General features: G+C 37.6%; 4 protein-coding genes across 4 annotated transcripts in view; 3 read left to right on the top strand and 1 right to left on the bottom strand.

The window, feature by feature from the left end:
* Nucleotides 1–9728: 9728 nt before the first annotated feature.
* On the top strand, nucleotides 9729–10583 carry LOC149846324 (uncharacterized). Its single transcript, XM_089991002.1, has one exon. It carries the CDS (start codon nucleotides 9729–9731, stop codon nucleotides 10581–10583), a length of 855 nt encoding a protein of 284 aa, XP_089847128.1.
* A 29495-nt stretch (nucleotides 10584–40078) lies between these two features.
* NSI (nuclear shuttle interacting) lies at nucleotides 40079–70963 on the bottom strand. Its single transcript, XM_089996296.1, has 8 exons — nucleotides 70925–70963; nucleotides 68082–68164; nucleotides 66423–66483; nucleotides 58766–58949; nucleotides 57729–57828; nucleotides 57477–57574; nucleotides 57228–57321; nucleotides 40079–40407 (listed from the first exon to the last, which is right to left on the bottom strand). The coding sequence occupies exons 1-8, from the start codon at nucleotides 70942–70944 to the stop codon at nucleotides 40328–40330; spliced, it is 720 nt and encodes a 239-aa protein (XP_089852422.1). The 5' UTR covers nucleotides 70945–70963; the 3' UTR covers nucleotides 40079–40327.
* Nucleotides 70964–88656: 17693 nt separating this feature from the next.
* Nucleotides 88657–96487, top strand: LOC149846322 (BTB/POZ domain-containing protein At3g08570-like). The gene is made up of 5 exons (XM_089990981.1): nucleotides 88657–88730; nucleotides 92376–92442; nucleotides 93638–94402; nucleotides 94502–94798; nucleotides 95748–96487. Exons 1-5 carry the CDS (start codon nucleotides 88657–88659, stop codon nucleotides 96249–96251), a joined length of 1707 nt encoding a protein of 568 aa, XP_089847107.1. The 3' UTR covers nucleotides 96252–96487.
* Nucleotides 96488–125734: 29247 nt separating this feature from the next.
* Nucleotides 125735–135990, top strand: part of LOC149846321 (root phototropism protein 2-like) — a 10471-nt gene continuing 215 nt past the window's right edge. The window contains exons 1-5 of the mRNA XM_089996294.1: nucleotides 125735–126107; nucleotides 126752–126821; nucleotides 130571–130948; nucleotides 132466–133179; nucleotides 135608–135990. The exon at nucleotides 135608–135990 is cut by the window's right edge and continues 215 nt beyond it. Of these exons, the coding sequence (XP_089852420.1) occupies nucleotides 126049–126107; nucleotides 126752–126821; nucleotides 130571–130948; nucleotides 132466–133179; nucleotides 135608–135990 (1604 nt within the window). The 5' untranslated portion in view covers nucleotides 125735–126048. The remainder of the gene's footprint in view (nucleotides 126108–126751; nucleotides 126822–130570; nucleotides 130949–132465; nucleotides 133180–135607) is intronic.

Genomic DNA, 135990 nt, shown 5'->3' with positions numbered 1-135990 from the left:
AGAAGATGCACAAATGCATGAATTTAACAATAAATATGAATGCATTTTCATGTGTTATCAGAATACAAGCCCATTTCAACGCTTAGAGAATACTTCTTTTTGTCTTGGTGACAATGGAAGCATTCATATAGAAGGATGACTTTGGGTGCCTAATAACCCTGAGTTGAAGAAAGTTATTCTTGATGAAGCCCATAAGACTAAATACACCATCCATCCTAGAGGTACCAAAATGTTCAAGGACCCGCAAGAGAAATATTGCTGGAATGACATGAAGATAAAAGTGAGCATATATCTCAAAGTGCTTGACTTGTTAGTAAATCAAAATTGAGCAACATAGACCAAGCACAACGATACAACAGATCAAGATTTTGCAATAAAAATGGAAAGACATTACCATAGATTTTGTTGTAGGTCTCCCAAGGACTCGAAAGAAACGTGATGCAATCTGAGTTATAATGGACATACTCACCAAGTTTGCTCACTTTCTACCCATTCAGATTAGTCAATCGTTTAAGAGTTTGGCCGACTAGTACATCAAGGAGATCATGCGACTAAATGAAGTATCAATTTTGATAATTTTTAATCATAATCTATGGTTCACATCTCAGTTTTAGGGGTAATTTCAGCAAGCTTTGGGTACTAAGTTGAAGTTTAGTGCCGCTTTTCTCTCTCAGACTGATGGTTAATAAAAAAGAATGATACAAACTCTGGACGACATGTTGTGAGCATGTATGCTTGATTGAAAGAGTGGCTGGGATGTGTACTTAATTTTGGCAGAGTTTACATAAAACAACAACTATCACGCGAGCATCAGGATGATTACATTCAAGACCTTGTATGGGAGGCCATGTCGATCACTAACTTATGGGGATGGCATCAATGAGCTATTAATGAAATCACTGATGGTTGTGTAACACTATACTCAAAAGGTTTAGATGATTCGAGATAGGCTGCTAGCAGCTCAGAGTCGGCAGAAGAGTTATGACAATCAGAGATAGCAAAAACTCACTTTTACGATTGGAGACATGGTCTTTATAAAAGTGTCTTTCACCAAGAGTGCGTTTAGATTCTGGAAGAAAGGAAAGTTAAGTCTGAGATTCATTAAACCGTTCGTGATTCTGGAGCGGATCGGCAAAGCGGCATATCATGTGGTATTGCTGCCACATTATGCCTAAATTTATAATGTCTTTTATGTATCAATGTTGTGAAAGTACATTCATGACCCTTCACATGTCATTCAGTATGAGAACGTAGAAGTGCAGGAGGACTTGACTGTGTCAGAGAAACTGATAGCGATTGTAGACCAAGTGTTGCGATAAGAGATGATTTCTTTGGTCAAAGTGTGTTGGCAACACCATGGCATCGAGAAATGCACATGGGAATCGAAAGCCAACATGAAAGAAAAATATCTCAACCTTTTTTGTTTAGATATTGTAATGATATTTCATAGACGAAATTCATTTTAAGGGAGGTAAGATGTAATACCCACAAAATTTCTGGAATTGTTAATGAAAAATCTTGATTAATAAGAAAAATTTGATTTCTTGTTTGATTAAATTATATGAGTGATTAGGGATTTAATTTCTATTTTTTAGCTTGTTTTCAGTACAATTGACCGTTATGGGTCAACTAACAAATAAATTAGTAATAATTGATATATTTATCAAATAAATCAAATAATGAATTGTATGGTCGAATTAAATTGATTAGGTTGGTTAATCACTCTGTTACATAATCATATATGCAATTTAATCAAATAATATATATATATATATATAGAATTCTTATTATCCATTATTTTAATCCTTATTGGGTTAGATTCAATCCAATTGGTTCTGGGTTCAATTAAGGATTCAATGAGGAAAGACATGGAGATCCAATATATATATATATATATATATATATATATATATATATATATATATATATATTAGAGAAAATATATATTGGAGATGGGTTTGGAGTTGGATCAGATTGGATCCAACCTCAAACCCAAGGTGAGGGGTCGACCTTCCATGTGGGCCCTCCCCTATGCCATGTGCACATGGGGAGGTGTGATGCATTGGAAAATGCATGAGAGGATCTTCCTCTCATGCATATTCCAAGGGTCCTAGAAAGAAGATCCTAAGGCTTATCCCAAAGTGGATAAAGCCTTTTTCTAAAACATAAAATATTTTTCTTTTTTTGTGAAAAATTTACATATGTTTTTTGACTTGGCTCTTACATTGAAAAATGATCTTCAGAGGAGGGTTTAACCTTGTCTCAACCCTCTGTCTCACACTTTTAATCTTAACCAGACATCTACCTCAAACCCTAGAATAACTCTATAAATATGGGACAAAAAGGTGAAGAGGGGTCATTCTCTCCCCCATTTTTGAAAATTCCTCTCTCTCACCCCCTTCCATGATTTCCCTTAGAGTGTGGTCTTTTAACCATCTTCCTCTAGGGTATAGTGTAAGTTACCAACAAGGGACTTTACTCTACACAATTTTGAGGAGGAGGCTTCTCTTGTGATCTTGTAGAGTTTTCTTCAAAAATGTAAGTAAATCTACTAATAACTACTTTACTCATGTTTTAACTTTCATCCACATACATACATATATTTATATGGTAATACATGTAGGTATGAGTATGTATAAGCATAGAAAAAACCCATGTTCATACTTCTAGATGTTCTCTTTAGTCATTTTGTAAACTATTTGTATTTTTAAATGGTTATATCTTATGTATTTTGATTCCTAATGGTAGTTTTTCATTTTTAACTCATGTTTATGGTTGATCATGCATAAATTCGTACATTTTCATGCATGAACGTGTGCAATAAATTCTATGTACCTCAATTCGTGAGACAAACAAGGCTCAGTAGTCCAAGTACCCTCTTAGGGCAATAGTTGTAACATGATGCTATTATGTACCCAACCCAATCACATTGCTCTTGTGTTTTTAGATCATATGAGCAATTCGTCGATGAAGGCAAGTGCAACCATTCATGGTGTGGACATATGCATATGATAGGGTATGCCCTTGCGCACCTCATGGGTTCTTAACGGACCCAAGCTCATAACTGAGCTATCAAATGAATGATATAGCTCACATGCATAACAGTATCACATACAATAATAGAAACATCTACACAAGAGTGTTCATTGATACTGCGAAGGTTCCTTAAATCATACATGCAAAAATAGACAATTCATGGTGCAAGCATGGTTCAAACATACATACAACCTCAAAAATATCATGTTTCACATTCATTCTCATTGCCTAAATAATTTATGCATTTAGGTCATGCAACAAATGGGTTTTCTTCCTTCAAGTATATCAAGCAATTCTTAGACATGGTTTTTCTCAATAAACTCATTTTTTTTTTGTCCATGAGTTTCAGTCAATCATTTATGCAAGTCAATCATTTCATGATAGCTCAAATTATCAACCGTGTCATAAGGATCTACTGAGCATCTTCAACTAACATAGTAATCATCTAAATATAATGGAGGAGCTACAAGTCTCTTATAGCCAATAATCTAACGAGAATGGAAGGGACCACAACCAATTGGTTCATCGTAAACTGACTTTTCAGACAAATAATCAGACTCGTAAATAAGATCATGAGTCATCACTATTATCTTTGGGAATTTTAAGGTCCACATTTTGCTCTTTTATAAATGCATCCCTACTTTTAATCAACCCCATATTGGGATCATGAAATCTATGACCCTTGGATCTTTTCAGATTTCCAATAAAAGTGCATCTCATTATTTTACTATCTAGTTCATCTCTAAATTAATTAGGGATTTTAATATGAGCAAGAGGTCCCTCCCTTGGAAGGTAGTTGAAATTTGGTTTTCTATCATTCCATAGCTCATATGTTGTAGCATGAATAATGTATTTGATCATATACATGAGAATCATGTTATACCTTCCAGCTACATCATTATGTTGAGATGTTCTTGGTATTGTTTTAATTGGTACAATATTATGCTCCTTAAAGTATGTAGAAAACTCATCCGAAGTATATTTTGCACCTCAGTATGCTCTAAGGATCCTTATGTTACCTACTAATTGGTTCTCCACCTCTCGATGATAAATTTTAAATTTTCTTAGTGTTTCAAACTTGTGATATATGAGTTATACATAAATTATATCTTGAAAAACATCAATGAATATGATATATAGAATTCCTTTATGGGTCTTAACCTTGAATGAACCACATATATTAGAATTATACTATTCTTAAAAGCTTTCTCTTTCTGAAAAGGGTTTTCTTGACATCTTACTCAATAAGCAAGACAATGTTAAGTAACAATTCTAAGTTTAAAAGATTCTTTATTTGGAAAAGGTTGATGTGACCTAACCTTTAGTGTCAAACATTTATATCAACTGCTAATGCATAATCAGTTTAAATAGTTCATGATCTTGGTCAAGAGAACCTGAAAATTGAATTAGTTCATGATTTACAAATGTTACACTACCAGACCTGACAAAGGCTTTTTTAATTAAACTGGATACGGACACCAAATTACTTTTTATTGATGGCACATATAAAACATCAGTAAATAATGTTCTTTTCTAAAGTGTCCTTACAAGATCCGATACCCATAATTAAGGGTGTCAAGTGGTCGAGTTTACCCGAACCTGACCTGGACTAAACCCTATAGAGTCCAGGTATGGTGACAAATAAGAAGACTCGATTAAGACCTCGGTCCAAAATCGAAGGTCTGACTAATACATGGACCCAAGTAAAGTTTGTGAAATTGTATACCAAACTCAGGCTTGACCCGAGTTTTGATTAAGACCCACAATTTTTCAATGTAAAAATAAAAAATATTATTTTATCCGGTATAGTCTGAGTCTAGTTCATGTAGTTTTCATTGGGTTCATGTATAGTTTCTCTTATAGTAGACCCGATTTGACTTGGGTCTGCACCAGATACCATACCCGAAAATCTGGTCCAAGTTGGATCTGAACCAAATCAGACTCATTGACACCCCTACCCATAACATCACAAAAATATTTGCTTTTGCCTTAGGTAAAGAATGTACACTTGTAGCCTTTCAAAAAAGGAATGCACACTTGTGGGTTTTTAACTCGTCAAGAAAAATATTAAAATAATACTTAAATTTAAAAAAAAAACTATTTTTAAAATTTTATTTAAAAATAAGCTGAATTGGATGAGTTTTAGTATCGATTTTTTGCGGAAACTATGTGAATCAGCCGATTTACAATGATGCTGAAAACATTGGTAAAGGACTTAGCTCATTTGATAGGGGAGACTGCTCAAAGTCACCAAGTTGAAGGGACATCACTGCTACAAAACCCATCAGTTTGCATCCCTTAGATGAGGCCAAAGCTGGCTGTACTTCTTGATAAGCAACGAGGAGTTGAAGTTTTTACCAATGTTATCAGTATCGGTGCATATTGGCCTGTATCGGCCGATACGTATTGTATTGTCAGAAAATCGATACGATTACCCCTGAATTGGTTATTTTTTAATAAATATTAGATATACTAAAAGTTAATTTGTTAATATCATTTTAATGGTTTTAAGACATGTTGACACATAATATTTTTTTATTATTTTTGGCTGATACAGAAGCTTGAGTACTGGTATTGGCCGATACACTTGAATCATTGGCCAAACTAACTCAGGTGGAGGTGTTCATCTTAAAAGATCTAATTGATCTAGAAAGATCTGATGGTTCCAAAACGAGGGCATTTCTTGCAAATTTAGAGCCAACCATGGGGGTTCTTGTGTCAGTACCTGTTGGTCAATGGGTCTGGTTTACCCGGACCCAACCTGGATCAAATTAACCCTATAGGGTCCAGGTATGGTGACAAATAAGAAGACCCGATTAAGAATTGGGATTGGACCCGAAGGTCCAAATAATACATGGATCTGGGTACAGTTTGTGAAATTTTATATGGGCCCGATCCTAGTTCCGATTAAGATCCACAAATTTTCAATATAAAAATGATAAAAAATATTATTTTACTGAGTATGGACCGAGTCTGGTTCATGTAATTCATATTGGGTCCAGGTATGGTTTCTCTTATAATAAGCTTCATTAGACCCGGGTCTGGACCCAATACCATACCCACAGTGGTTTCTGGCATTCAAGAATTCAGGGCTTTTAATTTTGATTCGCTGCTCTACATAGCTTTCCAGCTTTTTGTGTAGGGCTCACAAAGCAATATACGAATCGAGTTTTGGCACGTGTAGATGGCAGACCACGTGAGACCCGTTGATTTTTTTTTGCTTTCTTGAGTGACACGTGGCAACAAACTTCAATTCCGAAAAGGTACACGGAAGCGCTTTCAAATGACAGAAAAACCCTTCATGACTGCGGCTAAATGACGTGATTACCCCCCTTCGGACCCAAGGCTGCACTTTCTACTACGACTTGACTCGATGTGGGGTTGACCAAATAGGAGCCCAGATCAGTTCAGGGTCAGGTTTTCACTTTAGCGTCGGAGTCTTTTAAGACATTTGCGTTGAGCCGTGTCGCTAAATTTTGGTTTTGATCATGTCGAGCCCATAATTGGAGAAATGCCGCTTCCTTCAGCAATTTGTCGAGCCATGCGCCAACTTGGTCTTTGACTCACTCAACCCATACTAGACCTGACTCCCAAGTCTGGACCACACTTCTTTACAGGGCTGGTAAATTAACAGAACAGCTCATGACTAGGCTCGGTTTGGCGAGCTCATTCATGATCGGCTCATATAACTGGCGAGTAAAGGTACAAAACAAGTCGAACCCAGCTTAGGTGAGCTTGTATAGATAATAATGTATATATTTTTTTGTGTGATGAATGAAAAAATATACATATGAATGATATATTTCAAGTATAATATATAAATAATATATATATTTCATATATAAATATCATAAAAGTTTTTTAACATGAGTCAGCTGGAGTTCAACTTGCATCAATCAGAGACTAGTCAAGCTTGAGCTCGGGTGGGCTGAACATGAACACAAGCACGAGTTGAGTCACGAGCTTGATCCACTTAGGAGTGTTAACGGGTCGGGTTTGGTTCTGACTCAGGTGAAAATAGACTTGAACCAGATTTTTGGGTATGGTATCAGGTCTGAACTCGGGTCTACTATAAGAGAAATCATACCCAAACCCAATAAGAACTACATGAGCCAGACTTGGACTAGAATTTTGGGTATGGTATCGGGTCTCAACTCGAGTCTACTACAAGAGAAACTGTACCCAGACCCGATAAAAACTACATGAACCAGACTTGGATCATACTTGATAAAATAATATTTTTTCTCATTTTTACATTGAAAAATTGTGAGTCTTAATCGAAACTCGGGTTAGGCTCGAGTCTGGTATAAAATTTCACAAACTATACCCGAGTTCATGTATTAATCAAACTTTTGGGTCCGGACCCAGTCTTAATCGGATCTTCTTATTTGTCACCATACTCACCCCCTATAGGGTTTGGTCTAAGTCGGGTCCGGGTAAACAAGCTCACCTAACTACTTAGACACAACCAGACTCGGTCAAATCACAAGGCTTTTTATAATTTTGTAATTTTAAACTAGCATATATTAATCGGTGCTAAGTTTTTTTTTCAACAGAGAAAGCTGGGGTTAGGCAGACCCCAACCAGTTATACAACCATACCATTTGGAGTTCGAACTTGCAATGTCCCAACACAATGTGACTTTCTCTAACTGCTCCTGCCAGAAAAGCGGAGCCCCCTTTGGTGGTACTAAGTTTGGACTCAAGCATTCAATGAAAATTTTAAACCAGACTGACGCCCATACAGTGCTCAAATCTAAGGGAGTCAACGGGTCGGGTTTGGTTCAGACCCAAGTAGGACAATACTCAGATTTGATTTTGAGATGTTGGTATTGGGTTCAGACCCGGATCCATCAAACCTACTATAAGAGAAACCATACCCTGATCCTATAAGGACAACATTAACCAAACCCGGACCATACCAGATAAAATAATATTTTTTTTGTTCTTATATTGAAAACTTGCAGATCTTAATCAGAAATGGGGTCAGGCTCGGGTCCAATACAAATTTTCACAAACCATACCCAGATCCATATATTAAACGGACCCTTTCATTTTGACCCGGATTCTAATCAGAAATCCCTGTTAATCACCAAACCCTGACCCTCTAGGGTTCAATACAAGTAGGGTCTAGGTCAAACCCGACCCCAACCCAGCCTGTTTATTACTCGGGCTTAAAGGGCCCGACGAATCGGCTTCGAACTCAAATTCAATGAGACTCAAGACCAGACGAAACATGACAAGAGTCGGGTCGGGCTTGGGTGTAGGTTCACTCGCGGTCGGGGCTGGGTATCCCACCCCACCGGAGCTCACGTATTTACGACTCGAAACAAACCGGGTCAAACGGGTCAAGGTTCTCATCGAATCACTCTTTAAAAAGAGAGGATAATTTATGAGAAAGTAAGGGGTACAAAAGGCTTTTCAGAAAAAAACAAAGAGGAATTCAATTCCTTCGGTCGACAAACGATTCTGGTTAATCCCTACTTGCTGAGCTGTCACTATTTAAGCCGTCGCTCTCTCTCTCTCTCTCTCTCTCTCTCAACGTGCAACGCTCAAACGATCGGGACGTCTCGTCCCTGCGCTGCTGCCTTGTGTGGAAGACCAAACCATAAAGAGTGTGAGAAAGGGAGATACGTGCCTCTCAGAGGTTACCGTTTCTCGGTCGGTCTTTTCCTTGCTTTTGCTCTCGAGGTTGTCGTCGTTCCTCCTCTGGAGAAGATCTGCTGGTTTTTCTGTGATTTTTTCCGGTTTTTTGGAGTGAGAATTCGTTGGTTTTCGTGAATTTTTGGGAACATTTCAGCGGTTCTTTTGGTTGACTTTGGAGGAAGATTTGGTGTTTTTTTTGCTGTGTAGAGTCGGGAGTTCTTTGGAGATTTTCGAGTGAAGAGGACCAGCATTGAGAGAGAGAGAGAGTTTGCGTATTTTGGGTGATTGTCTTTTTCTTTTTTAAGGGAAAAAATTGGATTTTTTGTGGTTTTTGTTGAGTGGTGAATGGGGGAAAGAAGTGGATTTTAGAGCGTTTGTAAGGGTTTTTTTTTGTCATATTGAAGTGTGGATATAGAGCTGGTTGATGTTTAAAGTGTGGTATTTGAGTGTTTTTTTGGGTTTTTTTTCTTTGTTTTTTTTTTTTTTTGTTGTCTTGAGCTGTTGAGGAGGGGAGAGTTAAGGGCGTCTCTGAGGGTGTTTGGAGTAGTTGGTTTGGTTGGGATTTTTGTTGGTGGCACACTTTGATTGTGTTGAGATCCTGTTGTTTCTCTTGCGCTCAATGCTGATTGTTCAACTTCTTTTTTCCTTCATTTTTTTTTCTCTACTGAAGTTGGTTATCTTCTTTCGGCATTGCAGCTTTCTTAGTCTCGTTGGCGCGGGGTAATACTCGAGAACGGTGTTTGAAGCGGTCCATGATGCTCTAAAGTTGTCGCAGTGGTTGTTGATGGTGAAATCCTGTTCTTCTAGGTGGAAGAAGTCCTTGATTTTTGCCTTATCGAAGTGTATCAGATGCTTGAGATCCTGATTTCATAGAAGTGAGAGACTGTAGTGTGCTTGGCATTTACTGAGAGACTCCAATGGAACTCCGGTTCACCATTTTAGCTTGAATGTTGTTGGAGGAGTGACGGAACAATGAGGATGGATTAAGTTTGAGTCAGATTGGTTACCCATTGTTTCTCTGGATCTGGTTATTCAAGGGAAAACTAGATGGGGTTTCTTTGCTGCTTTCTGAAGTTTGTTGCTCTGCTTTTGATCTTACTTGTGTCAATCAGAGTAGAGGCGCAACCGCCAAGCTCTGTTGGATCTTTAGATGCTCTTTTACAAGATTACGCTTACAGAGCTTTTGCGCTTCCGCGCACAGGTGTTATCTATGCTGCATCTGTACCTGCAACTATCTATGGAGTAAAGCTGTCTGTGGTAAGGCTTCGTAGTGGTAGTTTGTGGAACAGGGGAGTTCTGTTTTATGAATTTCAGATGCCTCGGGGAGTTCGCGAGCAACCATATGTTCAGAGACTTGCGTTGGTTTACCAGAACCTGGGTAACTGGTCTTCTGTTTATTATGATGTGCCTGGTTATACTTTTATTTCTCCAGTTTTGGGCATACTGGCATATGATGCATCAAATCTTACTGCAACTAATTTGGTTGAGTTGGAGTTTGCTGCTACAAAGGAACCGATTTCAGTCAACTTTGCAAGTACAACAATTCCCAGTGGATTAACAGCAAAATGTGTGCGTTTCGACTTGAACGGCACATTGGAATATAGTGATCTTTCAGCACCAAATACTTGCTCGGCTTTGAAACAGGGTCATTTCTCACTGGTTGTTAAGTTGACTGCTCCAGCTTCATCTCCATTTCCTGCTAACACTCCATCTTCACCCACCCCAAATCGAGGTCCTATTCCAGGTCTGGTGGGACCTCAAAATAACCATAATTCAAAGGTTTGGAACATTACAGTTGGTTCTGTGGTTGGTGGATTTGTCGTAGTGGCCGGTCTGAGCGTTTGTGCAATTGCACTATTGAGATTGAGGCGGAAATCAAGGCTAGCAGCCATGGAACGGTAGGCTGACCAAGGGGAAGCATTGCGAATGTCAGAGATCCGTAGCACTAAGGCACCAGCAGCAGTAGGGACTCGAACACAGCCAGTTTTAGAGAATGAGTATGTTGCTTGAGTTTTATAATGCACATAATGGTAGGAGTTTCTTATGAAGGGGAAACACTTAATAGTCATTTGAGATTTCAGATCAAAGGAGCTATGCTTAAGGAAGGTGTTGCAGTCTATATGGTAGTAGTAGCAGTCGTTGGTGGTTCTTGGGCTTTTTGCTTCCTCACTTGTTGAGCATATCAGGGTTTAGTGAGATTTTATCCTTTTGGTATTTGATGGGCTTGTTTGGAATTAATTAAAATGGTTGCTTGAATGGGATCGACAAAGAGAGAAAAAAAAAACTTATGGTTTTATTTTATGGAGGTGTTACATTTGTACAGAATGAAGCAATAGCCATTGGAAGAGGCAGCTTAGTTGATTTTGAGCAAGATGAAGCGTTATTGGATCTACGATTATTTGGTTCTTCAAAGCTGTGGTGCCCAAGTGGCAACACATTTCTTTTAGCACGGATTGCTGTTGTTGAGCAGTGTTGATACATCTCTGTAACTCCAGCTTTTGTTGTGGCTGTTTCTGCATCTCTTCCATTATCACAAGATTCATTGTTGTGTAGTGATGCTTGGTTTGGCTCCAGAATTGAGGCTTTAGGTATTTGTTTTATTTATTATATTGTTGGTTGCTCTGGCCCACTGGGCATGCAGAGCAAATAAAAGATAGGAACTTCTCACTAAATTTCTTTGGCCTCAGTTAAAATAATTTCCTTAAAAAAATTTGTTGTGTGCATCTCTTGAAACTGTTCCATTTCCAGCAAATAAAAGATAGGAACTTCTCACTAAATTTCTTTGGCCTCAGTTGTAATAATTTCCTAAAAAAATTTGTTGTGTGCATCTCTTGAAACTGTTCCATTTCCCATGTCACTCAGTGAAGGTTTTTGCATGCGTTCTTCTAATTTATTGACTGGTGAATTCAGGTGAATTGATGTGCACTCATTTTCAAGAATCCTGTAGCCCACAATTGAGAGGATCTGTGCTCCACAACTCTACACATTGATCAATTTCTTGCTTACACACAACCTATGTACATGGATGGATACATATGCAAGATGCCTATAATAATATGTTATGCATACATTCATGAATATGAATAAGTTAAATGCTGCACAGAACATACATGGATACAGTTATGGAAGTTCAAAGATTCTTTCTCTCTCTTTCTCAAGTAAATGTTGGGGAGAATATGAATGTGCATTAGGTATCCCATGGGTATCATGAACATTCCTGAAGAAAAAGAAACCATGGATCCCTTGCCTTTGTGGTGAATGTGCAAGAGTTGATGATATGCTTTCCTCCCAGAACAGTGGTTCAATTTCCTGTGCCATCACTGTATCTCCAGTCTTCGCCCAGAAATCTATGTCACATGGGTGCAGGTGCGGGGGTGTGGCACTTTCAAAAAACTTGGGTGCGGAGATGTGGAATATATATATATAAAGTTCAAAAGTTGGACATAAATGATCCTAGGTGCGTTGACTGCACCCAGGGTCATGTTGACAGCACCGGGTGCCACACATGCACCTGTGTGGCGTCGACCCGGGTGTGGCACCCAGTTGGCCGAGTCACTCTGACATAGGGAAAAAGTAGTCAGTGTTTCAGGTCATTTTAAGATATTGTCATACGATGATGAACTGCTATTTGACTCCTGGAATTACGCTCCAAATACAACTAAACAACAAAATTTAGAATCTAGCTACAGGGTAATTCATAGAAGTTGCTGCTCGAGTCAATTTCAGTGTGAGACTTAACAAGTGGAGGGTCCCAGGCCAACTGGAATCCCATGGTGGACTAATGAATCTTGGAGCTGGCGAATTCTGTGGAAGTAAAACCCAATACTGATGAACAGAAAAGAGCAAGTAAGCAAGAGATTTTTCTTTTATAAACCTCTTCTTATTCGTGTTTTGAAGAAGGGTTTTGTGCCTTAACTTGACCAAGGTGGGAGATTAATCAAGAAGATACATGGTTTGCTGAAATAATGACAACAGTTGAGTTTTGCTTTCTTGAATTTATGTTCCAAGACATGCTTTGCTGAAAGATTGGAGTTTGTCTTTCTTCCTGAATTTTATGTTCTAACCTATGAAACACGGACTCTTCTAACCGGGCACCACACCCGCGTCGCACTGAGGCAGGTGCGACACTTGGACAGAGCTTCCTTTTTGTTAGGTGAAGTCAACCACACTGAGGTCCATTTCTATTTAAAAGTAGATTCAGTTAACGATAAATAAAATTCATTTTTATCTATATTATATATATAAATACATAAATGCATACAAATACACCTAGTGTTAACTTAAAACTGTTATATATATATATATATATACTCCCCACACCCCCCGAACCCACGTATTTTTTTTTAAGTGCTGCATCCGCACTCTTACCCGCACCCGCACTTATGTGACATAGGTTCTAACCTTTTAACAGAACCAGTTGAATCTATGTTCTCTTTTTATAGCTACGGGTGAATACTAGTTATAATGCAATTTTACTACCAGAGAAGGGAAAGTGGGAAACGCTGTATGACATATGGGCTTCTTTGCATCACAAAAGTTTTAACCTGCAGATCTTGGGTTAATGCCAAAAGTGAATTGTTTGAATGCTGAAGAGGTAAAAATAGAGTGCCCATTGTATGGACATGCATGACAAGAGGGTGGTCCACCTTAGTTTTGTGGGTCCCACGTGAGATGCGGTAGGCCAAACCGTGATTCAACAAAATCCCCATTAATCAATTCTGCCTGGGATGAACAGAGGTGTGGTGAACGTACTATTATTGGATGCCACTTGCTTTCTCCAATTCTTTCTCTTGTTTCTTTCTTTCCTGTATCGTGTATAATGTTTCTGCACTCCCAACAGAGTGGTCCTAATTGGACCATGTTGCAAACTGGTGCCAGCCCTTCCAGGTGATTGATTCATTTACTGATGTTGCTCGGTGTCAGTTTCCCCATTACCATACTTCCAACAAAGTTGTTGTTGGTGCTGGTTTTGGATAAGAGAGAGAGAGATGATACTGCAACCTAACCACCCAGCTATCCCATTCAACCCGTGTAAATTCTGTTAATCCCGTTCGGTTTGAAGGCTCTCTCTCTCTCTCTCTCTCTCTCAAGCATAATCTATCAGGTTAAATTCACTGAATTAATTTAAACTTTATAATTATTTGGAGAAGGATTTGAAAGCTGCTAATGCCTTTCAGCCTCCCGTTGAGAAGCGTTTCTTAACTCCCAAGGATATGTATTCATTTTCCAAATAACCAAGAGTCAAATAGATCCAGCCGTTTATTTCAACCTTACAGGCATTATTATATGAACAACGGATAGTTGTGGAATATAGACATTATCCCAAGAGTAGATTATCCCAAGAATGGCATTCTCCAAAATCATGGAGTCAATGGTCATCAACAATATCAAAACTTAAAGCCATTTATTTTAATCAAAGTGGGCACGCGAATTCAGACTATATTTTATGATATCAAACTCCCATTTATTGCTCTCACCGTCTACATCAAATGAAGCATTTAATTTCATTGGTTGGTAATCCACAAACAAGGCATTAAATAATAGTTAGTTTGAACTAAACAGATGCATTTAATAGAGATTCACAATAAAAAAAAACTTTCATTTTAGGTGGATATTAAAAAGAGATTACTATATATATGTGCAAGGGAGACACTAGAATATGAGAACTAACGTGTGAACCACAATTTCCATGGATTATGTGATCTGCATGCTTTGGTTTTATAAGAACCTGCTCTTGAATCATTCAGTTTTGATGAATAAATGAGATTTTTTTAAAGCTTTAAAATCAATAGCTCATAATTCATAAATATTCAATCATTCAAAAATCACATTTTTTCATCGAAAATACACGATCCAATGGTTGATTCTTTGCAATTTCATCACGCCAAACACATTCACATGGTTGAATTTGCACAAAAAATGTTGGAAATGCCCATATTTTTAGTTCTCATATTCTAGCGACTATTAAGGGATGTTAAAAGGGATTACCACATATGTCTATCCTGATTCCTGACAAGGCCATCAAAGGCCACCAAACACCCATTGAATAAAATTAACCTAATCCTCATGGCCAAGCAAGCTCTTTTAAGAGAGCAGACTTTCACCCTGACAAGACATCAAAGGTCCAATAAACCCCACTCTATGGAGCTAATCCAACTCCCGACGGTCTTGCTTACAAGTGCATATAGACTTCAAATTCAATATGACAAAATCATCAAAGGTTACCAAACCCCAACCAAAAAGACCTAGCACTAGTCTCTTTTGCATGTGCATGCATTTCTATAGAAGGATATACATGGTCTTGAAACACCAACAACCTTTTCTTCTCCCACTGGACTTTACCACACAGACTGCTTTTATTCTGCATCTGTGCAAGCCATTATGGTTACTGTATTTGTGAATCAATTTATTTCACATCCCATGGATGCCATAATATAGCTTCATTAGAGAGCAGCTGTTGGTACATCAAAGGGTCATTTGGTTGCATCAGACATGTACTAGAGGAATAACCAGATGCTGGTGCACCTGAACTAACATAACTTGTCGACCTTATGGTTGCTCAGCACCAGCAGGGCTTAGAATTTGGTGGAGGTGAAAGCTCTAGGCATGCAGAATGTCTGGTCCATCCACTTTCTGCCCTAATGGAGGCAAAGTGTCTCCGGAAAACGATAGTCCATGCATTGCCGATGAGAGCCATCCATCAAGGGATGCATGCCAGTGGCACCCAGATGCCAGAGCCACTGAGTTGAGTAGAAGAGACTCTTAAAAATTTGAACCAACTGGGCTCGAGTCCTGGTAGTGCTAGACAGACCAGACAGCGGCCGAGTACTTTGAGCACAGATGCTCAGAAGAGCACCTGATGATTTCTGTTCTTTAAAGTACTCAACACTTTGGAGAGAGTTTCCCAGATAGGTCAGGGGCGTGTCAGTACAGTAGGTGCTTAGTCCAAACACAAATGTAACGGATAGGAACTCTTGGAACATGTTTGTGCTGTTGCTTTCCCTTTTTCAGCATTAGAACTACCTATTGGCCAACCCCAAGAACAAGATCATTTGTCAAGAAAACTAAATAATCCTTGACCTTGAGAAGCTTCTAGCTCAATTCTGGTTGTAAATTTGCATAGTTAAGTGGTATTGTAGCAGATAAAACTAGACTGACAAAACACTTGCTCTAAAGGAGGTAATATTTGGTCATGTCGACTTGATCGTCTGAATGAGCTAGAAATCATAGGTGGGGGTTGTGTCCACCCAGTCGGACCTCATAGATGGGTTGATGGTCCAAATGCTAAGAACCGGCTCATTCATTGTGTTTTTTCGATAAAAACCTTGATTTTATGAGCCAAAAAAATATCACACATTATATGCCAATGATTTTTCAATGTTCTAATTGGACTATCCAAAGGACGACTTACACTAATCAAACCATATAGACCACATCTGTAAAGTTAGTTTCACGAAAAACAACAAAACAATAAAAAAGTGAAAAAAAAAAACTCATTCAAACATCATGGCAACCTAACCATATATTAAACCACTCTAAAGAGAAGCGATACCATCATACCATTCGAACATAACAAACCCATGAAAGGATTTGTCACGGAGTACAGCAACTAGTGTTGAACTAAGCTAATCAGTGTATAAATTAGACAACACAAGGAGCAATGAAGCCGAAGATTGATAAAGGCCTAAAACCATAAATGAAAGGCCTAAAACTATAAGTGAAAAATGACCGTATGCTAATTTGACATGTTTCCTTAAAAACAATTTGTCGTGAACAAACAAAGTTTACAAGTTAATTTTTATTAATCAGTAGAAAAACAATATAAACATCATTTTTCCGACTAACAGAAAAATACAAGATAAGGTAAAAGGGTTTTTGGCAAGTTGTTTTTTTTGTCCTGGTTGTGGGCTGCTTGGAGTCTATCTATGAATCTTGCTAAATGCTTATTAGTATAAATCCAGTGTAGTATATTTATGTTAGATTTAAATGAGTTTATATACAAACGTAACAAAAGAACAAATGAACAAACGTACAAACCTAACACTTACGTCACTTGCTAATAGCGTTTATTTACGAAATTCATACTCTTTCGACTTTTATGTTTTTTGCTGTACAATTTTTTCTTTCTCATTAACTTATTCTTAACAATAAAATAAATTTTATATGATTCACATACATGTATAGCATGACAAATATACACACATGACTAAAGATATTGATTATACTTAATGCACCACAATTTGTTTCTTGCTCTTCGAAACTCAGAGCAGTTTGGTTCTTTTTCTGCTGTTACAACCTCTACGGCTATACATCGTGAACTACTTAAGATATATATAGAAGACAAAAAATATTGAAGTAATTCATCATAAAATACTACATATACACACAAAGAAGCAATTTATTAAACAACGATTAACAAATCTTATATTTTGCAAAGCACATGTACTCTAACATACTGTTATTCGTGCTTTCGCCTGTTGTAACCAACCTCACCACAAACAATGTACTTGTATGACACAATATGCTTGTGTTATATTCTCTGTTTGTTAACCTTAGATCGATCTACTTTATGAACCATTTTTTATGGATAGACAACTATAAAAGTAGATAGAGTGATGTATGAAACATTATCCACCATAAGAAAGAATGAATACTGATTATACGCAGTTTAATATGATTCAACTGTGAATAACTTATCGTAGTAATCCTTTGGTAGGTTGCCATCATACAAAATGTGTGTCATCGCATGTTCGCAAGGAATCCCTCTAACCTACCACACTTCACAAGAGCACAATTGCTTATAAAGATCAACATTGTAACCATGAGATCGATCGCGAGCTTCGTATAGATGTCAGAGGCAATACACTACTTGCAAACATATTTGTTATGTCTTTTTATTCAGTTCCTCTAGCTTTTCTTTTACTTTTGGCACCACAACGCATGTCATATGCTACCCGACATTCATTTTTTTCTCAAAAAGTTTCATCATCATGAGATAAACTTTTCAATAAGAAGAATTAAGGGTATGTCACGTATGGTGAAAATCCACGAATTGAAGTTCTTCGCTATATTAGACATTAAGCACCTATATTTTTTTGTTGAAAAGTGATTGTTAGTCCAATGTTTCAGTTTCACATTAGTGACAATATAATTATATGCGTCTTTGTTTTGATCATCAATTTTTTGAAGAAAATATATGCATTGTTCTCTCCTAGCTACTTGAGTTGCACTGAGTGGCGAACCAATTTTTTTTTAAAAGTTCTCTATCAATGTTTTATGCAAAATCCAACAAGACATGTAGGTCATGTATGAGAAATAGCATATTTTAAAACTTTATGTCTATCTGAGATAACTGTGAATACTTCTCTCTCTCTAAACTCGTTGAAGTGTATCAATTCATGCTTTAGATGCTCTAAAAATCATGCACATGACTCATTAGACTCCTTATCAAAAACTACAAATGTTATCAAAAATATCTCACCATAAGGATTAATACTATGAGCCCACAACAATATACCCACATATCTTCTTTTTAAGAACATGTCATCTACCATAAGAACTTGAGAGTTTGCTTTCAAAAACTCATCGATGCTTTGAGTGAAAGATAAGAACATGTACTGAAATCGATCTTTTTGATCGGTCTGAATGTACCTTAGCAATCATTGATAATCTTTCGTCAGATGATCCAAATAGGCGAAAAATATCTTGAAAGGCTCTTCGAATGAACATGTACAACATCAATAGTGTTCACTGTTTCGGACAATTGGATGATCGACAAAAAGCTCGATAGATGGTTCCTAAGATAGATACACATTCTCTACCTTTTTTATCTTTGTGAGTAACTAAGTAAACATCACTACGAAATAACATCAATTTCACATCATCATCGTCCAACACAACCATCTATATATATTGGATATCTAGGTTCAGAGAAAAACTGTATCGGAGGATCGTTAACTCTTTCACATATCTGATTTTATGAGACATCAAAGCCATAAATTTCATATAGCTACTGGTTTTTTAGATGATTATAGATCACCAAGTAAAGTAATTAGTGATACGGTAATGTACTCTAACTATTTTAGAGTTCATCATTAACTATCTACACCAACCACACAATATATGATTCATCTAATGAAAATAGCATGTAAGAAAAGGCCATCCATATACACTTTATATATTCAATTAACATAAATAATTATTCTGAAAACAATAAACTCTTGACCCCTATTCAATGGTTGTGTACAGTAAACTTTAGCCCCATTACACAAACACACAAACATCAAATATTAACTAAAATAAGAAACCAAATATAAATCATCTACAACATACATATATATATATGAAGAAAACCCTAAACGGTAAATCTGGTGGTTGAAAAAGTCAATGACAATACAGAAAAACATAGGAAAAACATTCATAGCAATAACCAAACAGAAATACACATGGGGTTATTAAAGATCATATTTAAAAAAAAAAAGTTCAGAATGAAAAACAAAATATATATATAGAGAGAGAACAGAACATACTAGGCCCTATTTCTCATTTTGCCCCATTCTGCCCTACACTTTTTAAGTGTTTTATGATAGATTTGAATTGTTAGATGTGTTCATCGTGCTTGGTTTAGTGGGAATCGACTCTTAGATCATGTTTTTTCGATGAAAAAACATATTTTTATCAACTGAGAAAAATTGGTATCTTTGGAGCCATTGATTTTGGATTAGCAAAAAAACATGTATAGAGGTCAAATTCCAGCGATCCAAAAGTCAGTTCCCACTAAACAAAACCTATAGATCACATCTGCGGTGTTAGACGTGAGAAAAAATACTTAAAACTTTTATTTTTGAATGGGTCTAACAAGACCTAACGAAAAAAGGGGCTTAAGGAACACTAACTATATATATATATATATATATATATATATATATATATATATATATATATATATATATATATATATATATATATATATATATATAGAACTTGCCTTTCAAACCTGTAGACGAAAAAGTCAATGACAAGGATGATATTGCAACCTCCTCGGAATGCAATGCCAAATTACATGACAATCGTTACAAGAGAAGAAGAACAATGCATAGGGTTCTATAGGAAAGTTTTTTGCCTACACAAATGAAAATAAAAGACCCTAGGTAAAAAAAGAGTTTATATATGATTCACGAACTCCGGTAATAATAAGAAAACTCGCCTATATGTTATAAATTTGCAAATAATTAAGTAGGATATTTGCAACGACGTTCAATCTAACCAGTTGTGCTCAAGTATGTTTATGTGAATTACAAAGTATATGTAAATAAGTAGGATATTTGTACTTTTAATGGTTTTAGTCTAATTGGATGTGCGCAAGTATATTTATGCAAACTCATGAAGTATGTGCAACTAAGTAAGATATTTGCGATTTTAGTGGTTTTAGTTTTACCGAATTTTTGCAAATATATTTATGCGAGTTCGTGAGGTCCGCAAACAAAAACATGTGATTTTGGATTTAAGTGAGAGTTTGCACTATCCGACGAACGGTACAGTTTTATCGCAATAGCCCATCAATTCGCAATTGCGAAAGGTAAAAAGGTCCTAAGGAGGTTGGGTATTTGCAATTTTGAATATTGAGAGAATAGCAAAATTGTAAGGTTTTTAAAGAAATGTGTCAAATTAGTCGTATTTGAAGATAGACAAACCTACTGCTCTCTCTCTCTCTCTCTCTCTCTCTCTCTCTCTCTCTCTCTCTCTCTCTCTCTCTCTCTCTCTCTCTCAAGTACTGCATTAGGTAAACCATAAAGATCCATACTGTAAACCTCAGCAAAATCTTAGACATTTCAAAACTCTCCCTCTCCAAGTACTGCATTAGGTAAACTATAAAAACCCATACTGTAAACCACAGCAAAATCTTCTGCACTTCAAACTCCGGACAATTTGACAGAACTCATAAAATTATTCAACCCATTATCAACTTTTGGTCTCGTACGCAATTAAGTTGAACCTGAAACACAGTTTTCTAACTATGCTTCAACCCAGCCACGACTCCAAAAGGATGTTGGCCATGCATCTTTCTAAATGAGAACAGGCACTTCTTACAGTCAGATACTTCCAACATAATCATCATTAATTTTAAGCATTCAAAAGGTTGAAAATATTCATTTCCAACTAGCAAAGAAAATTTGTACCATTACTGGTCAGAGCAAAAGATCAAATCATCTGACAGGAACAACGATTTGATCCCAAGTATTCTTAATGGCATGATATTCAAGCTTCTGCATTCAACTGGAAACAAACAGCAGAACAAAAGAAAATAAGAGAAAAATTGTCATACACCATTCAGAAGTTGCAAAGGTGTAAATGCTCATTATGCTCCATAGACCAAAAGCCTGCTTGAGTGTTTTAAAACTATCACTCAAGCCATGCTGTTCTTGCAGACGGTTGTACAAAATATATACTAGCAGAAGATGTCAAAGTCATCTTAAAGAAACCTCTATGATGCATTTGAGGAATAAAGCTCTCACTTGCTGTGATACCAGTTATTGAGTCCCTTGTAGGTGGGCGTACATAGTGTGCTCTAGTGTAGGATACAATGAATGCATGTGCAAAGAAAGGCCAATATAACTATGATCTTCTTGCACCTAGGCCCTAGATCATGGTGCCCTAGGAAAATTTGCAAAATGATCCAGCCTTACAAGAGTAGCATGAACAAGAAAGAACTAAAAACAGGCCAAGAAGGGGTTTCGTCTAGAACTTAGCTAGAATTACAAGTTCAATCAATTCAGGTCTGGAAACCTTACACGCCTTATCAGGGGCTGAAATTTGGTCACCCAGGACCATATACAATCTTTAAGTAATGCTGAAAAATTGAGACAAAACACACACGTAAAAATGGTAGGTCCTGTGTAAATTTGGAGCTCTGATCACCCTATAGCGTGCCTATGCTACGCACAGGCTGTGCGGCGGCTGTGCACAGGTCTGCGCGTGGCACGTATGTGCGCATGCACGGCACAGCCCTTGCGATAAGTACAAATCTTGCACACAGCAAGTGTGCCTTATTGTCACCCACGTGCACACTCCAATGAAGGTTGTGCAAAAGCACTTAGACATAATATCAATGATTTTGCATACAAGAAAGTAGTCAAACCGATCCTGGTCCTATGGGTTTACCACAGCCACAAATGGACCTCACAGCACGTTTCAAGCCGCAAGAACCCGATATATGCTAAGAAACATTTGGGTCACTCACCGGATGCCCGGTTGGTGCCCAAATTGATGATTGCCACCGAATTTGTTGTGCAAATGGCTGCAGTTGTATCCACCTATGGTTGAATCCTTCACGTCGACCCCCACCGTGGTGCGTCCCGCCGGAAACCTCTACAATTCACCGGATGTGCGAATGAATCACATAGCCGACTCCAATCTCGCCGGATCCTTAAGATCGACAAGATAACCTATGGATCTTGAGTTCACCAAGAATCCCACACTTGACTTCAATCAAGCACAAGAGAAAAAATTCTCACAACACATAAGTTGCAATTGTATTGAGAAAATCAGAATTGACAAGAAGCTTCCCACTCTTCATGCCCCTCAGCTTATATAGGCCTGCCAAGGGCGATTCATACAAAACGGTGGGCTTAAGTGGTTTAAGAAACCCACTAGTAGTAATAAAACTTAACCGCTCTTACCCACTTGATGTTGACGTTTTAGCTGAAGTGGTTGTTGCGCTGAGAAGGCTTGTTGCGTCATTGCTACTGCGCCTGTGTGCGCCCATGTGCGTTGTGCACGCACGGCGCATCAGATTTCTTGAAATGTCTAAGCACTCATGGGAAAACCCCATGGTGCTAGGCTGTCTGCAGAGACCTTCCGCCGTGCCAGCCTATGCCCATCGTCAAGAAATGGAAGAATGCTGAACCCAGAGCTAGCAGAATCAAAATAGTGAAGAATCCCAGTTTTTCACCAGCCCACAACTGTAAAGGCCGCCAGGCAGCAAGGACAAAGGCAAGAGTGCTCCATATGATCAATGGATTGATAAAGTGGTGGCCAAGCTTGAGGGAAAGTGGTACCATTGATACTAAGTGATGTATGAAAGACCCTCTTAGGAAATGTTTCAAAAGGCTCTACTTGGGAAATTTAGACCCTCTAATATGGTCAACCACAATATTACTATAAAACTACTAAGAAAAAGAGGAACTTTAAAAGAATACCAAAGTGAATTTGAAGCACTATGTTCTACTTTGCCTTATGTGGATCAAGGCACCCTATTTAACTCATATGTAGCTGGCCTCAAAGATGAGCTAAGAATAGAGGTCTTGGCTTCTAATGTCCAAACACAGGGTGAAGCATGTAGAGTTGCTAAACTCTTTGAGGAGAAACAAAGGTTGAGGTGGTTTCTTCTTAGGCTAACCAACAAAACCTAAAGAGTTTCATAAATCACCTAAGCTACTTGCCAAGAATGCTAAGTCGGTAAGCTTTCGAAAGCCCAAAGTGGGTTGTCGCACAAAAGCGTATGAAAGTACTCTCCTTAGAGAAGATTCGTCCCCACATACAGTGCAAACAGGGTCCGGCGTCTTTCCCCCAGGATAGAATAGCTTCGACGATCAGACCCGTGCACTCCGACAGATCGTCCTTCGAAAACAACATTCACGAACCGAAGTTGCAGAAAAAACCCCTTTCGGGATAACTCAGGAGAGAGAGAGCAACAGGGAAATGAAAAACCGTGTCTCCGATCTGTCGTAACCCCAACCCTAACCACGTTTTTATAACCCACGAACGGTTTTAAAGCGTGGAATAAACCCGAGGAGATGTGAACCGTTAACGAAAATCGAAGCATTTCTCATAACCCGTTAAAGAATCCAAATATCCACAGAAACTTTGAGCAAAAAGATACTTTGAACTTGATTGGATATGGCTCGACGAGCGCATGCATGATGGTACTCATCCCAACCTCTTGTTCTCAAGAACAAATGTAAGAGTTTACATGTGGCTTATAAAGTCCACAACAAACTCAAGCACAATCAATATGGGACTATTCCACATCATCAAAACCACTTTCTCTAAAACAGCTCAGTTTTATATTTGAATTCTCTCTTCCCTTCCTTCTTACACCTAACATTAAGAACATCTTAGAGAAGAGCTAATGCACCTTCCTACATGGCATAGTGCAAGGGATAGGTTTCTTGGATGATTTAAGGTGAATAACTATACACAAAGGAACATTCCATTCTCCTAAATCAGAAATGCTTCTAGGTAAAAAAAAAAACAAGATCGAAACAATTTTTTCTGAAAACTGTTTCTTGTATCCCCTAAAAAAAATAATTTTTGCACTGTATAGAAACTTGTTTTTTTTTCTGAAGCACAAGTTTAGCCCGTCAGACTAGGTAAGAGATGCCATTTGATGGATTCAGATGGGAACACACCTTAAAAGATGGATCTAACTAATCACTTGACATGACAAAAGACAGAAACCAAGAGAATTATCACAATCACATCGAACAGGATTACTATACCTTTTAGCATCAAGCAGATTGGTTGCATTTAGTGTAGATAATCACCATACATATAGCAACACAAAAATTACTGCCCAACTTTGCATGTGTAGATGTGTGCTTGGGCAATGATGCTAGGATGGGATCTCGAGCAGTTGCATGATTGGAGAATTTTCAGTGGTGGGACGTACACGTTTTTGGTTTCTTCAAACATATGTTATGTATGAATATTCGTGCAGCTTACTTCTGGTTTTGTGGGCATTTATGCATGTTTCCACATAACTTTTGCACGCAAAACATAGATTATCAAGTAGGCAAAGCAATCTGGTTTATCTAACTGCCTCATCACTCGTTTATGCGCACATAGTTAAATCTTAGTGCCAATACCCAAGGTTAATGAAGGTGATATTCACCTGTATCTAGGGGTGTCAACGGGTGGGGTTTGGTTCGGACCCAGGTGGAACCAGACTTGGTCCAGATTTTTGGGTATGGTATGGGATCCGAACCTGGGTCTAATCAGGTCTACTATAAGAGAAACCATACCCGGATCCGATACGGACTACATGAACCATACCCAGTAAAATAATATTTTTTATCATTTTTACATTGAAAATTTGTGGGTCTTAATCAGTACTTGGGTCGGGTCCGGGTCTGGTATAAAATTTCACAAACTATACCCAGGTCCATGTATTAATTGGACCTTCGGGACTTAATTGGGTCTTCTTATTTGTCACCATACCCGGACCCTATAGGGTTTGGTCCGGGTTGAGTCCAGGTAAACCAGACCCGTTGACATCCCTACCTGTATCTCTCACTGGAAGTCTGGAACATTGTGCTTAGCATTTCCACGAAGGCTACAGAGATTGTAGCAGCTGTTGCAACTTGTGAAGGAGGAGCTTCCTGCAACAATTTGACAATATGACCGGGAAATTAAAGAAACTACTGCAAGGGTATTAATGAAATCATGCTGTCATAGAAGGAGAAATACTTGGCATACAATATTGATTCAGACATTGATCATAAATCATGAAAACGAAACTCAGTCCTTGTTGCATCCTAGTAATAAAGAATAATCACACGTTCATTGCTTTTCAACAATATTTGAAAACTTAAGGGGCCTGATCCTGACATATCCATAGGTTCAAACATATTCTATTCTTTATTTTCCAGAAGTTTTGGTTTGCTATTTTTCCCATCTATTTTATAAATTTTGGGTAGATTATCAGATTTCTAGCAGACGAAAAACTTAATAAGAGACTTAGAATTTGGACTGGTTTTTATTTTTAATGTGACTCTTGTCATTTTCTTCTATTTAATTTTTATGCATCTTAGGACATCTCTATTCTAATTTTAACTTAAGGAATATTGAACAAGTTCATAAATGAAGGAATGAAGGCATATAAGTAGGTTTTGTATTCAATGAATGTATAAGCAAGTTCGTGAATGAATGAATGTATGAAAGGTTATATATTATTAAATATAGGTGTAAGTAGGTTCATGAATGAATGTATAAGCATTTTTTGTATTCAATGAATGATATAGTTCATGAATGAATGTATAAGCATTTTTTGTATTCAATGAATGTATAAGCAGATTCATGGATAAATGTATGAGTAGGTTCATTATTGAATGTATGTATGAGTAGGTTCATGAATAAATGTATACACAGTTTTTATATTCAATGAAAGGTTCATAAATTAATGAATGAATATATGAGTAGGTTCATTATTTAGTGTATGAAAATGTACAAAAAGTTTTTGTATTCAATGAATGTATAAACAGATTCATTTACTGAAATATATATATGAACAGATTGATAATGAGGAAAAAAACATATTAAAATTACTGGCTCATTTTTTGCGCCAGTAAACATGTCGTTACTGGCGCAAAAAATGCGCCAGTAAACATGTCTTTAATGGTGCAAAAAATGTGCCAATAAAGTGGCATTTACTGGTGCTAAATATGCACCATAAAATAATACTTTTTTAAAGTTAAAATATACCAAAAAGTTATGTTTACTGGCGCAAACAATATGCAGTAAAGTGGGTTTTACTAGTGCAAAATAGGCACCAAAAAACAACACTTTTGGCATTAAAATTCACAAAAAAAACTTATGTTTACTGGCAAAAAAAAATGCACCAGTAAAGTGATCTTTATTGGCATGACATAGCTTGTGCTAGTAAAGAATGTTTGCTGGCACTACAAAGGTAGCGCCAGTAAAGGCTTTATCGACAAGACCTACTATGGCGCACTTACTAACATATTGACAGCGCCAGTAAAAGGTTCTACTGGTGCTGGACATATCTTTACTGGCACAAAAATCACGTCAGTAAAGACAAAATTTCTTGCAGTTTGAGTTTCGATATTAGGTCAAAAAGTGAGTTTCATAGCACCTTGGGCATTTGTGTTATTTCATTCTGAACTTTTTATTTTGTTTGTAGATATAAACATTTAATAGGCACATGCATATTTGTGTTTGGTTGTTGTTGTGGATGTTTTTTATATATTTCTCTAAGTTTTATTTAATATCAAATTTATCATTTAAGGTTTACTATATTTATGTTTTTTTTATAGTATGTTAGATGCTTGCAAAATGTGTATTTGTTAAGAGTTGTTTAATGAATTGTTTATTTGCTTCTTTGTATTTATCTATTGTTTTCTAATAAAGTGCTCAAATGTCTAATGTCTTATGTCTTTTATATATATCTTAGGTAGTTCACAGTGAATACTTATAAACATAAAAAAATGTTACAGCAGAAAGGGATTCAAACCCCTATCTCCACTCTCAAGCAAGGACTTGATTGTGGTGCCTGAGATATACTCAATAACTCGAGTTATGTGTGTATACAACCAGTGGTATAATTTTATGTATGTATTTATATTAATTTTTTAATTAATGATGAGAGCAGGTTATTGACACATAAAGCAAAGGGCAGAAGGCACCATAACCAAAAGAGTATGAATTTTACGAAAAAACTTGGTTGGCAAGTGACCTAAGTATTAGGTTTTCATGTTCGATTGTTTATTCATTTGTTATGTTTGTATGTGCACTCATTTGAATCTAACAAGAATGTGTCACCTATTTCTCTTATATAGCATCTAGTAAGATTCATAGAAAGACTCGAAGTGGCCCACAAGAAGGACATCACAGATGGAATGGATCTACCAAAGACCATTTATCTTACACCTTATTTCTCTGTGAGTCTTGAAAGCGAGGTTTCTAATATTTTTCTACCGACTAATATAAACTAATTGATTAACATTAATTATTCACAACAAATGGTCAAAACTAAAGGAAAGCAAGATGGGGCTCATTCATGCTTGGAGACTAGCCAATTGTTGTATCCTTTCTATGAAGCTGACAAGGTATCCGCTCTACAATTTTGCATACTTACAAAACATAAATTTGCAAGTGCATGACTTTAAACTCAAATTTTGTTGCATATCTTAATTCCTGACAACTAGGTCAACAAACATTGAGTGTAACACCCCAAATTTTGTATTTCGAAAATCTTGAGAATTTTTTTTTGAAATACTTTTATAAAATTGCAGCAAAAAACTAAACATGACAAAAACTTGGCGTGTTACTTTTCGATCACTTTCATTTTCATACATGCTTTTAATTCAAAAAATTAAACATTTATAAATCAATTAAATATTTATTACACCTCCAAATTAATAATAATAATTTATTTATAATTTAAATTAAATAATCAGAGTATCAAGCATTTTAAAATGATTGTAATCCAAAAGACACCCGAAGGTTGGGAAAGGCTTGGCTCAGTCCCCGTCACAACCTCCCGCCATCACGTATGAGTTCACTCACTATCTAAAAACATTAAAATTCATAGGGTCAGATAAACATGTCTCAGTAAGGTAGAGTTATTCATAACACATAAATTAGAACTAATAAGCATGAATTACTACATTTTCTCATACATCAACAAAACTAAATGCAACATAAATAAAAACATGTATTTCTGATATATCAAGCAAGCATTCATTCAAAAATTAACTTAGATCAATCATCCACTCAAACATGAACAATTAAATATGCATGAACAATTAAAAGTGCATGCACTTACCATTACAGAAGGCGGTTTTATGCATGAGTCATTTCTTATCTTTAATTAAATTTTATTTCTTATATGATGCATGTCATGCCTATCTAACGCACAATCATTTAAGTTTCACTTATTAGTCTTGTGGGTACTAACACAGGCTTAAATTTGGATCAGGGTCATGGCACATGAAATGTTTTCAAACATAGGTAACTTTAACCTGGCTGGACACCTTTCACCATTCCTACGGGTGAGGGACTAGCGTATTGAGAAAGCGCTCTCAACATCATTATTCCGATGCATCAAATTTTTACTCATGAGTTTCTTTCATCTATATTGCAGTCTATTGTAGAGGTTTTTCCTATCTTTGTGGTTGGGGAGGAGTAACCTTTCGTGCTCAAAATATTTCTCACAAAGTCAAAAGTATTGCTTGCCCTCTTCATGCAAGCATCAATCTTTAGTATTGCATGTTTAAACTTTTTAAATTAATTCACTTTCCATGCAACACTCATATATAAATCCATTTAAGGGATTCAGCCACTTCAGGGCCTATGGATACATATTTTAAAACCTTGAGTTTGATAACATTGTTCATGTTTTTTTTTTCAAACTTATGCAATATGCATAAACAAAGCAAAGAATTATCTTAAACATTGTATGCATCCAATCATTCACATCATCATCATCATCATGTACATGGTAGTCATAAAAAAATACATCATGTTTGAGTCATTAACAGTCAGATTTAAATTCGCAAAATAGATACTTTGGTCCATACATTAGTGAAAGGCCATGAAGTCAGGCTTTTGCATTATCATCTTACTCAGTTCATGCCCCATAAACGAGCACTTAATTCCCTACAGCAAACTGACATTTTACATTCCGTTCATAGTTTGATATTCGTTCATAAAGGCATGCATAGAAATGCAATAAAACTCATAAGTATTCGATAGCCGAGTCTTAAACCAGTTTTAAACTTGCAAAAACTCAATTATGTTCGCCTGATATAGAGGTTACAGAAAATTTTATGATCATTGAATATAGCTAAAATTTTCACAGTTTGCAGAGAATTTTGTCAGTTTTTCGATGACACAAATCGTTTGTAAAAATTTCTCTCAACGAGAGAGTTATGAATAAATTAGTGCAGATTTATACTTTTCTATTCCGACTATCACATTTCAATGCTCAGTCAATGAAAAGAGCTCAACATTTCACAGAAGCTATAAAATTTTGTTAGCTTTCTAACGCAATAAACCGTTCATAAAAACTCTTTTAGACGAGAGAGATATGAATGATTTAACGGTTGGGTATCAGGCCAAAAATATGTATTAACGAGAGATATGCATTCAGGTGGGCCAAAACAGGCCACCCGAATTCATGTTTCTAAAATATTTTCACATGAACATGTAACAAAAATTTATGAAAACCACACAACACTATTTTTATTTAATTTACCTTGGATAGATCTCATTTAAGCAGCTGTTAGGCCGAAAAATAAACTCGTCTCCCTGAAGCCTATTTCCTAATAAATAGTTTCGATAAAATTTGTAATAAGGCATATGAAAACATGAATTTTACCATGACAAAAATAAAAAAATCATGCAAATCATGACAGTACACTCACATAAATATTAACTAAAACTTCTAACCAAAATTTGCAAGAAAACAATTAGACAATAATATATTTTTCAAAAATTATAGATTTTATTTTTGAGAAAGTCGATAGCATGAAACACCTATTTTTTTAAGACAAAAATAAGAAAAATCATGTTAATATTTGCAGTACATTCACATGATCATTAGCTATCATTTTTAACTAAAATTCAAAGGAAAACAACTAGATATTATGTGTATCTTTCAAAAATTACATAATTCCTTTCTGACAAAATCGATGGCATGAAACATAGTCATTTATCATTTTTAATTCAATATTCTAGATACTTTTGGGAGTGAACCTATTTCTTCTAGGATAAATCAAAATCAACCCCTTGTTGTTACGTCCAATATCATTTTTTTTATATTAATTCAAATTTTATTCTTTTTAACAAAAGGTTGAATCGGGTCCTCAAACCCAATTTTAGAGAAATCAGTTTTTAGAGGGGGTTTTCCTTCGAAAACCCCTTTCCATCCTATATTTTGACAACCCTAATCCAAACCCATGTGTGAGAGGCATGGTTTAGGGTATGTCCTTACAAAAAATTAGAGGAACTCGTGCATACGAGTTCTGATTTACGTGTTGAGAATAGAACCCCTACCTCGTTTGACGAAATCGGCTTCTACGCTTGCGAAAATGAAGTTCAACCATGAACCGGCCGCCCAACACGTGTGACGACCATGCCAACGAACTCCTTTTGCTCCTCACACACATGTGAGTGTCTTTTTTGTTGGGCCAATAGAGGGAGCACAAGAAATTCGTAGGAAAGAAGAGAGAATATGGGAGAATAAAGAGGGCAATTCTCAAACTTGCAAATAGGGGAGGCGTGAGCCCCTCCCATGCTTATATAGAGCTAGGGTGGAGGTCAAGGGATGAGTTAATATCAGCCCTTGATCTCAATCAAGGGTCACTCTTTTCAAATCTTTTTTTTTCTTTATACCTTCCTTTTCTCTTTTATTTTTTATTCTTCTTCTTTTTTTGTATTGCATTCAATTTATTTAGCTTAGGTTATAACATATGTTATAAATCATATTATATATAACCTACTATACCTAATTATAGGCAATATGGGCTGGCCGATGCCACCCCCGCTCCCTTGGGGTTTTAACCTTTCCATATTACAAGGTTGTCAAACTTGCTTGCTTGGCAAGTTTAACAACCTTGACTAGGTCAAGTTTTATATATATATTTTTTAAACCTTGGTTAATGTATAGCATATATAATCTATACTATATACATAATATACCTTATGTGAATAGGGAGTATGGGCTGGTCGACACCCCTATGGGGTCTCAACCTTTCCATACTCTAAGTTGCGTTGACTATGACAAGCTTTCTCCTTTTTTTTCTCATTTAACCTTCTTTCTTATTGTTTGTTCTAGCCATCCCCCTACTAGAATCATCTAGTAGGGGATACTTCTCTCATCTTGGGAGCTATGCTTTGGAAAATGGTAAGTTTTGACTTCTTACACCTTGTTTTTTTTTTAGAAACTTTCAAAATAAACTTTGATTTTAAAGCTAGGTTTTATTTTAACTTTTTAATGTTAGGAATGGGTGCCACATAGGATGGGACCGACCGCCTATGGACCCCTACCATTTTATAAAATTTGGTTGAATAAAATTTTTTATTCCACTTGTTTATTTAATTTATTAATTAATTTATAATTTTTATTTCAAATCTTTCAAAACTGAAATTTAGAATTAAGTGAAATGACACTAAATGAAGTTAAATTAGGTTCAAATGGAGATGCATGTCCTCTATTGAAGTTTTGAATAAATATTAGTTATTTATCGTATATTTTTCTTTGCTAAGGATTTTTGAATTCTTCAAAAAAAAGTTTTTGAAAAAAAAGAATCTGTTGGGGTCGATGAGACCCTTGGGTGTGTGGCTTTATTTCATACACTTAAGAATTTTTTTTTAAGTCCTACATACCCTATAGCACAATGATTAACTCAAATTATCATTTTTTACTTATCTAGACTATTTTATTTATTTTCTAAAAATATTGTTTTCTCATAAATGAACTTCAAAAGCAATTTCTACCAGGGTCGGTAGGACCCATTGTCGATTTGAGTATTTTATTTTATTTTTTTGTAGATTAGATTTCAAACTCATGAAACTATATTCAAATTTACATTACATACATATCAAATTATCATAAATTCGTCTAAAATCTTATCCGACTTTATTTTGATGAAATTTATTAGTTATTTTATTAAATTCTATGTTTTTCATAAATTCAATTCTGAATGTGAATTTCACTAAAATCAACTCGAATCAACTTTAGTTTTTTTTTCAGATGTTTCTTATAATTCATTTTAGGTTAACTTACATTGTTTACATTTTTTTCTTGTAAAGTTTATCTTTAATATTATTTTATTCACTAAAATTACCTTGAGAAATTTGCAGGCTTCTAGATTCAATTTAAGATTTCGAATTCAATCTCAATAAAAATACAAATTATTATACAATTCAAACTTGAATTGGCATTCAATCAAGTATTGATTTAGATTTGAATCAACTCAAATCTAATTATAATATTCAAGATATATTTACTAAATCCGAATTCAAATTCAAATCTGATTCAAAATCAAAACCCTGATTCAAAATAAATTCTCCACTGAAAATTTATTCTGAAACCTAATAAATGCTCAAATTATAATTTAATTTTTATTTTAATTTTGAATAATATTTTAACCTTAATTCATTGTTATTTGTCATAAAATATCAAAAGGTTATGGGTTTTACATTGAATTCTTTGAGAAATGGATGTGAATGCGCAGAAATTTATGTTGTACAATTTCATGGGGAGAACAACTAATGCATATAAGAACATCAAAAACATAGTACAATAACATTACTTATTCAATAATGTATTTATTGCTCTCTTGTACTCGGTAGGTTTAATGTTGGCATTACAGGTTCATTTTTTTAGCATGGTTTGACTACGATTATTACAATGATTGGATAACATGTCTTATGCATAATATTCCTCAACAAGAAAATGAGTAATTACCTTCATATATTTGTTAATTCAATTCATGCATGTACATGTTCTTGACTTAATATATGAATGTTACAGGCTAGATCATAGAATATTTGTCCTACTGTACATGCAGTTGTTGAGCATAAACACTGAATTGAACTTTATGCAGGTATGTGTTAATATGTGTTGTTTTGTTAAGTTTTTATGATGTAGTTTATAGTTAGTTGTTTGCAAATAACATTTTTTTCAGAATGCAAAGTACAAGAATCATATGATTTAATTTTATAAACTCATAAGAGAGAAGACGGCTTTAAAGGATGCCAAAAAGAAGGTTAAGGGGGAGGCAAAAAAATAAAAAGGACCACAGCAAAACACAAATGTCCAAAAGGAAAACAAAAGGCAAAGGACAAGATCTCGAAAGCTAAGTTGTAGACAATTATGGGGACTATATGTTGATTATTATTGTTTTCATTCTATGTAAATTTGACATATTACTTAATGTAAATTTAACAACAAAATGTATTGGTCATTGTTCTCCAATCCTTTTTGTAGACTTCTTCATCCTCGCAAAAATTGGTCGTTGTGTGCATTATTGTTTTTGTGAATTCTTATTCTCGCAAATATTTGTCATTATTCACATAATTATTTTTATGGAGTTCCTCATCGCTGCAACAATTGGTCATTGTGCGCATAATATTTTTTGCGAACTTCCTCATCCTCGCAAATCTTGGTCATTGTGTGCATAATTTTTTTGCAAACTTCCTCATCTTTGCAAAAATTAATCATTGTATGCCTTTTTTTTGTAAACTTCATCATCCTCATAGATCATTGTGTACATAATTGTTTTGATAGACTTCCTCATCCTCGCAAATCTTGGTCATTTTTCATAATTTTTTTTTTTGGACTTCCTCATCCTAAAAAAAATTGACCATTATGTGCATAATTGTTTTTGCGGACTTTCTCATCCTAGCAAAAATTGATTATTGTTCAATAATTATTTAATAATTTATAATTACATTAATTTATAATGAATTATTGTTATAATTAAATTAAAGATAATTCAATAATTTAATGATTTATAATTACATTGATTTACAATGAATCATTGTTACATTCAAATGTTTACAATTACATTGATTTACAATAAATCATTGTTATAATCCAATCGAAGACAATTCAATGATTTAATGCTTTATAATTACAATGATTTACAATGAATCATTGTTGCATTCAAATATTTATAATTACATTGATTTACAATGAATCATTATTATATATAGTCACTATTGTAGATACATCAGGTGCACTCATAGGTCCTCGATGACCTGATCCTTGTTATTGATAAGGCTAGCTAGTGTTTGTATGATGGACTTCTTTGTTTGAAATAGCTCCTTCAACTTGCGGATTTCAGCCAATGCAAGAGCCAACTGGTTATCCCCTCCACTTGCAGTCCTTACGTGCTTTAGACTACTTGTCCCAAGTTCTTTCTTCTCAGCGTCCTTCTTTGCAGAAGAACTGCTTGCAAACTGGAGGTTGGCAGTAGCTACATCCTTGTTATCACAAGCACGTATCATGAATGACAATTTGATGCCATCATCACCTTCATACCAGTCTTCAAGTTCGGAGAGGAAGATTGTGGGGTAGTCTTTCATCTCATCCTTCATTATGCACATGAATATTCTATTAACTACAAGGGCTGAAGAAAAGCAAATTACCAGACCACTCGGCTGGTTATTTGGCGCACAACTTTATTTATGTTGTGTAACCAAATGCCCCTTCTCTCGATGTCCTTCGCTTACACAACCACATCTAAGTGGTCATCTTTCGTGTTTTCGTATGGGCGTCATGTTACCTATAAACCAAAGTTTCATTCATGGTTAATTTTATATCGCATTATTTATAAAAAATATCGAAAATTGTTTGAAGAATACTTACATGTGCGATAGTTAGATTGTGTAATGATGCAACGCAATGGTCCCTTCTCATGGGAGGACACAACGCTCTTCGATTATAACCCTTTTGTTTCTTGTGTAACCGACTCTACATTGCAATACGTGGAAATTCAAAAAGACAGTAACGTCTTAGGGGCCTTCTAATGGATATGTGCTCTCATATCCAAACCTGCAAAAATTAATATAAAGATTAATATGAATTAATGTACAGTATAGTACACCCACAATGTTAAATATTGTTTGCATACAATAAAGGAATAAATACCTCTAACAAAACCATGTCAATTATGTTTCTTCTTCCACGCCTCACGCTACTCAAACTTTCATATAGATATGCATAGTAAGGTTGCTCCCCATGTGTATTCATCAACTTGATTTAGGTATTGCAATAGTTGAATATATGTGTTGTGGATAGTCTTCCCACTAGTATTGATGAATATGTATGTGCCAAAGAAGTAGAGCAAGAATGCTCTCACTTCCTTATGCACCCTAACATTGACCTTTCTTCCAACACATGGTGGCTTTCTCTTCATTCTTCTTGCTCTATTAGGGTCATAGTGGTTCTGTAGCCATGATAACATCAATCTTTTTCCTTCAAACGCATCCCCATCCGTCTATAGATAAACATCACAAATGTGCTTAAAATCTCCTCACCGATGTATAGTTATTGACTCTCCATAGCACTTAAATCTGGTGATTTGTGTTACATCTTCAATATGATGGTCATCTCAATATTTTCGGACTGAAATGTGTTGGTTGCCGAATTCCAAAACTACATAATGATCTCTAAGAGATTGTGACTGATGTTCCATGGTGTGATCTCCAAGAATTTTTGGAAATGCATTCGATCCAAGCAATATTTTGCATCCTCCGTTAGTATTATGAACCACTCGTGTGTTAGGAACCAGTAGAACTATTGCATACATCATATTTGATCCTCTAAATCTTGAAAGTGCGGATCCTACAATCATAATTAATTTTGATGGAATCAGATAAATTAATCATTTAATTATACACATAGATATAACATTTTAAATATTGAACTGTAATATATATACATACATATACATATGGTGATTTAATCATTGATTGAATGTAAAATTAATAATGATTGTAAACATCTTACAAACATGTATATACAAAATAACAAATGAACAAAGTACATATCTACGAGCACCAAAACTTATTCCCCGCTACAACCCCCTCCTCAGAGCACCAGACTATGTTTCTTGTTGTATCTTATCTTGTGTATTCTCCACCACAACCTTAACTTTTGGCTTAGCATCTGATCCACCCAAAGGACCCTCATACACCTCCACTTCTTGAGGACCCTTACCTCCACTTCCTGAGGACCCTCTACATTAGCCTCAACCTTAGGGTTTACATCCATTCCTTACTGAGGTAATGTCTTCATCTCGCCATTGCCACTGCAGCAGCTGCATCTCCAGCTTTCTCTATTTAGAGATTGAGCTTAGCAACAACCTTAAAGTCAACCAATGGGTGAAATTTCTTCACCAATGAGTCTCCCTCCCCCTCTTCCTCCTTAAATGCTTTCGATATGGGAGACATGAATGTAGCCACAAACTAATCAAAAAAATTTTATATATGTCTTTAGATTTGGCCCACGCTTCAAGTGTTTGTTGTTGTTTGGACTATAATAAAGGTGTTAGTTGCTGCAAGTTTGAGCATAGAAGTTTTGGGTCAAAATTTATCGATGTTGCATTTTCTGTGAAAAATGTCGGACACCCAGGCTTTTGGTCATGGAGCAGGCTCCCTCTCTACCAATGTGTCAAGCTTACTTGTACTTTATAATACGAACTATCACCCAGTACATAAATTTTCTTCTTTTATTTTTTCTATTGTGTTCCAATACTATTGGATGTTGTGGGTGTGATCCCTTTCCAGTTAGTATTCTTAGTCTCCATATTAAACAAATTCAGAATTTTCTACAATAACAATATGGAGAATATAGATAAACAGGCAGGCAATAGAGATAGGGCATATGCTATTAAAAAATATTGCAAAAAGCAAACACAATAGCCTATAAAAAAAACTTGAACCATTAAGGAAACAACTAAAACAAAAACAAAAGTGTTCCCTAATCATATTTATAATAGAAGATACACAACATATAATCACAGAGACACTCACACGCAAATGATTTAATAAAAGAAAAATAGAATATACAAAGATAACTCAAAAACCATGCAATTCTTTCACAACATAACTCAAGTCAATGTTTCAAAAAAACAATTGATTTAAGTCGTTGTTTCAAAAAAATAACAGGTTTAATTAGCCATTAAATATGTGCTTACTAGAAAAACTTAGCATCGATGATTTTATGTCGAAGTGTCGTCGATGAATCACTGCCTATGATTCACCAGAAATTGTTGTCGGAGAAGAGCACATTGGGAACCACAAAAAACCCTAGTTTATGCTAAAATGGCTCTCAGGTGTGACAATCAATTTTTATACAATGAAGAAAATTTGCATTTAATGCTCATACAAAAATCTGCAAACAAGAAGAAAAATCGCATTTTATTCATCTCTAATATTTGCGATGTATAGGAAAATCTATAAATTCCTCAAGAAATTTGCATATAAAGTGCATACTCGCAATGACGTGATTTGTGAAGTTAGTAACGAATTTGTGAACTTTTTTTCTGGGTGCAAACTACATGAAAATTCGAAACATATTATTTACGTAAAGCCCCACATATTTGTGAATTTCCTTGAAGATCATAGGAAGTTTGCACTATATCCCACAAAGTTTGTGTCATATATGCGAATTTAGTACAGCATTTGCAATGTTACGATATATTAACATGAGGTTCGCACTATATCTCATGAATTTCATGTTATATATGCGAATTTAGTATGATATTTGTGACGTTTATAGGTTTGTTTAACAAGAGGTTCTCAAATTTGCTTATATGAAGTTCATGAGGTCCGCAAAAAAAAATTGTGTGGATCTATATTTAAGTGTTTGCAATAGCCGACGAGCGGACCAATATATCGCACAAGTAAAATGGTTTCTTTAAAGCAGAACATTTGTAATTTTGGACATTGGGTGGATTTACGAAAATTGTAGAGTTTTTTTGAAAAACACATCATTTTTGACGTACGACCATTTTTCATGAAACAATGCCTCTAATAGTTTCATGTGTTCATCCAAAGTGGTGATCCGGCTGCGCACACACACAAACCCTTCCTAAAGTGTTGGCTTATGCTTGATCCAATGTCTACGTCTGGCCTATGTTGCAACAGCCGCAAGGAAATAGTTCACCCTTCTTAAGACAAAATTTCCCATCCTAGAGATATATTTCCAGACATATTAGGTTAGGGCTCTGGAGCTTTGAGTTTCAATAACGCACTTAAAAAAAAGACTTTTTTTTTTAATAATTCAAAACCATACCCAAGTTTTTTTGCATAATTAAAATACATCATTTTTCCACTATTAATCGACACAATATTTGAAGTAGTTTCTATTTGAAGCCAAATTCCTCTATAACAAAATTACAGTGTTTTTTTTATTACACAAAGAAACCTTGGCCCTAGTAGTAGGTAGATTAAAGATGGACCTCAGGGGCTAAAACTCCGAGGCTACAACCCTTGTCCTCAGGGCCTATGCTAGGCATCGGTATATACAAGGAGATATGACACCAACAGGATTCGAACCTCAGCTGCCGGTCTAACAGCCTCGGCCCAACCCCATTATGCCAACCCCTTTGGTGCAACTAAATTTTTAGAGTTGCCACTAAAAGTTTAACGACATAGTTCTGCCTCATCTATGAAGTCATACTGAAATATTCCCAACTAATTCTGGATTCATTCCAAAGACCAAGTACACCACAAAGTTATTCTTTTCTCTACACAACTTTTTTTTTCGATTCAGAAACTACATCTGGGATCAAAGACCTAGTCTGGCTGGCTCAACATGTCATACCTACGGTCATCATTCCAGAGGCATAAAACTCCGAGGCTAGGACTCTTGCCCCACATGGCCTATGCTGGTCGTCAGCTTGCGCAAGGGGGTGACCAAGTACTGATGGCATCCAGCTCAGTTTGACTCCTAGTTCAGAAAACTGTTCAAACAGACCTGGATGTAGATCATCAATTAGTGAATTTTATGTTTTAGGACCAAAAACACCAGACTCAATCTGCTTGGCGAGGAAACCACCAGACATAATAGTATAACCAGATCAAAATTCTACCCGGATCCAGAGTAGACAGGCTCATGTTCCAACAGAGATGAAACAGGTCCATGTCCATTCAAATTTATATGCAAATCAGTTATAGCTCTGTCAAACGCAGGTTTAAACCAGGACACTTACTTAGGGGCTAACTTCAGCATGTAAACATGCCTCACCAGATTCAGGTTAGAAACCCCTTAATCCAGATCAAAGAGAAAACCTTAACCATGCATTGCGACCTCCACTCACAAATCAAACCTAACCAAACCAGCTTATTACTAAATGCCTCCTTGAGTGGCTCATCTATCTAGCCACAACTATTGTTGAAAAAGTGTGTTTGGGAGCTGGTAGCTAAGATAGCTGTTTAGGAATTTAATAAAAACTTGGTCAAACTACCATGGTGGTGGATGTTTGGAAACTGACAGTTGGGAATGGAGTTTATGTATTTGAGAAAGTGACACTCTCACCATTGTATTTGCACCAAATATTGGATTTGGTAAATACCACTGCATAGAGGTGATACCTTCCATTTTTTCAAACGCATAAACTCCCTTCAGATATAAGTTTCCAGACAACAGAACCTTATTCGAAATCAAAAACTAATGCTGGTGGGGTTGAATGAGATAACTGGATGGTTAGGTCACACTATCATACTTGAGGGGGTCTTGAGTTGGAATCCCACAGGGGTTATACCCCACCTCACCTATAAAAATATAAAACAAAACCAAACCTAATGTTACCCCTTACATCAAATGAGGTAGCTAAAGTAATGCTTTCTGGCATTTCCTGTACTGTTGCAAGACAGGCTGTTTGTGACCTACACCATGATTTTAGGTGGCTATGTGACCCACAAGGGATCTACTCATCTGGTAGGGCAACTTGTAAATATCACCAAGTTGATGGGACATCACAAGTTTAAAACCCACAGGTGGCATCCCCAAGGTCAAAGCTGGGTATACTCACAGTTCACAGTGGGGAGACCTCAAGGGTTTTAGCAACCAGAGCCCAGCAAATTCGCGATTGGTGATGAGAGGATTTTTTCCTTGGATTATCCAAAAAAAAGGCAGCTGTGTTAAGTTTGAGCCTCTACACATATAAACTGGCACGGTGTGTGCAGAGAGAGAGAGAGAGAGAGTCATTATGTACACATAATTTGTGCTCTTAGAGAGAGAGAGAGAGATCATGTACACATGATTTGTGCTCTTTTCTTGACAACAATCAATGTACATACAGAGGAACTGCATCCACAACTCCATGGAGGTTTGTAAAGGAATGCAGGAGATAACTCAGTGGGGAATCAACCAAACTATCTCAATGTTGCTAATATCTTGGGTACCAAAACATGCCCTTAATGCCTTCCGGATCAGCTTCGAACCCTAAATTCTTGTAGAAATCTACAACTGCATTGGTTTAACAGAGCAGTAAACAGTATCAGAAAACAAAAAATTGTCCCTGAAAAATTATAGCCAAACACTTTATACTCATGGCACGTTTGCTCGGCCTCCAATCTGAATAAAAAATCTCACAACTGTGAGATTACGATTCATAAAGGGAACTTTAAATACCAATTTGCAAACGTGTGTAGAATCACACGGCAATTTACACACCAATTTGCAAACGTCTGTAAATGATTCACACAATGCAATTTATACACCAATTTGCAGACGTGTACACGATTCACAAGGCAATTTTAAGTGAATGGTTTGTGTAAATGAATCAAATCTGATTCATTCACATCTGGTGTGGTTCCGTTTCAGATGGGCAACCTTATGAATTGGAATTTTTTTGCCAAGAGTTTTCCTCGGAGTTTTTCTTCATGAAGTGTTTTTCTCGGGAAAATCTCACAAGTTTTAACATTCTGAAAAAAAGAACAAAAAAGAAAGAAAATAGGTTTTCCACCATTTTTGTCGCAAAAATATAAAGACACAAGTTTGAAAAGTTTTTAAAATACAAAAGAAACAAAAAAAATAGAAAAACTAGGCTTAAAATACACAAAATAAGGTTTTTCCAAAAATATTGTGATAATATCATGATATTACAGTCTATCGATACTTTGCAGATGATCTTGGCTAAGCTTGCAATCCCGATAATACCGCGATATTTTCAAAATATCAGCGATATCAGTGACTGACGGAAACTTACACAAGCTCCTAATGAATTCATTATTATCATTCAATTGTAAAAATCCATTAACTCAACCGGGCTATTTTCTAATGTCTGAGCAGATTAAAGCATCTCACTAAGCTGGCACATCAAAAATCGACCCAGTAGATACAATTTCAAAAAGACACAAACACAGTAGATCCGCTACTAGAATCCAGACATGACCATGGGCTGAAAATCAATTCAATGATTCATGTTTGAAGAACAACCATTCAAACTTCAAACCCAATATATGGAATCTATCATAAACATCTAGATACGACAAGCTTCTCACAATCAAAGGGAAAACAACTTCTAAATGAACAAATAAAGTTTTTGCTATTCGATGTTGAATTCATGCTGAAAATGCATAAAGCACCCAGAGGGCACCAATACGCATCTCTGTCGACATTACATAACACAATTTTGCCATGGGCGCATCTCCACTCTAGAACATGTAAAATAGAATCTCTGCTGCCAGGTTCACTGTCTCCAATCTTGCCATAATAACACAATTTTGAATACGTTATTCTTTACCCTAAAGATACTAATATGCATTAGGGTTTTGGCATTTACAGACTCCCATCTTCTATGCTTCAAAATTAGATTGTAAGACTAGGTGCTCATGGTGAGGCTGCAATCCAGGAGTTGAAACCAAAGAAAGAATGAAAAACAGAACATTGTTAGATTGCTTGTCCAAGCCTGGACAGAACACTTGTCCAGCAAGGATAGAACACATGTTCTGTCCAGAATAGGAACTGCACTTGTTCAGCATTTGCTTCGCCTGGACAAGGACATGTTCCTTGTGTCCCACATTTCATTTGCATTGTGCGGACAGTTTGGATACATAGAAAATGGGTCGATCATACGACCCAATCCACCCCATCATTTCAGTGTTTGAACATGTTTGGATTGGATTTTAGCCCCAGATATGTATCTCAAATTGGATCTAAATACCAAAGAACGTATAAAATTTATGTAATTTGAAGAAAAAATAGGAAACCATATTTTTGACATACAAATGCTTTAAAGGGTATGAAAATATGTAAAAAAAATTGTGTATTTTAGCCCTGAATATGGGTCGCTACTGGATCCAAATACCAAAAAATACTTAAAATCGGGTAATTTTTACATAAAATGGAAATGTAAAAAATGTGAATTCAAAATCACATTCTACGTTCAAACACAAAATGATTTCTAGTGAGATTTTCACCTTTTTTATTTTCTTAGGTTCATATCGGCAAAATTTGGCCAAATAACATAAGAATTTATTAACAAAATCTTGGAAAATTTTAAATATAAAAAGCCCTAATCAAATCAAACCTTAATTCGAAAGCTCTAATCAATCTAACCTAATTCAAAAGCCCTAAATCAACCAAACCTAATTCACAAGCTCTAATCAATCAAACCCTAATTCAAAGGCCTTAATCAATCAAACCCTAATTTAAAATCTCTTTCAAAAGCCTCAATCAATTAAACCCTAATTCAAAAGCCCTAATTTGAAAGCTTTAATCAATCAAACCCTAATTCAAAAGCCCTAATCAATGAAACCCTAACCAGCCACGGTGAGAGAGGAACACACACACACAAAATGGAATCACAAGAGAAGGAGCACAATCACAAAGCCACTAAAGGGCTAAATACAAGAGCACAAGAGTGTACACAACCATAAGCCACTAAGGGCCAAGAGCACAATATAAAAATAATATTTTATTATAACTCAAATGCTCAAGAAGCATAAAAGATACGGGAGAGATTCCATCCGCGGCATCCCGCAGGACTTAGTCAAATGCACCCTAAAATTAACAAATAATCAAGACCCCTTCATCGTCCAAATTGACCAATAAAGAACTACAAAGCTTCCTGGAACTGAAAGTCCAAGCCTCTTCATGTAATGAAAACCAAAAAGTTCAATTTTTTATTGAAAGAGTAAGACTTCTATGCAAAATCCTACCACATTTGGTTAATGGCAGTGTCCCCACAAGAACTTTGAGAAGATTCACTGCCCAGATTAGAGGAGAAAAAATCAGAAGCAACAAAGGAACTCTTTATGTGATGGAAGACTCAATCTCTTCAACTTGGTTATTTCAAAACCATAAAGTAAGGGAAACCAAGGTTCCATTAAATCAGGTTTGTCCCTTTTTACTCTATATGATGGGATTGGTTCTGTATCAATATCATAAATAACCAATGTGCATCCAAGAGAACAATACATCACATCCAATCTGTGATAACTTACTACCACACCATCCAAAAAAGTGTTGTTTCACATGAATTGATATATACTCACATCAAATGGTATCAAAGTCAAGTTGTGTCAAAACAAGTACATAATAAATAACAAAAATGCAATAATGAAACTTTTCGAATTTGACACCTTGCTTGGTAACTTAGGGTGTGTTTGATTGTGCGTCCCGCACCTGCAATCAAACACTGGATGCTATGGACACACGTTCCACGTGTCCCCAAGAACGTGGAAAAGCCGTAACACCCCCTGGAACTGTTTTCACAAGAAAAAAGAAGGGTGTGGATACCTCATGACTCTCTCTCTCTCTCTCTCTCTCTCTCTCTCTCTCTCTCTCTCTCTCTCTCTCTCTCTCTTGCTTTCTTTTTCCTTCTTTCTTTCTTCGTTCCACTTCTTCTCTATTTTTCATAGGTTAGGATTTCATTGATTAGGGCTCTCAATTTAGGGTTTGATAGATTAGGGCTTTCGAATTAAGGCATTTGAATTAGGGTTTGATTGATTAGGGCTTTCAAATTTGGGCTTTTAAATTAGTGCTTGATTGATTAAGACTTTTGAATTTGGGCTTTTAAATTAGGGTTTGATTGATTAGGACTTTTGAAATAGGGTTTAATTTTATTAGGGTTTTTATATTTAAAATTTTTCAAGATTTCCTTGATAAATTATTTTAATTTTTTAATTCCCTAAAAATTTGCTCATAAAAACCTAAGAAAATAAAAAGGTTGAAAATCTCATGAGATCATTTTATGTGTTTGAATGCAGAAGGTGATTTTGAATACACATTTTTCGCATCTCCATTTTATGTAAAAATTACCTAATTTTAAGTATTTTTTGGTATTTGGATCTAGTAGAGACCCATAGTCAGGGCTAAAATACACTCTCTTTTTTACATATCATCATAACAGGATCCAATTTGATACCCATTAAAGCATTTGTATATCAAAAAATATTTCTTCAAATTACATAAATTTTATACCTTTTTGGCATTTGGATCCAATCTGAGATCCACATCTAGGGCTAAAATCCAATCCAAACATGTTCAAACACTGCAATGATGATGCGGATCAGGTTGTACGATCCGAAATGAAGCTATCCGACCATGTGTGTCTAAACTGTCCACACAATGTAAATCAAACGTGGGACACAAGGAACACATGTCCTTGTCTAGTTGAAGCAAACGCTGGACAAGTACAGTGTTCCTGTTCTAGAAAGGACATGTGTTCTGTCTTTGCTGTGCAGTGTTCTGTCCAAGCTTGGACAAGCAGTCAAACACACCCTTAAAGTCCATAGTTCAGTGCACTTTGTCTCCACTAGACATCAATAGATATTTCATATATTCGAGAACCACAAACTTTTCATGAACTTTCATGCAACGCAACTTGTACCATACAAATTCTTCCAAGCTCAAACCAACCATTGAGAAACATAAGGCATCATCCAATGAGTTTAATTTCTTAGTTCATGCTCATATCTGCATCACTTGCCAATTGTTTTAGAAACATGTTTGCCTAGAGAGAATCTTGACAAATTTACACTTCATTTGGCACTATCTGATCCAAAGGCTATTACTCTTATTTAAATCCCACGAGCTTCATATTACTTTCTTCCATTCCTTTTTTCTCTGTTTCTCATATCAGCCAAATAATAAAAAAAATTGTCACAGGTAGTTGCTTCAACTCTTGCCAAAATCACTACTTCAATCCATATGCACCCTGCCACTTCCCAGATCCAAATTCCTCAAATGCACTTGGTTGAAATGATCTTTATATCAAGGGAAAGGCCCGAATGATTGAATTCATGCCCAAATAGTTGAAACATTAAATTATTCTCCATGGATCTTCATGATGAGAAATGACCAACTAATAAAAACTCTGAAATCAAATTTTGAAATAAAAATTATAGCTCTTTTCTATGTAAATAAAAGAAAAGAGCTATAATTTTTAAATGTTTAATAAAATTACAAGAAACAATTATATCTACAAGTCTCCACTAAGAAAGCGGAAAAATTACCCTCCATCTATGTCACATGGGTGCGGGTGCGGGGGTGCGGCACTTCCAAAAAACTTGGGTGTGGGGGTGCAGCAATATATATATATAGCAATATATATATATATATATATATAATTTGTGCAGGGGAGGGGTCGAGCCCCCTCCCTACACCCTCTTTGTGCAGGGGAGGGGTCGAGCTGATGAGTTGTGGAGCCTGATTTAGAGTTTTTGCCCTTGCAAAAAGGGGGGTCCGAGGGCTCCCCCGACACGGGTCCCGCTGTGCGGGGATCCAGGGAGGCAGCGCCCCCTAGAAGAAAAAAAAAATTAATATAAAAATTGGACACAAATGACCCTGGGTGTGATCAACGCACCCAGGGTCGGGTTGACCACACCGGGTGCCGCACCCGCGTCGCGTCGTGTCAACGCGGGTGCGGCACCCGGTTTGCCGATTCCCTGTGACATAGCCCTCCATTAAGTAACTTTGAAATATTGAATGCATGTCACAAGTCAACAATAGTTACCAGTCAGCTTTTCTTTCCAGTTAAATTCATTCTTCAATTTACCTAGTTGCACCAATTTCTTTGAAATACATCCATGATTCATGTAAGAACTAAAAATCATAGCCTTGAAATCAAAGTGGGTTATTTAAAATAACTTCAAATCCTCACTTGTAAATGAGTTTATGTTAACGGAACTAATAATTTCTATCAGCATAAGCTAATTCTCAAAAGCCAAAGGATAATTAGATGGCTCACAAATCATTCATGCACACTTTAATAACATATAAAACTCATGCAATCAAAGCTACCAAGCAAGGTGACTAGTCAATGAAGAATTTTATTACTGCATTTCTTGTGTTTACCATAAACCTTTCACATAACCTTGTTCTGATACCATGAGAACATATTTTAATTCTATAAACATATTGTTTCTGTAATTAATTCAAAGACTTGAGCCACCTAGAATAAACAAAATTCAACATCCAACTTCTGCACATTTCAAAGTTGGCAAGTTACTCTTATTGTCTGAAATTTGACCCAAATCTCCATTCTCTCCAGCCCCTATTTTCAGCTGTATCTCAAGTCCAACCAATTCACATAAGGGCACATAATTTTTCTTTTACCACCATTCACATTGCCTCCATGCATCTCTACTTTTCCAGAAATAAAGCTGCCATTAACAATGCCTTCGACATTTTTAGCACGCTAATATTAATTACATTCTTCACATGGTTGCACCGATTAGCACATCCATTTTACTGCCTTTTTCCATACCAAAATCTTCCAGCAAGAATATCCTGATTCTTTAACCCTCTTGGATGGAACAATCTTTTCAGCAAAGAACAGAAAGATCCACTTAACTGAATGCTCAAGTGGACCTCTGCTTCTGTTTGAAAAATCAAATGATAATTCAAGTGAAAATGTTGCTTTACAAGGCCACTATGCATCTGAAGTTCTGAACAAATAAAATTATACTTATACACCGCCATAAAGTTGTAATGAAACAAGAACAAGAACAAGATGGTGCCTCTTATGGGCTTACAAGAGCACAATATTCAAATCACAAGACCACTTATGGGTCAACACTCACTCACATACACATAACCCACACAAGGGCCAAGAGAACACATAAAAAATATAAAGAATTGTATTACAAAATGCTTGAGAAAGCATTGAATTACATGGAAGGGGATCACCCCTATTTATACACACAAGAGAGCCATAGAAACATTGGGACTGATAGAAATAGAGCCGTTGGGGAGGTCCCAACAACTCTATGTAGCTTTGTCTTTTATGCCCTCCACTACAGACTAATTTCCTAGCTTGTACATAAAATAAATAAAGACTATTGTGACCCTATTGGGCACAACCTATTACATGTCTAGTGAAAAGACATAAAATGCCCCTAGTGGGTATTTATATATTACAATGAATAAAATGCATATATATATATATACAATTAGATATGCATATATGTATATCTTAACAACCCCCTTCAAACTCACGGTTACACAACCGAGAGTTGGAAAAGAAGAAAATGAAATTTTGGTGACGGAAGTGCTTTGGTGAAGAAGTCCGTCAATTGATACTCGAATGGTACATATGGCAAAGTAATGATCTTATTAAAAAATTCTTCTTTGACATAATGGCAATCCATTTCGATGTGTTTGGTTTGCTCATGAAAGGTGTGATTGTCGGCAATGTAAGTTGTACTTTTGTTGACACAACATAGTCTTGAGGGTTTTGTTACGTGAACGCCCAAATCTTCTACTAATTACTTCAACCAAACCAACTTGGAGGTTTTGGTTGTCATAGCTCAGTATTTTGCTTATGTAGAGGACAAAGAAACCTTTTGTTGTTTCTTGCATTTCCACGAAATCAACAAATCCCTTACAAAAATACAAAAACCCATAGTTGAGTGGCGATCATTCACATCTCCCTTCAAAAATTATTTTCTAACATAATGACAATTCATTTCGATGTGTTTGGTCCGCTCATGAAAGGTGTGATTGTCGGCGATGTAAATTATACTTTTGTTGTCACAACATAGACTTGAGGGTTCTACTACGTGAATGCCCAAATCTTCTAGTAATTGCTTCAGCCAAACCAACTCGGAGGTTGTGGCTGTCATAGCTCAGTACTCTACTTCTGTAGAGGACAAAGACACCTTTTGTTGTTTCTTGCATTCCTACGAAATCAATGAATGCCCTACAAAAACACAAAAACCCATAGTTGAGCAACGATCATTCATATCTCTCTCCCCTTAGTCAGAATCAGAATATACAATAACTTCTAACGGGAAGGAAGATGATAAAAGTAAACCATAACCTTAGTTGTCAAAAGCGCTAGGCGGAGCCTAGGCAGTGAGCCCTAAAAAGATTAGGTGGGGCCTAGGCGGTACCCCAAACTAAAAAAAAAAGCATACAAAATATATAAACAAACTACTAAAATTAATAACAAGCATGTATACAACATAAAATTAATCAACAATAAGCAATAGACAAATAATAACATATTGTTGAACATTGTAAAACAATTATATTACATAAAAACTGTCAAATAGATAACTCGTACGCTTATAGATTATATATGAATTAAGTACACAGATATGTACATATATATAATTATATATATATATATAATATAAACACATAATATTGTAAATTTATAATATATGTTTATGATATGTTAATATATATAATTGTATACAATTACACCTATGTCACATGGGTGCGGGTGCCGGGGTGCGGCACTTTCAAAAACCTTGGGTGCGGCACTTTCAAAAACCTTGGGTGCGGATGCAGGTGCGGCAAAATATATATATATATATATATATATATATATATAAAGGGGGGTCCGGGGGTTCCCCCGGCGCGGGTGCAAGCACAACTACGGAACCCAACACCAAATGGGGGTAGAAGCACTTCTCCCTGTGGTGGGACGTTGCATGTTCAAAACCTCATTTGTACGTTGAATAATAGCTGGTGGGTCTGCTTAACCCCAACTGGACTTAAAAAAAAAACCACGAAACTGTTTGACCCAATTGTATTGTTAGGATCTATACGCAAGGCAGGCGTTAGGGTGGGCCGTTCAAGAAATCCCATCTATGAGACTCTTAACTTGGCCATCTTTTCCATCCAAGTTCATCCAGCGCATAGAGTCGTTCGACCCAATATCACAATGACAGTTGTGAGTCTTGTGACTGAACCGTGAATGGAAAGTGTAAAGAAAAATGTCCATAAAGCCCCTTCTCGCATAAAGCTGCAGTACCATCCGTAATGGCTTGTGGTGGGGACCAAACCAATCACATCGCTTTGTTCTACGTGGGTCCCACATAAAAAAACACGAGGCCATGTGGTTGGTCCACCGGCAGAAGCATCCAGACATGATTGTCTTTGCAGCGATAAGCATTTTGGGATACGATGGTCATTTTGGAAAAAGAAACGGCAGAGAACAGGTACCCCAGTTGCCAACCATTTTCCCAATCAAATGAGGAACCATTTATACACACACACACACACACAGAGGTCATAGCGTCGGCTCAGCAGGATGGGAAGCTGGAGGAGAGGCTTCTGTTGTTGCCCAAGTCGAGGGGAGACGAAGCCACAACGCCTGCAGTGCAGGTGGACCATGGTGGTGGTGGGGCGTCGTTCCCCGGGGCGGTGCTCAACCTGTCGACGACCATCATCGGTGCGGGGATCATGTTCATCTCGGCGACCGTCAAGGCGCTGGGGGTCATCCCCTCCCTCCTCGTCTTCTACCTCGCCCTCCTCTCCAACGTCTCCATCAAATTCCTGTTGCGCTTCACCGACTCCGACTCGTCCACGTCCTACTCCGGCGTCATGACCGAGTCCTTCGACCGCCTTAGCTCCCTCACTCTGCATGTGGACACAATTTTTTTTAATAAAAAAGATGGACACAAATGACCCTGGGTGCGATCAACGCACCCAAGGTCGAGTTGACCGCACCCGCGTCGAGTCTCGCCAACGCGGGTGCGACACCCTGCTAGCCGAATCCCTGTGACATAGAATTACACAAATAACATATACATGTGTGTGCAATTGCACATCAGGCCGAGAGACTACCTTGGCTAGGCCGCCTAGGCTCCGCCTTTGACAACTAAGGGAAGGGGTGAAAGGAGAAAAGAAGAAAAAAAATAAGATAAAAAGAAAAACAACAAAAGAAAATGACAGAATAAAAAAAGAAAGCTTTTAGGAAGGGAGGAAGAAGAAGAAAAAAAAGAAACAAAAAAAAATTTAAACATGACAACCATATCCCTGCGGCTTAGGCATGGACAGCCTAGGTAAAAAAACATGATCCTACCGCCTAGACCCATAAAACTAGGTGGTGGCCCTATGCCTAGTCAGCCTAGGCGGATCCTAGGCACAGCTTTTGACAATTAAGACCATAACTAATAGTATTTATGATATATCTAATAATCCTCACTACAACACTCATATGTATTATGGATTGTATTAGGAGTATACTGAAATTGACTAGCAAAGTGAATAGCATTTGCAATATCAGGACTAGTAATAGAAAGATAAGATAAAGCTTCAATCATCTGTCCGTAGGAAGTTAGATCCTTCAGAGGTTCTTCATCATCCTTGTTCATCTTTTTGCATTGATAACTGCTGGAGTGTCAACTCGTCTTTCATCTAAAACTCCTTATCGTTTTATGATCTCTGTTGCATACTTTGTCTGTGACAACAAATAACCATGAGGTGAGTAAGATATTTTTATTCCAAGAAAGTATAGTAAAAAAACAAGATTTGTCATGTCAAAATTGGCTTTGATCACATCTTTGATATGACTAACTCCATGCTTATCACCTATGATAATCATGTCATCAACATAGAGAAGTAATATCATCGTACCAACATTAGAAGACTTAACAAACAATGCAATGTTAGTATAACAAGATTTAAAACCAAGTTTTGTCATCACGCTACTAAATCTATCATACAAAGCCTTAAGAGTTTTTTTTGGGCCATACAAGGTCTTCCATAACCGAAGAATTTTTTCACGTGCTAATCCTAATCTTGGTAGAGGTTTCATGTAAACTTCCTCATTGAGGTCATCATTTAAAAATGCATTTTTGACATCCATTTGAAAGATCGGCTATTTTTTAATTGATGCTATAGAAATAAGGGTTCTAACAGTAGTCATTCGAGCAACTGAAGCAAATGTTTCATCATACTCTATTTCATATTCTTGACTATATCATTTGGCTGCGAGTCTGACTTTATATCTCTCTAATGTCCCATCACTTTTAGTTTTAATCTTATAAACTCACCTACACCCTGTAGTTTTATTCTCTTTGGGTAATGTCTGAGTTTCTCAAGTTTTTGCCTTTTCTAAAGCTTTTAATTCAGCATTCATGGCTTTAATCCATACTTGATGATTCTTAGCATCATTATAAGAGGATGGTTCTACATATAAGTTTATGGCCAATAGACATGCTCAATTTTTTGGTTCAAACGAATTATAGGATACAAATCTACTAGGAGCCTTTGAAATTCTCATGGATTTTCTAATGCTAAAGGAATTCATGTCTTGGTTTTGAAAATATTTTTCTAGTGCACATGGAGGATGATCTTTGATGCATCGAGTATAGGTTTGAACTTCATTACGAGATTGGTCTTACTTAATTAAGACCTTCAATTTCATTCTCATGTGCATCATGAGTGTCCTCATTGTCACTCCCAAGCACATCATGAATGTCAACATTATCACAACTTACAACTTTATTGTGCTCATTAGCAAGATCAAAAAGGAAAAAATAATCACAATCCTCTTGGATTTTATTTTTATCAAACCCATTTTCATTTTCAAGAAAAATGACATTTCTTGAAACATATAGCTTGTCCTTTTCAATTTCATAACATCTATATCCTTTTTGGTTTTCGGCATATTACAAGAAAACACAAGGGATAGCTTTAGGAAAAAATTTATCATTTTTGTTGGTAAGGACAAAGCATTTTTATAATCGGGAGAAGTTTTAAATAAGTTTTCAATAAGAGAAAGATTTCCAATAGATTTTTAAGGCACTATATTTATCAAATAAATTGTTGTAAGGACGTCTTCGGCCCAAAAAATCTTAACAATTCTTGATATAAGAAGTGTTCTAGTAGTCTCAACAATGTCTATGCTTTCTTTCAGCTTGTTCATTTTGTTGAGAGGTATAAGGGTAAGATTTTTTATGAATAATCTCATGTAAATCAAGATAATTTTTTAGATCTTTTGATAAAAAAAATTCTCCGAAATCGGATTTAAAAATTTTAATGTTGGCTTTAAATTGAGTTCTTGCATAAGGATGAAATTTTCGAAAACAATCAAATACTTCAGATTTGTGTTTAAAAAAAATATATCCAAGAGTGTCTACTATAGTCATCCACAAACATAATATAATATGATACCCCTCTCCTTTAGATATAACCGGAGTCGATCCTCGTACATATGAATGCACTAACTAAAATGATTTTTTTAATATGAAATAACTTGGTCAAAAAGGTAAAGATTTATTTTTACTAGGGACCTAATCTTAACAAACTAAATCATTTTCTTTATAATTTGCAAGAAATGAAAATAAATATAATTTTGACACACTAGGATGTCCTAGTCTCTTCTACCAATTTTTTATCTCTCTTTTTCATAAAATTACAAAAAGAATGTTTTGATAGTTTAAGATTGTCCATAACATAGAGATCTCTTCTATGGTCATGCCCAATCGGCTTACCGAACTGGAGATCATATATCAAACAATCATTAGACAAAAATAAGATTTTGCATACATGATCCGCAATTTGGAAAAGGGATAGGAAATTTAAATTTAATTTTGGTACTATTCTAACATTGGGTACATAAAAGGTTGAATGTTTTTGCAAAGTTCCAACACTTTTGACTTTTGAGGTTCCATCGACGGTTGAAACATAAGAATCATTTGGGTTGCATTCGGATAGTGTAAACTCATTTGCAATCATATGAAAAGAAGTGTCAGAATCAAGAATCCAAGAAGTCTTATCAAGATCAATACATGTATATACGACCACACCGGAGAGAGAAGAGGTTTGATTCTTGAACATTGGTTATAGTGCCTCCATGAGTTATACTAAAGACAATGAGCCCATACTTTTGGAGTTATCATCTACACCATAGTAACAAAAGTTTAAAACGGTAATTTCTCGGTTGTGAATTTCTCAGGAGATTTTTAACTTTCTGAATATTTTTTGAGTTTTTTTCGGCAAAATCTCAGCAAAATATAAAAAATCAAATAATTTCTCAAAAAAATCTAAAGAAATCAAATAAAAATAAACTAATTACATAATTAATTTTATATAAAAAATATAAAATTTATTTTCAATTCCACAGTTCCACTAACCATATCATCCATTGTTACCTTAACTCTCGATTAGCAGTAAGCAAAACTAATCAACAAATGATTTCAAATAAAAAATCATTAAAACAAGCACCTACTCCGTAAGAAACCTTAAATTTCAAAAAACCAATGTCTTACCAATCTTATGCTCATTATATACATGAAAAAATGGACTAAAAAACCCATCAAATAGTGAATTCAACCAGTATATATACATCAAAACAAACTCATCTCATTCACTTAAACAAATAGCAGCCCTCGGGCACCCAAAAGCCAAAACAAATTTTTTGACGCCTGTATATCCATTTCCTGTTACTAAGACATGACCAAATGTTCAAATCGACAACCCCAAAATGCCAAAGAAGAGAAGAAGTTCTCTTCAAACCAATCAAGGAAAACAGAGCTCCCCATCTTGGCATTGAGACAGAAAAAGAAGGAAGGAGCCAAGCTATTCTAATGGGTGAAGGCATAGCCACATAGATGACGGTAGAGATATAGGCGAGGAGTGCGGTGGTGGCGGGGTGACTAGTGCAACGTTGTCCCTCTGTGCTGTTGGGCTCCCACACGACATCAATCCCAACCTGATCTCAATGGCGCACACCATGGACAACATGACGCACCCCATCACTGACCCGAAGCACCATGTTGTTGATGCATGCCCTGAACGCGGCATCGTCGTTGTTGAGGATGTTGATGGCCAGCTTCAACACCTGCGCCACCAAGAGGAAGAAGTTGAAGGACACGAAGACCGACAGCCTCCATGCCAAACACTGTGTCGATATATCGCGAGATTTACAAAATCTTGCGATATTTTCGCGAGATATTATCACAAATTAAAAAATCGCGATATTTTGTAAATCTCGCAAAAATTTACCATTTTTAACTTCTAAAATATTATTCACAAAAAAACGCAAGATTTTCATAAATCTTGCGATATTTGTCACTATGATCTATACCATTTCTTTCAAAAAATGGCCCACGAAAGCCACATCTTTTCAATTTTTCATATTTTCGATCTTCTCTCCTTTTTGGGCAAAAAGGTTGATGTGACCCGGCTCATAGCAATGATAGCATGTTAGTTTGCCACTCTTCTTGTGTTCATATTCACTTCCATGATCATTTGGAGTCCTTCCATAATCATTGGAGTTTCTCTCATTCTCATTACTTTTTCCAAAGTGAGGAGGCTTATAAGCCCTTGTGTGGTTTTCAGGCCTTGACATAGCAAGCACAGATTCTTTATCTTCAGTAGCGAAAGGTTTTTTTAACCTATTTTCCTCCATAATTAATTCTTCAAGTGTTTCTACTATAGTAGGTACTCCACCTCTATGAAGAAGGGTCAATTTGGTCTCTTAAAATTCAGGTTTTAGCCCATTAACAAATTTGTAGAAATGCTCTGTTCTAATTTGGTTTTCACAGAGTTTTCATCTTGAGGATAATGCCACTTAGGCTCTAAAAGAGCTAATTCATCCCAAATAAGAGATAGAGCATTATAGTATTCCCTAATACTCATTTCTCCTTGGGTCATGGTTCGAACCTTGTTTTGCGCATTGCATATATGTGTTATATCTTTTAGACTACACATATCTTTAAGATATTTTCATGCATCACTTGCAAAATCAAATTTTGCCACACTTTGAGCATTTTTTTATGTCAACACTATTGATGAGCCATCCCATGATCTTGGAATGGCTCATCATCCATTCTTTTCATCTTTTCTCATATTCTCCAACAGCTTTAAACATCTCTTATCCTTAGAGAGCTACTTATTTGCCATCATCAAGTTTGATAAGGATAAGCTTTGGTTCTCTTTCGGTGTCATCAACCAACTCTCATAGAACCTTTTCTCATATTTTATGTTTAACTATAGATGCCCACATCACATAGTTCGTATCGTTGAGTCTTACGGGAATGGAGATGACCACTTCTCTTTCATCTTCCATTTTTACAAATAAGAGTGTATATATATAGAGAGAGAGAAGAGGGAAGAAGAGATAAGATAGAAGTAGAATACTCTTTGGACACCACGAGCTCACGAACATACGATCCACGCTCTCACGTCCACACGAACAAAGACTTCAACCGATGGCTCTGATACCATGTAATGAAACAAGAACAAGAACAAGATGGTGCCTCTTATGGGCTTACAAGAGCACAGTATTCAAATCACAAGACCATTTATGGGTCAACACTCAATCACATACACAATACCCACACAAGGGCCAAGAGAGCACAAAAAATATAGGGAATTGTATTACAAAATGCTTGAGAAAGCATTGAATTACATGAAAGGGGATCACCCCTATTTATACACACAAGAGAGCAGCCATTGGGACTCTCTCCAACGGCTAGAATAGAGTCGTTAGAGAGGTCACAACCACTCTACGTAGCTTTGTCTTTTATACCCTCCACTACAAACTAATTCCCTAGTTTGTAGATAAAATAAATAAAAGACTATTGTGCCCCTAATGGGCACAACCTAATTACATGTCTAGTGAAAAGACAAAAATACCCCTAGTGGGTATTTATCTATTACAATGAATAAAATACATATAATATATATATGATATATGTATATCATATATATACATTATATGGAAGGATTCATGTGGAAGACCCAGAATGATTTTCTTTGTTGGTTCATATCGCCGACCCCAATTGTTTTGGGATGAAGGCGTAGTTGTTGTTGTTGTTGTTTTGTATATCATATATATATACAACTAGATATGCATATCTTAACAAAAGTACTGTTGAATCTGTCCTTCCTGGACAGATCCACAATTCAGAGGTAGCATTTCGCCTGTTACAGAGAGATGCATATTAAGTTTAAGAGTGAACAACAAAGTATGAATAAATTAAAGTGGTATCATCCTGTGGTGAATCCTGCAGGCTCCATGAGGGGAGGAGTAAGAAGCAACCTTTAAGTCCATAACTAGCCGTTGGTGAAGAGACAAATTTAGAACATGTTGATTGATAATGATTTTCAACAGCAACGCAAGCACCAAAAAATGGGACAAGAAAATTGAGTAAGAAAGATTGACAGGCGATAGCAAGAAGAAATCATAACCGTCAGCGGCTAGCATGCACCAGAAAGCAGGAATAGGGCACACATGTTTAACCTATACAATACTAATGCTTAGGGGAACAATATTGCTGGTTGCATTTGATACAGTTAGATGTATCTGAGACATAACGATGAACATTACTAGCTAAAGAATAGTTAGAATATGCCACAGAGAGAGGAGAGCAGTTGGCTGCACCAAACATACTAAGAAATCTAACTTGATTCTATACCAGAAAAACAGGAATTAGAAATGCAAATCATAGTTGGCAAACTCGTGACTCGGGCTCGGATCGGACCCCTACTGGGTCACCGAGTCAGCGGGTTGACTCAGTGACTAGGATGAGTCAGGACTTTATATTTTATAGTGTAAGCACGTCTAAGACATGAAAATAACTAAACTTCAAGCTAATATGTCAATAACTAAGTTACAAAAACATATATACATGATTATTAACTTTTTTCATTGAACAATATTAGATTCTTCATAAAAAGTGACTTTATATAAGAATTATGCATTAAAATAACAAAATACATGATAAAAATATATATTTAATTGGTTGGATCGGCAGTCCTGAATCGTGACCCAGTTGGGGTCCGATCCGGGTCGACTTGGGCGATTCCCGAGTCGACTCGCCGGGTTGGACAACTATGGTGCATACCATAACTAAACCAGAAGATAAGCAAAATCTACAAAGTAAATGTAGCAAATAATAAAAAGGTCCATGATGCTCATCAAGATGCAAGAATGATAGAGGACAAATTATATAAACCACAACAACAATGCACAGTTTTGAATAGCTTGAATAGTGTAACATGCCAGTCAAAATAGAAAATGGCAAAGCTTGAAGCCATGTTGAAATTTGTGAAGAAAACCAGATAATGATAAAGCAATATAAAGGTAACAATACCTTGGCTATCAGCAAATAAAGTTATATTCCCAATATCTCTTTGAAGTAAAGCACGTATCAACTGTTCGACAAGAGCCTTTCCGAGGCCTTGGCCCTGGAAGACATCATTTTATTCAAAACAAAGACAAACTTCCAAATAAATATACAAAACTGAAAGTGGTATAAATATTAATTATAAGTAGAAATATAGCAAAAAAATTATCTTTAAAGCATGATGGGTAAGATTCGAAGCCCATCTATGGTTGGAACCTGATAGGATGGGTCAACTAGAACATCCCAGATTGTGGCGTTAAAAGCATGATCTGATGTAGCACGTGCCATGCCAATAAGCACCTTTTGGTTATTTCCTGCCATTACACACTTCTCCAAACACAATAAGATGAAAATCATTTTTCCAAATGTATATCAATTGCTCTAGTGCAATTAGTTGAACAATGACATATCAGCTCTAAAATATTAAGCCACACACTACGTGTCAATAAGCACTAATCAGTAAGCTACCTGAATCTGCTGATTTCCTTATGAAATGGAGAGATGCAACCATGTAGCTATTTTTAAGGGCAGCAGCAACTTTTGTTGGTGGCCTCCTAGGCCAGCCGACCTATTCAAATATTCAAAACCGTGAACAGACAAGCAAAAACCTTATTTACTTTGCTAAAATGCCTTAACGAATTACTCTTTCTAATCCAAAAAGGCAAGTGTTAGAATGATCTGTTCCGCATTCAGCAACAAGAACAACACAATGCCACAACAGGCCAAACCCCCTCCCCAACTTAGAAAGAAAGAAGAGGAAGAAGAATAAAGGCCACATAGTTAAGGTGCAACTTTGGCTTTGACTTTGGGTAAACCAGTTGATTGTTCGCTTACTAAAAGAGAAAAAGTAGTTGGCAAATTTACCAGACAAACAAAAACAAGAATCTAATTTCTCTAGTAGGGCATGCAATACTTTCCTTTTTCTACTGGTAGCAGGTGACTTGAAACCAAGATGTATGATCATCCTATACCACATGAATGTGGATATGAATACACGGTGCAACATCAGGACAGACATCTGGGTATGACAGACATTGTTCAGAAAAGGTTTGAACAGAAATAGTTGTTTATGTGTAGGTGTGGGTGTATGTGCCGTAAGCATTATTGCAAAAGCACTCGGAAAACCAGCACTAGCGACGCTGAAGTACCAATGTAAACATGGGCATGCTGGGCATTTTGAAACATCATGCTATTAAGAACTCATAACTCTAAACATTTAGTTATCAAGTCCCAATCTAGTACTAGCACATGCATCAAAACAAAATAAAATAAAATAAGACAATACTTTCAAACAGATTGGTAAGAGAAGAAAGCTCTATGAAAAGTTTTCAGACCTGCAGACAGTAATGATTGTGGAATGATCGTATGTTCAATAGACACTAACTTTTTTAAGAAATCCTCTACAGTGATTCATGAAAAATCATGCATCTGACTTATCTACACATGAATTTGAGAACTAGAGATTTAAATCAAAATAATCAGAGTGTGCTGCATAAAACCCTCACCTTGTCACATAAAACTTGGACATCATAAACATCAACATCCCCACCTGAAGAAAAAACTATCTGCTCAAATGTTCCATCAGACTGTTTCTTCTCGACAAGTATAACTTCCTCAGGCATAGGTTCCTCCTCTTCTGAAAAACTGGAAGATGGTTCAATCACTTGTGTTGTATTGCTCTTCACAAAACTGCAATAATAGATAAATTCCTCATACAGGTGCAGATTCCAACAAGAAAACAAAGAAACAAAGCTTGAATGGGGTGTGTAAACAAACAGTAAATCATGATTCATGAATGTTAATAGATCATTTCAAGGAAATGAATTTATACCAGCAGCCCACAAAAATAGAAACATGAGACTTTGATTTGTAGAAACATAATACAATAGGCAGGAAAGCATCAGAGTAGAGTCAGTAGACAGCTAACGCATCAGATGGGTAACACTTTGAAAATGAAACTTTTGAGGCTTTCATCTCAAAGAACTAAACCTAGATGGCCAAAAGATTTTTTCAACAAATGAAAGAAAGCTTTTCCACAAATAAAACTTGTTAATGATCAACCATTCCCAACACAATAAAGTCCACCATCCAGTTCACAAGTGGCTATCGCCAGTCTGTCTAGGTCCTTCATATTCAAGCTTATATGCAATAAATCGAGAAAGCAATTGACCCTTAAAACCAGAATTAATGGACATGAGAAAAGAGTGAACCAAGTGACTAAATTCCTCTTCAATCCCATCTCTGAGTTCAACCGTTTTTTATTCTTTCCCAACTTAGTAGTGGCAATCATCAATGTCACCTCTATCTCATGAAACTACCTCTTACCATCGTTAATGTGGATTTTACGGATGCACCAGAAACAGAACATGTTAAAATGTGTCTCCTAAAATCATTATTGTAAATATAAATATATATATTTATATACATAGAGATACATTTACATATAATATATTATATGTACATATATCTCTATATATAAATATATATATTTATATATTCTTACCCGAAAAGGGTATTCTTGTAATTTCCTGTTTTGTGCATATTCCATTTGGAATATGTTGTATTTTTCTTATTTATTTTTTTGTTATTCTTTTTTACTTTTTCTTTTATTTTTTTGTTATTATTTAAAGTGCATTGGGGGTCCCCCAATAGAGTCGTTGGGTGCCCCCAACGGTCACAAATGTGACCGTTGGGGGCTCACAACGACTCCTTTGGGAGCCCCCCCTTTGCACCTTTTGGCACTTGTATAAATAGGGGTGTTCCCCCCTTGTAATTCCTAAGCTTGAGAGTCTCAAGCATTTGTTCCTTTTATGAAATACATGCATTATTGCATGTTTGCTATTTTTACGCTTTTTGCGTATTTTGTTCAAGTGTTGTGAGGGTGTCTTCGTACACTTCTTTTATAAAGTATTTGTGCTTGTATGCGTATTGTCTCTTCATAGACAATTTTACATAACACTGGTGGCAAATACCAACACCTCCTATCTTCACATTTTTCTCATGTATGCCGTTAATGCTTCAAACAGAATAAGCCAAGTTATTCCTATTGACGGCTATGTTATAAACATATTGACAGCCAAAGAGAGGGGCATTCCTTTCATAATCCACACAAGGAAAAATTGCAGGTCCCACATCATGCACCTTTTGAAGCACAAGTTCCTTTTATATTCTCTTCATTCTTCAAATCCTCAGATTATAATAGCTAGAGTCTACTTTCAACAATATTCCCCCAACAACATGCATGCCCAATACTTAACAAAAGGCTATCTGCTGCCACCTGAATTGAGCATAAACTTGCCAATAAATGATAGCTCTACTCACCTGAAATTTGCCTTTCTACTGCCAATTCATAATGTCTCATAGTCATGCTATAATCCTCCTCAGTTTCCTACAATACTAATGATTTCTCTTAAGAGTAGTTTACTTCTATAAGATCGTTGAGTTTTTAGCTTCCATTCAAGTCATAACATCAGGCTGAAGGCCAAAGAACGTCAAATCAGTATATGCAAGCCCACACCCAACAAATGGTCCCCACCAAGGAAAGCAGCTTCTGACAATCACTAATTACTATAGTGCTTTTGTAAGGGAGTACGGAGTGTGTATTTTCCGAAGGCAGATTACCATGAAAGTTTTGAACAGATTGCGAACGATCATTATAGATGTCCTGATTTCAATCCTCATTCATTGTAAGCCATTAGAACACAACAAAAAATGAACACAATTGCAAGACTGCTTCCTTGCACTTAATCCCCCCTAAACTGGCATATAGTCAATTGTAAAAGCTAATGCTTTTTTCTCTAATGCCTGCATTGTCATTTGCATAATTCCAAAACACTGATTATTTTGCTGCCTCTAGATGGATTGACTTTTAATTTCTATGGAAAAAAACTTGATGATGATCTTTGCAAAGAGATTTGAATCCTCTGGGTTACCTTCCGACCAGAGTCATACATGCAACAAAGGCTCGAATGGTTTGAAACAAGCAACATATATCTTGTGAAGCTTTCCAAGAAATGCAATTATATATAGATAGGGGTGCCAACAGGTCAGACCTGACATTGAGCTGCTGGAACCAGGTCCACCATAAGAAAACCCACACTCGGATCTTATAAGAGTTACATGAAGCAGACCCAGTCCATACCTGGAAAATAATATTTTTATTTTTTTTACATGAAAAATCACCAATCTTAATCGGACTTGGGTCAGACCTGGGTCTGGTATGAAATTTCACAAACCATACCTGGATCTATATACTAATCGGATCCAATGTTGTGAAAAGAGTTGAAGAGTAGCGAAGCGCTCAACCAAAAATGAAGCGAGGCTTCTCGAGGCATAAACCATAAGCCTCAAAAATATATTTTTAAAAACTTAAAAAAACTTTAGAAAAATATCTAAAAATACAAATAAATAAAAGAAATGTTTTATTGATGAAGCAATAACCAATAAGAAATAGAAAATCTCAAATAAATACCAAAAAATATGAGATTAACATGTAAAAGTAACACTAATGCAATAACTTAATCTATGTAACTATCTAACAAATAAAATATGAGCATTCAATAAAAAATTAAGTAATAAAATCACTAACAATCAAATTTCTCAACATCATGTTATCATCATATAATGCATATTAGCATTAACAACCAAAAGTTAATTTATTTGTCCAAAACTCTCCAAAATATGAGCATTCAATGAAAAATTAAGAAAATCACTAACAATCAAATTCTTCAACAGCATGTCATCATCATATAATGCATATTAGCATTAACAACCAAAAAGTTAATGTATTTGTCCAAAACTCTCCAAAATGAGAGTGTTACAACATTCACAAGTGCAAATGAAGGGCCAAAAAAATAAAGAGATAAAAGAAAACAATCAATTACAATTACATATAAAGCACAAATAAGGAGGTAGATAAACAAATCAATGAATTACCAAATCCTCAAGCAGTCGTTCTTAATAGATAACATGAAAAAAAAACAAAAAAAATTAAAATTAAAATTAAAAAAAAAAAAACTGAGTCAATGCCATCAATGAAACAATGTCATCATAAAGAGTGAGTAGCTCTATTGTTTAATAGTAAAAACAAATGTTTCAAGTGCAAATCAAGGAACAACATGAAATTATATACGCGAAAAGATCCAACAAATAAAAAATTCCCATTGGTCAGCTAGAGTTCTATCCACGTATACATGTTGGTCGATGAGGAAATCGTTAAGCAACATATTACATGGCTCCAAACACATTCTAACATTGCCACCTTGAAAACCCAAACAGTGAACTACATATTGTACAAGAATCAACTAGAGAGAGAGAGAGACGAGAGAAGAAATACTAGAGAACAGTGTTCTAAGTATCGGAGTGTATCGTACGATACGTAGCGTATCTATGGGGTTTTCTGATATGATGTATCTTACAATACACACCAACACAGGACGTATCTTAAGATACGCTATAAATGCAGTTTAAGTGCACTCATTTCAATTTTTTTCAAAAACATATGAGACCCCTTGGGCCTAGTTCATATTCATCCCTAAAAAGCTTAGGAGTGATTTAGGAAGATTTTTTGCAAAAAAAAGAAGAGAATGATGATGCTAAAACTCATGATTGAAGTTATCTATTTCATTTTTGTTTAAATTTTTAATAAATTTGGCTATGTAGAATTTTTACGTATTGACAAAAAATAATTAATGACTTTTTTTGTTTATGTAAACACACATTATTATGAATATTATGACTTATTAGCTTGAATTCATTATTTAATATGCATATTATTTCATAGTTTGCATTTTCTTGTGAGATATGCATGTCATTTATAGCATGTTATCTTGATTATTTAACCATCGGCGTTGAAGGAGGAGGGGAAGAAGAAGAACATAATGATGATGATGATAATGATGATTGAGGTTATATTTTCAAAAAACTTGGTTATTTAACACTTCAGTGTTCATACACTTGCTTATTTTGTTTTTGTTTATATAATATGAAAGTATGAGTCTTGTGGCATGTTCTTATTTGCAGGATATTTAATATTTTGCAATGTTCTTGTGAGATATCCATGCAATAATATTTATATTAGTTGATGTTTGATGATATCTTATGTAGCTCATAGAGACATAAATGTTTCATATGTAATTTTATGGTTTTATTTTGTGTAATTCATTTTTGTTTTATGTGTTATGACTTTTTTAGCATTTTTGCTAATTTTTTTGAAATTTTTGAAAAAAATATTAAAAAATTATGATATGCTATGAATCTATGATCCGTATCTAACTTTGGGCCTGACCAATATGGGTAACGATATGCTACTTACAACCTTGAGAGAGAGAAAAGAGAGACGAGAGTACACGTACCGCTTCTTCTTCCTTTCGATAGAGAGAGAGCTATGTCACAGGGATTCGGCTAGCAGGGTGTTGCACCCGCGTCGACGCGACTCGACGCGGGTTCGGGTGCGGATGCGGCACCGGGTGCGATCAACCCGATCATGGGTGCGTTGACCGCACCCAGGGTCATTTCAGTCCATTTTTTTGGATTTTTTTTTTTAAATTTGCCCTACGAAATGGGCTGTGGAATTTTAAAAAAAAAATTTGCTGACAGTTGCTTGATGTTGCTCTTGTTTTATAAAGGGGCACTTGTGTCCACAACATCTCACGAGCTTTGTTGGCATCCCAGATTCCCATGCTATTCCTGCCTCCAAACAATTAATTCGCAGCGTTGGAAAACACACTGTTAACTTGGAAATGATGATCCATCTTCCTCAAAAATTAAAACCAAAATTCAAGAGCCTTTTGAAGTCTTTATCCTTCAAGGCTTTAACGATCCAAATCCTTCTTCGTCAAAGATTTTCTCTCTCCATAATAAATGATAATGATGGTGGTAGCCTTGGTGGCTATTAGTATTCACTTTTCTCCTGACGAGATGTTGTAGCCTTGTGTAGACCTCTCTTTTCCACATGTCAAATCCAATAAATTTCTTTTAGTTGTCATTTGTGTGCAACTGTATATAAAATGAAATTTGAAGAACCTTATGCAGTGGCGTGGCAGTGGAGTCGGAGGCCTCTTAAAGACTCTCTCCAACAAACCACATCAAACCTTTGCTAATATTTTTTTTCGTGAAGACCAGGGAATTTCAGACATGATTGAATCATGATTGAATCATGACAGTCAGCAGAACGCAGCAGGCTGGGTCGATAACTGGACCCCGACCCGCGCCGGGGGAACCTACGGTATATATATATATATATATATATATATATATATATATATATATATATATATATATATATATATATATATATATATATATATATATATATATATATATATATATATATATATATATATATATATATATATATATTTACATTTTTGCCCCTACCGCACCAACGCACCCGGGTTTTTTGGAAGTGCCGAATCCCCGCACCCGCTCCCGCACCCATGTGACATAGAGAGAGAGAAAAAGAAACGAGGGGAGTGCCTTAAATCCCCCTAATTTGGGTCAAACGAGGATAAAAAAACATTTGACCCAAATACCCTGAGGTGTGCCTTGCTATAAGGCGTATGCCTCAAGGCTTTTGCGCTATTTCAGTGTGCCACAAGGTTTAGCGCTTTTCACAACTATGATTGGACCATTTGGGTCCGACCCGGATTCTAATTAGACCTCCTTCATCACCAAACCCTAACCCTACCGGGTTTGGTACAGGTTGAGTCTAGGTCAAACCCAACCCATTGGCACCCCATGTTAGGAATATGAAATGTTTCAGACTGTGGGATTGTATCTGCAATTTATCTATTTTGCTTGTATTGTATTGTAAAGTGGATCTTTTAGCAGTACATACATACAAAGAGATGCAAACCAATCCACCAAGCAATCCTAACGTAGGCATCAGCTTCTACTCCCATCTTCTCCTTCTTGTCTCGTGCATCACCATTGAGGACTCTGTGGCCGAGATTTCAACCCCTACATATGGACCTATTTGTTCACTTAAACTTTTATCATATGACATTCTTCCTCCAATAGACTACCTACCGCCCCATGAAAGTTCTTATCACTAATAGAGTTATTTTATGATTTTATATCATATTTGACTGACAACATGAGTGTGCAACCTCTGAAAAACTTAATGCTAAATTCCAGGCTTTAATTGGAGTCTTCCACAACTAACAACCTATTTCCAATGATTTAAGTTCTCTGGCTTTTTTACAATGATCAGGTACAACATGAATAAGTAAGTCATCATGTTAAAGGAGTCAGAAGATACACCTAATGTGGTTTTGTATGAATATTGTTCTCCAAACGCACAGTAGAAAGGTTCAACTAGCAGTTTAGCACATAACCACCATGTGATGGTTGAATCAAATATGAAGGATGCAGCAAGCATTTGAGGACATATTTTAGCAAAGGCCAAGCCAACACTTTAGCAGCTACCAATTTTAAGCAATGATGCTGATTTGTATTTTGAACACATGAAGTATTTTGGCACATCCCACTAACACAATAGATCCTTTTCATTCATCCCCATTCTGTTTTTCGTTCATTGTTGACATAGATGTTCAGTCTGCCCCTGGCTACTAAATGGAATGTAGCCATATCATAAGGAACAGTAACTTCGTGTTGGGGGCAAAAACGTAACCAGCTTGACAGTCAGATTGTTCATGAGCATTCTCGTAACAGTGTTTATACTTTATACTTTATACTTTATACTGCATTTTGTACAATCATTGGTTGATGATTTGACTTTCAGGGGGTGTTAAATATGTATATTATGCATAAGGAGTGGATTTTCCATTTAAAACACTGTGTCAAGTTCGAAGGCATTTCAGTTATTTAATGCCCATAAGATATGACCAGTTGAGCATTCAAATAATTAGTCAATCAATAAAGTTCCAATCATACAAATTATCATTTTCATTTAACACTTTCTTGCATTGTACTCTGGAATTAATGATGATGCAACACAGAATGCTTTAATCAAGTGTTGAAGGCCTATGCATGCAGTGTATGCATGTCATAATAAAATGAACATGACAAAAAAGATAAACTATGATAATAAAAATAAACAGCAACACCTCAATTGTGTGCTTCTGTGCATATGTACAATATTTGACGTTCACAAATTACCCATAACACTCAAAATCTCTATAAATAAATATTCGCAATTACCCAGATTTTATAGAATCCCATAGACCGGCCTTCAGTGGGCAAACATTCAGCTTCTTCTGCCCTGTAAATTGTAGTTCCAAAAAATTTCAGCAATGATCTTTCATGAATCTACATAGTTCATATACAGGATAAATCAAACACAACCAAAAAAATGAATATGTACGTTAATTGTTCAAAATTTGAAACTGTCATCTATCATCTACAAATTGAACAATAATGGTACGCCCAAAAAATAAAAGGGAAATAAGCTTTAGGAAAAGACAAATAACAAGATTAAACGTTGAATCAGGACACAGAGAAATGATTAAATTAAAAATCATTTGTTTCTGCAGAAGAAAACAAATATAAGACAAAAAATGTACATCCTGCTAGTAAAAAGACACATTTTGATAGCTAGGCAGAAAGTATAGATAATTGATTCTCCACAGTCGCACAGCGAAAGGTCAACATGACAGGTTACCAAAAGAACCACTTCATGGATTAGACAAACACATAAATAGATAAAATCACATTATTTGAAATTGTACTAAAGCTTATTGAATATCACCAACTCCAATAAAAATAATCTCGAAAGGCCTAGAAATGCAATCTATGTGGAGCAACACGGTAGCAATGTTTATGTGTTTTTGTAATTTAGCAACTTAGGCTGCTCATGATACTCATTATGAAGTCCCAATCCAAGGTAAGTATGCCTCAGGGCATTCTTTTCTTGTCACCCACTATGTTATATCTTTATTTGTTTTCATCGAAAAACTGCACCGCAGATATATAATATAATAGGATAGTGTAATTCTTTTTTAATGTTTCCTTTCTTTTCTGGCCTCTCTAGTTCACGGCTCAGAGCTTCAGTCATGTCTACAAGAGGAAACAAGTCATGCATACAAATGAATTCACAATTTAAAAATCAACAGAAGATTGCCCACAACTTAAAAGCATGAAACATGACAAACCTAACCATCACTCATAAAAGACAAACCTAATTAATGTGTACAATATACACGTCTGATTCGTCTGAATATGTTTCAGTGTGCTTCTTCTCCCTTTCTGCTATGCTCTCATGTTACCCGTGAAGTGTCACATGGATATAACCTATACAGTAAATGGGCGTGAATGCACATGAAAGCTTTGAGGAATGTCTTTGACAAAAACATCAAGTCTCCTTGCACGTGAACACAATGTGTTTGAAAAGAGTGGAAAGGTAGACAGAGTGCCCCTCCAACACCCTTATAAAGGAAGATCAATTCTCTTTGAGCAGATGTGAGATGATGTCCCCTACCCATAGGAAAGATGTTTTCCAATTTAAAGAATCATATTCCAGACTCAAAATTAAGAAACACGGGATACGGTTCTCAATCGGGAAGGTTCATTTACTGTACTTTGGAACAATGCATTACATCAAAGAAAAAGGCTACGAAGAGTTCTTGACATGTCTTCCAGCTATATACATTATGGAAATCCAGAATGATAACTGGCCATCCTGTTAAACTATGTAACTGTATGGGAAACAAGAATAGTTCTGCCAATTCAGTTTAAAATCTAATTATGCATAACACCAAACATGAGAATAAAAATATGAACATCAAGAAGTCCTTATAGCATAAGTGTTCAGCTAGGCCACCATATATTAAAAAGAGGAAAAGGAAATGCCATCAAACTGACCTGATGGAACTACTGAGTATAAATGAAGGCCCCACAGCTGTTTCAATGACTGTGAAGTGCGTGAATGCAAATGCATGTGGCATCTATACAGTAATAAAAAAAGAGTCACAATGTGTAAACAAAATCCCCATGAATAAAGCAATGGCTATGTGATTGTTGATCGCAAATTAAGTCTTTGATACATACAATCAAACAAGAAACAGATAACCAACAATTTTACTATAATGAAAAGATCATAACATATTGACATTAAATATTTCACTTTTGGTCATATAAAGAATGCCATCCTATGTTGTCGAAAGCGCTAGGCGGGGCTAGTCGATGGACCTTCGAAAAGGCCTAGACGGGCAAAAAAAATTAAGAACAAACAATTCTGTAGATTCCGTCGTTATATGTATTTTTGCACAGATCACATGTCACTAAATTCAAATTTGCCTCATCCTTGCAAAATGCCCAATTCCATGTCGGATCCCCAGAGTTTCTAATTTTCCTTTTTGTTGAAGATTCTGTGCTAGGGTTGGAACAAGAGCCACTTGCACTTGCATTTAGAGGAGCCAATCCACAATCAGCTGAAGAACTTGGGTTTGCATCTTCCATTGTTCTAATTAAACATTTCAAAACAAACAATTATTAATCAATAAAGTAGATAAACAAAACATACACAATATATATATATAAACAATACATAAATAACAGTATGTATAAACTGTTCAGTATATAAACAATACATATACAAAATAGGTAGCTCGCCTAGTCGAGCTGGGTGGCGTCCAGCGCCTAGGCGCGCCTTTGAGAACATAGATGCCATCTACTCTGTTTTTGTCTTTACCAATCAATGGAGACCATGATTTCCGCAGATTGGTAGAAAAAGATGTTCAAGAGGTAGAGAGGCAGGGATGAGACGCCGATTATACAAGTTTACAACCCTTTCAAGGAACTTGCTTCCTACAAACTACACTACAGATTTTACAACATGAGATATGTTACTTGATGTTGAAGGAGGTTATCATCTTGTTACACCAAAAGCTTCCATGGCATTCATATCAATTTGCTCCGTTTCGAAGAACACAATCTAGGATCCTGGTAGCATGCACCTGCCTTTGATTCTTTTGGTTCCATAAATCCCACCATTTCCTTTACTCATTGCATTAACCTTTTTGACTGGCTTTCTATATATAAGGTTCCCCATCAAACTCATGACTAAGTCGAAAGTTAAACCTAGATCCACATTTGAATTTCTGCTCCCTCCTATACATTCAATCCTGAATGTGAGTTGTGCAAGGTTTAAATCACTTTTATTCTTTGTATTTTCCTACTCAACTAAAAGGAGGGACAGTAGGTGTCTAACAAACGGAGAATTTATTGCTATCATTAGCCAACATCTTCTACAATCCGTACCACATCAATTACTGGAATGATGAAAAAGAGAATATCAGTGCATCTGGGTATGAATGCAACCAAATACACGGACAGGTTTTTTTTAAATACATTTTCATGGGCAGTTTACATCTTTAGTCCATTATGCATCATCATCTTTGATAAATAGAAATAACAGATTTCGCATTCCTAAATAGCTCCAAAATTCCAAATCTATTTAATCTTCTGTTAGACAAATCTTTTTTCTAACGCTCCAAATCTATTTAATCTTCTGTTACACGAATCTAACTCTTCTTTCCAAGAGTCATCCAACTCAATGGTCATCTCCTAAGCTACCCAGTGCCAGAGTTACGGGAAGTGTGCTTCCCCAGAAGCTCCACCAATGTCGACACAAAGCAACACCTGTGGCCTTTATCATATCATAAAAGCAAGTGTTCATAGACAACTTTTCACAGACCACAAGCGACACATCCTCACCCAAACCCTCACCAAATTTTCACAACTTAAAAAAAATCAACTTGTACGAAACATTCCCAAATAGAAACAACCACGAATAACCATCACACTATCAAATGCTCTACACAAACACAAGTCTATAGCTTCATAATTACCGTCAATCCGCAGTTATGAAAAAGAGATAATGTGAACAATGAACCCTAAGCAACCTAATCCACAATGAGCAAGGCAAAAACAACAACTACGCCTTCATCCCAAAACAATTGGGGTCGGCGATATGAACTAACAAAAAAAAACATTCTGGGTCTTCCACATGAATCCTTCTCCTCCAATCATTTCTATCCAATGCCATGTCCTCGGTGAGGTTCAAAGCATTCATATCTTTTCCTATCATCTTCATCCAAGTCTTCCTAGGCCTACCCCGACCTCTTTTAACTAATATATTTTCCCATTTCTCCATCCTTCTAACTGGAGCACCATCAGGCCTTCGCCGAATATGTCCAAACCACCGTAAACGATTCTCTCTCATCTTATTTTCAATAGGTGCAACGCCTACCTTCTTACGTATCTCCTCATTCAGAATCTTATCTTTTATTGTATTTCCACACATCCATCTAAACATAGGCATCTCAGCTACAATGAACAAGGCAGATTATCCAAATTCGGACCTACTCAAAACCTCCCGATTTCAACGTGATCAGAGCAGATGCAACCGTAAGCTCGGCCGAAGCGTAATTGTTTCCACCATGCCCTAATCGTCAAGTTTCCCGCTTTCCAGTTCCCGGTTTCTATGCGATCAGAGCAGATGCAACAGCAATATTGGCCGAATCGTAATCGTTTCTATTATGCCCTATTAATCAATTTTCCCGCTTGCCCCCGTCAGAAAAACTCGAATTGAACTTACAAACAAAAGTAAGGAAGGGGTCTAAGCACACATCCATTACTGAATCGGTTCTAACCAGTTGAACGCAAATAAGTAAAACGCATGAGAGAGACAGAGAGAAGCTTACAGAGAAGGGTTCAAAGCCATTAGCCCCTGAACGTTGTTGCAGATTATCTGGACCGCGCGAAACGCCCCCTTTTATAAAGGAATCATTCCCGTTTTATCCCTAACTTTTATTGGAATGCCCATATCGGATTCGGAGTTCGAAAAAAAAAATTGAAAGGCAAGCTGGGGGTTAGTCAGATCCCTTTTAGTTATACAATTGTACTAGCTGCTCCTACTTAGACAAATGGAGCTTGCAGCTAGGAGTGTCAATGGTTCATGTGGAATCAGACTTGAACCAGATTTTTGAGTATGTTATCAAGTTTGGGCCCTAATCTAATCGGATCTACTATAAGAAAAAATATACCCAAACCCGATAAGAACTACATAAACCAAACCCGAACCATACCCGATAAAACCATATTTTTTATTATTTTTACATTAAAAAGTTGCAGGTCTTAATCGGAACTCCGGTCAGGTCTGAGTCGACCCGGGTCTTAATCAGGTCTTCTTATTTATCACCATACCCAGACCCTATAAAGTTTGGTTCGGCCTGGTAAACCAGGCTCTTTGATACCCCACTTGTGGGGCACTTTTGTGTGTCATGTTGATTCCGCTAAAGGGTTTTTGCAGAGTTTTCTTATGCTGAAACAGAATCAAACCCTCCCAACAGGAAAGTTTCCCAAGGAAAGATGGTATCACATTGAAAATAGCCCTCTCTAAAGAGAGGGCAATGTTTGCATAGGCACTGTAGGGCCGCGAAAATGTTTCTTGATTGGTCGGACTTAGTTTCCACGGACAGAGGCTCCATGCTAGACGATGCATGAAACCCCTTTCCGTGACACACAAACAGGCAGGGATGCAAATGGCTTGGAATTCTGGGGATTCAGATAGAATCAAAGACAACCAAAATTTGCAAAAAAAACTCACCCTAAACCTGACCCATTTGCAACCCTATCCTATCAACCAGATCAAGGCCATTGGGAGAGGATAGAGATTGGTTATACCATGGATTAAAAATGGTAAAACATCTCTTTCTCGTGATTGGCTAACATCTTATTAAATTAAGTTCTTTCATCTAATCAAAATAGGTCGAAAATGCCATGTTTACCTTTCTTCAGTATAACAAAATTATAGCTTGAATTGCAAAGTCTTTTTTACCCATTTATTACATGATAAACCACACCTGGGATCAAATACCTGCTTGAGCTGGTTTTAGCTTAACTACATGTGGTCGTTGTCTCGACAATGTAAAACTTTGTAGGCACCCCTTCAACCTTTAGAGAGCCTTCTGCTTCACCTTGCAGAAGAAGTGCCAACAAGAAGATTCGAACTTGGGTAGAAGGAGACCTCCTTATCCACTAGCCAGAGACCATGTAGCGTATTTAAATCACAAAGCATTGCTATGGGGAAAAATGCAATGCCAAACCACTGTTATGACTTTTTTTTTAGAAAGAGTTTAATAAGATGTAAAATGTCTTTAAAAGAAAAATAAGATATAACATGCATTTTTTTTATCCAGTATAGAATCCTGATTTAGTGTGGCCATAGGGTCTCACGTATGGAATCCCAAGGGACATAAACATTGTGGTGGGGCCAACAACTCATGGGATTCTTAGAAATAGTTGGGAATTCAAGAGCCACAATCTTAGTGGTGGGCCGAACATTTATGGTTGGGTAACTTTACCCTAGAGAGGATAATTAGACTCAGCCCCTGCCAGCCTCCGCAGGTGAGAGATCGTTGAGTGCATCAAGAAAATCTTCCTTGAAGCAGGCCGTTTACCAAAAATCTCAATTCCCTTCTTCTCTATCGAGTTACAACTCACCCTCAATACGCACACCAAGGTCCTGAATTCCAACAGTGGTATTAAAGTCTCGGTTTACTGTGTGCATAGATGCTCGACGCAATTGTCGCTCAAAGTCATTGATCTAGGCAACCCTATCGAGAAGCTATAGATGAAGGTGGAATTGTCGGAGGTTGGCGTCGTTGTTGGCATCATGGGCAACAGAGAACCCCCTCTCTCCGGTGGTTACCGGACTCCAACTGTAATGCCCAAAAATTTAAACCAATTTTTTAGGATTTTTTTTTTAAATACACAGCGAAAACAATTGTATGAAGTTGAAAAATCTTGAAAAATTACATATCAGTGCATCATGGATCAAGTTACGAAAATTAAAACCATTCTATCAAGTTTTTATAATTATTACATCACAAGAGTTTCGATTTAATAAGAATCGTCAAATCAATAAAGGTGGATTCTCAAATTATCAAGAAAGAAGTGAACACCATGACTTCAGTTCTAGCACCTCACAACAACTCTCAATCATTCCTTCTGACCTGTAAATTGGTAATATTAGGGGTCAAAAACCACAAACTTCAGTAGGAAATCTCTTCACAAGGCACGCAAGTAAAGTACAAGCACACAAGAGTATGATGGAGTTAAATAAAACAATAAAATTGTTTCCTTGCGACTTACAGTGTACAGTTGCGCTTAGAGTCTGTTTTGCTTTTGTTGAGTCTGATGTAAGCTGCCCGGTTCAGGTGAATCAATACCCCGAAGGGGCAGCCCGTATACTTGAACTGTAATAGCCTGCGGGCAAAATTGTGAATGAATTAAATGCGTTGAGCTTTCTTTTGTTCACCCTCGTTGTGATCGCTTCTTGTGATTGCAACTTCTTTCCCTCTATTTTCTCTTGCTCTCTTGCACTCTGATCATAAGCTTCCGCGACCGGCAAGCGAGCTGACGAGTAGGCTTGCGGCGGTAAGGAAGGACCGTCCCGCCGCGCTGGCCCATTGAAGGAAATAGGCCTGTGACAAGTGGTACCAGAGCCCGTTCTCGTGCTGGGGAAGGGACTCCGGAGTCGGTGTCGACAGACACGCCGACAGGCTGCGATTTGTGAGCAAGACATCGTGGTGCCTTATCAACACTTGCGCAACACCAAGGGCAAGGCAGTTGCCGGAGCTGAGGAGATGGGTTCACCTCGGGGCCAAGAAGAGTTGGTTGCAACTGTTAACAAGCTGGTGGAAGATGTGACTTCGCATGATGAAGCGATTTCACGCGCATGTGAATCATTCAATGGATTGAATGATGTGGTGGCGAGCCTGCAAGAGCAGGTGAACTTACTTATGGGGCAGGTCACTTCGTTGACGACTATAGTGACCGATCTTGAGTTGAGGAACCGTACGTTGCAGCGGACGGTGACCCTGAATGGCGGAAATGGTGAGAGACCATCAAGGATTGATGTACCTAGACCCGCAAAATTCAATGGTTCTCGCGACAGCAAGGCCATTGAGAACTTCTTGTTCCAAGTAGAAGACTACTTGGATATCCAGAATGTGACCCTCGAAGATCTGAGGATCAAGGCTACAGCGGCCTTACTTGATGGTGATGCTATCGCTTGGTGGAGGCGGAAACGCAATGACATGGAGAGGGGTCAATGTGTGATAGACACCTTTGACGACTTCAAAGTAGAGTTGCGCAACTACTTCATGCCAAGAAATGCGCAGAGACAGGCTTACCGGATGGTTCGCGAGCTCAAACATACTGGTTCGTTGCAAGACTATGTCAGAACGTTCCAGAAGCTTATGCTGGAGATACCTAACATGCCAGAAGACGACATGCTCAACTGGTTTATTGTGGGACTTCAACCATGGGCATAGTCTGAAGTGGAAAGGAGTAACCTCCGTATTTTGGAAGATGCATATGTGGCGGCTGAGCGCTTAGTTGACACTCAGCGCAAGCCTTTCACCCCATCAACCAAAGTTGGGAAGAAGCCTGACCACGGAGGCAAGAAGGATGAGCAGCGCAACGATAAAGGTGAGGCGTTGACACGCCATCAATCCGAAAAGAAACAGAACTACGCAAAGCATAACAACAACAACAAGGGTGCAGTTGTGACATGTTGGTTCTGTGGTGATAGACATATCATCCGGCAATGCCCAAAGCGCCTTGTAAAGGACGACGGGCAAGCCAATGCTGCACAGGAAGAATGCAGCGATACTGAAGGCAGTGACACTGAGACCATGCAACCGAAGATGGGCGCCATGCGATCGATTAACGCAGCTAGAAGTTGCGCAGCTAAAAACATGCAGGTCAGTAAGGAACTTATGTACGTAGAAGTCATTATGAATGGAAAGTCTACTTCGGCAATGGTAGACTCCGGGGCCACACACAACTTTGTCTCGCGGGAAGAGGCAGAGCGGTTGGGCTTGAAAACTGGGCCAAAGCAGATGACTATCAAAACAGTAAACTCTGAGGCCAAGCCCATTCTTGGTGAAGCAAGAGATGTGGCTACTCAAGTGGGGAGTTGGGTTGACAAAGCCAACTTCTCTGTGGTGCCCCTGAACGATTTCAAGGTGATTCTGGGTATGGAGTTTCTGCGAAGCCAGAATGTGATGGTGCTGCCAAAGTTTAACACGTTGACGATCATGGGATCAAACCTGTCCCACACAGTGCAGTGCCTTATGCAGAAAGGCAAGTCTTCAGTGTTATCAGCAATGCAACTGAAGAAGGGTGTCAAGCATGGGGAGCAGACATTCTTAGTTGCAGTGCGTGCAGATGAAGGGAAGGTAGAAGCAGCAGTGCCGCCGACCCTAGCCCCTCTATTGAAGGAGTTTCGGGGGGTGATGCCTCCGGAATTGCCAAAGCGTCTTCCGCCAAGACGCGAGGTCGACCACAAGATTGAGTTGACCCCGGGAGCAAAGCCTCCCGCAATGGTTCCATACCGTATGGGGCCAGCAGAGTTGAAGGAGTTGCGCAGGCAGCTAGACGAGATGTTGGACGCAGGCATTGTTCGTCCATCAAAAGCCCCATTTGGTGCCCCGGTCCTTTTTCAGATGAAACATGATGGCTCTAAACGGTTATGTGTGGATTATCGGACCTTGAACAAGGTCACGGTGAAGAACAAGTACCCATTGCCATTGATAGCAGACTTGTTCGATCAGCTAGGCAGTGCCCGTATCTTTTCCAAGCTAGATCTGCGATCGGGTTATTGGCAGGTGAGGATTGCCGAAGGTGATGAGCCGAAAACAACTTGTGTCACCCGCTATGGTGCTTACGAATTTCTAGTAATGCCATTCGGGTTGACAAATGCTCCAGCCACGTTCATGACTTTAATGAACCAGATCTTCTACCCTTACTTAGACAAGTTTGTGGTAGTCTATCTGGATGATATCGTGATCTACAGCAGTAACATGGAGGAACATGTCGGGCACTTGCGAACAGTGTTTCAGGTGCTGAAGGAGAATGACCTTTATGTTAAACGAGAGAAGTGTCTCTTCGGGCAGAAGGAGATCAACTTCCTTGGCCACGTTGTGGGGCGTGGTGTGCTGCGTATGGATGAGCAGAAGATAAGGGTTATCCAAGAATGGGTTCCGCCAAACAAAGTGCCAGAATTGCGGTCATTCCTCGGCTTGGCAAATTATTATCGGCGTTTCATCGAAGGTTATTCCCTTATTGCTGCGCCCCTCACAGATTTGTTGAAGAAGAATCGGGTATGGCTCTGGACAGGAGCGTGCCAAGATGCCTTCGAGGGCTTGAAGAAAGCCTTAGTGAGAGAGCCAGTGTTGCGACTACCTGATCATTCGAGACCCTTCGAAGTCCACACGGATGCCTCAGACTTTGCCATTGGCGGAGTTATTATGCAAGATGGTCATCCGATCGCATATGAGAGTCGCAAGCTGAAGGATGCGGAGAGGCGTTACACAGTGCATGAACGTGAGATGATTGCCATTGTGTATTGCCTCAGGACCTAGCGGCACTACCTTTTGGGTGCCGAGTTCATCGTCAAGACGGACAATGTGGCCACGAGCTATTTTCAGACGCAAAAGAAGTTGACGCCCAAGCAAGCTCGATGGCAGATGTTTTTGGCTGAGTTTGACTTTGCCTTAGAGTACAAGGTTGGAAAAACCAATGTTGTGGCGGATGCCCTGAGCCGTAGGGCTGAATTAGCTGCTGCGCGCGCAGAGCCTTCTGAAGTGCATTTGGAGGGTGCATTGTTGAGCCGCATCCGCGAGGGTACACAGCAGGATCCGACCGCACAACACCTTGTTTCTCTGGCACAGGCAGGGAAGACTCGGCGATTTTGGCTACAGGACGGCCTCCTCGTAACAAAAGGGGGACGCATCTTTGTACCACGGTGGGGAAGCCTTCGCCGAGAGCTACTCAAGGAGTGCCATGATACACTATGGGCCGGACATCTTGACCAGGAGCGGACCTTAGCACTCCTTGAGCGCGGCTACTATTGGCCGCAGATGAGAGATGATGTTGAGGGGTATGTGCGGACATGCCTCATCTGCCAGCAAGATAAGGAGACAAACCAGAAGGCTGCCGGTCTCCTTGAGCCTCTACCAATTCCAGAACGTCCTTGGGAAAGCATCTCTATGGACTTTATTGTTAGTCTGCCAAAGGTAGAGGGCCTCAGTTCTATTTTGGTCGTGGTGGATCGTTTCTCAAAATATGCCACCTTCATCTCAGCTTCCAAGGAGTGCCCTGCAGAGAAGACTGCAGAGTTGTTCGTAAAGCATGTGGTGAAGCACTGGGGCATACCAAAGAGCATTGTGAGCGATCGCGATGCTCGCTTCACGGGCAAGTTCTAGCGTGAAGTATTTCGGCTACTTGACTCTGATTTGCTGTCTTCAACAAGCTTCCATCCGCAGACAGATGGGCAGACAGAGCGCATCAACGAGATACTGGAGCAGTACCTTAGGCACTTCGTTAGTGCCAATCAGAAAAATTGGGTGAAGCTCCTTGATGTGGCACAGTTTTCTTATAATCTGCAGAAGAGTGAATCTTCAGGCCACAGCCCGTTTGAGATAGCCATGGGACAGCAGCCACTGACCCCGTACACTCTTGCCGCACAAGAAAAGGGAAGGCCATCCTTCGCCTATCAGTTTGTTCGCGACTGGCACGAGCAAAATGAGTTGGCGAAGGCATTCTTACACAAAGCGGCGAAGAGAATGAAGAAGTGGGCGGACAAACACTGTCGGCCCGCAGGGTTCCAAGTTGGGGACCAAGTGTTGGTGAAGCTATATCCTGGTCGCACAGGCATCTTCCGCGGGCGGCACCGCGGACTACTCAGAAAGTATGAGGGACCCTTCACCATCACAAAGAAGGTGGGCAAGCTGGCATACAAGTTGGAGTTGCCCCCAGACTTCAAGGTGCACCCGGTGTTCCACGTGTGCAACCTCAAGCAGTTCCATCCAGACGATGGAGACCCGGAACGCAATGTGCCGCAACGCGCTCCCATCATGCAGAGGGCCCTGGCAGCACAACGGGCCGAGAAGCACCTCAGTCAGATCCTTCGCCACAAGGTCAACTACTTGGGGCAAGCGAAGAAATACTTGGTGCAGTGGGAGGAAACAACGGAACCAACGTGGGAGCCTGCATTTCGAATGAATAGCCGCTACCCGGTTGAAGTCAGGGCTTACCACGAAACAGATGGCGCCGAGGACGGCGCATGATTTGAAGTGAGGAGCATGTTCTCTTGCGACTTACAGTGTACAGTTGCGCTTAGAGTCTGTTTTGCTTTTGTTGAGTCTGATGTAAGCTGCCCGGTTCAGGTGAATCAATACCCCGAAGGGGCATCCCGTATACTTGAACTGTAATAGCCTGCGAGCAAAATTGTGAATGAATTAAATGCGTTGAACTTTATTTTGTTCACCCTCGTTGTGATCGCTTCTTGTGATTGCAACTTCTCTCCCTCTATTCTCTCTTGCTCTCTTGCACTTTGATCATAAGCTTCCGCGACCAGCAAGCGAGCTGACGAGTAGGCTTGCGGCGGTAAGGAAGGATCGTCGCGCCACGCTGGCCCATTGAAGGAAATAGGCCCGTGACAAAAACATTGACTTTCAGAAGAATGGTGTTTAACACAAGCATAGCAACAACTACTTTCATTTGTGTAAACATTCTCATTTGTAGAAAGTAAAATTGTGCAGTAACAATTATGTTTCACTTGATTAACCCCTGCGGGTATACGTAGTTCGAATATGTCAATATAAATAAGATCAATTAAGGGTCTATTACTCTTTGAGTGATTTAATACCCCATTTGACTATTTGAATTAGATTTCAAAATGAGTAGTATAATGATCGAGAGAAAACCCCTAAAAGTCAATATAACAATATGCATCCGACTTTTGCAAAAGTTTTAGGATCTACCTGCCTAGGATTTAATTTTGATGGTCTGGGTCCTCTATCGCTTGTAGGCAAAGGACCATCGAGCCATTGTCGCTCGTAGCATGATAAAGAATGTTGTATGTTTCAACAACAACTACCCATAAAGTTTGTACCATCTACCCTCTTCAAGGTAGCCCGACACTTGATGGATATATAAATTTTGTTAATTTTATTAATTCAAAATCACTTTGCCTTTCTCAAATGGGCAACCCAGAGTTTTGAGAACCCAAATGTTACATTGGGGTACACAAAAAGCATGCCTTTAGGGCAAAAGAGATAGTCAAACAACTAGACTCTCTTTATATTGTATGTTAATAACATTCATCTAGTTGGCCAGTGATGCATTTAAACCAATGAGTGTTAAAAATAATGCTCTAGTACGTTTAAACCGGCCATACATTATTATTTTATGTTGTGTCCATGCAACTTAGCAGTTTTTATGTCTTGGGCATACCCATGGTACCCCGTAGGTCAGTATCGACCATCAGCCTGATTTTTAGGGCCAAACACCCAAGTGCGCTCAAGTACACCACTCATCAATATTATAGAGTTCGCATGTCACACAAAAGAAATCATTAGTGCTCATGTGGCAGTGTGATGGTTTTGTGGAACCTCAAGCTCATTTTGAGCCTTAGCGTGATCGTACAAATACTCATTGCAATGCAACACATAGTTCTCTTAATATATGTTTTGAAACAATTGCAAATGAACTAAACATCATAGCTTTTATAATATATGTTTCAATGAGCATAAAATAGTAAATGTGACAAACTTTGTGAAAGTACGTCTGTAATTTTTGTTTGCATGAAATGATGGCAAAAACTATTAGTTTTCTATTTTCTTTGTACCGCCATCCAGAACAAGCATTCAAGATTCGTACATAATTAAATTTATGCATATTCAATCATTAAACATGTGCATACCACTAATCGACCTCCACGACAATATATATATATATATATATATATAACCCATTCGGTTATATAAATATCAAATGATAATTTCTTTCATTCAAATTTTTCTTGTACAACTACAACCCCGTTGTGGTTGTTCATATCACGGCACACCAGCAGGGTGGCACACCCTGCTGGTGACCTGAAACCGATAAAGAGGTTGGGGTCATTAGACTCAGTTGCTGCACCACCGAGAGGGCAGCAGTGGATGCCACCCTGCTGATCACAGCAGACTTAGTCTACTATGTTCAACAGGGTTTGGCAGGCGTCGAGCAACCCAAATAGAGGCAGTCAGCTGGGCCCAAGCAGCCCCCACCGACTTGCCACTGTTACAGTTTTTTCTTTTTTGCAATAGACCTTAACAACACTGCGGCTATGTCTGTGAGGGCAGCACGAGGCTACAGCCAGGGTCAGTATGACCCCAACCAACTCTGCTTAACAGAGCGCGAGGTGCCCTACTGCACATAGTGGCCATCGACCATAAGCAGCCTGCAGCAGCAAGCTGGGATCTAACAGACCTCGGTCTGATGTGCCCTGATGCTGATAGCGGCAACAACATTGGCAAGGTGTGCATCCCCTGTCCTGATCGTTGTGCTCGATCCAAGCTCGCTGAGTCAAGCCAAGTCAGGCTAGATCAGACTGAGCATGATGGTCTAGTCAGATCATTGCCATTTCCGAAATCAGGAACCAGGGTTGGGGTCGAGCCGGTCTTGGCCCATTTTTTATACATATCACTATAGATGTGTTTAATATATATATATATATATATATATATATATATATATAATTGATTATAACAATGAAAAATTAAGCAAAAGTGAGTGTGTGTATGCAATAAAGTGTAAGAACCACATATCAAACATGGATGCATTACATTTGCATAAAAAAAAATCCTTTCATGATGTTATTCTAATATCATGTATCTAAAGAGATGCATAAGTTAATCAATGATATTTTATCAAACAGATTAATGCTTATAGATTATGCATAAATAAACGTTCTTATTTTTTTTTTTAATGATGATAGAAACAAAAACAAACCTTATATGTTGAATGCATCTACTCTAATATGGTTTTTCTCAAAATCTATATAAATTATGAGGATTTGAATCCCATGCAAATATCATGGGATTTGAGTACCCTTAATACATTGTTCTTTTTACCACAAAGAAGGGGATCGACAATGCCTCAAAGTGCGGTCCTATATGCTGGCCTCATACTCATGCACACTTGAAAAGAAATCCTACCTTGGTGTATGGAAAGAATAAATGAATATGGTTCTAGTCACGTGCACGAAGACGAACAACCTCCGAGCTCCAATAATCGAGTCCTTCCTCTAGCAATCTAGTGTAGGAGAGAATCAAGAGAGAGAGAGAGAGAGAGAGAGAGAGAGAGAGAGAGAGAGAGAGACTTGTTGGATATGTGAGGGTTTGAGAGAAGAGAGGGAGATATAAAAAGAGAGAGAAAGAGATTTGGAGGGAGGGAGGGGAGCCACTCGCTTTCCCTTTTGGTTTTTCACTCTCATAAGGTAAGTCTTCTTTCCATCTTCTATTTATTCTTAACTTCCTTTCTCTTAACTCTTTTTATGGTATATTTAATTATTATCTTTCTTTTCTTATTATTATATATATATTTTGAAATATAGATAGAGAAAGGAGGTTTATGACGCCCCGAAACTCCCAACCCAAGATTTTTGTGTAAAAATTTTAAAAAAATTGTTTCAAACTTTCGAACTGTGAAAAATGAGGTTTATGACTTGAAGTTCGGATCAGACGATTCCAACGGGTCACAAGTCAAGGAAAAACATTTCTCAAAAGATCAAAGTACAATCAAAGTTTTATAACAAAATTTGCATATATATATATATATATATATATATATATATATATATATCAAAGTTTAAAAAATAGTTTTACAACTTCAAGATGACTTAGGATTGAAAATAATAGTACAAATGTATCCTAAACACACCAACTCATATTGGTCCATAATTTTTAGTTGCACCAGAACCCAAATTAGATTGGATTGGGTTTGAGTATTACTTTTAGTATCAGACCCAAAACCGACCCCGACCTGATTACCCAAATGGAGTCTAACTCTTGAGCTATCCGCCTGGTTTGCTTTTTTCATCGTGTTATATACTATTTTTAATATAAAATCATACAAGAATGACGTGTCCAGTGTTTTTTTGAATGTCCATGTGACCAGTAAAGAAAAGACGAGCAATTGTAAGGGCATTCTCCTCTTTGAAAGTTGTGTTCTTTGCTTCTAAGGGTGTGAACGAGTCGGGTTTGACCCAGATCCGACCTGTACCAAACCCTATAAGCTCAAGCCTCGGGGTTTGGTGATAAATAAAAACACTCGATTACAATTTGGGTCGGACCCTAAGGCTCCAATTAATACATGAAGCCGGGTATGGTTTGTAAACCTTTATACCAGACTCGGGCCCGACCCAAGTTAGATTTAGAACCACAAATTTTTAATATAAAAATGATAAAAATATTATTCTACCGGATATGGTCTGGGTCTGATTCATAAAGTCTTTATAGGATCTGGAGTATGGATTTTGTTATGGTGGGTCCAATTAGACCGGTGTTCGGACCTGATACCATCATCGTTTGAGTCTGGTTGACCTGGGTCTCAACGCAACTCGACCCTTGCTTCTGCTCATTCCTTGTGACTTGTGAGTAATGTTGTCAGCTCGTCTATGTGTATCGTTAGAAAATCGATACATTTGAATCGTTTTTTTAATAAAATGTAAAAACTAGTTTAAAGTTATTTTTATAATATTATTTTATATTGATACGTACGATTTTTAATTATTTTTTAACCGATTAAAAACGATACAATTAGTATCGATATCGGCCGATACATCTGAATCGTTGGCCAAACGAGACAGGTCCGATTCCGATACTGTGAGTACAATGGAAACGGGGTAATGATTGCAGGGGAAGTGTTTTGCTTTTTCAGTAACGTCCAATAAAAATAAGAGAAAAGAACGGCACGTCTTCGATCATCAGCCTCGGGTTGCGTGTCTAACTATCACATCATTCAGTGCATCAGCTGAACGCCCTCAAATGTTTAGGAAATAACACTTCTGTCCTTCTCAAATTTAGGTGCGTTATCCCTTCTACAGTGGTCTCAATAAGGAGCAGAGATACAAATGGGCCGGATCCAGTATAAGGATTTTGTGATTTTGGGCTGTTTTGATCCGATCTGGATCTGACTTTTTCATTAATGTAGCTGATCCGGATTTGATCCGACTGCTTCCCTTTCCGTTAAGGCTTTGTTTGAGAACTGTAGTCTGATGGAGTTTATGTACTTGAAAAACTGCCAGCTGTAAATTTTAAATTTGGTAGCTATGGCTGCCCTCATGGGTAAAAAGTTTTTTTAGTGAAAAAATGTAATATTTTTTTGACGTATTTTGCACATCTGACCAAGCCAAGTAAGTTAGGAAGTTACACATATCTCTATATGTATATATGTATATATGAGAACTAGAAATATGGATAATTTCAGTACTTATTTTGCTATGTGGATATGCTAGGCATGGTGAATTTGATAGAAATCGATCATTGGATAATGTATTTTTGGATGAAAAATGCTATTTTTGAATGCTTGAATATTTATGAAGATTATGAGACATTGATTTTAAAATCTTAAAAAATGTTGTTTATGCATCGAAATCAGATGATTCAAGAGCATGTTCTTAAAACCAAGCATATAGATCACATATGTATGATAGATTCAAGAGCAATAACAAAAAATCTATGAAAATCGTGGTTCACACATTAGTTATCATATTTTCAGTTTTCATATCTTAGTCACTCTCTCTCCCTGTATATAGGGTTAATATTGGCTACTATGATAAGGCACAAAATTAATGAGTAAAATTCACTTTTTTCTTCAAAAATTTTAATTTTTTGTAGATCAAATATTACGAGATGTTTTTTCTAGCAGGAGACTTGTTTTGAATCACGTGATTATGAAAAATAATTAAGTTTTTAAAGAAGTCCAAAAATCAACGACCAACAATGTGTTAAAATTTCATAGCTCAAAAGATCATATTTTTTACATCAGAAAAGCATGATCTATAGCGAACAAATCATGGTGTCTATGTGGTTAGATTGAGTTGATACAACTCATACCTATGATTTTGTGCTCATTAGTTTCCTACTTTAATTAGTAGCTAATATAAATATATATATATATATATAAGAAAACACATAAGAGTGGACGACTTAAACTTTGGATGTGCGTTCAGCATTAATCCGTGACATTTAGTTTGAAAAAAAAAAACAGGAATTAGCAACGGTTGCGACCGCCGTTGATTTCTGTTTTCTCTTAAAAAACATATCTGCTGCTGATCCGCTCCCGATCAGTGGCGAATATTGGTCCGATAAAAGTGGATGATTTGTTCGTCCTGTTTTACGGGCTTCTCTCCATCTTTCTTTATTTCTCTCTATGTACATGTGAGGTTAAAAAAAAAAAAGACACCACTTGTTCTTTGGTCCCTTCTCTTTAGAAGATAATAGCGCCTTATCTAGTCTAAAGCCTGTCCAGCATACTGATAGTACTTAAATGGGACAATGCTCGATAAGGACCACATTGACAATGAAATTAAACAACAAAAAATGAATGGAAAACGTGGACAACTAGAAAGATACCACTTCTAGTAGTAGACAAGGTTGGCTTGGATCATGCCTCTTCAAGTGGACAGGGCCCTTGCTTTTTGTGATGTGGTTTGGGCGATATATGAAAAAGCTTTCTACCAAAATATGTTGAAACGTGCTTGAACAAATTAAAATCTGTCACCTGACCAACGGGTGCTTCGCATGTCTGGTAGGAGCAGCTAGTGGGCATCACCTTGTGTTGGGACGTTGCAGGTTCAAAACCCAATTTTATAATTGTATAACTTGTAGGGGTCTGCCTAACCCCAGCCTGTCTTTCAAAAAAAATGTCACATGAAGTATTCACTTGGAATAAAACCATGCCTAAACATCTATCATGCATACGTCCAATCTTGGCAAGATTTATAAAGGTTTGGGCCAGGATTAAACAAAATAGCCTCACTTCTTTACCAATTTGCATATAACAGAGTGAAAAAAGGGTCTACCAACGGAAGGAGGGGCTCCGCTTGTTTGGTATGAGCTGTTAGTGCAGGTCACCTTGTCCTTGTATTGGAACGTTGCAAGTTCAAAACCCAATGGTGCAGTTGTATAACCGGTGCTTAACCCGAGCTTGCCTATCGAAAAAATGATTGAAAAAAAGGTCTACCAGGGCTCTACACATCACCGAGGTGGTATCCCATGTGGTAAGCGGGGTCTTGTGTCAAGCTGAAGGCCCATGATTGAATCCCACTGCCCACAAGGGGCGGCTGTTGTTTTGGTAGGGGTTCGCCTAACCCCAGCTTGCCTTTCAAAACTAAAAAAAAAAAAGGCTCTACACACTTGGCTATGTGGGTCAGTTTAGGAGGTTCAAGCTGAAGAATATCAAGAGTTCAATACTTGATGTGTGCTTCCATTACTGCAAAGCCTAAACGACAGGCTCCCTATAGTAGCTGACTGGGGCAGCTTCGGGGTTATACACCGTCGACTGCGAAGACCATAACTTGACAAGAATTTGTGGCATGGCAGGTTTCCTGACCGGACGCTGGTTTTCCTGTGTAACAGATGAAAAGCCAAAAAGATTAAGAAAATCTTTCACATGAGCATATAGTTTGCCTAGTATTTGATTTGGAAATTATGCTGACAACTCTTAGCAGCATGAAGTTCAAGCCTGGCATTTATTATTTTTATTCAAAGTGGATGAATAGAAGCATTACATGTAATTGAAACTTTATAATTTCATTTGCTCATGAAACTTTATAATTTCATTTGTGACTTAGTCTCTGATGTGTGCCGACTCTCTAGGGCAAGGGGTAAGCTCACGGAGCAGCGAACATAAGTACAGCAGGTAGAGCCAATGTGGTTAGATAGGTCTATGATCTTAGGGTATGTTTCTCTGTGTAAATATTAAAAAATTAAGCTCTATATGAGAGCCTTGTATTGAGACGGAAACACCATTTCTATGTGTATGATTTTACTGACATTTGGTATAAAGGATGGAGCAGCCAAAAATGTTCCCTTGTGAATAGTGCTAAAATTTGCTGTAATCAATGCAATATTTTAGCAATACCATTGCTCCAAGACAACAGAAAATGACAACACATGCAGCTCCATATCTGAGAGGCTAAAACAACAATATGGACATCTAAGGAAAATATATATATATAACCCTCTTAAAACGTGAAAATTTAGCTTTTGAAAATGGCACGAAGGTTGTCTGTTTGCTACAATAAATATCTACCAGCACCAACACATTCTGCAGTTATTTTTTTGGGTGGAAGACAACAATAATTGAGCGACACCCACATGGATATAAGATATCTACCAAGGCCTCTCTCTCTCTCTCTCTCTCTCTCTCTCTCTGTATATATATATATATATATATATATATATATATATATATAAAGGGAGAATGAAAACCTATGAATAAAAGACCTCCAAAACCTACCCAATAAAAAACATTGATCAGATTTTTGGTATTTTTTCAAAATTCTTAGATGGGTCGCACAAAATTTTTTTTAGAGCCATTGATGCTCTAGACGGACATTTAGAGTATACAAAATGGACGACTCAAAATAAACCTAAAGCATTGTGTTTGGGAGGCCAATCGTCATGTGGATAAATAGTTACTGAGGCAGATTTGATAGATTATTATCGTAGAAATCTGATCTGCTTTCTTTATTTAATATGTTATAAAGTTTTATCATGTCAGCACAAATTCTATTTTTGAGAACAAAGGTCCACAATTCATGAAATAAGGGTGATTTAGAAATAGCATATAACATCATATTTGATTCAACTGCAACACATAAAAATAGTAAACAAAACATGCTAAACATGATCCAAAGGTTAGATTTTATTTTTGAAGCTTAAATCTATATAAACCAAGTGTACACTATCATAAGTTATGGTGGTGCAATACTGCATAAATATATATGTGAGAAATGTGAACTTGCTAAATGGGTATGATGCTAAATAAAACATGTTATTGGGTTTTTGGTATTTTTTTAATAATTCTAACCTCATAGATGTGTTGGCATGATTGATTTACTAGAATTTGACACCGGGATCATCCATTTTGAATGAAAAAACAATATTAGAAGCGAAAGCCCCCACGACATAGCTTTGGCTAGTCACAAACACCGAAAGCATGCCTTTTAAGCGCACAAACAAACTCACAACATACACGTATGAGTACCTGCATGCATGAGCAAGGAAGCAAAAATGCATAAAACTTTTTATAGCAACTTGCAAGAAAAGTACATAAAAAGGAGGAGAAAGGGGCTAGATACACATGATTCTTAAGCCAAAATGTCATATACAAGCACCGTGCCAAAGAGGTATATACATCAAGAACAAAAAGGTAAAAACATACGGTTCAAAACATCACAAACTAATTTTTATAAAAACAAGTATATGGCCTGAATTTCAAAACAAAAAACAAAAAACAAAAATCCTATAACATGTTTAATTTAGCACAATATGCCATTTAGTAGGTTCTCATTTCTCATATATATATTATTTTATTTTTTATATGTTATCTTTTACAAATTTTCCATCGTTAAGTTAGTCTTGTCCAAATTTATACAGTGATTATATTCAAATGTTTATTTTTTTTGGGGCACCTCTTAGTTTTCACCAAAAAGGTATGATCATGATTGAGAATATACCATCCGATTGACTTGAATCCATTTGGGTGTATCATGGCCCTTTGGATGATAAACAAATCGGATCCTGTTTTATTTTGGTTTCATATCCCAACCCAAATGTCTCAAATCTGATTTGACACTTGAAACCATTTGCACGTAAAGCTGCATCGATTGAGATTTTTTTTTTAGATTCAGGCTCTACAGGCGGCCCAAACCCGGCGCTATCTGGTTGGATACCCGAATATCCATTGGCTACCTGACCCGATGTCCACCTGTACAAAACCACTACGGTCTGAGAAAAAATAAGGTGCAATATGATTGCACAAATACTTGTGCTTTACGCACCTGATCACCCTCCATCTTGAGGACAGGCCTGTCAGTTATGGGGCCCAAGGCCTGATGGAGGGTGATCAGGTGCTTAATACACAAATTTTGTGCCATGTGACTTCACCCGATCCGGACTTTACGGTCTTGCGAAAGACACTCGCTTTATAACCGTAAATTAATTAAATATTACAAGTTCCGTTAGAAATATTCGAATATTTAACACATATTGTATAAAACGGGGTTCATTTCGAAAGTTCCACCCTCAAAATGACAGAAAATAATAAAAATGCCACTATGCAAGATTTAGATATCTGAGTCAAATGTAGAGGTTAATTCCGTAGCTCCATGGCTAGATATGAAAACCAGCAGTAATGGCATCCTTGTAATTAAATGAATAATTAAGAACAATGATTTGGGTTCCGTCTTTCATACTCCCTCCTTCGAGACAACGTTCCTTTTCGTTCAGACACAGAAGCTTATAAAAAAGGCGAACCCCGAAAATCAAAGAAAAAGAAGAAGAAAGAAGAAAAAGAGGGGGAAGGAAAAATGGTGCTCGAGAGCTCTTTCCCTTCCTTCGAACGCTCCGTGGCTCCGAATTTCTGCAATCCCGTGAGCAAAAGGTAAGCAATTTCGATCACCCACTTCGTGGTTTTGTCGCATTTCCATCGCCTCCTTTCTTTTCCTTCACTCTTCTTTTGAATTTTGATCATTGGTTGTGAGTTTTCAGATTGAGGTTCTGAGTGTTTATTTTGATTCAAACGAAGCTAGAGTTTTCATGGCGGGGAAAGTAATACCCAGTTTTTAGTTTCTCCTTTTTTTTTCTCACTGCAGTGTGCGTTTCTTGATCTTTTTGCCTTTGCTTTTCGGTAGTAAAGCTTCGAGCTCGGACATAGTCATTTCTGGATCATGGTGGTGTGTGTAGGTTTTTAAGTTCTAGTAGTCTATGAAGGGTTTTGATCTTTTGCTTTTGTGGGGGGTGCGGAGTGGGGCAGTACAGAGGAAGTGGGAAAGATGGGTCAATCTGTTGTATCCTGAATGGTTTTCTCTAACCCCAAGATTGAACCAGCATGTTGGTCATGGAGGTTTTTTTTTTCTATATTGGAGGACTAGCCAGAAGAACTCATACCATGATCTTTTTTAGTTTTTATTTGGTTTTCCCAACTGAAGAGGACTAACCAGAAGAGCTCATGCCATGATCTTTCTTAGTTTTATTTGGTTTTCCTAATTGAAGAGGACTAGCCAGAAGAGATCATACCATACCAATGATTTTTCATAGTTTTATTTGGTTTTCCCAACTGAAGAGGACTAGCCAGAAGAGCTCATACCAATGACTTTTCTTAGTCTTATCTGTGTTTCCCAAAGAGGATAGGTTTGTTCACATGCATGTGATTTATACTTTGTGAGCTAGAAGGTCTCAGGAGGTTGAAGAGCCGAAAAAGCCAGAAAGACCATATCTTGTTTAGGCTAACCATCCTTGGCATGCATACTAGAATAGTTAGAGTACCTGCCATAGGTCGGCCATAAGCTATGTCACATGGACACGATCAAAGGAATTCGGGACACATCATCTTTGTGAATTTCTTCATGAAAAGTAATATATAAGAGGACACGACATGAGCCTAAAATGAAGTGTCTCTGTGACATAGACCATAAGGTTATACATTTATTGGTATATTACAACAGATTAAAAAAGGAAAATGGTGAACAACTATAAAGTATAAGCGCCTAACATTAAAGAGAAAATTAAAAGGAGAGGACTTACCTATTACAGAATTTCACCCAAATAATGCTTGAGAAGGATCAATGTTTTAGGTTTGGATTTTAGCAATTTTGAAGTTTCATGGGGAGGATGTGTCTTTGGTATGTTTAGCCACCTCTCTAATAGGGAAATCGACCATTTCAATGGTGTAAGCAAGCATTTTACAAATTAATGCAAAGGGCAGAACAAATTTAAGATTCCATGAGTAATGGAGTGTAGAATCCTGTCATTTTCGGAAAATGATTGAATAATAGTTACACCAGATAGGTGTACAGTATAGTTTGGGTAAGGTGATCATCAGGTACTGTTTGAGCAGGGGTGTGTGAATAACATTTTTTTTGTAATAAAGAAAAAGGCCAAAACAAAGTTAGAATTGCTTAAAGCATAGACTTTCATGCCATTTTGAAAGAAAGGTTATAAAGGCATTAGTTTTTCATTCATTTTGTCATGAACACCCCTTCTTTTGCTTCTATATACTGTAGGAGGTATTATTAGACTTTATGACCCTATGGTGATACATCAGGGGGAGCATCAGCAGATTTCTGGCCAAGCTACACTCTACTTGTCTATAACTTCACAAACTTGTCAGATATCTCCATAGAATTTGAAACATTCAAGTTTTCTTGTGTCACCAAGAAGGAAGAACTACAAAGCGTAATTGCTATCCATTTTTTATGTCTGAGTGACCATATTATATGTATGCACTGCATGCTTTTCTTATGGATGTCAATTGTGAAGAGGGATGTAATTTGAACATGAAGGAATCTAAAACTATGGGTTTTAGGTTTGCTTGTGTGCCTGGTGTTTGACATTGTGGACAATGACATCCTCCTTCCTGATTTCCAATAAATGAACATAAGATTTAGAAGTATGTGAAACAGTGGATATTTGTTGGGTCATAGGTAGATGCTTGGCATGATACATTTGGAGAGTATGATTGGAGCTATAAAAAGTCAAAGAAACAAATAACTAAAAGATGAAAAAAGGCAACCATTTTGCTTGGAGGTGCAGCCAACATTGCTTTCTTTAAGGTAGTTAGAGTGTTAGACACTAAATATATGTAGCAAAATCATTGTCAATACAAGTATACAAAGAAACCCAATATTATACTAAACCTGAACTGAATTGCATTCTTTGCCTGGGTTAGTCGAGTTCTGAATGCTTCAAATTTGCCTCATTCAGAAGACTATAATGAGGGAAAAACCAAAAACAGTGTATAGTACATAAAGGGATGAGAAAAATAAACAGAAAATCTATTCCACAAGAAGCATAAGTCAAGATTACATCATGAAGAATAAAAATTCAAATTACAGAAAGCCCATGAACCAGGAAGAGCTTGCAAATTATAAACACATTCATCCTGCTTCCAAGACATGAATAAAAAAATGCTCTCTGAGACGAGCAGGGTTACTCTATAAAATGTGATTCCAATTTCAAAGCAAAGGTATAAAGTTGCCTTTTATAGAGTTGCCTTGCTCTTCTACAGGGAGCATTCTTTATTCATGAAGAGAACCACAAGGGGAAATCAGAGTTATATACTTATGAATTAGATGTGATGCAAACAGGCGGCCTTGTCCTTCATGGATAGTCAAGAGAGGCTCAAAGGTTATAGGAGACAAACTTAAAACTGGCATACCTTTTGAAGCTGATGTCACATTGAGTTGATCCAAGATTCATTGGGGGGCCTACTTAGAGCATTATAAGGTGGCAACACATCCAAGGAATGCCTTAGGATGTTTAGAATCACAATAGTTTCATCATTTCAGGAGTTTTTACATTCTGTTTTGCTAGTTTTTCTTTTTCAGTAGTTTTGGTTAATTAGGAAACCTTCTATGCGAGATGAGGTAGGAGTTTTAGTAGGTTTCTTTAAGGAAAAGTAGGATATTCAGAAGTCTTTTATGGTATATACATATATATGTGATTATCTATATATCTATACATTTGAAAGTTATCAATTTATCACGACCTGACCAAGTCACGAGTCAATTCCTGAGTCACTGGGTTTTAAAACACTGGTTATAGTGCAAACAAATTATGCTCTGGTTCTCATTGAGAAAGAGAGAAAAGTTAAGCCTCAAGCTTGTCTGCGGACACCATAATTTGATAAGAGCCTGATTGATGATGTCAACTTGAAGAGCTCACCTAAGATCAAGTTGAAGTTGGGTGCTCCAATTCATGTAGTCCATGATGCACATAAAAATTAATGCTTTTAGTGGAAAATTAGCAGCATAATGTTTTCTGAAAGCCATAATCAAATGTCACCTGTTATAGTTTTTTTTTTGCCTTTGTTTGTTTCATTGGAGTAAGGGCAGCACTGCTGAGGAAAACCTTGTTAGATTTAGTCTTTTTTTATTTTTCTTACATGATCACTTGATCATTGTTATATTTGAACTTTTTCTTAGGGGCATATTTGTGCTTGTTGTTTTAGTGCAGCTATATATGGTCTATTCATTTCTTAATTAGGAAGAACATCCCGCAGTTTGAAAATCTTGAGACTTAAATGCAGGATATTTTCAGACATTGCTGGGGACATAACAATTGATGTTGATGACCAGTCATTTATCTTGCATAAGGTACACAGTAATTATCAATTTCAAGCACTTTGTATTGCTTTTCTGAATCCCATACGCATGAAGTGCTAATGGTGCTGCATACACAGGCCTATTCTATGTATTGGCTATCTGTGGATAGTGACATACTAACACACTAATGGCATTATAAATAAAAATAACTCTTGGATATTCTTCTGAAATGTTAGATTTGGTTGCACTTTAGTTCCCTTTGATTGTAGTATGAAGGTCAAACAGGTCTCCGTCCACCCTGGCATGCATGAGTTTGTCAAAATTTCAGTCAAACTGTCGCTATGGTAATATTACGTAGAGACAATCTTAAGACTGCTATAGCAGTTATTAGAATGGTGTACGGTAGGTTACACTGTAAAACATTTTAACAGATGGATAAATTACTCTTTTACTCATTTATGACAGATGCCCACAAACTGCGTACTGTCTAGATCAAAGAGAATTTAACCTTATGATTTTTGTGCTCCTGCGCATGACACTCCATGGACTTCTGGTGTGTATATGGAATCTTATCTAGGTGGTAAGGCCATCTAGATTAAGTGACATGTGAAAACTCTGTTTTCCATGGGAAGTCGACTTCTAAGTTCAGAGCGAAAATTGCTCAAAGATTTAATATAGGTAAAAGTGATCAGAAATTTTTCACATTCATAAACTGGTGTTAAGTGTAAGAAAAACTGAAACCTCAATCAGGTGCTTGCTTAGCATGGTTCTCAATGGCTTGCTGTGGATGAATTGGGTTAGAGGTAATGTCTAGTAGTTAATATTAAGATGTGATCTGTGTGTTAAAATGTTAGTTGAGGCGACAATTATCAGGTCTTTGGTTTTTTATGCAACAGAATCTGACATATTAATGTTCGACATCATTTACAAGTTTGTAGCCATCACTTCATTTTGTGATCAATAACATCTGAAACAAAATCTTTGTAGGATCTGGGTATTTTAATCACCAACGAAGTCTAAATCTACAATCATTACTCTGTGTGCATCTTCATGATGTTTACTGGAAATTAATCCCAACGAAAGACTATTATTGAACATGTTCCTGGAATATTCTTTTTGTGACTACTGATCTGTTGGTTATTGCATCACCATCTTTTGTGGGTTTTCCTGCGTTACTTAGGTTTCACATGGGAACTGTTTCTGACGCTATGTTTCCTATGTGTCTTCTATGCTTGTTTTGTCAAAGTTTCCTTTGGTTTCATGGAGTGGAAATATCCGTAAATTGTTAGCGGACACCAGAGACTCAGATATGCCCAAGTTAGAGCTTCTCAATCTTCCAGGAGGTGCTGACGCATTTGAACTTGCAGCCAAGTTCTGCTATGGTAGAAACTTTGAGATCACTACTGCAAATGTAGCATCTCTCCGTTGTGCTGCTGAGTACCTGAAAATGAGTGATGATTATGTAGAGAACCTTGTTACTCGCACAGAGATATATTTAAATGAAATAGTGATGCAAAGCCTTGAGAAATCCGTTGAAGTTCTAAGAACATGTGAAAATCTAATTCCTTACGCAGAGGAGGTTAACATTCCAAACAAATGCATTGAAGCAATTGCAATGAATGCTTGCAAAGAGCAAGTTGTATCAGGATTATCTCGCTTAGATTGCAACAATGGCCCCAGTGGAGCAAACATGAGTTGTCAAGATTGGTGGATTGAAGATCTTTCTACACTGAGTATAGATCATTTTACAAGAGTGATTGCTGCCATGAGAAAAGCAGGTCTTCATGAGGACAGTGTTACTGCTTGCCTAATGCATTATGCTCAGAGTGCCTTGAAAGGTATAGGGAAGCCCCAGATTTGGGATCCATCAAGGACTAAGCCGAGCGGTGGCATGCTTCTTGAGAATGAAGAAAAACTCGTAGTGGAAACTCTTGTATCCCTGTTTCCGACTGAGAAAAATTCAACTTTTCCGCTTAGTTTTCTGTTTGGAATGCTGAGAATGGCCATAATGGTGGGTTCAACAATTGCTTGCAGGCTTGACCTTGAGAAGAAAATTGGGTTTCAGTTGGAAATGGTCAGTCTTGATGATCTTCTTATTCCTTCATTGCAGACTTGTGATTCACTATTTGATGTGGACACCATCCATCGGATACTGGTAAATTTCTTGCAAAGGATAGAAGAGGAAGAGCCTGAGGAAGCTCAATTTGGTTATGAATCTGAAGGAGTTGCATCTCCAAGCCACAGTTCAATATTGAAGGTTGGAAGACTTATTGATGGATATCTTGCAGAAATTGCTCCAGATCCATATCTTAAGCTACAAAAGTTCATGGCAATTATTGAGCTCTTGCCAGATTATGCTCGGGTGGTCGATGACAGTCTATACAGAGCTATTGATATATATTTAAAGGTAAACAGCTTTTCCATGATATCCTTTTCTTCTTTTTCTTTTTTTCTTTTTAAAGAGGGGTGTCCCCATTTGGAGAAAATTATATGGTGGGATCAGATGATGTCTTTGAAAGAAATTTCTTTTTCCTATTAATTTTCTTAAAAAGTTATCACCTTTTTCTTGTAGCTTTAGTTACCAACAGAAAAAAAGAAAAGAAAGGTTCTTTCAACTTGATGCTATCTTTTTCGAGCTTTTCCTGTTGGGATCTTTGTGTTACTCATCAAGGGATCAACACATGGCAGCATTTCAATGAAAATATCCATTCGTTCTTATTGTTTTCTTTTAGATTTTAATGATAGAAGGTATAGACTGGATTAAACAATCCCAATTTTGTTTTTGGCTTATTCAAAATTTCATGAAGTTGGGGAACCACAAAATCGGTTTTCGTAAAGGTCCCTGTTAAAATTCAGAAAGATTCTGACGCCTCAATTATAATTTTCTTGCAAAATGATGAACACTTGTTATATGTTAAAATTGCCTCGAAATGTGGGTCCTAGAAACTACATTCATGGTTTGTTGACATTGTCAGAATCTGGTTGGCAGTCCTCTCTTGGGCCTCCCCTCTGTCTAGGCCACGAAGTTGATGGTAGATACCAGCTAAACTTTGGCTGTATTTTATGTTAGAGAAATTTTTGTTTGATTTGGTGGACACCAAAACATACCAAATTTAGATTGAGTTCATCTGTTTGGGTTGAAACTTGCTGAGGCATCCCCCTATGGCTTCCTGCCCCTCAGGCCTTGCCAGCACAAGGAGTCCACGATTGTCATAGTAGCAGGCCCAGAGTTGCTAATTTGTAATATTGAACTGGATGAGTTTGATATAGTTGAGAAAACACATGCATATCCCATTGCTTGAACACTGCGTTCTTAATTATTGCTAACCACTGTCATTTGCTAAATTACTATCCAGGCGCATCCGGGCATGACTGAGAACGAGTGCAGGAGGCTTTGTAAGCTTATTGATTGCCAGAAGCTCTCTCTGGACGCTTGCAACCATGCAGCTCAGAATGATCGCCTTCCTGTGCAGATGACTGTTCAAGTTCTCTATTTTGAACAGCTGCGCTTGAAAAATGCACTCGCTGGAACCTTTGCTGATGGGTTCTTGTCTCAGCGAATCAGCAGTGGCGTTCCAAGCGCGGCCATGTCTCCTCGGGATAACTACGCATCACTAAGAAGGGAAAACCGAGAGCTGAAGTTGGAGCTGTCCAGACTGAGGATGAGATTAAACGATTTGGAAAAGGAACAGGTCTGCATGAAGCAAGGCATGGAGAAGTCGGCGGCCAACCGGACTTTTTTGACATCCCTTTCTCGTGGGTTCGGTCGAATTGGCCTTTTCGGTCAGCCTACAGTAAAACGGCAGAAAAGTTCAAGAAAGTCCCAGGGAGTAGAGGGAAACCATGGCAGGCGAAGGTGAAGGCGAAGTTCCCTCTCTTACTATATTTTTAATGGCTTATTTTAATAGCAAATTATCTGAATCCTTACCAGAGTTCAGTGTTTGGGTAAGTATTCACATGTCCCCATCTAGAGGGAATCTGATGTTTTCTCAGTTTTCGGCTAAAATGGTCTTCCATGAATGTGATCATGGGTTTTGTATTGTATGTAATTTGATCAAAATTAAATAGAAATATGGAGATGAAGGTGGCTTTCAAACTATAGGAGTATTTGTGGAAACGATATTGATGGCTCAATTTATTTTTTTTGAAAGGTAAGTTGGGGTTAGGCAGACCCCTACGAGTTATGCAACTATACCATTGGGTTTTGAACTTGCAACGTCCCAACACAAGGTGACGTGCAGTAGGTGCTCCTACCAGACAAGCAGAGCCCCCGTTGGTATTGATGGCTCAATTTTACTAGAATGGTTGTTTTGTTGGGTTTCCCTCCTTATGAGACTCATCTATCTTGGAAATGGATCATTTGATAACTGATCATTTATGGCATCATCAGTAGTTCGATGCATATTCATTATCACGACAGAATTCTCAAGCACGATGTTTGATCTTCTCGAGTACGATTTCAGTACTCGTTGGATAGCGATTTGTAGAAGTCCTTATAGCTGAATGATGATTCAACTGTTCAAAGTTTTGAGGATCAGCGATTTGTCGATAGCGATTTGTGGTTAGTACTTTAAGCTGCATAGTGATTTGTTTCAGTACTAGCTTGATAGTAATTTGTAGTATTCGCTGGATATCGATTTGTTTCAGTACTCGCTGGATAGTGATTTGTTTTAGTATTCGCTGGATAGCGATTTGTGATAAGGCAATTTAGGCGCATTTTAAGTTGTGCAAGACGTTTAGTCTTTCGCATTAAGTGCGGGTCTCGCCCTCTATTTAAGGGATGGATGAGAGAAAGAGAAAAGTAGAGCTGAAAAGCAGGAAGAAAGTGTGAGAAACACCTTTTAGGGCACTGAAAAGGTGTGAAAAGAACAAAGCAAGAAGTGCTGCTACACTTCTTTCAGGACAGCTTCGTGAGGCTGGATCTTCAGAACATTCGTTCTTTGTTCTTCAGTGAGGTATATCCTCTTTGTTTATTCTTCGTTACACTGTGTGTGTTTGTAAGACTTATGCCTTTTGGTCACTTTGTAATCTCTGTTTGAAAATAGTGGAAGGTGCTGACCTATTGGTTGTTGTGGACGTACCTCTATTTGAGAGAGAACCACATAAATTTGTGTGTTGTTTTTGTTTTCGTTGTTGGTATACCTTTCTTCCACTGCCATCATTGTATTACCTTCATCGATTCACACTTGTGGGAAAACCAGTTTTTTCCAACATGTTTATGAGAGCATTGGATCTGCGATGAAAAAAGGTTATGGGAGCCGAGATGAAAATGGGTGATGAGAGTGGAGTTGTTGACCATATTCTTATGAGAATGTAGTTGAAATGAGGAGATGAAAAGCCGTCTTTGCTCCCATTTCCGTTTTGATCCACATCTCGACTCCCGTCTTCCAAATTCAGGCTCCCAAATAGCAGCAGGTTTAGGGGATTTAGTGAATTGCCATCTCTCTCAAACTGAGCTCTCCTAAACAGAGCCTTAAGCTATCAGTGACCTGAGAAGCAAATGAATACATTTTAAAGAATAATGAAGGTGTCTCCATTACCAAAGGGCTACTCTAAGTCTCCAATCAATTCATTTTAAACTTGGTGTCACATTGTTTATCTACTTTAATGGACAAGCTATGGGTATGCCTTACATGAAAAGGATTAAAATTGTCATTTTCACGAGTTAGCTAGAGTTGGGTGGCTAAAAAAGCAACTTAAGCAGCCATTTGAGCAATTTCTTGAAAGTTTGACATCTATCTTGCATATTTGAAACATAAGGTAGCTATATGTAAACTTGCCATATGTTAATAGGGATGTAACAGTTCCTGATTTGGGTTGGATGTGGCCAATATCATATCCAATTAATCAGATGTTGGCTAAACGAATTTGATTTCAAATTCAGATTTAGATGGTGAAAACTCAATTCACTTTTTTATATTTAAATGGATTCGAATATCCATCAAATCTGGATATTCATCAGATTCTATAGCAAAAAATCAAAACTATATTTACATCATAATCATGTGTTGGAACTCGAGAAAAAAAAAGATGTTTTAAAATTGGAGAGTATCATATTCCATCTTTTGGACCCTAGGTTTAAGCAACCTTTCATTCTAGAAAAAGGATCTCATTCTTGAACTAATTGATGCAAGAACTTCAAGTCTCCTTAATTTACCCACCAGGAAATGCACTCAGCTTTGGCCTCACAAAAAAAAAAAACAAACCAATGTTAGCAGTATCGGTATCGGCCCTGAATCGTTTGTTGGCCAACGATACAGCTGTATCAGCTGATATCATACTCAAGTGAATCGTTCTATATCAGCTAAAAATTATAAAAAAGATTACAATGTTAATCAGAACGTGACACATGTTAAAAGCATTAAAATGATATTTTAAAAATATAAAAAATTAAATTTTAGTATTTTATATATATATTTATTAAAAAATAGCGGATTCAAGGTTGATGCATATCAATTTTCTACCTATACAACAACATTGAAAAAAACACACTTATGGGTTCTGAACTTGCGATTATCCTTTGCAAGTTAAGCAACCCGTTTAATAACCCAAAGATAAGATCTAGAATCAAGTTAATTTTTTTATAATGAGTCAGTTGACAATTGGATAGTGTTTGGGCAGCAAGGCAGCTAATGGTCTGATCAATGTTGGCAATATCATTGCGAATCGGTCTGAATCAACCAATTTGTATTGATTTGGCTTATTTTAAATATTTTTAAAAAATGGGTTAAAATAAATTGTAATACTTTCAATATTATTTTTACTATTTTTGTGACACGTGCCATCTGCTGGTAACAAATTAGCTGATTTAGATAGATTCAGTTCAGAGTCAGGAATTGGAGGACTACTGATGGATTAGAATTTTAATTTTCTATAAATGCTTGTTATGTGAGAGGTTTAAGGAGACAAATTATTGAGCTTCATTATTCTTTTTTTTGAATTTCTGCAATTTTCATTGTTTTCTTGTTTTCCTTTGATTTTCAAGCATAGGAGTAAGGTAACGTAGGGTTTTTTTGCATTTTTGAGATCAAGGGTGCATCAAAGTGGTATCAGAGGTATTCAAGGAGTGAGTGTGGAGAAACCGTGTGGGTTCTGTGGAGACCTACATGCGCTAAACATACATGAAAGCATCAAATCTAAAATATAGATTCAGTGCATTGGATCAGAAGGTCGACACGATGATGGCGATGTGCATGATGTAGTTCGAGGCGCACATTAAGCGGCAAAGGATAGACGACACAACAAGAGTTTTGGATTTTCTATTGGGCAACAAAAAAATGTTCTGGTCTAGTATGCACCCAACGAAACAGTGGTAAACGGCAATAACCATGCCCATGGAGGAGCAGCCTGACCCTAACGCCAGCACACCCATGGGTTTTACCACAACAACAGGGCACCACCGGCAATCAGACCATCATCGATGGGTTTCCGCTGATGACTCCTCGCCTAGGTGGATGGGGAATCCAGTGGCAGCAGTGCAACCGTCTCCTCGCTAGGGTTGCCCCTTTAGGGGTCTTTCCCATCCAACCACACCACCACCACCATCGGCCGAGCCAATGTCACTTCCTATGATTCACCCAAGACGAATCCTTTCTAACCCAAGGCCACCCCTACCGACTAGAGGTGTCAACAGTTCGAACTCTCATCAGATCTGAGTTGGTCCATATGTGGATCTAACTCTGACTTGCTAATATCAGGTATGGACTCTGGTACTACAGAACCCACTATAGGAAAGACCATATCTGGGTCCTGTACGGATTGCATAAGCCACCCAGTCCATAACTTTTTCTATGTTTTCCACATTGAAAAATTGCAGATCTTAATTCTAACTCGGGTCTGGCGTGAAATTTTCACAAAAGTCATATTTGACTCTGTATGCTAAACAAGTTGAACGAGCCGAGCGTGGGCTGTTCAAGCTTGGCTCTTTTGCTTGTGACGTTCTAAGCCATGCTCGAGCTTGTTATGAGCCTAGCTTTGCAAGCCGATCACAAGCAGACTTGTTTTAAAAAAAAACAATTTTAAAGCTTGATAATACATGAGGAAACTAAAACATGTATACCACTAAAATATGTATACTGGTTTGAACAGGAACCTCTTGTTGGATGCGTATGAGGGTAGAGTCCTTATCAAACTTACCTCTCTATTATGAAAACCATTTTTAGATTAGCATATGTTGTTTCTGGAATCTCTTATTCTTATCTTTTGGTTTCCTTTTTCAGTTGGGGTGTTAGTTTTTTTTCCTTTATATAGTCCTTCCTCTGTAACCGTGAGGGCATGAAATAATATACTGGTTGTTAGCCTCTTTTCATCCGTGGATGTAGGCACATTGTCAAACCATGTTAAAACGTTACATCTCTTCATGCGTGTGGTGTGTGTTTTATAACATGATATCAAAGCGTGCTCCCAATTTCTGTTAAGGTTCATCGTTGGTTAGCATCTATGATTGAAGACGGAAGAGCTATCACCAATAACACCATGGAAAACTTGACGACTGATAATGGTAGAGTATCATTTGCAGACACTAAGGTTGGTTATCATGATCAAAATCATCTTCTTAAGATTACTAGTACTCTATTCTCTGGAACCGATTACCTGAGTTGGGCAAAGGCCGTCAAACTCTTTTTAAGTGGTAAATCCAAAGTTGGGTATATCATTGAAAAAAGTGTGAAACCAGATCCCACCTATGAAAAATGAGAATCTGAAAATGATATGGTCATGAGTTGGATATTAAACTCTATGGAACCGGCCATTGCTAGAAGTTTTCGTTTATGGATTCTGCTCAACAAATTTGGGATGTTGTTAAAGAAATCTATGGAGAACAATTCAATCTTGCAAGAGTATACGAACTGCAGCTGGAAATTGCTAAATACACACGTGAAGACAAGCTCTTTAGCGTTTACATTGGCGCTCTTAGGGGGATATGGGATGAATTACTCTAATATTGTCCCCCAACTAGAAATATTCTTGAAAATAAAAAATGTCTTGAGGAAGGCAAGGTGTTTAAAGTGCTTGATGGCCTTGGCCCAAATTATGAGAATTTGCGAAGCCAAATTTTAATGACTACACCCCTACCATCTTACAACACTATTTGTGCCATGATCCAACGGGAAGAAACTCGCAGAAAGGTTATGAATCTAGGTCCTAAAATTAAGGAAGAGCGATCTGAACATATGTCATTTCAGGTTGATTTTAAGAAGCATAAATCGGTTGAGACTTCCACCAATATCGCCCAAGACCGATCTAAGGCGAGGCCTACAATTAAATGCATGTATTGCAAAAAGCTGGGCCACTCCAAAGATCGGTGTTGGGACCTCGTTGGTCGACCTAACCGAGACAAGAAGACAAGTATAAAAAGAAATTGACAAACTTTGTCACCAAAGAAGATCTGATCCGGTTCTTTGAGCAAATGGCCAAGATTAACATAGCCACCACCTCTCCGATTAGTAACGTTCTTGCTGATCAGCAAGGTAAGATTCATGCATGTTTTTCATATCTTTCAAATAATGAATGGATTGTAGATTTTGGGACCTCCGACCACATGATAAATTGCTACAACAATTTGATGAGTACAAAAAAACTTGTATACACTGTCGATGGATACATCATGATGGTCACCGAGAAAAAAAATATTAAGCTTATAAATCAAAATCATGACTCTAAAATGCTTATTGTTCCTAAACTTATTGCTAATCTTATATTTGTGAGTAAGATTACAAAGACTCATAATTGTTTGGTTGTTTTCTCCTAAAAGGATATGGGTTTTCAGGACAAAAATGCAGAAGATGATTGGTACACTACAAGAATTTTGCGGATTAGTAACAGACACTATCCGACGATAATCTGTCACAAATTCATCACTAATCCGTTTAGCAATGGATTGACGATGGCTTAGCAATGGATAGCGTCCATCATAATTTCATGGTCGCTAATTTGCGACAGATTAGCGAATTTCATGATCCGTGGCTAATTCGTCGCTAAATAAGCACTGATTTGGTTTTGTGACAGATACATATCCATCAATAATTCGTCGTTAAAATTTAATGATAAATACGTATCCGTCGCTCATATCTGTCACGAATTTAGCGACAGATTATATTCTTTCGCAAACAATCGGTTGATTCAGTTTTTTGAGATAGATAAATATCTTTCCCTAATCCATCGCTAAATTCATGACGGATATTAGCGACGAATAATATTCATCACTAATCCATCACAAATAAAAAAAATAAAAAAAATTTGTTTGAAATATAAATATCGCTAATTTTTTTTTTCATTATACAATTTATATAACTTGTGTATAAAAAGCAAAGTACACATAAAAAATATATATACAAAGCAGGTGAAACAAATTTAACACAAGTTATAAGTGAAACAAATTTAACAACCCACTATAATCCTTGCCAAGTTCTAATTAGTTACAAGTGAACATATACAAAGAGTTTCGTTTGAAACAACAAGTACGTGAAACAAATTCAAAACATGAGTCTAATCCTCGCCAAGATTCAGAGCATCATCCTCTTTATTGTCTCGATCTGCCCCTTCATCCATGCCTCCATTAGCTCCTCTACGTTGATCATCTCCAACATCCTACAAGAGAACCAAAATGTTAGTATTGATAAACAAAATATAATGAAATAAATTATATGCAATGCACCTAATCTAAGGCAATCAAAGTAACATGGCTGAATGACACATAGACTAGCAATAAAGTGAAGCATATTAACAGAATTCAGATATGTGTTCTAAGGCTCACAAAAAAATTTTATAGTGATTCAATCATGCAGATATGTGTTCTAAGGTTGTCAAAAAAATGTCATAGTGATTCAAGGATGCATATATGGTTTATAAGGCTGTCAAATAAATGTGTTATGTATCACAATCGTGCATATATGTGTTATAAGGCAGTCAAAAAATTTTATAGTGATGAAATCATGCTTATATGTGTTCTAAGGTTGTCAAAAAACTTTCATAGTGATTAAATCATGCATATATGTGTTATAAGGCAATCAAAAAACTTTCATAGTGATGAAATCATGCTTATATATGTTCTAAGGTTGTCAAAAAACTTTCATAGTGATTCAATAATGCATATATGTGTTATAAGGTAGTAAAAAAACTTTCATAGTGATGAAATCATGCTTATATGTGTTCTAAGGTTGTCAAAAAAATGTCATAGTGATTCAAGCATGCATATATGGTTTATAAGGTAGTAAAAAAACTTTCATAGTGATGAAATCATGCTTATATGTGTTTTAAGGTTGTCTAAAAACTTTTATAGTGATTTTAATCATGCATATATGTGTTATAAAGCAGTCAAAAAATTTTATAGTAATGAAATCATGCTTATATGTGTTCTAAGGTCGTCAAAAAACTTTCATAGTGATTCAATCATGCTTATATGTGTTCTAAGGTTATAAAAAAACTTTCATAGTGATTCAATCATGCATATATGTATTATAAGGCAGTCAAAAAATTTTATAGTGATGAAATCATGCTTATATGTGTTCTAAGGTTGTTAAAAAAATTTCATAGTGATGAAATCATGCTTATATGTGTTCTAAGGGTATCATAAAAATTTTATAGTGATTCAATCATGCATATATGTGTTTTAAGGGTGTCAAAAAAATTCATAGTGATTGAATCATGCATATATGTGTTCTAAGACTGTCATAAAAATTGTATAGTGATTCAATTTTGCATATATGTGTTCTAAAGGTATAAAAAAAAATCATTGTGATTCAATCATGCATATATGAATTCAATCATGCGTATATGAATTCAATCATGCATATACTAGCTTGAAATGTAACAACATGAAACATTATACCTGACGAGCACTGGAGCTCATGTTGAATGCAGACGAAGTTCTCCTGTCACGAAAAAAGTTGCACAACTCATTAGGGACAAGGTTGAGAATAACTTCATGTAAAAAGTCATGCATTGTGTCCTAAAGCAGTTGGCAGACACCTTCCCAAGAAATAGCAGGGTCAATCGAACGGTGGGAGAACTCTGAGAGCCCTGGCTGCATGAGGCAACGACTGGTGTGGTGTTCATGTTACTCTCAAATCCGAACACGACCCTTTTTGAGTTCACCGGTTGCAGTCACCCATGCTGCAGAATCAAAAGGCGGATGCTGAGTGAAGTCATCACCATATCGCTCTACCATCTGCTGTTTGTATGACTCTTTCAAAGTAATGATTATAGTATGAATTAATAATTAAGAATTATAATATTTATGATAATATAATTCATGGTAACTTGTATATTACATTGTTTATTAATATAATAAATACATACCATTGTCGCTCTCACATTCTCTGATATAAACTCTCCCATGCTCTTATGCTTATGTATTTTAACAAACACATCCTTGTAAAGCACAATGCCTCTTTTTTCGATTTCTTGCAAGGTTAAATGATAAAAAAATCAATTAAAAAGTATGCAGAAATACTTGCCATATGAAATCATGCTTTACTTGATCTGGTCCAAGCACGTACCTTGCCTTTGGTTTCAGTACTTTGCCATTGTACTCTTGGAGTTTCAATTCTGGTCTTTTACATATTACTTTTAAATCCATACGGGCCTTCAGATTATCCTTCGTTTTTCCTTTGACATTCATTACCGTATTGAACACATTATCAAACATATTTTTCTTTATATGCATCACATCCAAATTATGTCGTATCAATAAGGTTGACCAATATAGTAGTTTCTAAAATATAGATTTCTTTATCGAATTATGATCCTTCCCAAATCTAAGGAAGAGCGTCTCACTACGGGCATCTGTCAGTCCATATAAAAAGAATCACAATCATCTTAAAATCTCTGTGCCAGACAACCATGTAGGTGAACCTTCTATTTCAGTTGTGCCTACTCGAAACACGTTTCTTTGTCATCAGAACGAATAGTTGCTGGGTAGAAATCGATGGTGACAATCAAACTAATAAGACTTCCTTTCATGCATCAATCTAAAAGATTTTGTATCCTCCATGCAGTACGAACATGCTAACCTCCCATGTGTGCTCTAACCAAATAACATACCATATGCAAGAAAGTCACTAATTGCCCATAGAACAACAACCTTCATAATAAAGTTTTGTTTTTGTTGAACATCGTACGTGAGAACACAGTCATCCCGCAATATTTTTAGTTCATCAATCAATGACCTTAAATATACATCAAGATTTTGGCCCAGAGACGTCAGACCAGAGATCAATAGAGATGAGAAAAGATTTTGACGCTTCAAACACAAACTTGGAGGAAGGTTATATGGGGTGATAAATACCGGCCAACACGAGTATGGGTTAATCTACCCCCAAATGGATTAAATTCATCTGTACATAAACTGAGCCAAACATTTCTCACTTCTATTGCAAAGGTCTGATGAGTACGATCAAAGTGCTTTCAAGCTTCCGCATCAACAGGATGCATGATCTTGTCTTTATCATGTCAAACTTTATTTGCATGCTATTTCATGTTTTAGCTGTCCTCGAAGACATATACAATCGTTGCAATCTAGGGGTGAGAGGGAAGTAGCAGAGTGACTTGTATGTCATTTATTTTGACCTCGTGCTAGCATTGCCTCTTGTCTTTAGCTTGAACCGAAGATGCCCACATGACAAACATGATTTGCTATTTTCTTGATCTTTGAAATACAACATGCAGTGATTTGGACAAACATCTGTCTTTTGATACCTCATACCTAGAGCGTTGACCATAACCTTCGCATGGTAGAAATTTTGTGGCAATTTCTCATCTTTAGGCAACATACTCTTCACAATAGAGCACAGACGGTTAAAACATGATTGACTCAAATTATACTCTGACTTCAAATTCAGTAGTTGAAGAACTGCAAACAAGATAATATGACTCTCGTAACCATTCCACAGTGGCTCATCAACATCTCTAAGTAAGTCATAAAATCTACTAGCTGCATCATTTGCTTCTTTTTTCTCTACCCCAGTTGGTACATTACTAGGACCCATAGCAGAACCCAGTTCTGGTCCTGTGGCATCAAATATCAAATCTACATATGGATTATCATGCATCACATCCATCCGTGCATCAAAATTATTCCAAAATTATTTACCATAAAGCGTCACATTCTGATAACCACTCACAAAACCCTTTTTGTATAGGTGATGTCTAATGCCATGAGGTTCTACAAATCGATTGTTCTTACATATCGTGTAGGGGCACCTGATCCGACCGGTGAGATTTACTCTACTGACACTTGCCGTTGCAAATTCAATAAAACTGTCAACATCATCCATATATTCAAGTGACACCTCATTATCAACTATTCTACGGTACATCCATTCACGGTTTGCAACCATTTTATCCTATAATGTTACAAATATTATCTTCACTAGTTAAAAGAGAATCATATAATGCTATGATGAAGAAAATATCTAATTTATCATGCATTGATGATGGATGTAATGATTTGATATATATATATAATGACTAATTTCCCCCTTTTGGTTTGCTATAATTCTTGTTTGGTGATTGTTGGTGAGCAATTTTTTTGTTTCAGTTAATGCATAAATTTTCTTCCCCTCTCTACTACAAACATGCTTAACATAAAATGCAATTTCATGAACTATTATGCATATATTGATAATTAAATATTTTTGTGTGTAACACTATCACATTATATTTACACACATCACAAGGATATTTAGAAATATGAAATCACATTCAGAAACACGATACATTCAATTTAAGCATGTTTTTATGATACAATTTTATATGGAATGCATAATCAAATCGAAAATAACTTCATATAAGTATGGATAATCATGTCAAACATTGCAATATATTCATATCACAACAATGTCAAACATGTACCTACAATAAACACACTCCAATCTCCCGCTAATTACTACCATGACTAGCATGGAATCCAAACTACAAAAATAAGAGCACTTCTATTCTCATACATTCAAATCATGTTCAGCATGATTTCCAAACTCCAGCAAAATAGTCCGAGATATCCACAACTAAGTGAGTGTGTGAGCAGGAAAGCATTGCATCCAAGAAAGTAAATAACATGTGATGTGCTTGCATCACTTACTCACCACAGATATTTACCTGATTTGCATGCTTTTGCATTTGTAATTTTCTTGTTTCTTTTCGCATGACATTTTAAGCCGCATGCAATGCTTAGCATTAAGCATCACACATTTTCTCTGCTATGCACCTGCAATGCACAATTATATAGGAAATAATGTTTGGCAAGCTGGGCCTCCTGATGGTGTAGCACTGATGTCCGACAAACAGAGGAACTGATGGCGAGGGTGGTCACTTTCAACCCTCAAAACAAGACCAATCTGGGAATAGACAACACTTGCAGTATGCAAAAACTGTGAGGAACCTGCGTAGCCACTAGGTGGACTACATATATTTGTCAATGATGGCAAAGCACTTAGCAGAGAGTTAGATTGTGTTTTCCAGTATGCAGTCGCTGTTGACTTTAGATGCTTATTGTGCCCAAATGCAAATCTTCCCAGAGCTGCAAAGAGTCTATAAGAACAATTGAGAAACCAATGCACCATTGATCATCAAACAGTAACCAAAAATATGATTTTTACCCACATAACCATTGAATTCATGAAAGAAAGAAAGGAACCCAATAAAAAGAAAAGAAAAAAACTAAAATTGCAAACCCACATGATCGATTTGCAGGGTCGCAGGCATGACCTTGCCCTCAACAACCTTGATGAGATAAGCGTAATAGCTCTACGGGACCGTCAACCTCTTCTTTGCTGCACCGGGCAGAGATAGCCAGACCTTTGGCCTGAGAACAGGGGGAATCCCCTTTTTGATAAGCCGTCGCAGCAGGATCGAATTTGCGATGACAGAAATCTTCAGCCAAGCGACCGTAATCCCCTCAGAGATTGAAGAAATCTGTGGCTGCAAGTACCAATTGGCGCCCTTGTTGGCCTCTAAAGCCCAACAAACGCGGCCCTGCTCCCTCACCCTCTCTCTCACCTCGTTCAACACGTTCACATCATCGAGGTTCCCCTCCACGGTGAACTTGCCTAGGTCAGTGAACTTCATCGTGATCAATTTACATGAGAACTGCTAGCTTCAGGGTTCCATCGAGAGTTGTTTTGACAACAGCGATGAAAACGACTTCGGTTGGCCGGAGGATACAAGGAAGAAGGAACAGAAGGTCGACAACTTCTTTCATTGGTCGTGCTAGTCGACGGTGGTAGCAGAGAGGAAAGAAGGAGGGAAGAAGGTCAACAGGGTCGCGCCGATCAGGTCATCAAAGAAAAGAGGTCATCGACTGAGAGAGGCTTGCTGAATCATAACAAGCAAGTGAGAGGAGGTGCGAGGGACTGCCGACGATGGTCGGAGGTCGCCGGTGGCTGCGACATGGTGAAAGGGGGCGACGATGACAGAGAGGTCACCAACGCGGTTGCCATCAACTCTGGTCATTGGTGGCCGCAGGGAAAATAGGAACCAGAGAGGAGGAGAGAGTGGCGATGCTATCACCGACAGTTGTGCTCGCCAATGATGGTGGGTCGAGAAAGGCGACGAAAGGGAAAGGGTTCAGGTGTCGCTCGCAGGGAGAGAATTTTGAGCTCTAGTTGGTCATTTTATATCAAAAATTAGTGACAGAAACATTCTGTCTCTAAATCTATCGCTAATTAGCAATAGAGTACCGACAAAAAAAATCTATCGCTAATTAGCAATAGAGTACCGACAAAAAAAATCTATCGCACATCCATCGCGAAGTTACGACGAAGTTTGAGACAAAATGTTTTCGTTGCTAATCTGTTGCTAATTAGAAATATATTTTGAGACCAAATTTTTCTATCGCTAATTCCACAACTAATTCCAATTTTAGGGACGACTAGTTTTCTCTAGCTAATCCATCGCAAAATAATCCATTGTAAATTTTCATCGCTAATTAACGTTTTTCTTGAAGTGGTAGAAGCATAGAACATGATGAACTATACGTCTTCAGTCAATCAACAAAGGTTTTCTTAAACTATGCTCAATCCAATATTCTTTATAGTCTTTGGCACTCTCGTCTTGGACATGCTTCTGCTAGAGTTTTAAAGCTTTTACTCCCCAAACTCTGTTATGATAATTTAGCGTGTGATGCTTGCGAGTTTGCTAAAGCAACTCGACTTTCTTTTGAAAACTCCTCTACTAAAAGCAACATGCTGTTTGAAGTTGTTCATTATGATATGTGGGGTCTAGCCCCAGTTGACTATGTGTTTGGTTTTAAATATTATGTTACATTCATTGAAGATAAATCTAATGTTACTCGGGTATATTTTTTGAAACATAAACATGGAGTAGCCAAAGTTTTCAAAAGCTTTTATAATATTGTTCTTACTCAATATGAATGCAAGATAAAACATCTGAAATATGATAATGGAGGAGAATGCATTAATGACATCCTTAGTGATTTTTTGACCCAGCAAGGTATATTGCCCCAAACCACCTGCGCTGGAACTTCACAGCAAAACGAAGTTGCCGAAAGAAAAAATTGGCACTTACTCAACGTTGCTCGATCTCTCATGTTTCAGATGAACATGCTATAACAATTTTGGGCGGACGCTATAGCTACTGTGTGTTACATTATAAACCGTGTCCCGAGTTCCAATCTGGGAAATGAAATACCTATGGAAAGTTTGAGAAGTCATAAAATGTTCATCAAACATTTGAAAGTTTTTGGGTGCAAGTGCTTTGTTCATCTTCAAAACAAATTCTGGAACAAGCTTGAAAAAAGAGCCGTTAAATGTGTTTTTGTTGGCTATTCATCTTTAAAAAGGGGTTTTAAGTGTTTTGATCTCATCACAAGAAAGTTGTACATTTCAAGAGATGTTAAATTTTTTGAAAACGAGGCTTAGTACCCGTTTCCTAGTAAGGGAGAGAATTAACCGAATATAACTAGTCCCATACCTAGACCTTTTTTGCCTATTCTAGAGTTGTTAATCAAACCTAGTTCTGATGGCCCAGCCGACTTTTCCAGTCAAGAAATCATCAACCTTCAATGCCGAATCCTAATGTCAACTAGTCTATACCAAATTACAATGCCAACCCTAATTCTATGTTTGATTCCAACCCAAGTCAGGCTATACCCCACTCTACTCAAGAGATCGGTGATATCAGAAGATCTTCTCGACCCACACAACCTCCTGTTAGACTTAGAGATTATTACTCTTATTACACTACTGAAACATCTAAATCCCATTCTATAGAGCTTCAATTTGATTTTTCAAAACTATCCAAGCCTTATTAAGTCTACCTGTCCAAGATTTATGCTCATTATGAACCATCTAGTTACACAAAAGCGTTTAAAGATTCCCGATGGAAAAAGGCAATGGATGACGAGTTGGGAGCCTTGCTGAAAAATAATACTTGGACATTAGTCAAGTTTCCTCAAGGAAAAAGAACTGTGGGATGTCGATGGATATATAAAATCATATACAATAGTGACGATTCCGTCGAAAGGTACAAAGCAAGGCTTGTAGCTAAGGGGTATACGCAGAAAGAAGGAATTAATTTTTCTAAGACCTTTGCTCTCGTTGCTATGAGTTCTATTCGTATTCTTCTTTTAGTTGCTACAATTAAACACTGAGGTGTTTATCAATTGGATATAAAAAATACATTTCTCCACGATGATTTAGAAGAAAAAGTATATATGGACCCTCCACCTGGGTTTAAGTGTGAGGATGAAAAATTTACAAGCTTCAAAAATCTATTTACGGCCTCAAATAATCTCCTCGAGTCTAGTTTGCCAAACTTAGCCAAGTCCTTGTTAAAATGGGATATAGATGGAGTACTGCGGATTATACCATGTGTGTGCATATTTCATAGCAGGGCACTGTGATTCTGCTGGTCTATGTTGATGACATAATTGTAACACAGAACAATACAACTATGATGAAGAAAACCAAAGAGGTCATGCATGAAAAATTCAAAATTAAAGATCTGGGTAAACTAAGGTATTTTCTTGGCATCAAAGTAGCATAATAAAAAAAAAAAGAATTTTCTTGTGTCAACGGAAATACACGTTGGACCTTCTCAATGACACTAGTATAATTGGGGCAAAAGTTGCAGAAACTCTTCTTGAAACTAACTGTAAATTAAAGAAAAGTGATGGAGAGGTTGTTTCAAACACTGAGAGTTTTCAAAGGTTCGCGAGAAAATTAATTTATTTGACTATTACTCTGCCAAATATCACATATGCGGTCAACGTAATAAGCCAGTTCATGCATCAACCACGATCCACTCATGTCGAAACTACTCACAAAATTCTTAGGTGTCTCAAGGGAAGCCTAGGTAAGGGGATCCTTATGAAGAAAAATGAAAACCTTAATATTGTTGGATTTATTGACGCCGACTGGGCAGGTGGCCCTAATAATAGAAGATCGACTACGAGTTTCTGTTCTTTTGTTGGTGGTAATCTTGTTACTTGGAAGAGCAAAAAACAGTCAGTTGTTGCTAGATCCAGTGCTGAAGCTAAGTATCGTGCCATGACAACGTGGACATGTGAACTCATTTGGATTAAAGCACTCATTCATAACATGGGGATAAAAATGATCCAACCAATGGAACTCAAATGTGACAACATGACTGCTATGTACATCAGAGCCAATTTCGTTTTTCATAAGATAACCAAGCATATTGAAGTCGACTGTCATTTTGTGAGAGAAAGGATTCAAGCTAAAGAAATCTGCACTTCCTATGTTGGAAGCCATGAGCAATTAATTGATATCTTCACCAGGTCTTTGAGTTGTGTGAAGCATCACAAATTGAGCCACAAGTTGGGTCAGATAGACATCTGCGCACGAACTTGAGGGAGAGATTGTTGGATGCGTACGAGGGCAGAGTTCTTATCAGACTTACCTCTCTATTATGAAAACTATTTTTAGATTAGCATTGACTGTTTCTAGAATCTCTTATTCTTATCTTTTGGTTTCCTTTTCCAGTTGGGGTGTTAGTTTTCTTCCCTTTATATTGGCCTTCCTTTGTAACCGTGAGGGCATGAAATAATATACTGGTTGTTAGCCTTTCTTCATCCATGGATGTAGGCACATTTCTGAACCACGTTAAAACATTGCGTCTCTTGATGCATGTGGTGTGTGTTTTATAACAGACCCAACGACTTTTGCATAACCCTCTTTCCTCTTCTTTTCCCTTCTCTTCTTTCCCCTCTTACAACCCCCACCACCACCCTTTCCTCTGCCTCCCTGTCGTCCTTTCATGCCAAACGGCCTTCCCTTTTGAGCCCATCTGCAAACCCATGAGGCAAGCTCTTTGAGCTCGCGGCCTCCGCCCTCACTTAAGCCCACCACCTGAAGCCCGCCGTTACTGGAGGCCTCCTTCTCTTCGAGAGATTGTCCCTGCTGGGAAAGCCGATGGCAAACTTTGCCGTGGGCTGCTCCGTCTTCTCCAACCACTAGGTGGTTATTGTCGACTTAGAAACGAGATTCACGGTGGTGGATGGTGGCATGCACGAGCAGATGGTGGTGGAGTTTGCCTGCCAAACAAGGGGGTACAAACATGATCTGATCTGATAGTGGAGTTTGCCCATGGCCCCTTCCCTACTTTCCCTTTTGTTGGGGTGGGCAACAATATGTAGAGAGAGAGAAGGGGATACCTGTATATATATTTTAGGGGTATACATATTCTAGTTTTCTTAAATGGGAAACTGGAATATGTTTACCAACCAAATATGCTTGCGGGTATAAATTAAGATTTTTATAGGTTGTTTTACAAATTTAACCTTGCACATGGTATAGTTTATTTGTTAGAAATCAACTATTAGATCATCATAATCATATCAAGAAAAACAATTTTTTATACTTGAATATTTATGACAATTCTAAGCCATAGATTTTGTGTTTTAAAAAAAAGTAAAAAAAAACCCTATACAAATCTTGGTTCATACCAGTAAACAATTACCTTTGTTTTATATATATATATATATATATATATAACAAACCTACACTAGACAAGCTTGCCACGGTCATGGTCGGCTCATTTACCCTGGCTCGTGGCTCGGCCGACTGAACTCAATTTATGAGCTGAGCCGAACAGTGAGCAGCTTGTCTGTTTTCCCAGCAATACTCTCAATTAGGGATGGCAGTGGACTGGGGGACAACGGGGCACCTCCCCGCCTCACCCCATTTTGGATCGGGGATGAAGGACATGAAACGAGGATAGAGGCGGGGATGAAGGTCAAAATCTATCCCCGTGTGGGGATGGACTTACGCTTTTCCCCACCTCACCCCATCCCCGCCTAGCCCCGCCCCGCCTCGTCCTCAATCTTTTAAGGGATGACTATAGACTAAGGGGAAACCGGGGCCCGCCTCTTTTAAGGGATGACTATAGACTAAGGGGAAACCGGGGCCCGCCCTGCCTCAACCCGTTTAGACTGGGGATGGAGGACATGAAACAGGGATGGAGGCGGGGGTGGAGGTTAAAATCCATCCCCGTGAGGGGACGAAGGTTCGGATTTTGAAACGGGTCGGGGGTGGAGACCGTGTCCCCCGCTGCCATCCCTACTCTCAATTGGACCTCTTTATTTAGTGCCAAACCCGGATGCTATCGGATCCCATATCCGGGCACCCGTACTCCCAACGGCCAGAACCGACCCGGTAGACACCCATAAATTGGAATTGAGAAGCCCTAAACGCAGAGCCGGAAGAAAGAAAACCGTAGCGGCCCATTGTAAGCCCCAATGACTCCCCAAGAAGCATTAGAATGGTTGATGGGGGTGTTCCTTTTTCCTTCCCTTCCTCTTCTATTCCAAGTAAGAAAGAGATTTGATGGTGGGGTTTCCTATTTCTTCCTCGGTTTTGTGTGTCTGTGTGTGACTGCTGTTGTGCAAAAAGATTAGAAAGTTTTCACAGCTCCTGCATCGATTTGTAATCCTCTGGACCCCTTAAAAACGAAGAGAATGGGGTTTCCGGAGGCCGTCTATCGATGCACACATCGAGTGCTCTGCTCACAAGGAGGTTTGTCAGGCTTCTTGCAGCTTCCCTTTCTCTGCCTGGAGTTTGGAAATGCCTTCCAACACATTACTTACTCATCTCTCTCTCGTCAGTATTTTTTAGGATGGGTTCCCTACAAACTCGCCCAACAAAAATTTGTTTTTATGCATAAATTACTGAAAGTATCACTTTTTATGTTTTATATATTTAAAGATTACATTATATATACATATATAACTGAAAATATGAGAACTAATTGTGAACTGCTATTTTTATGGATTTTTTTTTCTTTTTATGCATAAATTAAAATTTTTAAGGCTTTAAAATAAATAACTCATAATCTTCATAAATATTCGAGCATTCAAAAATCACATTTTTTCATTGATCCACATGGTTGGATTTGCAAAAAAAAAAAATATTGAAAATAACCATATTTCTAGTTCTTATATTTCAGTTCTCGTTTTAGTGTTACTTTTTATTCTTTTCTCTGGAATCTAACCTCACAGATGTGATCTACATGCTTGGTTTTATAAGAACCAGTTTTTGAGTCATCCTATTTTGATGCATAAGCTAGATTTTTTTTAAGGCTTTAAAATCAATGGTTCACAATCTTCATAAATTTTCAAGCATTCAAAAATCACATTTTTTTCATAAAAAATACATGATTCAATGTTTGATTGCTAACAAATTCACCTTCCATTCCCATCCACATGGTTGGATTTGCATAAAAAGTGTTGGAAATGCCCATATTTCCGGTTCTTATATTCTAGTTCTCATATTTCACTTTTCATATTTTAGTGACTATATATGAGTAGTACGTTCCTTAGGCCCCTTTTTGGTTAGGTTCCTTCCTAACCATCGAGGACCTAATCTATAGGTTTTGTTTAGTGAGAACTGACTTTTGGATGGTCGGAATCAGACCTGGATACAGGTTTTTTCGGTGATCCAAAATCAATGGTTAGGAAGGTATCAGTTTTTTTTAACTTAAAAAACATGTATTTTTGTCAAAAAAAACATGATCCATTACCCAATCTTTTTATTAGTTGAGAAAAGTCGATACATTCATAACCTTGGATTTTTAGAATGCAAAAGAAACTTGTATACAGTAAATCCAAAAGCTGATTGCACTAAATAAAACATGTAGTCAAGTTTATGGCTAGGGTTCATTGTATTTACAATCAATCTTAGCTGTATATATGTTCAATTATCTCTCTCTCTCTCTCTCTCTATATATATATATATATATATTTGAGTATTATATAGTGGTACTATGCCACCGTAGCTTATGGCTGTACATACTTGATTTATATAAATATAATCTCCAAAAGCAAAATCTAACCATTGAATCATGATTAGCGTACTCTATTATTTTTATATTTTAAAGTTAGTTTGAATATGATGTTTTAGATAATTTTAAACCATCTTTATTTCATGAATTGTGAGTTGTTGATTTTCAGTGTTTTGTTGCACAAATCCAATGCTCGACTTTACTCGTCTCTCTCTCTACATATATTTATATATTGTGCTGATATTTTCTGAAAAATAATTTTTTAAATTTATCATTAAAATTTTCGTTTAATAGAAAATTTATCGCTATGTTTTTTTTTACGAACGATATTGTGGCATTGGATTGGATAACCGTCTGTAGGTTTGTACTGTTCAAAGCAGTGTTCCGATGCCTTCATCCTGGACCAGCCACAATTTTGATGAGACGGGTCAGGGGTCCGTTGGATGCCGTTAATATTAAGATAGTGATATTTTGAAAATGGTGCGATAAAATCACAACATTTTCAATTGAACTTTAAGATCGTGATATTTTGAAAATGCCATGATTGTGTGGGCGCTTTTATTTTTCACCAAAATGTTGCAATTTGTCAGTTTTTTTATAATCTCATAACATTTCTCACTACGGCCACTGGCCACAAGTAGGGTTGTAAATGGTTCGGATTCGGATTGGATGCGGCCAATTACCATGTTCGACTAAACAGACGAATAAACGGTTCGGATGGTGAGAAGCCCATGCCAGATCCACAATTTTACATGTAAATGGATTCAGATACCAGTCAAATTAAGATATTTGTGGTTGCAAAAAACAAAAAGCATATCTATATCCGATTATAATCGAATATGGTTTTGGCTTACCAAATGAAATTTAATGGAATTGAATTTGATCGGATATTAGATGAAATCCAATTCATTGACATCCCTACAAGGGTAAATGGATTTGAATTGGACCAACTTTAGTCCAGCTCCGTACAGCCACCGCCAATAAAAAATGATGTCTTTATTTTATAATTTTAGCTTAATCATAACATTTAAAAATTAATGTTTGATTTAATATGAATCACTAAAATAACAAACAATGCAGTCAACTGATCTTCACACATTAAAGTGGCACACCGATGCTAATGGAAGCATCTTACCATGTTTTCAATGGATACATGTGCATGATTATAAGCTTGTATATGCAGGAATACAACAATAATAAAATAATAATTGAGTAACAAAACACCATGGTATCCCGTGTGGTAAGTGGGGTCCTGTGCCAAGCTGAAGGCCCAGGCTCGAATCCCTCTGCCACATGGGGCTTAAGATATATCTGGTAGGGGTCAAACCCAGCTTGCCTTTCAGAAAAAAAAAAAGTTGAACATGCTTTCAAATATAAGCACCCATTGAAAATAAGATGAGAGAGAATCGTTTACGGTGGTTTGGACATATTCGACGAAGGCCTAATGATGCTCCAGTTAGAAAGATGAAAAAATGAGAAAATATATTAGTTAAAAGAGGTCAGGGTAGACCTAGGAAGACATAGATGGAAGTTATAGGAAAGGATAATGCTTTGAACCTCACCGAGGACATGGCATTGGATAGAAATGAATGGAGGAGAAGGATTCATGTGGAAGACCCAGAATGATTTTCTTTGTTGGTTCATATTGCCGACCCCAATTGTTTTGGGATGAAGGCATAGTTGTTGTTGTTGTGCTTTCAAATATAAATGGTAATCCATGAGATAACTTTTATATTACCCAAACGTCCAACAAAATTTACATATCATTTTCAAGGATGACCAATTTTTTTGCGACTATATTATGAACCAAATACATACATATATAAAATCTATTTTTTTATATAACTATATGAGCTGAGCCTAATCGGGCTAACTGAGTTTATCCGAGCTGAGCTGTTTTGTTCAAGCTCGGCTCATTTACGTGTACTAAGCCTGAATTCTTGTTCAAGCTCGGCTCATTTATTTTTTCGAACAAGTTCCAGTCAAGCTTAAACAGTCAAGTCCGAGCTGAGCTCATCATGATATGAGTTGGCTAGTTGCTAGTTTCATAGCCATGTGAAACATGTTGTAGCTTATGCAAAATAGGCTATACTTATGTTTCATATTAAAAACCGATAAAAGGCTTCAATTAATACCATCGAGGGCTCCACTTGCATGGTAGGAGCAGCTAGTGCAAGTGGCCTTGTGTTGGTACGTTGCAAGTTCAAATTCCAATGGCATCCTTGTATATAACTGGTAGGGGATCAGGGATCTGTGCCTTAAAAAAAAAGACTTTAATTAATGAACATGACATCTTAAAATAATAATAATAAACATAATGATTAATAATGATAAAAATATTGACCGTTGCATGCCAATTCATATCATATCACGAATAACACATAAAGCTTATAGGTCAGACGTGACCCATTGATGCACGTATAAAAAGCCAACTAGTTCGGCTAAAATATTCCATGGACCCAGGAAAAATTTTATGGCTACACAATCTCGTAACTATACCCAAACACGAACGAGTTGGATGGAAAAAGAGAGAATGCCTGGATTAGACGTCTTGTCTCCGGTATATCTGTTTTTACGATATACCTTGTTAGGACCATATCACACTATGTATTATTTGATAACCTAAGAAATCCTCCCTGATTAGGGATGGCAATGGACGGGGGTGGAGGGACGGGACAGGGTCTCCACCGCCACCCGTCTCAAGATTAGAACCTCCATTCCAGCACCGGGATGGATTTTAACATCCACCCCCTCCTTAATCCCCGTTTCATGTCCTCCATCCCCGGTTCAAACGGGGATGAGGCGGGGCGGGGCCCGTTTCTCCGTAGTCTATTGCCATCCTTTAGAAGGACTGGGGATGGAGCGGGGCGGGTATCATGGCAGAAATGGGGCGGAGCGAGGAAAAGTGTAAGTCTATCCCTGCCTCCATCCCCAAATGAGGATGGATTTTAACCTTCGTCCCCGCCTCCATCCCTGTTTCATACCCTTCATCCCTGGTCCAAATGGGGGTGAAGCGGGGCCCGCTTTCCCCCGTCCACTGCCATCCCTACCGCTGATAGCTACCGTGCATAGAGTAAACTAAATCTAATTCTAATAAACTAGCAAAGCAAATTGATTAAAGATAATAGAAGCATACTTTTCATCCCGAGGAAGCTTTACCACGCACGTCGAAGGAGAGACAAAAAAAGAAAAAAGAAAGAACAAGACAAAACTAACTTATTTTTTCTTTAAACAACCTTCCAAGTATTGAACCCGGCTAAAGGTTTTGTGTTTAGCCTTTATTTGAAAGCAATCCGAATGGGGGCTAACCTTTGGGCTTGCCTCTTAGTTCAATTATACTATGCTACCTAGAAAGATTTCAATGTTGTTGGATAATTGGGAACCACTTCTTGCATTAAGACAGAGAGTCCCAGTCTACCTTATTATCTTCAACCACACTTTTCAAAACCAAACAAAACTCTCATTAAGTAATATTAATTAATAAATTAAGACAATTTTGAAAGAAAATTTTAAAGATACCAAAATCATATCCGATAATTAAAATTTGTAAGAACATACTTCAAAAATATGATTTATAAAAAGTTGCTTCATGATTTTTGACTCAATATACTTAATTATTATTATATATCAACATAAGTTGCAATGAAAAACATACTAGAGGTTTAACTTACATGTGCTCATGCTAATGGGGTATTGAGAAAAGCTCTGTTTACCCAACATATGGACATATAGACCAATAATTGGTACGTTAATTGTTCAACACTAAAATTTGCTTAGCCAACTGTAATCCCAAGTCCACCAACGAGTGTGATTGTTAACCATCGTCTCTTCAGAAGGCTACTTGCCCTTCGCACATCGAAATGTCTAATTGATATAGAGAGACAATGAGGGTTTCTTGCAAACATGTGTGTTGTATACTTCACTTTATAGGTGTTTGCCATCTTTTTTTAAAAAAAAACCTTGAAAAAAAAAACAGAAAACACATTGCATCACCCAAACTCACTCAAGATTTACCCCTAACCTAATATGTGAGGCACACAAAATAATGTATTTTAATTAATAAATTAAGATAATTTTAAAAGAAAATTATAAAGATTTTGAAGATACCAAAATAATATCCAATAATTAAAATTTTTAATAACATGCTTTAAAAACAAGATTTATAAAAACTTGTTTAGTAAATCATGATTTTGACTCAATATACTTAATTATTATTATATATCAACATAAGTCACATTGAAAGACGTGGTTTAGCTTGTATACTATGCTCACGTTAGGTACCGTAATGGGTATTGAGAAAAGCTCAGGTTACCCAACATATGGACATAAAGACCAACAAGTGTGATTTTGAACCATCGTCTTTCTATAAGGTTACTTTCCCTTCGCATATTGAAATGTCAAACTCATATAGAGACAACGAGGGTGTAATGCCCCAAATTTTCAAAACAATATTAAGTAAAAAATTTATAGATTTTTTTTTTTTTTTTTACTTTACAACAGAACTTATAAAAGGTTTTTAGCAGCGAAAATGAACGATAATGAGTCATTGATTTTCGAAAACACTGGCAAGTCACAGATATCTATCCAAGCACTCATTAACCACTAAAGTATTCTATTTATAAAAAATAAGTTGTTTATTACAGACATCATTGCTTAGAAAAAACAATATTCTTATGAAACTTGGTTTTATAAAGGAAGCAGTGCAACACTGTCAGGAGAAACCTTGAAACTCGATGTCGCCTTGTTCTGCATATCGCATTGCAGGTTCAGTACCTGTATTCTTCATTAAACAGTATCAGAACCATCGCTGATCTGGTAAGAAAGCATTCAAATCAAATCAAGGACAAACTCGTGAAAATACACACACCACTTAGGGCCACAGTTTGCAATAGCAACGCAAGTCTCCATGACTTAGCGTATATCGCGAAAGTCTCCTCAAGGCCATGATTAGAACATCAAACTCAAGTCTCTAAGACTTGGCACATCTGTATCCCACGAATCCAAGCAAGAGATCCTCAAACTTAGCTTAGTAGTGCAGATTCAACATGGGTCTTTGCCCTATCGGTTCAGTAGTATACCGATCTCAACACATTTTACAAGGTTATGCAGGACTTATCAGAACAATGGTCATTCATTCATACACTCATACATCGCTGAACCTAGAACTAATGCATTGTTTCACTATTAACCTTTCACCCCCTAGTACACGGGAGAAGCTTGAACTTCGGCATCAACGTGATGTTTTAAGGGTTTATTATTTTATGTATTTTAGATACCCTAAAGGCCTGATGACTCTGTCCATGGTAGGGCGATAAAACTCATACCAGGATAACCCTACCAAGCTATTTTGAATGCATATTCTACTGCAGTAGTGAGGTTCAATCCTTAAATCTTAAAGATAATCCGACCTCCAAACCTCATGAGTGACGGGAGGTCCCTTGAACTCTTTGGTTCATGATAAATACATGTCACTCACAGGCTGTACCATCACTGTTTTTTATGGTGAGCAATAGTTCTGAAGGGGTTCGGCAACATAACCGTTCTTTATAGGACATTTGAATGCTACTCGGGCAACCAATGCATTTTGTACTTAAGGGAATATATACCCCAACCCCATTCAGTATTCTGAATTATGGTCCAACCATGTCGTCAAGGAACTATCGTTAAGTTTTATTCATATGCATGCATGACTTTGTTCTCGGCATGTACGACCTTCACGAACACTTCACCTCTTTTGTGTGAACAACAAACTCTGACACTTCGGCCCTTACGAGTCTAGTTGTATAATAGAATTCCATATGAGCATGCATATACCACGATCACATTGGATTGACTGCTCAATGTATATAAATGTAACGATCACTTGGCCTAGTCAAGGTGCAACAACTACTCTATTTCACCGGCCCTTACGAGTAGAGTGCCTTCACCGACGAAGGTGAAACTAGCAATTCCAGCAGAGTTTTGACAAGAGAGGCATCATCATGCCATTCAACTAGTTCAGGAAAGTCTTTTGCCAAATATTTTGATACCACTTCCTCAGTTTGATGGAGGAAACGTGACGACCCTTTCTACTTTGTAGAAAGTACTTGTCAAAATTTTGACAGCACCTCCTCTGTGTGATGGAGTACGTGCCGCCCTTTTCTAAGCTTGTTGGGCTTATTTTAGAAATTTCGTCTGCACTTCCGCTCTTTGACGGAGAAAACACTATGCTTAACTCGATGATAGATGCACACCATTGTACATACTTCACATCTATTATGGTTCGTTAGAACTTTAAGCCTTAGTTAGGCCATGCGCAAGTGATTTAGGTTTTGTTGAAAAAGCAGTTTTGCGCAAGAGTGAAGCCTTTTCAATAAGAGCTTCTTTCATCAAACAAAATTTTGATCGAGGAGCGGCATTTTAAATTGCGATGCATGGACGCTATCCATCTCTAAGTCATTCTCAATCCATCGCTAAACAGTTCAACAACGGATTTGCGATGAATTAGCGTCAGTCGCTAATCCGCAGAATTCTTGCAGTGAAAATGACTTCTATATTCTTATGGGGCCTACCTAATTAATTTCTTGAGATATTTTTGTGGGTCTCACAGAATGTTTTTTGTGAGATATTTTTGTGAGGTCCACTGGATATTTTTGTGGGTCATATTTTTTGCGAAAAATATGAGTATATAATTTTTTTCGTATCGATGAAACTAAGTGAGTTGAGTTGTTGAAATCTTCTAATTTTACTTAGGAAGAAAGTTATAGCTCCCTGACTGTTTGAGCATATATTTGCAAGAATACATACGTCATAACTATAATTGACTCGTTAAAATCTATTTATTTCGTATTTCAATTTCATATGTTATTTTTATATAAAATACCTTATGAATTTATTCAAAATTTTTGTTGAAAATTTTGTGAGTCTTACAGAAGGTCTCTTGCAAGTATGTGTGTTGTATACTCCACTTTATAGGTGTTTGGCCTCTTATTTAGAAGACCTTACCGTTAGAAAAGCAAAAGAAAACACTCTGCATCACCCTAACTCACTCAAGATTTTATCCTTAACCTGATTGAATGTAGGATGCGTGCGTTCGACCTTGCCCATGGATGTCCATTTGTATTTTTCATTTAGTGACTTTAACTTTTTCAAAATAGACATGCACACAGTCAGGTAATACATGAAAAATCCACATCAGTCACATATTTTACTAGGATTCGTATCCTTGCAAAAGCTATGAGTTGGTTGCACCTAGGGATGCAAAGGGGTCGGATGAGGAAAGGATCCGAAACGAGTCAGAACAACTAAAAATCACAAAACTTTCATCCTTAGTCCGATCCATTTGCATCCCTAGTTGCATTGGTGAAATGTTTTTTGGTTCGAAATTATTTGCATCAGATCAAAACCTGAGTCAGATCTCACTATTTACGGGAAAATGTTGGCTACACTTAGTGGTCGGACCCAGGTTGGAACTAAGCATTACCAAGCCAACGTAATTGGATTTATCATAATTGGATCGGAAGTCGGATTTGGATGGGATGGGCATATGCTAAAACAGAATCCGGATTTGACTATCTTAAAATATGACATTTACATGTATTCGGACTCGGTTCTTAGTTGGATTCAGGTTTTATTCAGGCTCGGGCTCAGATTCAGATGCAAAGTTCAATACCTGACTCCACAACTGATTATTAACTGAATCCAACTTTACCTGATTCAGAATGATATCCAACCCTAATCCTAACAGTTTACATACCTAGCTACACTAGTGGATTCCAAAGCTAGGCACATGTTTGGTTTAGTAGAAACCAGCCCTTGAATCATGTTTTTCCAATGTGTAGATCCAAATTTCTCGGGGGTTGAAAATCAACAACATGCAATACACCCAATTTTAAGGAAGCAGATCAGGTCATGCTGATCACTCATGCCAACATCGTGGCCGTCCGTTTTGTATTTTGAAAAGTTAAAAAGTGAACAAAACAGTTATATGCTACGTGGCATTCATCCAAAATGCAAACAGACGGCCACGATGTTGGCACTAGCAAAAAGCTCATGTTCAGCATGACCTGATCTGCTTCCCAATTTTAACCCTTAAAAAATTGCCCCTTTTGCCAATCGGATCAGATGTCGGACAATATAAGATCCATTTGAACCCTTATTTATTGCTGAATTTTATACATAATAAATGAGAAATAGCTATTAAGATCCAAATCAAGTGACGGTCTCTATTCCAGACCCGGTCCATCTCAGTCTGACAATGCCAGATCCACTTAGTTAGATCCAAATGGATACCCAGGTATTAGCTACATGAGCACCACACTCATGCTTTCAACCTTCATTTAGATAAATCCCTCATATACAAAAAAGATAATGTGCAATATCCAGAATGTATATCGGGTATCAAGGTGTCATCTAATAGAAGCCTGCAACGTGTCCAAAGCGGACCCACCAGCAACTTAGTTCGGGAGTCCACCTTGTTGGTTTGTCCATAATACAGGGAATCTGATTTAGCATACTGTTGATCAAATGTGACTTGTCAACTATTGTCAAGTCATGAGGTGGCAAAGCAGGAACCAAGTCTTTGGTCCCCGGGGCTTCGGGTCTCCCCTGTCCACACGACACTAGTTGTCATGGACAATCATTTAGGGTTTTATATATATATATATATATATATATATATATATATATATATATATATATATATATATATATATATATATCACTTTTCTAGCCTACCTCCAGCCTACTGGCGATTTTGATGGGTTTTTTCATGTTTTTTTTAATTTGTTTGTACATACGTGTTCTACATGCTTGATTTTATAGGAATCAACTCTTAAATCACATGATTCCTATCAGCAGATAGGTTTTTATAAGACTTAAAAATCAATGATGCAAGATTTTCATAAATATTCAAGGCTTAAAAAATCATATTTTTTTTATTATCAAAAAACATGATCCAAGTGTTGTTTCTTAACAAATCTACACCAGTAGGGTCAAATTTGTGAAAAAACACCCAGTTTGCACTTCGTAGGCAGCTTGAATAATATATATATAATGCATTTCATATTGCAAATTGTTTTGGAGAAAAAAAGTTTTTGCTAAATAAATATCAAAAGTTAAATCTCCAATCGATTGTTGCGATGAGCCAGGACTGAAAAACAAATCAAGCAGCTCGTGACTAAAACAGGTTTTACTAGTTCATAAAATTAGATCGGCTAGACATGCCATCACTATTGAGGGAAAAAATGGGTGTTCAGCTCGGCTCAGCTTGTGTAGACATTCAACTGTATCATACTTTCTCGTAGAAACTTGTTGTTTGATTGTTTTGTTTTTTTTTTTGCAAATCAAGACTTACATATATGATCCACATGGTTTGCTTATTGAACAAAAGGGGCCTTTTAAGGGCTCTACAAAAGTAAAACTTGGCCATAATACATCAAAATTTCATTATTAAAAGATTTTATTTTTGATGTCAAATCACTCGATTCAAATGTGATTCTTAATAAATGAACCATCTTGAACACGTTAATTCATCCGATTAGATTGAGCAAATAAAACTCACACCTATGATTGTTCGCACAACCTTGTTACCTGCTTGAGTTTGGCTTGGCTTATTCTGGGTTCAAGCTCAAGCTAGGTATGAACTCAAGTGAGCTCGAGCTTTTGAAACTAGCTAGATTGGCTTGTTTAACTCATTTCTAGGACTTACTGATAAGTTCCTTGATTTCGAGTATCCTTGGCACACCTGACCTCCTTGGTTCGGTTAAAACCCAGGCAAACCTCCGGATATTACAGGCTTTAATTCAATCAAATGAATCCAAATACAAATTTAGTTCTTATTTTAAGATTTGCATTTAAGAAAATGTGTTGGATCTGCATGAGATAGCAGCTTGGACCCGGCCAATTTAGGATACCCTGCTTTTAGATTGTTCTAAGTAGGGCCCTATGGGTCAGGTATATCGAGCCCAGCAGGGTGAACCCAAACCTGCCCAAATAACTAGTTGTTTGATTCGGGTTTTGTTGGGTCATAAAAATTAAATATCATAGGCGGATTCACATAATTTAAGAAGCCTATATTCATTAAAACTACAAATAAAATACTTGGGGTGCTTGGTTTCAATTTGGGTTGGGCACTCGACACAAAACCTAACCCATTGACACCCCTAGCTAATTGTAAGTTAAACAAAGCCAAGCCGAGCCAAGCACTGCCTTGATGAGTCCCGTGATAAATCCTCAAAAGTGAGCCAGCTGGTGATGCATATCTCCCATCCCACAAGGGGTGATGTCTCCATTAATGAAAAGGCAAAAGTAAAACGAGGTAGATATATAGAAGAAAAAGCAACAAAGGTGAAGTGCTCAACATAAACTCTATATAACCAATGCCTGCAAGGAGAAGCTGACCGGCACCCTGCTCCAACAACACCCATGGCTGCCCCTACAAAGAGCGCCCGACTTTCCGTCGCCGTGGAGAGAACCGGGAAATGGTAAGTCACCTTCTTCACTCTGCTCGCCGGTTGATTAAGTAAACAGATGCGGTCTAGATGGTTGTCTTGGCAAGCATGGCAGATATCTCTCTCTCTCATCTAGTTAACATTCAAAACCTGGTGCATAAAATCTTGGTAGATGTTTATGCGATCTTGCATATGCATCTTAGTGATCTTCCACTCCCTCCTCCTGATGCTACCTATCCTTTATCGCAATCTGGGCAAGGGGCTCCGGCGTGAGCCCATTTTATGTGTCTGATGTTCTTTTCTCTTGTGCTTTCTTTATTTGTTTTGGCTTTTGCTCTTGTTCAGTTCATGGGTTCAACATTTTGTTGATCTTCATGAGTGGTAATGTTGAATTACTTTCGGCTCTCTCTCATCTAGTAGGGGGGGGGGGAAGTTGATGGGACGTTATGAGTTTGAAACCCATAGGTGTGTGTTCTTTATAGCAAGCAAGCTGCTGAAGCTTGGTGTACTCCTGGGTGGGTAGGAGAGACTCAGGGCTTGGAACCAATGAACATGGTTGAGGGAGGCCGTTTGTCCTCAGTTGTTTGAAAGAAGATTGGCAGATATCTAAACAGTATATGTTTCGAATCGAGCAGTGAAAACATTCTTGTGCTCTGATACCATGTGTGCTTTTGCAGGGTTTTATCTCAAGATGTTCCTAGCGATGTGGTCGTTCAAGTTGGGGAGGCCAATTTCTGCTTGCACAAGGTACTTCACCAACATGATCTCTGTGCTCTCTGAGCTGGACATGATCATGGATCCAGCATGGGCCTTGCAAAATGGATGCCCTGGTGCAGTGCAGGTGGGCCCACCGTATGCCATAACATGTGTGGCTTAGGTACACTTTTTAGATGGGACCCACCTGCAGTTGCCCTCAGCTTGGGCATCCACAATCACTAGTTCAATTCCTTCCTGCATGCTTGCTATTATTGCCTTCGTAGCAAGAAAATAGTTAGCTATGGAAGTTGATTCTGCTGACGAATAATCATTATTTGCTTTTAAGAGAATCTTCTCACAAATTGGGCTTGGCTGGTAGATTTCTGATTCATAGCAAGCTATAGCCAACTGATATAATCCCTAAAAAAAAAAGTTTGATTCAAGAGTCTATTCACATGTATGTTTTCAACTATAGAGATCACATCCATATCGAAGGATGTGTCAAAAAAATATATTTAACCTATATATTTTGAAAGAGTATGCACATTTAATGGGTGGACCATCCCCTTTTCTCTCTCTTTTATATATATATGTATATATATATATATGATACCTTACTGTCCCTTGTTTGTATAGATCTAGCCACCAAATGGTACGTAGAAGCAACCGTGCAGATGTGTTTAGCATGCAAGCATGGTTTATTTATTATGTTAGAACATTTTTATATGTTTAATACATCATAAGATCTTATTTTCGAGACACGGTTCACAATTCATGAAAAATAATGGTGGTCTAGAAATAATATAAAATATCATATTTCATTCAACTTTAATAAATGAAAATACTAAATAGAACATGCTAAACATGATTCAAAGGTTAGATTTGCATTTGGAGCTTAGATCTATGCAAATCAAGTGTGTACTAGACCCCCCCCCCCCCACACACACACATATATATATATATATATATATAGACTATTTGATTTTCTAGTAGTAGGCTCATAATCATGCTAGATGGTTTTACTAGTAAAAAATCATGATAACATCACAACAAATTCAATTTACTATTAGTATAGCATAAGTTTTGGAAATTTTAATGCAGTTTTAACATGGTTTTATTTGAGCTTTCTATCTCTCTATTTTTTCCTGTTTCTTGCTCTGATCATTTTCATTTTGAAATTCACATAGACATTTTTTTTATTAAAAAATAAGGTTGTAAATTGAAGAATTTTCCTTGATGTGAAAATCAGAGAGAGAGAGAGAGAGAGAGATTATTTGATGACTTACCAAAGAGTTCAAAAATAAATCAAAATTTCATTATGGGGATTTTCTCTCCAAAGGAAACTCTCACAACAAATTAATTTTTCTCTTGAAAAATCATGGGAAATAATGGTGTATATGAACTTTTAAAAATGTATAAGAAAATATAGAATGATATAAGAAAATACTAATGAACCGGTAGGTGTCTGCCAAACCCCAGCTTGCCTATAAAAAAGATAAAAGAAAAAATACCATGTCAATAACGTGATAATATCACAATAAAAACACAACAATTTCAAAATAGGCGATACTCTAAAAATATATCATTTCTTGTGATATTATGTCAGTTTTTGAGTATCTCGTGTATGAGATTTTAAAACAAAAAGGGCAATTGCCTAGTATTTGTGGTACTCATGGAATTAGAAAAAAGATACATTAATTATGTAAAAAAAATCACAATTCTTTTTATAAGTTGCAGTAAGAATAATCAACACTCCTTGCCCAACATCAACGTCACCGGCTCTGATACCATATATATATAAAAGAGAATAAACAGCTAGATCATCGTGATCTCTAACAGATTCCACCAGTGTCTATATATTAGGGGACCATGGGCGCTCACTTTTTCTTTTTTTGATGGCGAGAAACCCTTGTCCAAGCAAAAAAACAAAGCTCGGTAAGGATCCCACACAACCACCGTGCCTTACGTGACCTACCTCTGAAAGCTACGGACACAACTACCCTGAGGGCCACGTGGCATGCATCGCTATGTATTGCTTCACTCTTATCAATGGCTGTTGTTTCATTACATGTGCCTAAGATACTTGCAATAATAATGAGGAAAGATTACCAACCGAGGGGCTCCGCTTATCTGGTAGGAGTAGCTACTGCACGTCACCTTCTGTAGGAACGTTGCAAATTCAAATCTCAATAGTATCTCTGGTAGGGGTCTGCCTAACCCCAGCTTGCCTTTCCAAAAAAGAGAGAGAAGATCAGCACCAAACATCTCACTAGAGAACTGTGAGAGTGGGGCCAAGTGAATCTCCATCAAGTGGATGTGCGGTGGGGATAAATTGTTTATATTCATTGGGGCCTGATCTGCCCATCCTACAACAGATTAGGGGTGGCAATCGGGTCGGGTTGGCGGGTCAGCATACCTCAACCCGAACCCGACCCGTTTATTAAACGGGTCGGCTGTGGCAAACACAAACCCGACCCGTTTAATAAACGGGTAACCCGACACGACCCGCCAACCCATTTAATAAATGGGTTGGGTCGGGTAAACGGGTTTTCAGGTTCGCGGGTCAGGTTGGCGGGTCGGGTGGGCGGGTTGGTGGGTTGACCCACCCGCCTAACCGGCCCGTTTATTAAACGGGTCAGCCGGGTTGGCGGGTTGGCATATCCCCAACCCGAACCCGACCTGTTTAATAAACGGGTTACTCGACCCGTTTATTAAATGGGTTGGCTTAAGCCCAACCCGAACCCGCCTAAGAGGCGGGTTGGCGGGTCGGGTCAGAAATTGCCACCCCTACAACAGATGCCTAGGAGTGTCAAGGGGTCGGATCTGGTTCAGGCCCAGGTAAACTTGAACCTGGATTTAACATTGAGATGTACTTAGATCCAGACCTAGGTCTGATTGGGTCCCTTCTAAGAAAAATCATACCCGGAACTTATAAGGATTACATGAATCAGACCCGGTCTATATCCGATAAAATAATATTTTTATTCTTTTCATATTGAAAATCATGGGTCTTAATTAGAACTCGGATCAGACCCGGGTCTGATATGAAATTTCATAAACCATGACCCTTTATCCTGTTTCAAATCAAACCTTCTTTTTTATCACCAAAAACCCTGTCTTTATAGGGTTTGAAACGGGTTTAGTCCGGGTTAAACCCGGCCCATTGACATCACTACTGAGATTGCCTATAGGGCTGAGCCCGGTCCAAACGGGGCGGGGCCCCATTTTCCCCAAGTCCGTTGCCATCCTATGATCTCCGTGGTCAAAAACATGTTGGAGGCATCTGATTATGTTGTGTAAAAAGATTTTTTAATAGCTTCAAAAGTCATCTATAAATTAGAATTTTCTGATTGAAATTTTTTTGGTTTTCATACCGAACCACTCAACCCAAAGTATGTTTTCGTGGAGGGCAGACCAATCTGTTTCTCTCTTCACTTGATTTGCATAGATTTAAGCTCCAAAAGCATAGTATAACTTTTGGATCATGCTTAGGACGGTTACGCATGTGCTAAAGTTGATTCAAACATGATGATTTATACCAGTTTTACACACCGCCATCATTTTCACAATCACAAAAGTAAAATCTTGTGGAGTATTAGATATGATAAAACCTTTTAACATAATAAATAAATGATGCTAAATACATCTGTATGGTTAGATTTAAAATTTAGTGACTACACATGTATACAAACAAGGTCCATTGGTGTATATATTGTATATATGACCTTGTTTTGTATACTTGCATCACAATTCCTACCTTCTATAGTAATGGTTGTTCATGAATTTGCTTTGTTTTACAGTTCATGCTGGTGGCTAAGAGCGGCCACATAAGGAAACTGATCATGGAGAGCCCAGAAACTGATCTGTCGAGCTTCGAACTTCTGGACATCCCGGGAGGGCCGGCGATCTTTGAGAAGGCAGCCAAGTTCTGTTATGGGACTAACTTTGAGATCACTGTGAGGAATGTGGCTGCACTGCGGTGCGCCGCTGAGTATCTGGAAATGTCTGAAAAGTATTGCGAAGGCAACTTGATCTCCCGGGCGGAGGAATTCTTGATGCATGCGGCGCTGACTACGTTCTCTGGCGCCATTGCCGTCCTTAAGAGCTGTGAGGAATTGATGCCCTTGGCCGGAGAACTGAAAATTGTTCAGAGGTGTGTTGAAGTTGCAAGCTTGAAGGTATGCATGCTGGTATTTACTTATATAAAAGTTTCGAAATAATAAAATGGTAGTTGCAAAACAGAGTTGCCCGGGCTTGGCAAGCGCCATGAGCCAAGGTTCACAAATTGATTTGGCTGACTGGTGGAACCACAGCTACAAATCACCCTAGACTTTTTTCAATAAATGGGAAAAAATAGTCTTGCCGAGTTCATTAGCATAAAACCCCAAGTTCTCACCAAAGGGGCCTCCGCTTGTAAGTTCAAATCCCAGTGGTATGGTTGTATATCGGGTGGGTCTGCCTAACCCCCCAGCTTGCCTATAAAAAAAACAAGTTCTCCTTATCCACCGACGAGCACACAGCTTCAGCCTTCGGAAAAATCATGAGGTTTTATGTTTGGAACGGGGCAAATTGTGACCAAGTTCATGAACTCCAATGTTCCTATTGCTACTAGAACTGGTGGAGTTTATGAACTTGGGTACGTCACTGGATGGTTCAATAACAAGTTGGACATGAGCTCGACTCTTTTGCGGTGAGGCTGAAGCCGGGTCTACTCTGTACCAGTGGTTTTGGCTTGGCTCATGTTGTTCGAACTCGAAAAATAAGTTTAGCAAGCTGGATATGAACAATAGGTACTCACCTTTGTTCAACTCATATAAGCTCGTTGGTTATTAAAAAAATATATTTTAGATATAATTTATATGTATTTTTTTGTAATCCTATTTCTTCCAGACCTAAACCAATGTATTTTTTCTATAAACACGATAGCTCAAACTTGATTCATTATGAACTCGAACTCAACTTGGCTCGTTACAAGAATGAGAGCTCGTTTACCAGCCCTAATAGTTTTAGGTCAATGAATTCGGTGAGCAGGGTAGTTTTTATGCATAGGTTAGATCAAGTGATACGTCAAAACACAATTTTTTGTGTTTCTGAAATCAACACCGTTGGTAGCCTCCATCTTTGAGTAATATATGATGGCATCAGCACATTTTAATGGGCTCCATCGTTTACACAATGAATGGTGATGATGAAGGCCATGGACGGTGGTGATTTCAAAGCACAAAAAAATCAGTATTTTGGACATATCCCTTGTCTTTTAAAGGATTTATGTTTGTTACAATCCATTTGGGATCTACTTGTTTTGACTAAATCTAACCTTTCATAGATTTGTTCAACATACTCTGTTTTTAGTAAGAATTGACTCTTGGATTATATTTTTTTAACAAAAAAAATATGTTTTCATGCATAGAAAAAAATTGATGCCTTGGTATTGACAGAAAAACCAGTTAGATTCTTATGATCCAAAAGCCCGTTCTCACTAAACAAAACATATAGATCACTTAGATGTAAAAAAAAAAACACACACACACACAAACAAGGGGCTTCAACTCATTCGCACTGTAGCAAATATTAAACCTCTTTTAAAATCGCAAACCATCGACTATATATAATTTCCTCCTTTTCTTCTGCCGATATTTTTCTTTCCAAATTTACCTTTGTCCTGCCTTAATTTGTTGTCTTATTCCAATTTCAGGCCTACAATGAGTCAAATTTACAGACGCGGAAGCCGATGGGGTGGTGGATGGAGGAGCTCTCCATCCTAGCCGTCGATTCCTTCAAGCGATTCGTTTCCTCCCTCAAGGCTCGGGGCGCTAAGACACAGACCCTCGCAGCGGCGGTCGTGACCTACGCCGAGCGCTCCCTCCGGGAGCTCGTCCGCGATCGCACCGGCGGCGGGGGCCGCTCCGTCCAGGGCGGCGGCGAGCGGCGGAGGCTCCAGAGGGAGGCCCTCGAGGGGATCGTCTCGGCGATGCCGCAGGAGAAGGCGGCGTTTCCGTCGGGGTTCCTCTGCTGCCTCCTTCGGGCGGCGATCTTCCTGGGCTGCGCTCAGGCGACGCGCGTCGAGCTGGAGAGGCGCGTGGCGGAGGTCCTGGAGCACGCGGCCGTCGACGACCTGCTGGCGGTGTCGATGGGGTACGAGGGGGAGCGGGTGGTGGACCACGAGAGCGTCCGGCGGATTGTGGCCGGCTTTGCGGAGAGGGGGCGGAGAGGGGGCGGAGATGAGCTGAGGGGGGTGGAGTCATCAGCGATGCAGAGGGTGGCGAAGACGGTGGACGCGTACCTGGCGGGGATCGCCACTGACGGCGAGCTGAGCATCTCCAAGTTCACGGGGCTGGCCGCCCTCATCCCCAAGTCTGCCCGGACCCACGACGACGACCTCTACAGGGCCGCGGACATCTACTTGAAGGTTGGTTATTATTATTATTATTATTATATGCGAACATAGAAGGTTGTTTATTATTATTATTATTATTATTATTATTATTATTATTATTATACGAAAAACCAGCCTTTAGGGTCAGTGGCTTTCAATGCATTACCTGCGATCACTTAGGGTGTCAATGGACCCGGTTTGATTAGGACTCGGGTGAAATCAGACTTGGATTAGATTTTCAGGTTATAGTATCGGGTTTAGACTCGGGTCTAATATAAAAAAACCATATCTGGACCCGATACGAACTACATGAACCATAAATAATATTTTTATTATTTTTACATTGAAAAATTATGGGTCTTAATCCGAACTCTGGTTGGGCCCGGGCTGGTATAAAATTTCACAAACTATACCAGGGTCCATGTATTAATCAGACTTTCGGGTCTGGACCCAGGTCTTAATCGGGTCTTTTTATTTGTCATCATACCCAGACCCTATAGCCGTTGGTCGGGATAAACTCCACCCGTTGACTCCCCTATCATCACACTGTCCTAACTCCTAAAGGGCAAAACTCCTTAGGGTAGGCTTACCCTTTCCCTCATTGAAAGTTGGTTATTTATTACAGAAAATTTCAGTTAGGAGTTAACCTTTTATTCTTAATTTTAAATATATGAATTTATATTTTTAAATTTCAAATATAAGACTCTCTTTTCCTGAAAACTGCTTAATAAGAGCTTACTTTTTCTTACGTATGAAAGAAGCCCTCTTCATAGGAAAGGGCATCAAACAAATACCCCCAAAGTTCAAACAGTTTACTTTTTCTTTTTTTTTTGTTTTAAAAAAATGAATTTGTACTTTTTAATTTTCAAGGGACAAAAAAAGAATCACTTTATCCAAGATAACAGATATTGACATGAGATCCTTATTTGATTGTTTTCAGAAAAGTCGGGCTGATATTTGAAATTTCAAAAATGTGAGGCTCATGTTTGGAATTAGTGGCAAGAGGTTGGTCCCTAAAAGGAATTTTGCCTTGTTAGTATTGCAAGGGTTATTTATCGCTGATTCGCGGGTTCTTTTTAATCGATCGGGTCTGGACCCGAGTTAGGGCCAGTAAGTAGGATTTTGAAATTTATATTAGGTGAACCCTGTTTTTTTTTTTTATTGGATACGGATTTGAGCCAATATTCACATTATGAAAATAACGAGTTCAGATCAAAGGAACGGTTAAGTGACACGGCTAAGCGCCATAGCCAATCACATGGCAGCATTGTATGGTGCCCACAGTTACAAAGTGGAGGCCCCACATGAAATGCTATCATGTGATTGGCTATGGCAATTAGCCATGGCACACAGCTGCTCCCTGGATCCGCTCTCGAAAAAACCTTAGACCGGGAAACGAGTCCGACTCCCTGGTTTGGATACCATGAGCTAGATCCAGAAAGGGCCTTATTTACTAAATTTGGACCTAGGGATGTAAACAGGCCAGACTTGGTTTAGATCAGAATCCAGGTCCTACTACCTTAAAATCCCACATTTAGATGTACTCAGATTTGGATTTTGTTCGGGCTCAAACATGAATTCAGATACAAAACTGGATACTGATCTAGTCTAGATCTGACTTTGGTTGACGAATCTGACTAAACATATTTGGATTTGGTTGAATATCTGACCTGAATCTGAACCGCTTACATTGCTAAATGTGGTGCCGCAATCCAAGGTGCTGGAGAAGGTCTCATGATTCTACTTTTTGCATGAAGGGTCGCCCTTAGGACTTTATTTGGTTACATTCATCCTTTGTCATCTTTCATCTTTATACCCCCTCTTAAATCTTATGATGCAAGTTGTTTGATCAAATCTGACCTTATGGATGGATTCAGGTCGATTTAATAAGAATAGACCGTTAAATCATATTTTTTCAATGAAGACATATGGTTTTTTAAATTGCAAAATTTAACCTTTGATTTTTGAATCACCAAAAAAGTCCTACACAACTCTGATTTTCGCAATTTAAATATAAATCTTCACTGAATGAATGATATAAATCACACATATGTGGAGTCCCAATTTGATCAAAACAAATACCATCAATGAAATCCTAATGAAGGGTTTGAAGATAGGGATGACATAGGCGATGATTGGAAAGGACTCGAAACATTTCCATGATGACAGACGCTTTACTATTGCACCGAGCAATGACTCTAAAAATGAGTCCAATATTCAATCTGGATGGGACTCGCTTCCACCCCTATGTCCATTATTACTAGTACAGGTTGAACTAATGGACCAACGGGGGCTCCACGTGGTTGGTATGAGCTACCAGTGCAGTCTCCTTGTGGTGGGACATTGCAGGTTCAAGCCCCAGTGGTACGTTGAATGGTAACCGGTGGGGTCTGCCTAACCCACAGCTTGCCTTTCAAAAAAAATAAAGGTTTAACTAATGGATATTTTGTCATAACAACAGGCACATCCCGGACTAGATGAAATTGAGAAGGAGAAAGCTTGCAGTATAATGGACCCCTTGAACCTTTCATATGATGCAAGAGTGCATGCTTCACAGAACAAGAGGCTCCCAGTTCAAGTGGTGTTGCATGCTCTGTACTATGACCAACTTAAGCTCAGGTGCGAGGATCACAAGACCTCTGATGCCTCCATTATCCGAAGCCAAGTTAACGCGGATGTCTTGCTGATGAAAGAGAACGAAGATCTGCGAATGGAGTTGGCAAAGATGAAGGACTTGGTATCGGGTTTGCAGAAGAATAATCAGGGGTCCTCATCGACAAAGTCATCAAAGAGGCCGACGTTCTTCTCGTCAATGACGAAGACGCTAGGGAAGCTGAACCCGTT

Source organism: Nuphar pumila, chromosome 2 (genome assembly GCF_984573655.1).
Source record: "Nuphar pumila chromosome 2, dmNupPumi1.hap1.1, whole genome shotgun sequence".
Lineage (NCBI taxonomy): Eukaryota > Viridiplantae > Streptophyta > Magnoliopsida > Nymphaeales > Nymphaeaceae > Nuphar > Nuphar pumila.
This window is presented reverse-complemented; position numbering and strand designations above follow the sequence as displayed.

Bases quoted from the DNA above. Each gene is read 5' to 3' on its own strand.
- LOC149846324 (XM_089991002.1), top strand. From the start codon at position 9,729: ATGGGGTTTCTTTGCTGCTTTCTGAAGTTTGTTGCTCTGCTTTTGATC.
- NSI (XM_089996296.1), bottom strand. From the start codon at position 70,944: ATGGCTTTGAACCCTTCTCT. The intron at 68,165-70,924 runs GTAAGCTTCTCT...ATTACTGTATAG, and splicing joins ATGGCTTTGAACCCTTCTCT to ATGCCACATGCATTTGCATT. The intron at 66,484-68,081 runs GTCAGTTTGATG...TACAATTTACAG, and splicing joins ATACTCAGTAGTTCCATCAG to GGCAGAAGAAGCTGAATGTT.
- LOC149846322 (XM_089990981.1), top strand. From the start codon at position 88,657: ATGGTGCTCGAGAGCTCTTTCCCTTCCTTCGAACGCTCCGTGGCTCCG. The intron at 94,403-94,501 runs GTGGGTTCAACA...CCTTCATTGCAG, and splicing joins TGCTGAGAATGGCCATAATG to ACTTGTGATTCACTATTTGA. The intron at 94,799-95,747 runs GTAAACAGCTTT...ATTACTATCCAG, and splicing joins CTATTGATATATATTTAAAG to GCGCATCCGGGCATGACTGA.